This window comes from Prionailurus bengalensis, chromosome E3 (assembly GCF_016509475.1).
Source record: "Prionailurus bengalensis isolate Pbe53 chromosome E3, Fcat_Pben_1.1_paternal_pri, whole genome shotgun sequence".
NCBI lineage: Eukaryota > Metazoa > Chordata > Mammalia > Carnivora > Felidae > Prionailurus > Prionailurus bengalensis.
This window is the reverse complement of record NC_057357.1, coordinates 33047521-33191699: the sequence shown is the minus strand read 5'-3', so window position 1 is coordinate 33191699 and position 144179 is coordinate 33047521. Positions and strand designations below refer to the sequence as shown.

The following is a 144179-nucleotide window of genomic DNA, read 5'->3' as shown; positions in this document are numbered from 1 at the left end:
GGAACAACACTCGGGAATAATCTGTTAAGTGGGAATGATACAGGTTCCTAGGAAGGTTAAAAATCATTTATGCGTTATCAAGTCCTTAGTGAGGGAAGGGCATTATGGCATAGCAAACTCTGTCCCACGGGCCAAATCCAGCCTGCAGCCCATTTTTATCGGAACATGGCCACATCCGTTTGTTTATACATTGTCTATGGCTACTTTCCTGCCACAATGGCAAGAAATGAGTAGTTGCAACACAAAAATGCATGGCCCACAAAGACTAAAAGCTTTACCATCTGGCTCTTTGAAGAAAAAGTCTGCTGACACCAGGCATAGCTCATTGCAATAATAATAACATTAAATTAATTGAACAAAGAGGCCTGGACTAAGTTGGTTCTAATACCTTGGCACCCTACATAAGCAACCCAAAACCTAAGCCAGGCAGTCAGAATCCACCTGCTCAGCTGGATACCTAACCTGACCTAAAGGTCCCTTGTTATTCCAAATAAGGAAGGTCACGCTGCGTTAACCAATCAGGGTTTCCCTAGGATGACTTCCTTCCTCCTGCTTACCTTGGCTATGAAAGCCTGTTGCTCTGTGCTGCTCTTCAGAGCTCCTTTCTATTTTCCAGAATGGATGCTTCCCGATTTGCTAAGTAAAAGTCAACCGGATTCAAAAATTAAGTGTCTGTGGGATTTTAACAATAATAATTTTTTTAAATATTTATTTACTTTTGACGGAGGTGGGGCAGAGAGAAGGGGACACAGAGGATCCAGAGCAGGCTCTGCACTGACAGCAGAGAGCCCGATGCGGGGCTCGAACTCAAGAACCGCAAGATCACCACCTGAGCGGACTTAGAGATCACACATGACACTTAACCGACTGAGCCACCCAAGCACCCCGACAATAATTTGTTTTAATGTTTTCAAGTCCAAAAGAATGTAAAGACCTTTTCTAGAAGGTCTAGTTGCTTTTGTAGGGGTTCAGAATATGTCCCCCAAAATACACCACTTTGCCATACTGATTATTCTGATTAAAGGTACTTCAGAAATAGCCAGAAAAACACTCTGAGCCTCCTATGTCCCCCTGAAAGCAGGACATAAACCACCCAAGTGAAAGGTACCCTCCCTGTCCCAGGCGGGGAGAAGGCATCTTTACTGATGAGGAAGCATAAGGCAAGCTGAGGGCAAAGTGCAAGCTAGCAAACCCTGCCCCCCAGGTGGGAGATGTGGGATGTTCCTCACGTACTCCTGGCTGCCCAGGAACAAAGGAGAGGACAGAAAATGATTAAACTCATACAGTCTCCATGGGTCTACCAATATCTTAGTAATTTTACAAAAAAAGAACAATCTGATGAATAGCCTAAAGTCTAGGAACTCCCTATGGTCTTAATGTTAATACTTTGCTAGAGGGAAAACAACCTCAGCTTGACAAAAGCTAGGCTTCCAGTAACCTAGAGTCTTCTTTAGCATATGGAAATGCCTTTAAGTTCCTCTTGGGGCACCTGGGTGGCTCAGTCAGTTAAGCGTCCAACTTTGGCACAGGTCATGATCTCGCGGTTTGTGAGTTCGAGCCCCGCGTCAGGTTCTGTGCTGACAGCTCAGATTCTGTGCCTCACCCTTCTCTCTGCCCCTCCCCTTCTTATACTCTGTCTCTGTCTCTCAAAAATAAATAAATGTTAAAAAAAATTAAAAAAAAAAAAAAAAAAGAAACTTCCTCTTGGGGCACCTGAGTGGCTCAATCTGGTTAAGCACTGGACTTTGGCTTAGGTCACGATCTCACAGCTTGGGAGTTCAAGCCCAGCATCAGGCTCTGTGCTGACAGCTCAGAGCCTGGAGACCTTTTCAGATTCTGTGTCTCCCTCTCTCCCTGCCCTTCCCCCACTTATGCTTTGTCTGTCTCTCTCTCTCTCTCTCTCTCTCTCTCTCAAAAATAAATAAATATTTTTTAAAAAGGAGAAGAAAAGAAACTTCCTCTTGACTTTCCCTCCCCCAGCTCCATAGTATGTAAGCAGTCACTCTTCCCAATCCCAGGGCAGCTCTTCCTGCCCACGGGTCCTGTCCTCATGCTTTAATAAAATCACCTTTTTGCACCAAAGACATCTTCAAGAATTCTTTCTTGGCCGTCGGCTTTGAACCCCCAACATTATCCCCAAAACCTCATCATTATCACCAGAGACAGAGAATTTAGGGCCAAGAAAACTGTATAAGAGAAACAAAACTTGTTACTTCTTCACCATTGTACCACCCCTAGCCCGAACCCCTTTGTCTTGTCAATTCTTCACAAATTGTGTCTTTGCCTAAAAGCTATAAAAGCTTCCTGCTTTGGTCATTTCTTTGAGTCTTACATCTTTGTGGGGCTTCCGTTTCATTATAATGTAATTAAACTTCTTTTTCTCCTGTTAATCTGTCTTAATGATGGGGGAGGGGGTCTCAGACAAGAACCTAGAAAGGAACATTTTTTTTCCTCCCCTACACTTTCTCCAAATAGGGGAAAGTGAACGGAGCCCCTCCTCTGCCTCTTTCAGCTCTGTAAGCGAGGGGCTTCAAATCTTGCCTCTGTCACTCACTTGCTTGGAAATCTGGACCAAGATGTTCATTCTCTGTATGGCCTCCTTGCCTTAAAGTTACCTCAAGTCATCCCCCAGGCCCCCACCCTACCTGGCAGAGTCTTTCCAACAAGCACTCAACTCCCCAAACCCCTGGTCTTCGCTTGGGTCAGTTCTCAGTGTTTACATTGTGTCTGGCTTTGTAGAATAGACCTTCAAGAAGGCAACCTGGGACCCCTGGGGGCAGAGACTGGGGGATAAGAGTCTCATTCCCAGTTTAAGGTGGAGTTTCTACACACGGGTCAGACGTCCCAGGAAGCCAGGAGTGGTCTCTTCCCAACACCTGGGCTTTATCATACTACTAGTCCCATCTTTCTTTTCTCCTCCTGAGTCGCCTTGTGAAAGACCCCTGCTACCTGGGCTGGGGAGGGGCTGACTCAGGGGAAAAGGGAGGGGGCTGGGGAGGAAAAGGAGGGATGGAGCTTTCCACCTCAATCTGGGTCACACAACTCCTGGCACAGACAACAGAGGCCACCTTAACAGATTTGTACTTTGAGCCAGTCATGGCGCTAAGAGCCTTCACGGACTTGTCATCCCAGCTCCACTTTGAAACTGGCTCTGTTCTTATTCTTTTTCTTATGAATGAGGCCAAAGTGGTTAAATGACATGTGTCTGATCACAGAGCTGCAGTGTCAGACCCAGTCCTCAAAACCAGGATGCCTGAGGCCAAACCTATACTCCATCAAAGCGTTAAGTCTCGAAAACAAAAAAGTTTTTACATAATTCGCATTCAAACAGATATTATGCATGGGTCCAAGTCTTATTTGACTTATGTATGAGGGAAGCAAACTAATGACAAGACTACTGCACTGTGGGAAGTGGAAATGTTGGAAACACTTACAAAAAAAGAAAGAAAGTTAAGGTAGGATTGCTATTACCAAATTAGGACACAAAATCGGTTAATATCCTGTAGGGCAATGAAACTATAATTTGTGGGTTAATGATCCCTGTTAGACAGAAAAGAAACATCACCAACCCTTACTAATTTTACAGAACAGTAAGATGTCTGGGCACAAATCGACTGTGCACAGTGGCATTCCCTGAGGGTGTAAGCTAAGCTTTAGGAGGGCTCTTTAGATGTTCTGGCAGGCTGTGGTCATTTTTTTTTTTTTTTTGCCTTATTTCCAAGTTTTAGATGGATCACCTTAGCAACTCTTAACCTCCATATTATTGTTGCTGCTGTTGTGGATGGTAACCGGGCCCTGCTCCTTGGTCCTCTCAATAAATCTCCACTATCCCTATCCCGGGCATTTCCTGTGGTCCCATTTCTCTACTGTTCCCAAGTCTGGTCAGGACCAAGATGTGGAACTATCTCACCAGGCAATAATCAAGTCTGACACTTGGTCAGGAGCCGGGGACATGAACTTCCTTCCAGCTTTCAAGGATGTGACTCATAATGCAATCAGACAACAGGCAAACTTACGTACTGGGATCTTCACCCTTTCTGCTTTGGCCACTCCTGTATTTAAAATGACTTCTTCTCGCTGCCTGTCTCAATTAACCTCAGTTTCTGTTGGAAAGTCAAATGCCTCCAAGGAAAGTCATCGTGTTCAGAGGCAAATGAGCAGAAAATCTGCTACTGGCTAATTGGGAAATGTACCGTGAGCATAAAGTCTTCGGCTCAAAAGGGGCCCTCTGGTCTTGCCCTTGTTTTCTGGGGAGGAAACTAAAGATGAAATTAGGGGAGAAATGGCTCTGTTTCTCCCCTTGTTGAAGTTCACATTTTTTCCCTTAGAATTAACCTCCCAGAATAATTTTAACCATCACTCATGTGATATGAATTTAAAACATTCCTGAATCTAAAACTTAATCCTGATGTTGTGGGGGTCGTCAAACACAATGGCCAAGAAAGAATTCTTGAGACACTGTATGGTGCAATTCAGTAAGTTTCCTTAAGTAGCTCGGGGACAGGACCCATGGGCAGAGCCGCACCTTTGCTGTGTGAAGCTGGTGGTTATATGCTTAGTGCTCATGAGGGAGGGAACGTGCAGGGAATATTAGATCATAAATGTCTCCTTCAAATTTCTACTCATAAAACTACCTTGGCAAGATTTCTCTGGTGCTTATCATTCAGTGTGATTTTAACTATCAGTGACATACACAGGCAGTCCTGAGACCCTTTAAGAGGATAGCAACCAGCACTTACTTATTTGATCCTCATCGAAACTATGCATGCTATCAGTCAGCCTTCCACACTAAAGGTGGACATTTTCTGCTTCTACCCCTCATCACTGGTATTTCCTCTGATTCAGAAGATGGACCTTTGGACATGGTAACATGGTAACAACTTGTAATAATGTTCACAGTAAGAACAGACACTCGCCCATGAATAACAGAAACTCTACATTAAAATGGCTTATAAGAGCAAACATGAAAGTGTATTTCTCTTTCCCCCCAAAAGGCAAGCAGCTTTGGTGGTTCTGCTTTGAAAAGCTGTCAGGAGCCTGGGAGCCTTTAATTTTATTGCGTTTTCGTCTCTAAGGTGTTGTTCCTTGTTCCTGAGGCCCAAAGCCCACATTCCAATTGGCAGAAAGGAGAAAAATGACAAAAGGAAGATACACAGCTTACTTTATAAGGCATAACCTAGAAGCTATCCATAGCACTTCCTCTCACAACCTACTGGACAAAATGTAGTCACGTGGACATATCTTATCACAAAGGATCCTGGGAAATGTAGTTTTTATTCTGGGAAGCTTAACCAGCAACAACCTCGCAGACCTCTTAATAAAGAAGAGGGGGATGGCTTTTAGAGAACGGCAAGCAGTTTGTGCCATGGCTAGGTTGCTGAGTATTTGACAATTTCCAGACATGACTGATGATTTTATTGCTTTGCCAGGAGCTTCTTTAAGAGAAATTTATCCAAGACAAAGTTGTTAAATACTTGAAATTCTTTCCAGTGAATTATATAACAAATGAAAAAAGTGAGTTCTTTTTATGGATGTGTGTGTGTGTGTGTGTGTGTGTGTGTGTGTGTGTACATATATATTTATCTGCCCTGGAAATTTCTGAAAGGATACTCCAGAGGCTGTTAAAAATGGTTAACTTTGGAGAGTAGAACAGGCTGTGAAGAGGAGGGAGGCTTTACATTTCATTTTATTCCCTTCTATGCTGTTAAAGACACTTACCATGTATATGGGCTTTCTTTATAATAATGAGAACTAGTTAATGAAAGTAAGTGAGCTTCTGGCTTTGATTCAAAAGCATACAATTTAAAGTTGGGAAAAAAGGGATTCAGAGGAAACTCAACTCAAGATATACTATCAAATGGAGGGGGAGGGGGGAGCAGTTGATGATTCGTTTGACTACTATGATCCTGTTCGGGTTTTTAAATTAAATATAGGATATAAATATACATATGTAGATGTGAATATAGATAGACATCGCTACATTAAAAAAAAAAAGAGTAACGAATTGGAGGAGTACATATCAAGTCGTGAACTGTGCTTATCTCTGGAGATTAACCGTGTGGAGGAGTTTACTTCCTCTTTTATTTATTTTTGTAATGACTTTATTATTATATTGGCTCATATTTTAATAAGCATGAAAAAAAACCACCAGAGATAAAAATGGAAAGATTCCAAGGAGGCTTTTTTTAATTCCTTCCACAACAGCTCTAGCATTTAGGCTTTCATTAAATAATTTCAATAAAGAATTCATTCATTTGTTACAGAAAAAAAAGTATGAATTATGGCCCACGGGGCTCGGCCCTAGGAATACAAAGAGGAAATAAATCCAGAGGATTTCTGGAGGATAGTTCTGGAGCCCCAAGTAGTCAAACGAGGGTAAGGATAGAAGAGGAGGTGGGCCAGGAGGAGGAGAGTCAAGAGAAGAGCAGCGTCAGGGCGGATCATGCCTGTCTTTTCATGGTTGTATCCCAGTTCCTAGACTAGAAGCTGGCACATAATAGGTGCTCAGTAAATATTTGTTGAACAAACGAGTAGCAGAGGAGGAAGAGATGGCAAATTATTTGATCTGCCAGATGGAAGGGTCATTCTGCCAGCGGTAGAAGGAAGAACCAGGGATAGGATAAATGAAGGCAGCAGGGATGGTCAGTTGGTGGCAGGCGGGGGGTGGGGGGGGTGCAGGGAACACACAACTGGACGTCAGAGGAAAGGAACTGGAAGAGAGACAGGGTTAACCTCTAATTCTCAGGCTGCCCTTTCTTTTGTGACACCTTCCTCCTTGTGCCTTCCACTCACTGGTATTTTGCTACATAAATAACAGTGTTATGCTGGTATGGTGATTAGAAAATTAATGATAATTACAATCGCTTCCTTTGGTTCTCTTGCAATTAGTCTAGATAAGATATTTCATTGGGTATATACATTTTATTCAATTATAGTGAGCTAGCTTTGATGATGGAAAAATACAAAAGAGTTCACTGTTAATTATAACAGGATATTTACATAATTTCCAAGCAGTCCCAGATTTAGTTCATCCTTTTAGAGTGAACCTCAAAGGATGATTTTGAGTTTCCTTATATTTTTTTTTTTTACTTCAGCAATCTCTTTACAGCGAAACTGTGTTACCTTTATAGTAATACTTTGGAAAAAATTGACCAATAAAAGTAAAACAACTTTAGATTTTATTTCTTCTGTTCTAATCACTCCTAAAGTTTGGGGGGCATTGGGTATCACCTGCAAAGGGGAAAAAAAAAAGAATTTTCCAGGCTGCTAAAATGGAAAGTGACCACTTATCCCCTTCCCTGTACCAGAACATTTCCATTCACAACCATAAACCCAGAGGTTGTAAATCCTTTCTCTAATCTTTCAGTATGCCTGTAAATCTCTTTAAAGGTAAAAAAAAAAAAAAAAAGTCTCTTGACCATTTTACAACTCAGAAAAGTTTTTGGAAAGGTCTGGAATTCATCCCTTTTGAAATGTGAACTTCTGAGAAGGTAATGGTCCAGTCTCCCTGTCACCGTGGGTACTTTTCTCTCAGCTAGCAGGGAAGGAAAGAGAAGTTTTACTGCAAATTTTCAACCCACTCAGGCAAGGAAGCCCAGCGTCTTCACCATCTATCTAAATAAAAGAGAAACTCATCGATCCCTCAATAAAAAAATCGCACATAATCAATACCAGTGGAAATGGATGGGATTCTCCACTCGACATCTAGAGGTTGGATCTTTCTAGCAAACCAGACAAGCTGTGCCCATGAGATTTCCTAAATCTAAACTGGAAACCAGGACTCTCAAACGGTAGTCTCAGCTCTGCTGCTGATGAGAAGAGGGACTGCCTCTCAAAGGTCTTCAATTTCATCCCCCATAAAGGGGAAGTGGTAAATCCTTTCCACTTAAATTACCATGAGATTCATTCAGCCTGAGCTGGGTAGTGCATCTGGTATCTTTTCCTCCCACTTTAAGGAGACAGTGGATTAAATCCTCAACCGACATTAATATCCCACAAGCCTCTGCCAAGAATTTGATTAATGTCTGCCCCAAAGTGCTACAGACAACCAGTGCAAAAAGGGTAAGTTGGCATGCCCCACCAACTCTAATGAATCCTCTCCCTCCTTTGGGTAACGTCTTTTTGAGCACTGTGGGCAAATAAGGGATTTACGACAAATAAGATGACGGTTTTCCTGTCTTGTCCAAAACCCTAGATGGTAATTAATAGCCAAATGACTCAAAAAGAAAAAAAAATGAATGGGTGGTATCATCCAGGCGATGCCTACCAAGCCGGCACTTGGTGTTGAGTGGGCTGGTTAATGCTGTAATAAATATTCATCATGTTTCTGGGAAATTCAACCTAGGAGAAATACAAATTCAAACACACACACATACACACACACACACACACACAGTTTTTAATTTATCTCTTATCTCAGTTTAATGGTCTTCGCAAATAAAGAGCATAATTTGGCAAAATGAATAAATCCAATACAAAGGATGAGGTAAGATGTATCTTAACCAACCAGGTGCTCTGGAACAGGGACCAGACCAGGCCTCGGATGTCACTGGACAGTGATATTTGGAATAATATCAAAGAAACCGCAGGTCTATAAGATTCAGAGTTCATTAGGAGTGCCTGAGTGGTTCAGTTGGCTGAGCGCCCAACTTCAGCTCAGGCCATGATCTTGCGGTTCATGAGTTCGAGCTCCACGTTGGGCTTGCTGCTGTCACCCTGTCAGATCAGAGCCCGCTTCCGATCCTCTGTCCCCTCTCTCTGCACCGCTCCCCCAAGTTGTGCTCTCTTTCTCAAAAAATAAAACATTGTTTAAAATTTTTAAAAAAAGATTCAGAGTTACTTAGCTTTGGTGAACGTTCATACAGTCAGCAAATATTTATTGAGCAGGGATCACTGCAAGATATGACGGTTAGTGCTGGAGCAAAGCCACACATGATCCCTGTCTTCAAGGAGCTCACTGTCAGATAAGGGAGACGGGCATTTATCAGACACCCAGACACATGTTTCATCTCCCATATACAGAATGAAAGGGTCTCAAGTAGGTGGTTTAAACCCAAGGAGAGAGCAGAGGAGTCTCTCCTGACGAAATGATGCTTAAGAAGGGTGAGAGCCGAAAGCAGAGAGGAAGCAAGAGGCCAGTGCCAAAGTCGTGGCCAGAGGGAGAGGGGCAAGTACACAGGACAGAAGGAGCTCATGCGTGGGCAGAGCAAAAAGAGCTGGAAGGAGGACAAGGACAGCTGATTTGCATGTTAAAAGAACTCTCAAAGGAGCTACCAAGCCCTGAAAAGACACAGAAGAACCTTAAATGCATATTACCAAGGGAAAGTAGCCAGTTTGACCAGACTGAGGGGGAAGGGAGGGATGAGGAGATGGAGCACACAAGATTTTCCAGGCAGTGAAACTATTCTGTGTGACCCCATAATGGTAGAGACATGTCACTATGCATTTGTCCAAACCCAGAGAACATACGACACCAAGAGTGAGGCCTAATGCAAACTATGGACTTTGGGGGATAATGACATGTCCATGCTGGTGTCAGAGGACAAGAATTCTTGCCCTCTCACAGGTCCTTCTAGCTGGACTAAGAATCAAACTGACATGAGATGGATTAACAGGAGAAAATAAAATTCAATAGGACACATACGGGGAATCCACACAGACATGGAAATTCCAAAGACAGGCAGGCAACATGAGGTATAGGCGTCATCGTGAACTGAGGAGAAAGGGGCAGGGGCTCTGGGATTTCAGAGGAAGGGAATGCACTTCCCAGGGAGATAAGAAGAGTGGATGTTCAGTAATGAGATGTGTGTCCTGCCATACAGATGGTCACTCAGATAAAATTTATCTCTGGTAATAACCCTCATTCTGGGAAAGACTCCCAATCTAGATTCTTCTAGGTAATTAAGAGAGAGGCAAAAGTTTCTCAAGTCTGTATAGGGTCTTGATTGCCTCCAGATCAAAATAATCTGCACACCAAAGTGGTAGCTGGGGGCAGGGGGCTGTCCTGAACTCCATCATAGGTTCATCAGTTATAAAAATGTGCCATTCTGATAGGGACGTTGATAACTCAGGAGGCTGTGTATGTATGGGGACAGGAAGCAATCAGGAAATATCTCTATCTTCTGCTCAATTTTGCTGTGACCTACAACTGCTCTTAAAAAAATAAGGTCTATTTTTTAAAAATGCATCTCTAGCTTCATAATCAAGAATGGGACCAGTGGGAAATGTATGCAAAATCAAAGTTAGAAGGGTGTCTATAACAATCCAGGCAAGAGACGGCCAGGTCTTAGACCAGAAAGGTGGCAATGAAGACGGACAGAAGACAAGTGATTAAAGGAGATATTTAGGAGAGGAAATCAATGGGACCGGGTGATGACTGGATGCAGAAGTTGGGGAGAAGCAGGGGGGCATCCGCAATGATGTGCTGGGACCTGATTCGAACTGTCTCATGTGAGCCAATGGTTACATTTCTGGAAATGTTGCAAGCTGATCGTTAAACAGCCACTATTAGAACTTATAAAATGGCACAAATTATAGGTCATATTAAAAGAGAAAGATAATCACCTTCTAGTTACTTCAGCACATTTTACTATTATGTACACCCTCGAGATTAGTTATGCCCGCAATAGCTACAGTATCTATGTGGCGGGAATGCTGTATCACGGGTAGCTACTGCAAATTTCTTCCCAATTCCGAGTTCCATGACACCATGTTGGTAGCTTGAAACTGGCCGTGGTAGAAATATTTATGCCACAAAAGTTGGCAAAGAACACACATCGAGGCTTTCTTTTCCCGAAAGAGCAAGTTGTTGAACGTTTACTTGAAAACCACTGGTCAGGGAATAAAACAGTAACAAGGTTTTCTGCAAATCCTCAAGACAGGAAAATCATTATAAGGGTCTCTGTACTAGAAACAAGTTATTATTACGCATCATGATTATTCTACCACCAAACATTTACCAAGCCCTTGCCAAGTGCCAACGTTGTGTTCACTGCTCAACACGGGAGTCTTCTAATCCTCACAGTAATCCTACGAGATCGGCGCTCTCGGTATCTCTGCTTTGCAGATGAGAAAACCGGGGTTCGAACATGTTAAGTGACGTGCCAGAGGCAACATGGTAAGGAAGGGGCAGAGCCAGGACCGCTGCCCAAGCCGATGTGCCTGGAGTCCTACTCATTCATTCTCTTAAGGGATTAGAACCAAATTCCAGGGGCGCCTGGGTGGCGCAGTCGGTTAAGCGTCCGACTTCAGCCAGGTCACGATCTCGCGGTCCGTGAGTTCGAGCCCCGCGTCAGGCTCTGGGCTGATGGCTCGGAGCCTGGAGCCTGTTTCCGATTCTGTGTCTCCCTCTCTCTCTGCCCCTCCCCCATTCATGCTCTGTCTCTCTCTGTCCCAAAAATAAATAAACATTGAAAAAAAAAATTAAAAAAAAAAAAAAAAGAACCAAATTCCATTCTGAGACATCTTGAAAATGGATCCAGCGTCTCTTAATTCAGAGATCAGGTGAGCTCTAGAATCATCTACTTCCCTCCCCATCTATGTCTCTCTTCCTCTCTCCACTCCTTCCCCATCTCCCTCCATTTCTGTCTCTCTCTGCCTCTCCGCCTACAAAACGGCTCACAGTTTCCTCACAGAGTAACTAAGAAATAAATGCTGGGGTGCCTGGGTGGCTCAGTCGGTTGAGTGCCTGATTCTTGATTTTGGCTCAGGGCATGATCCCAGGGTTGTAGGATCAAGCCTTGAATGGGGCTCCACGCTGGGTGTGGAGTCTGCTTAAGATTCTCTCTTTCTCTCTCTCTCCCTCCCTCTTTCTCACTCTCTCTCTCCCCCTCTGCCCCTCTCCCCTGCTCACACTCTGTCTCTCTCAAATTAAAAAAAATTGTTTAATTTAAAAAAGATTTAAAAAAGAAATTAATGCAGACTGTCATTTTATTCAATTAATAATAAATATTACAGTTATAAATTATCAAGGCAAACAACACTGAAAACAACTAAACATCACAGAGGGCCAAACTTACTTCTGCTTAAAAATTGACAAATGAGGGGCACCTGGGTGGCTCAGTCGGCTGGGCGTCTGACTTCAGCCCTTGGGTCATGATCTCACAGTCCGTGAGTTTGAGCCCCACGTCAGGCTCTGTGCTAACAGCTCAGAGCCTGGAGCCTGCTTCTGATTCTGTGTCTCCTCTCTCTCTCTCTCTCTCTCTCTGCCCCTCCCCTTCTTGTGCTCACTCTCTCTCTCTTTCTCTCTCTCTAAAATAAATAAACATTAAAAAAAAACCTGACAAATGAACCACATTTTTTCCATGAAATGTGTATCTTTGCTAAATTTATCCCAGGAAAACAGGACTTGGCAGAAATAGTGGTCTCAAAATGAAATCAATAGTAAGTTGTAAGCAGTATATGCAACATGGGGGGAAATAGATTAAATAAAATGCATTACAAAACTTAAGTGGAAAAGAATCGATTCCCATGCTACTAATTTCAGCAAAATTAACAAATTAAAAGATTAAAAAAAAATTAAGACAAGCTTAATTGACACATGTAGATCACTGATCACAGATTTAAACTGGTTTAATAGAATTCACTTTGGATAATGCTTTCCCACTCACTGGCAATTCATCTGTGTGGATATCGTTCTAATAAAAACATCTGTATTCAAAATATCCTTTGCCTCACACTGGTATGTGAGAGAGGGTACAAACATGTTCCGTCTCCTGGGGCCAGTTCTACCCTGAACATCCTTGTTTGTTTTAGTTTCTTTCCTCCCAAAGCGTCCTGACCAACCCAGAAAACAATGAAGACCTTTGGGTTTCCTGTAAAGGGATGTTTCCACAGTCAACACTGAGGAGGAGTGACAAACCATCCTGAGGTCTTGGGAATTAACTCTGGTCCAAAGCACTTCTGAAAGTTGAAGATGAATAAAGATGTTGCCGCCATTTACAGCACCTGGCATATAGCAGCTGTTCAAAAACAGGAGCTGGATAGATGGGTGGATGGGCAAATGTATAGATTTACTGGGAGAACAACAACCCCTTAAGCACCCATTTTCTGTCTTGTCTTCTTGGTTTACAGTATAGTTACAAAAGCTAAGTATGGAGGTACCTCGATCACCCAATCTAGCCAATAAAGTAGCGGTCCTAGAGACAGTAATGATCAAGTTAGCTAAAACGTCAAGGCTGCTGACACACCAGACACCAAGAGAGTTTGAGGAAAAGTGGATTACTCACACGAGGACATCTGGGGAGAGCAGGGTAGGCACAGGCAGGTCCGGACTGGCCAGAGGGAGGCAGAGAGAGCAGGTGTGGCCTTTGAGGAGGCAAGGGGTGAGGCTGGCGGAAAGTTCCTACGCACAGGCTAGAGACTGGTGAAGTCGGAATTTCCTACCAGCACCAAAACAGGACCAGCATGGGGCCAAAGGAGAGAGGGAGGGCGAGGTCAAAAGAACACCACCAAGAACCGCAGCTGGGACTCTGTACTATAACCAGGGCCCAAGGGTACAAGAGCACCTGGAGTCCCAAACACACCAGGCTCGGCCACCCACTCCTGACAAAATTCAAAGGCAGAGAGATGAGCGGAGGTGAAAACAAGGGGTTTATTGCAGGGAGGCTACCACTGGGAAGGCAGTGGACTAGCATCTCCCAAGTGCGGACAGTACGTCTAGGTTTATGTGAGGACAATGTGGGACAAAGGCTGGTGCGTACATGCAGGTGGGCAGTGCAGGTGGCCTTGGGGTCAATTCATCAGCATCTTGCTGGTGTCAGGGGGCAGGTGTCACCGCGACCAGGTAGTTTTAGCTCCTGTCCTGAATGTTTGCCCACCAGTCTTTTGCTTGAGTTCAGAGATAAGCTGTAAAGAAGAACTTAATCAATTAGAAAGTACAGACGGAGGTCAGAGTGGAGGCAGCGGAAGTCCTCTCTCATTTTTACAATAACATATGCCCTAACCTACCACACTGGCTATCATGAAGATAAAAGGAGAGAAAGTAGGTAGCTTCGACTTTTTTAAGAAATTTTTTTTTCAGTTTATTCATTTTTGACAGACGGAGACAGAACTGGAGTGGAGGAATGGTAGAGAGAGAGAGAGAGAGAGAGAGAGGGAGACACAGAATCCAAAGCAGGCTCCAGGCTCCAAGCTGCCAGAGCAGAGCCCAATGCGGGGCTCGAACTCACGAACCTCAAGATCATGACCTGAGCCGAAATTGGATGCTCAACAGACTGACTCAGCCACCCAGGTGCCCCAAAAGGTTTTTAAAATTTTTGTTGTTGTTGTTGAGAGAGCGAGTCTGAGTGGGGGAGGGGCAGAGAGTGAGGGAGACAGAGGATCCAGAGCAGGCTCCGTACTGGCAGCAGAGAGAACCATGCAGGGCTTAAACTCAGGAACCGTGAGATTATGACCCGAGCCGAGGTCAGACACTCAACCGACTGAGGCACCCAGGCGCCCTGAAAATATTTTTTATTTCGTATTTGCGTGTGACTTTATCATTACCAAGAATGCCACAGATTAAGGGTCACCGATTTTTTCTGTAAAGGGCCAGATGGTAAATTTGTTAGGTTTTGTGAGCCACTCAGTCTCTGTCACAACTATTTAGCTCTCTTCCTGTAGTCCAAAAGCCACCTTGGATAATACCCAACACATGGGTGTGGCTGTGCTCCCCTTAACTAGGATGCATCAGGGAGTTCTCAAATAAGAGAGCTGAGTGTTATGGCAGAAGGGAGAAGGGGAGGGGGAAAAAGCAGAGAAGGGATGTGTTTTGCAGACCCAAGAAACCAACAGTTCCAGCCAAGAAGATGCCCACCTAGGTGTCTCGCCTGAGAGCCTCTTAGGTGAGCCAGTTTGAGCCAGCCTGGAACTAAGGACCCACGCAGAAGCCCCCCTGAGCTGACCCGAAGTGACCTTTAGCTCATCGCAATACTGAGATCTCCTATGGGCAGTCTTCTGCCATTTTTTGAACACACAATGCGTGCACTAGCATGTTGACATGCTAGGCGTGTGCCATTAACCAACGGTGCCTCTCCAAGCTCCCTGCCCCCAACCCCTAACGCACTGAAGAAGGGATTCCTGTAACCCTACGGGGAGACAGTATTTTGAGAGCTATCGCTCTGTCTGCTTACTTGTCAAGTAATGAAAGCTCTTGGCTTTCAACACTTCCTTGGATTGTGTTCCATTTGACATATGTGAGGCGGCGAACCTCCTGAGTTCAGTTACGTTCCTGTAAAACTGAAGGGGTTCAGAACAAGTCTCCCCAAAATGTGCCACTGTGGCATGTGGACTATTTTGAGATGAAGGCGACCAAGACCCAGCAGTTTCTAGAAAAACTTTTACCTCGGGCTGCCTACAAGAATTTAGATAGAGGTCCTGGTCCAGAAAGAGAACTGTCACCAGAGACAACTACCAAAAATATGGACCAGGTGTGGTAAATGGGGGGGGGGGGGGGGGGCTCAGCAGGGCCCGGAGATCAAAGGCCTCTCTGTGCCCCACTGCTTCTATATGGCCCAGCAAACATCTGTTTACCAAACATTTACTCTTCCTCACCTTCCTGTGAGTTGTCTCTCTCTCCTTTAAAGTCCCAGACCCTGACCCCTTCTGCTCAACTCTGGATGGCATAAAAGCCTCAAATGCCTGATCATCTGTCTAGTCTTAAGGAACCCCAGAATTAAATTTGCTTTTCTCCTGTTAATTTGTCATATGTTAATTTGATTATTTGAACAAAGAATCAAGAAGGGTAGAGAAAAATTTGTTTCCTCCCCAACAAAATTTGATTGGTGGACACCGAAATCTGAATGCCACATAATTTTCACGTCTTGAAATGGTATTCTTTTATTTTTTCAACCCTTAAAAAATGTAAGAAACATTCCTGGCTCCTAGGCCATACAAAAACAGGTAGCGTTGTTGAAATCAACAACACAAGAAACAGGTGCTGGTGAGGATGTAGAGAAAAAGGAACCCTCGGGCACTGCTGGTGAGAATGCAAGCTGGTGCAGCCACTGTGGAAAACAGTACGGAGGTTCCTCAAAACGTTCAAAAGAGAACTACCTTACAATCCAGCAATTGCACTACTGGGTGCAATCCAAAGGACACAAGAACACTAAGTCAAAGGGATATACACACCCCTATATGTATAGCCACATTATTTACAATAGCCAAGGTATAGAGGCAGCCCAAGTGCCCACTGACGGATGAATGGATAAAGAAGATGTAGGTGTATATACATGTGTGTGTGTGTGTGTAATGGGATATTATCCAGTCACAAAAAAGAATGAAATCTTGTCATCTGCAATACCATGGATGGAGCCAGAGAGTATAATGCTAACCAAAATAAGTCAGTCAGGAAGAGACAAGTGCCATATGATTTCACTCATATGTGGAATTTAAGAAACCAAACAAAGAAGCAAAAGGGGGAAAAGAGAGAGAGAGAGACAAACCAAAAAACAGATTCTTAGAGACGACAAATACGGTTACCAGAGGGGAAGTGGGGGGAAGGATGGCGGAAGTAGGTGATGGGGACTAAGGAGTGCACCTGTTGTGATGAGCACAGGGTGATGTATGGAAGTGTTGAATCACTTTACTGTATATCTGAAACCAATATCACTGTGTATGTTAACTACCTGAAATTAAAACAAATAAAAAAATAAATAGATGAATGATAAAAGCCAAGGGTACAGCTGGTTTCAAATTAAAAAAAAAAGCTCTGTAATTAAAAATATATATATTCTCTCCCCCTCTGCAATTTCCATTGATGGAGTATATTTCCCAGCTCCTTCGATGCTTCCTTTGGACAATGAGATGTCAGCAAACATGATGGATGTAAACAAAAATAGGGAACTGTGATTTATAATAAGAAATACATATTTTGGTCTTCATCCCCATTTCTGGCACAGAGTTCCTAAAACCCTTGGAATTTCCTAAGTGATTAGAGAAACGAAGCCTTCTTTTGTTATTCATAACAAGTCCCTTTCAACCACACCGGAGTTTATGGAAATGAGGTGGCTTTCAGAAAGCCTCCAAGGAAGGGAGCCGGTTGCCAGGGGGATCAAGCAGATTATAAAGTTAGAACTTTCAGCCCCAACCCCACAACCTCCAAAGAGGGGGAGGGTGAACCAACGGCACGGTGGGATGGTGGGTGGAACTGCAGAGGCCAAGGGCAGGCCACTCCAAGATGAGTCACCTTGGCATGCGGACTGTTTTGACCTGAAAGCAATCAAGACCCTACAGGCTCAGGAGAAATTTTCTGTCCCTCCCTTAACTACACAGAAAAATCTAAACTAGGGGTCTTTCCAAGAGTAACGGTTATTAACAGAGATAAATTTTATCCGAGTGACCCATCCGTATGGCGGGGCAAAGATCTAATTTCCCAAACATCTGCCCTTTGAATTGCCCTGGTAACTGCATTCCTTCCGGCTGAAACTGCAGACCCCCACCCTTTCTCTTTAGTTCAAGATGACCTATACACCTCATTCCGCCTGTCTTCGGAATTTCCATGTCTGTGTGGATTCCCCACACGTATGCTATTAAGCTTTATTTTCTCCTGTTATTCTGTCTCACGTCCACTTGATTCTTAGTCCAGCTAGAAGGACCTAGAAGGGGACAGGAAATTCTTGCTCCCCACACATCCTTAAGCTGCGGGATCTAAGGCTATCTCCAGGCCGATAGTGTGAGAATCGAGTTAAATCTTTGGACCTCCAGTAAGGTGTGCTGGGAACTGGAGAACTGCTTGGTGGGACTGACAAAACACCCCAGAAAGGGTCCGAACGGCACTGGCACGGTTCTGCCGTCACCTGAGGGGGCTTCCCATGGGTAGCTGCTGACACTTGGCCTGGGCCCCGGAGTGATGACACACGAAGCAGACCTAACTAAGCCCAAGTGTCAGCCACAAGCCAGGCCCAGCTAGACCAGCCCCCCAGCCTGAAGCCCAGTCACCCAACCAAGTTCACCAACCCCTAGCCAGACCTGCAGATGCCTGAGAAACACACACTTACTGCTAAGTGCCACTGAGACTCTGAAGCTGATTACTACTCGGGAAATGCTGACTGATACAGGCAACATCATCATTTGTAAACTATTATCTCTGCCAGGCATTCGTTTTATTGTTAGACATCACATAGATTGCTTTATCTTATTTTTTCTTAACTTTTTTAACGTTTTTATTTATTTTTGACAGAGAGACAGAGAGAGCGTGAGCAGGGGCAGGGCAGAGAGAGAGAGGGAGGCACAGAATCCGAAGCAGGCTCCAGGTTCCAAGCCATCAGCACAGAGCCCGACGCGGGGCTCGAACTCACGAACCACGAGATCATGACCTGAGCCCAAGTCAGACGCTTAACAGACTGAGCCTCCCAGGCGCCCCTACTTCATCTTATTGAATCTTCACTTCAAGAGACGAGTATTATTATCTTCCCATGTTATAAATCAAGAAACTGAGGCTCAGAAGTTTCCAAGAGGCTTGAAGAACCAGGAGACAAACCCAGGTGTATGTGGCCCCAAAGCTACTGTCTTTTCTGTTATGGTCACAAACAGCAGCAGTGCTGCTCACTTGCAACCCACTTGCAGCCTCGCCCTCGGAGGCTTTTTGCATCTGAAAAACCCAGGTAACAAACAGGGCAAACTCCAAGAGTTCCTTTGGGGACTAAGGAGAAAATGTCTATAAACCATTAATTTCGCCACGTGGCACACAGTAAGTGATAAACAGAGTCACTGTTGTTATGCTGAAAATATTATCAATAGGAATATTGTGGTCTATAAGTATTGTCTACACTGCTTCCTCTCCCTGCAATATCCTTCCTCCTCCACGTTCTTGAGGGGAATAACCCATTACTTGCCCTTCCAGTTTCAACTCCCCTGAGCTCTCCTGGCCTCCTGGACTGACCACCTCACAACTCTTTTTCCCCATTGCACTTGTAGGAGATTCTTTCCGACACCAACCAACTCTGATACCAACTTAGTGCAGAGCAATTCATTCCAATTCTGACACTAACTCCAGATCCCACGAGTTAAAAGGGCGACATCCCAGAAGACTGCCCCCGTTTCAGACGTTGAGTCACAAGCCCTGGGCCGCCTGTCCTTTGGACCAACCAGCTATAAATCAGAGCTTCCCAGGACTCCCTCCTCAGGTTTGATAATTTGGTAGAATGGCTCTCAGAACTCGGGAAAACACCTTATTTATGTTTACCAGTTGTGATAAAGGATACAACTCACGCACAGCCAAGTGGAAGGGACGCACAGGGCAAGGTATGGGAGACGTGTGCATAGAGCTCCCACGCCTTCTCTGGGTGTGTCACCTTCCTGGCATCTGGAAGTGTTCACCAGCCCGGAAGCTTCCTGAAATTCATTTTTCAAGAGCTTTTCTAGAGCTCAGTCTCAGCTCAGCCTCCCCTCCCCAGGGTTTGGTGGGTGGGGTTCAAAGTCCCCATCTTCTAAACTGCTTGCTCTCTCTGGTGACCAGCCCCATCCTGAGGGGATCTAGGGGCCCTATCCTGAGGCAATCTAGGGGCCACATCCTAAATTACCTTATTAGCATAACCTCAGGTATGATGGCAAAGAGCTCCTTATAAATAACAGGACATTCTGATCACTCAGGAAAGTCCAAGGGTTTTAGGAATTCTGTGTCAGCAACCAGGAACAAAATCCAAATACTGTGTATTTCTTATTCTTCCACCACATGGCTCTCTGTTTCTCTTACCCCTGGCTTTTGAATGCCCAAGCGATGAGTCTAGTCACTTGGAATTCCCACCACTTGGCACACGGTTGAAATCAATACACAATTGCTGGTGTTATTAATCGTCCCATTATGGTTGTTCTTTTATTAGGAGTATAATGTCTACCTCATCATTCAGTGACATGAGCTCTGTGAAGTTATTTAGTAGAGGATTTAATGAGTATTGCTCAATACGTTTTCCATGGAAGTCCAGAGAAGGCTGGCTACCCACTGTCTGTCTTGGCCAAAGCACCCTAACTCTTTAGAACAGAACTCAGATTTCTTGACTCTGGAACACTGATTTCATCTCATCCTCAATGACACCCAAAGAACCTTTCAGCATACTGGTGACTGAGACAAAAGAATTTCCAAGCCTAGAGACAGATCCCAACTCTGGCTCCCTGACTCCCTTTTTCATGCCATCTTCCCAGGTCATCCTTTCCCCACGGCTGCATAAAATAGATGGAATCAAATGGACCCCATGATACCCACTGCTGCTCTCCACTAGGGCCGGGAGCAGCCCAGCTGTACAGCACCAGCTGAAGACAGACCGTGGTCAGAGGGCTAGGCTTCTCCTACCTCCAAAAAAACGAATGAATGAATGAATGAATGAACGAATGAATGAATGAATGAATGAATGACGTTTAAAAAAAAAAGTCACACAAGTTCACAGAGAGATTTTACAGTGACTTTAAAGTTGCAAGAGTAACTTTACAGTGAAAAACCTGACAAATACTACACCAGGGTCAGCATCAACCGTGATGAGTCGTGATGGGATGAAAAATGGCAGTAGGGCGCCTGGCTGGCTCAGTCAGTAGCGTGTGCAGCTCTTTATCTCAGGGTTGTGAGTCTGAGCCCCATAGTGGGTGTGGGGATTACTTCCAAATGAAATCTTTTGGGGGCACCTGGGTGGCTCAGTCATGATCTCACGATTCGTGAATTCAGGCCCAGCACCGGGCTCTGTGCTGACAGCTCGGAGCTTGGAGCCTGCTTTGGATTCTGTGTCTCCTTCTCTCTCTGCCCCTCCCCTGCTCATACTCTGTCTGTCTCTCTGTCTGTCTCTCTGTCTCTGTCTCTCTCTCTCTCTCTCTCTCCCTCTCAAAAATAAATAAACCTTAAAAAATAAAAACAAATATAAAATTAAAAAAACAAAGAGAATCTAAGGAACTGTCACAGCCCAGAGAAGCCTAAAGAGACATGACAACCAGATATAATGTGGTATCTTGCATGGGTCCTGGAACAGAAAAGGGACATTAGGTAAAATCTAAGGAAATCTACATAAAGTATGGACTCCAATGAATGATGCTGCATCAATACTGGTTCATTAATCGAAATAAATGTGTTACACTAACACAAGGTACTGACTGGGAAAATCCAGCAGAGGTGTAGAGGCAGCTTTTAGACAACAGGCTTGAGCAATGGAAACTTGATCAAGACAAAAGGGCCCATGGCGACCCCCTGGTTGAATACAAACTGGCCCATCCGAGGACCCCCTCAAAGTATCCATGAGCCCTAGGTGACCAATGGGCTCCTTACAACCAGGCACAGTTACCAGAAAGGGAAAATTCCATAGTTGCCATACCTTCATGGGTAGGAAATCTGTCAAGAGCAGATTAAAAAAAGGGGAGGGGGAGGGGCAGCCAGATATCTGAGACCGGATACTCCCCTTGCATGCGTTTGGCTTCCGTAATCTTGCTTGCCACCCCCCACCCCCACCCGGGCATCCACCAACTGCTTGTGTAGCACAACCGGTAAATCCTCCCCCCCCCACCGTTTTTTTCTTTGAGCCCCTGCAATCCCACCCATAAAAGGAGGCCAGCACCAGGGCTGGGGGCTCAGCCTGTGGAGGTGACTCCATTGGGCCCCCACCGGTGCGAAATAAACAGTCTTTTCTGATTCCCTGAGTGCGCGTCGCTTGTCTCCTCCTGGACGTCGAGTATTGGCTGGAACATCCTCACCTTCTCCCTTTGAAAACAGTTCCCACCATTGCCTCATAGCAGACAGCCTCTCCTCTGCTGTCCTGCCCGCCTGCCCACTCCCCTGCAGCGTATTCAGTAAACTTCTATTCTCCGGTGAATCCTTTCGGGGGCCCACGCCACCAGCCTCCTCCCAATCGTCGCCCCGCTTTTGGCGGAAGCCATCGGAACGAGAGAGAGACAGACACCACACAAGGTATATGTGCACCGTCTGTATTAGCCTCACAATTTTTCTTTAAATCTAAAACTATTCTTAAAATGTTAAGTTTATTTTTTAATGACTATTTTTTAAATCTCTCAAAAATACCATATCGATCTAAAATATTCCTTAAAATATTTGTATTCAAGAAGGAGCTTCAGAACAGACCACATGAATAAAATATAATAAAAGCTGCAGAGGAATTGATTTCTCTAGAGAGTAAGAAAATAATAGCCAGGACCTATTTTACGATACGAGGGATCAAAGAAAAGAACATGGTTAAGGAAGGGAAATTATTCTAACTGGTCTCCTCCTGCAGAAACCATAAATATAAAGATGAAATTGTGCTATGAATCTCTCTTTGAAAAAGAGGAGGTGATCAATAGCTTACATCTACTTTCACTGGCCTGCTGAGATGACACTCTTTCGAAAGGGGGAAAAATGAGCTGCCAATGAGAAATCATTCAGATGACTAAGAAAGACATTGCCTCAGTAACTTCTAAATGGAGTCCGTTAGCCCATGTATGTCGGTTTTTCTCCAGAAGATGGAGCTTTAATCTAAAGTATGGCTGCAAGACAAGTTGGCAAACAGAGCCCAGAATGATAAAGTTCAAAGAAAATGCATAAAAATGCAGTCTATATCAAGGCGGGTTTCAAAAGGGTTTTAAATCTCCTTGGAGATGAGTTCATTTGACCCGATTCTCCTACCCATTATAAACAGCCATTGCTTCAACTGTTTTATCCAGGCAAAAGGGAACATTGCAGTGGGAGTCATAAAAATAATTATGTATCATCTTTTCCTATGGCATTTCTCTACCTTGAAGTCTAAAGGCTCAATATTAACTTGTTGTGCACTTTGTATGTTGAAGGAGGTGAATTTAAGTTTATTGTTATGGTAAACTTATGACACAGATACGCGTTTTCTCTAAAATATTCAGATGTAACATTCACCTCTCATGCTTTATGCTAAAACAGATCAATCCGATGGAGCCCGCAGCTCAGTCACATTTTTCTCATTTCTACCCTCACAGATAACACCCTAGGGAAGAATTCTGACCGGCATATGTTATGGACTGAATGTTTACGTCCCCCAAAAATGCACAGGTTGAGATCCTAACCCCCAAGAGTATGGTACAGGAGATAGGGCATTTGGGAAGGAGGGCATTAGGTCATGAGGGTGGAACCCTTATAAATGAGGGTTCCTTATGAATGAGGGCCCTTATGAAAAGAGCCCCAGAGAGCTCCCTTCTCTCTTCTGCCATGTGAGGACACAGCCATCTATGAACAAGGAAGCAAGACCTCACCAGACACCTAATATGCCAGCACCTTCGTCTTGGACTTCCCAGCCTCCTCCAGTCTGTGGCGCCTAGGAATTCCCAGTCTTTGGTATTCTATCATAGCAACCTGGACGAAGTAAGACAGATATCTTTATTCACTTGCTCATTTGGATTTATTGTAGTGACTGACCAGGGAGATGGTCCCATGAGGAGCCAGGATGGTTCATGTGCCTGCCTGTCCCCACGTGTAGCCAGCAACGTGGGATAATGTGACTGGCTACTGCCCACCTTCTTTGAGGCCAAGGAATCTGAACAAAACTCATATTCTGTCAGTTGGGAAAAGGAGAAGGAAATAGATGTTTCCAGGCAATCAACAGTCTCCACCACATTCTACGTATCGGTTAGCAACTGCCCCACAACACACTACCCCAAAACCCAGTGACTTAAAACAACAGGCAGTCGCGTCTATACAGCTCGGCTGAGCGGTTCCGCTCATCTCAGCTGGGCTCACACAGACATCAGTTAGGTGGCTCTGCTGATCTAGGCTGGGCGCTCACATGATGGGAAGTGGGCTGGCAAGACTGAGGTACCCTGACTCATTTCCCAACATGGTCTCATTCTCCAGCAGGCTAACTTGGGCTCGTTCGCATGATGGGATCAGGGTTCCAAGGGAAACGGTAAAAGCCAAAAGGCCCTCTTGAGACCTCGCTCCAAAACCGGCATTCCCTCAGTTCTGCTGGAGGCCATTGGCCAAATCAAGACATCGGACCAGCCCACACGGAAGGGCCAGAGAAAGTACTCTGCCTCTTGATGGGAGGGGCTGCAAAGTTACACTGTGAAGGGGAGTCAGAGAATGAGAGAAAGAATTACAGCTTTTTGTGCAATCAGTTCACATAACTTTTTTCACATAACGTTTTTTATAGAGAGTAAACTTTGCATATGTTTATAACGCTACACCATATTTATAAGTGTAGATGGATCACAACTGAGACGAAAGACTGATCGTGCAAAGGGGAAGTGCACGATCCTGACAACCACCCAGCACACACACACAAACACACATTTTATGTAATCTTATCATTTGGAACCCTGCATTTTGGTGGCGGTTTTACTGCATTTTTACACTGTGCACACACGGTCTATAAGGCCAGCCATCACCTCTCCAAGGATCGCAGATTAAGCAAAGCTAAATTTACTGTAGCCACTGGAATGAGGAAGGACATCATCTTGACAGGGTCTTTGTAGAACCTCAAAGTGGAGACATTAGCGTCGGGGAGGAAAAATTTTTTTCCTCTACCTTCTTAAGTTTTGATCTGGGGCCTGTGAATTAAACTAGCACAAGACAGATTAACAGGGGAAAAGCCACATGTCTGATTAACCTTTGCATGCATGGGCGTTCACAGAAAGGAGTGAAAACTCCAAGAGGCAGTTAGACTCAGGGGCTTGTATACTCTTTTAACAAAGGAAAATGAGTTTGGGCTCCAAGGGACAATAAAATATGGGGGAATAACTATGAAATATATGGAGAAGACCAATGGGAAAACAGTTATCTTAGTAGGATCTGTTTCTACAAGTTCATCTTGCTGTAGACTCCCCGTCTATCATGATGAGAATTGCTTTTATCTCCCTGGTAGTGGGGCAAGGTGGAGAGGGAGGGTATCTTCCTCAAAGGAACATTCACACCCTGCACTCAGTCAGTTTAGGGGAGGGCAGGGAACTTTTCCTACATCTGTTGGTGTTTTCTTTATTGTATTTTTTAGTAATCTCTGTGTCCAATGTGGGGCTCGAACTCACAACCCCGGTATCAAGAGTCGTGCACTCTACCAACTGAGCCAGCCAGGCGCCTCCATCTCCATAGTCCGTATCTCCATAGTCCTTACACCAAAGTGATATATTTGAGGGTGGCATACTCTGATCTCCTTCGTTAGCAAAGGGCATGTGTAGGATTTTAGAGCCCGGGCTGGGTGATTTCAGGGTGGGGTTTGCAAGGTAGGGAACCATCAAGGATAGGCATAGTTTAGGACAGAACCGCTCCGGGTAGGCGGACCCAGTGACTCGAAAGTTTTAAGGCAAATCCTAATGAGCAACCGATTTTCTCTGGTTTATAGTCTTTATCTCGCAAGAGCGGCTATTTCCTGGAATCAACAACTAAATGTTTTATGTCTGGTCTCTGTATTATTTAATATAAACATAGCAGAGTATTCCTGCTCCCGGTATGGTTTAATTCAAGGACAGGAAATTATGTCATTTTCCATTCTCTCTACCTTCAACGTATTCTACTGAGCCCCTGCTTTTCTTGAACTCTGGCTGTCTCTGGGTAAAATATCCCATAACCTTACTTCTTAAAAGCATGAGATGATTTAGAACCGCACACAGAGTTTAAATTTGGGCAACACAGTCAACAAAGTACTGAAAAAACCGAGCTTGGTTCCAAGTAGGGAATTAGTTGAAAGGCCGGATTTCACTATTTTTGCAAACAGGACATAGACTCCCACACGACCTCTTTTAAAAATCACTTTATCTTCAGAAAAGCCAATTCTCTCAACCAAGGTTCAAGTACATTTTTACAGTAACCCTGTAAAAAGCTCTGACATTGACAGATTCCAAAGAAAATGAGGCAAGATATAAAACTTAGAATACTACTCACTGAACATATGGCTAGACACTTTATTTCAAGGGAAAGACAAGGCGTTCAGAAAGGCTATAATTGGAAAATGACTTCATGTACTGCTCACAGGAGCAGGGAGCTTTGCTAGGACCCTGAATGTTTGAGATAATGGCCTCTGACATTTTGAAAAATGGCCACATTATACCACGTCAATAAACATGAAAAGGCACACTCCATGAGCAGAAAACTGTGTAATGTGACATACTTTTTGTCATCTGTTGACAGAGTAGGATGATAGACTGTATTTTCTTTGCAGCTATGAGGCTCACTTCCCTTTGCAGGATGGACACCTGCACCATGATTTGGTGAGTTCAGCCAATACCAAAACACGCTAAGGTGGGTAGAAACCAGCCTCCTTTGCTGATACAATCAGGAAGGTCTACTATTCCCACCCAGCTCCATTCCGCTCTTGAAGCAGCAATGAACACCATCTTTGACATGATAAATCATTATCTACAGAAGTCACACCCCTATTTACAAAACCCATTAGTGTTGCCTCCCTGGATTAGCCTAACCCCAAAAGCTGGTCCTCAGCAGTTCTACTTTGTGCCAGTCTCCCCAGAACCAGTTTTCCCATCACTGGAAGATGTTGTCTATCCCAGCGTAGCTATTCCTTCTGCTTGAAATGCACTCCCCCCAGATCCCTGCATGGCTGACTTCTACTATGCCCGAGGGTGGCAGGAAATCTCACATTTACAGAAAGGCCTTCCCTGTCACCCTAGATACTGGAAGTCTTCCCCCAGCCCTTGCCTCCGTTTGTTTTCATCATCATTACCCCAAATTGGAAATATATTATGTATACATCCATTCACTAATTTATTGTCCTTCTCTCCTAATAAAACATGACTCCCACGAGAATGGGGACCCTGTCAGCCTTTTTCATTGAAGTATCCCCAGGGCCCGCCGCAACTAAACCCAACAGATATCTGGTGAATAAAATAGATGATAAAGGTCCAGCCAGGAAAGAAATGGAGAAGAGAGAGAAAGAGAAGAGAGAAAGAGTTTTCTGATCCCATGATTCGAGCACCTATATCCAGCTGTGCCCGGACACAGTGCCTCTAGGCTTTTTAATTACATGCGTCAAAAATTCTATACTTACTGCTTAAGCCAGTCTGGCTTGTATTTCTGTCCTTTGCCACTGAAAAATCACTCTAAATATGTATTTTTGGTGGTGGTGGTGGTGGTGGTGGTGGTGAATATCCTTCAATTTTAGTATCTTTCTATAGATTTTGCTTTTGAAATGGCCACTACTGAATCCCTATGTGCAAGCAAGTTTTTTGTCTGGTTACTGGGTCTGTCCACAGACACTCTCCAGAACTGGTTGTTGACAAAGGTCATAACTACAGATTTTTATTAATTCTGATTTTCTCCAGAGAAAAACAGCTGTAGCCATAAACAGCTGGAGGTGGGGGGAAGGGATGCACTCTGGGGAGGGAGAGAAATCTATGACCCTGTCAGCCGTGAAAACTCAAAAAGGAGTACAGAATCATTATAAAGTCCTTGGCTTTCCCCGTGACCTCAGACTTCAAAAACCGATTCGAAGGGGGGCCCCAGTTAGGTGCCTTCTCAGTCCCCACTTCTCTCAAGCTTCTGTCCTTAAAGCTGCAAGAGAGTGTAGTTATTCTACTCAGGGGCAGGTGCTTGGCACAGGGAAGATGGATAACGAGCCCTGCCTGTGAGGATAACAAAGCCGGGTGGCCTTGGGTGCAAGTGGGTGGAGCAGGTAAAAGTCCCTGCAAAAGGAATAAGGAGCTGAAAAGTATCACGTGTCTTTGGGAAAAGAGAGAACATTACAGAGCAAGACAAGCGAACACTCAGAGCCTGGGTTGGGAGGGAAACCAGGAGCCCACCTCTTGGGCAGGGAGAGGTGCCCCGGGGGTGGGTGTGCTCTGGGAAGAGCAACTTGGGAAGAGAAGGGAAAGGGATAGGTCTGCAGCTGGCTCTGGGACCTCAGGAGCAGGGATGGGTCTTTTTATCCATCAGTTGAGAGACTGATAAAAAGGGTTTCACAATAACAAAACTAAGCCACACAGGGCTTACTGGGTGCCGGGTAGGATTTTAAGTGCTTTTCAAACATTTACCCATTGAACCCATCGAAGAAAACCCAGAGCTAGACAGCGAGGTGGCAAAAACCGATTTTACACATTAACTATTACAACCGGGTGGGGAAGGAGGGGCTCAGTGTAAAACCAGGCTTGATTCCAAATACGACAAGAACGAGTAAGCGGCAGTTTGTAGCCCAGGAGCAGGGGGTGGAAATTTCCTAAGAGGAACCGTCAGGGGTCCGGGGGCATTCTGGCTACAGCGACCTCACAGGACTCTCGCTGAAGGCAGGTCAGGGTGTCAGACACCAGCTGCGGACCAGCAGGGATGGCGAATGTTGTTGGGTACCGATGATGACGAGATACTGAGGTTGGGGATTCTGGGTCCACTGACGTACTTGACAGGATTCTTGCTAAAATTGGGTGAGGCGCAGAAGAACACGGAAGTCCAAAGTGGAGGCACCTGGCTGCAAAGAGTCTGGAGGAGCTTGACTGAGGTCTGGTCAAGGAGAGCGTCTCTATCAACCCTTCAAACAACTCCCTGAGACAGACATTACTGTTCCTTCTACAAATGGCAACACTGGGGCACAGACAGGCCCACTGGCCGTGGACTCAGCATTCCGTGCTCTGAAGCAAATTTTACAGAGGGGTTGGGGAGTGGGGGTTGATCTGCTGGGCACACGGCCAGTTTCTGCCCGTCAGCAGTCCATGATCCTCTCCTTGTGCCTCAGTTCCAGTGGTGTAGACGATGCCCACCTTTTTGAAGTACTCCCCGCAAGGCCTCCCAAAGTGAAAACTGTGTATTCAAGTGACGGGGATTGGGATACGCCGCCACAAAACATGTCACTTTGGCATAAGGATTGAGCCGAAGGCATTTATGTTCCTGAAATCCCATATCAACCTAAAAGCAGAGGCTCCCAAAAGAACTTACTTGTGCTGAGAACCCTCTCAACCATACCCAGACTGACACCATCACAAGACTATCCTATTTCCCAAACAGTCACCCTTTATCTCTCCAAAAAGTCATTTGCTTTTCCATAAAAACTCTTTCTCCCCCTTTCCTTTGCCGAACTAATTTGGGAGCATAGACCCCCAAATCCCAACCACCCCTTTGAACTACTCACCCCTGGGTATTCCCTTGAGCATGTGCGATGCCCGTGCCAATAAATTTCTGTTAGATCTTTCTCTTGTTTGCGTTTTGCTTGTTTGTTGGTTAATTTTCTCTTAATTTGTCTTTTGTCAGTCTAATTCACAAGGACCCAGCTGGAGAATCAAAGATTGATAAAGGAAAATGGTTTTTGTTTTTTTTTTTGCCTCCCCTGTATAAGTGAGACCATCTTAAACGCTCCCTCCATGTTTGGTGGAAATTCATCCAGTCTTTCTTGCACAATGAAGCAACAAGTACTTTTGGAACCTGGTTTTCTCTCCACAGACAAGCACTCTCATGGCATGGCTACATTCCCTGATGTCTCCGCTCTGAGGTTTGGAGCCTAAAGGGTTGAGACATTAGGTTACACTGGGTAATGGGTTATTTCTTCAGATTTTAATCCCAAGTGGTACCCAAATTTTACAAGGCCTTTGCATTTTAAACTGCCTTAGCAGAATTGATCTGGAGAACCGACTCAGTTATTTACTCCTGTCTAACAAGACTCCACAAAACTTAGTGGCTTAAAACAGCAGTAAGTTATGATCTATCATGATCCTGGGAGATGACTAGGCCATTCTTTCAAATGGCCTCACCCAGGGTCACTCAGGTGGCTACATGCAGCGGGAGGGCCAACCGGCCTATGATGACCCCATCACGGCCCCACTCACCTATCTGCAATTGATGCTACCATTATCCAAGGCACCTTCATCCTCCTCCCCGTGGCCTCCATCACCAGGAACTCGCTAACAAGCTCCAAACCAGCCACAATAACCCACTTTTCTAGCCCAGTTTATAGGTCACCAGAAACTAAGGCCAAATGCCAGAAGCCAGAAGCTCCAAAGATGCCCCCATGATCCAATTTTCAACCAGTATGATCCAGTTCAGAAGCTGCTGACCTTCCACATGACCTTGAGATCACTGCCATCTAACTGTAATCACAAAAAACATACCCACCAGGGCCATGACAGATCTGACTGCACCCATTTGAGGGAAAAGAGGGGGCGCTCTGATTCTGAGAAGCTTCCTCCCCTATCCCTAGAAAACCCCAACATCAGCTTGCTTACCAGATCTTTAATTGCCCTCACCCCATAAAACCCTGACCATGAGACCTAATTGCAGTGAAGGTGCCTTTGAAGCATAAGCTCTCCCTTCTCCATTCTCTGCCCACTGAATAAATTACCCCATTGCCACCAAATACTGTTTGGTTTTGTTAGAAATAAGCCCACTGACCCAAACAAAGGAGGGATAGGGAGACTGGAAGCACAATGAAGCCAGGCTTTAGTCAATGTTCTTGCAAGAGCAGGTGTCTGACAGACAGGCTCAGGGCAGTTACAGCAGACAATTTATCTCCTAGCATGAAGTCCCTCCCCTGGCTCCTCATTGGCTGAGCACTACAGAGGTGACAGCCTTACCCGGATGTCACCTATGCCCATGTAAGGCAAAACGTAGTCTGTTTGGAACAAATGTACACTTCCTGAGGTGAGGCAGAGACTTTCAGCCCCTCCTCCCTTTGTTCTTGGGCACACGCTCATTGCAAAGCCCACAAAAATAAGCCCGGGAAATGGAGAGGGGAAGAACCAGGAAGTGAAGCGTCTAAGGGTTTGGGGTTCCACTGCTGTACAGATTTCCAATAGCTCGTAGACCTATTGTTAATTAGACAACACAGCTTCTATTTGGTACTTCTGAAAATGGATCGTCTCCTTTACTTCTCACAGTTTTTTGGGGAACAGACCCTACCGTAAGCTCCATGGGCTTCCTTACCTGGTAGTCTCGGGGCCGCACTCCAAGACAGCAAACGGAGAAGCTGCAAGCCCTCCTGAGGCCTGGGCTCAGAAGTTACACAACATCCCTTCCATCACATTCTACTGATCAAGGCAAGTCACGGGCCAGTCCCAACTCACGGGCAAGGGAAATAGACTCTGCCTTTAGACTCAAAGAGTGTCCTATTGCAAGTGTGTAGATATACACACCCAGGGGAGGAACTGTTGCAACCTATTCGTGCAAACTACCACAAATCACAGGCATGTGTATGGTACTGTGGGCTTCTTAACAAAAGGAACCAACAAAAGCAAAAGGGTTATTTGGCCATAAAAAAAGACGGAAATCCTGCCATTTGTGATAACACAGGTGAACCTCAAGGGTATTATGCGACGTGGTAAGTCAGAAAGAGAAGACCAATATACCGTAAGATCTCGCTTATACGTGGAACGTAAACCAAACCCCCCAAACCAACGGCATAGATACAGAGAACAATGGAGTGGCGGGTGCCAGAGGCAGACTGCGGGGGAGGGGGAGGTGAGAAATGGTGAAGGGGGTCAAAAGATACAAACTTCCGGTTATAAAATAAATAACTCCTGGGGAGGTGAGGTGCAGCATGTTGACTACAGTGAATAGTACTGCTTCGTATATTCTAAAATCACTAAAAAACTGGACCTTAAAAGTTCTCTTGGTAAGAAAAAACTATGTATGGTGACCATATGTTATCCAGATTTATTGTGGTGGTCATTTCACAAGGTATACAAATAGCGAATCATTATGTTGCACACCTAAAACTAAGATAATGTTATGTGTCAATTACATGCAATTTTTAAAAAGCAAAAGGGACAATTTTATTTATATTTTAAATTCTTTTCAAGTTTATTTATTTATCTTTGAGAGAGAGAAAGAGCAAGTTGAGGAGGGGCAGAGAGAGAGAGAGTGAGTGAGAATCTCAAGGGGGCTCCATGCTGCCAGCATGGAACCCAGTATGTGGCTCCATCTCAGACCATGACCTGAGCTGAAACCAAGAATAGGAGGCTCAACTTACTGAGCCACCCAGGTGCCCTAAAAGGGACAATTTTAATTTTCTCAGCACATTCCCCTTTCTATCCCCAGCCACTTCCCATATCCTGGCTTCCTGGATAAATATACCAGTGTGAAAATTAAAGTCTGTTGAACACAGAACACATAAAATATTTCCCCCTAAGCAACTGTACTTGCAGCATTTTTCAACTCTTTTTTTTTTAAAGCTTATTTATTTTGAAAGAGAGAATGAGCAGGGCAGGGGCAGAGAGAGAGGATGACAGAGCGTCTGAAGCGAGCTCTGTGCTGACAGCAAAGAGACCAATGTGGGGCTCGAACTCACTAACTGTGATATCATGACCCAAGCTGGATGCTTAGCCAACTGAGCCACCGAAGTGCCCCTTTCAACTCTTAATAGTACATCTGTGTACATGTGAATTTGAATAATAATTCCCTTCCCTCTTTGGCTTTTTTCTTGGTTTGTTTTTAGTGGTTGTCTTGTCATTACATCAAATGCGATGGCTGTACCTGTTAGGATCCTCTGAGTATCAAGCAACAGAGATCCATATCTACGGTCTTAAAAAATAAGCAGAATGGGGGCACCTGGCTGGCTCAGTCAATAAAGCATGTGATTCTCGATCTCAGGGTCGTAGCTCAAACCCCACGTTGGGGATAGAGTTTACTTAAAAAATAATAGTAATGAAAATAATAATAAGCAAAAAGAATGTATTGCCCACCAAAATCAGTAAGCCCAGTGAACAGAACAAACTTTAGCTGAGACCTGGTAGTTCAGCCATGGCACCAATGACCTGATTTCTCTTGAACTATCTTTTTTTTTTTTTTTAGATATTATTTATTTATTAAATTGAGTTTGTACCAAAGAGAATTATGTTGCAAAATACATGTGCATTTTCTTTTGAGACCTGTGCTGCATACTTTCTATTTTTAGGTTTATTTATTAATTTTTTTTAGTAATTTCTACACCCAACATGGGGCTCGAACTCACATCCCGAGATCAAGAGTTGCATGCTCTTCCAACTGAGCCAGCCAGGAGACCCTATTTTGAAGTATTTTTGTCTTCTCTACGACTGTCTTCAACGTAAGGCTATAGTGGCATTCACAACATGCGACCCCAAAATGTGCGGCTGTAGGGGCAGAAAATTTTTCATTTTACCCTTCTAGGTTCTTTGGAAAGTCTAACAATAAAATGACAGATTAACAGGAGGAAAACAGATTTAATTTTGGATGGCAGAGGCCCGTTAAAAATAGGAGACCCAAAGGCAGTCAGGCAGTTGAGGCTTAAATGCCTTCCTAATCTAAGTGATGCAACAGGGGCCTGGGGCTTCACAAGAGAGGAGGATTCACAGGAAGATCAAAAGAGCAGATGTTTGATCATCAGGTTTAATCGGATACAAATTTATCGCTGGTAGTAGCTATCTTTCTGAGCCAGACCCCCCTGATCTAAATTCCTGTAGGCAGTTAAGGAAGAGGTAAAGGTTTCTCTGGAGTCTCCTGGGTCTCGATGGCCCTCGGCTCAAAATCATCCACATGCTAAAGTGGCACACTTGAAGGTGGCATGTTTTACCCTCCTTCACCTCTTTGGCATATTGATTACCTTGAGCTGAAGGCACCTGAGAAGCCAGCAGACGCCCAAAGAGCTTTCTGATGGCTCTTTCTACCTAAAATCAGGTCGTAAAGCTTCACACGGGAGAGGTGCTCGCTCTTCCAGGAAGAGAAGAACATTCTTATCACAAAGACTAGGAGTCAATTCCAACACGGATCTGTACACACCAACCTGCTAACATAACCCTTGTCTTCCATCAGCTCCCCCCACATATTTCCTAGTCATGGTTCCACAGTTTACTGCCCCCAGCCCAAGCCCCTTGGTCTCTTGTCACATCCCCATGACTTACTGCTCCTTGCACCCTTTTGGCTCCAATAGTTTCTTGGGGTCTTCATTTTCCTCTTGAAGACTCCCATGCACACATTAAAATATTACATAAAATACATAGGTTTTTCTCCTGTTAATCCATCTTATACAAATTTAATACTTATACCCGACTACAGAACCTAAGAGGGTGGAGGGGAGTTTTTCCTCCCCTACATCTGCCTCCCCGTGTGGTCAAAAAATGGCTGCCAGGAGATCCAGGGCTACAGATTTCATCCTGATTAGAAGAAGCCTCTTCCCCTGCATTTTCTTGGGAAAGGGAAGAAACCTTCTTCCCAGAATTCACCAGCAGCTAATTGCCTCGTGTAGGCCAAATCTGGTCCCATGGACATACAGATTCTTAAGACAATCACAAGTTTTGGGGGATGAAATGGTTCTTGACGATTGTATTAAACTGAGCGTGTACACCTGCCGAATCTGTAGCTAATTTTGTTCCAGGAAATCCAGTGGACAAATGCCAATGGAAGGAATGGGTGCCAGGCAGCAAGCAACAAGGTTCGGTTACAACAGCTTCACTTTTACAACTGTGAAGTTCTTTAGACTGTATCTCTGCCTTCTGAAACACAGTGGGACAAAAAAAGCTTAACTGTTGGTAGAAAGCTTTGTAAAACTACTCCTGTTCCTATCACATGTGACTGATGGAGAAATGCTGTCCCTGTTTTACCATTTATTGCCTCTCATTTCCTCCTTAGAATATGCAAATAATAAAACACAAGTCTATTTTTTTTTTTTTTTTGCCTCTTAAGTCATCAAATGACCCAGCTAATCCTGTGCCCTTTTCCTCTCTTAAATCTGTCTTGATGCCATGTGGACAGGCTCCTTTTGCTGTTTTTCTTCTTAACTTATTTTGGGGAACAGCTCAGATCACTTTTCATTCATTAAAAAGGTGATATGGTACCTTGACTGGTCCTGGGATGCCAGGAATTCAGGATGAAGCAGAGAAATGATTTTATGGGTGTTATTGAGAAAACAGGAATTGGTGGCTGAAGGCACATGCACCAAGCCTGGAGGAGATCATAGAGACTGGATGGTAGCAGGTGACTGCCCCCTCTCCCCTCCAGTGCTCATGGCCATGTGGAGCAGAACACCGACTTATCTGAGCCAGATGGGGGTCCAGATGAACCCTAGCCTCTGGGCTTACCAGCTCTGTGGCTGAGGATGCATTATCCTCCCCTAGATGTGTGCTCTTGGGCTGTGGTTCGAGTCTTACAGATACAGCCATTTGATAGGACATACCCCTTCAGCTCTATTCCACCACATCAGCATCCTTCCAGAATGTTCATTCTTTCCATGCTCAGCTTTAACCAGTTTCCATAACCCAAAGAGACCTTTTCCAGAGGAAGCCAACTTCCTCCGTAGGAGGCCAGTCTGTGGGGGAGCAGTCTCCGGGCAAGTTTATCCTTGCTTCTCAGTCTACATGATTTCAGAGGAGAGCTGCTGGGTGTCATATTCTATCCCACCAGCTGACTTCTTCCTGTACCTGTTGAGCCCATAAGGACTGTGGAGCCAGTGTCTGGCCTTGCTGTAGGAGACAATGAAAGATAATTAGAAGGACAAGTAGGAAAAGGAAGATCATAACACCTGAAGTCCTCCCCAAAACTAGGGATCAAGGGATCCCAGAGCAGACAAGAGAAGAGTTTCCAGGCTGCCAATCAGGGCCCCTTAGTCAGCTGTTCTACCTGTTTCTACATATAGGAGTCTCATTGCTCTACCTTGCTATCAGTGTTGACCTAAACATAATACAGTTTGGTCAGGGTACAGTCCACCCCTTGGTTGGCCAACAGTGAATAGTAAGGAACAATTCTGTTGTCTAAGACCACTTTGAACCAAGACATCCAGAATGGCTTGCTTGGACCCTAAGACTTGAGCCACTTCACTGGCTACTTGCTCTAACAGGGTAAGAGTTCCCATAGGGATGTCACCCGATAATTAACCTCCCCAACCCAGAGATAAAGCCCCACATGAAGTTGTAGTATCATGTATCATGTACAAAAACTGATTCCAGGCCTGAGGATGCATCGTTGCAGATCCCAGGAGGGAGTCCTAAAAAACTTGGAATGGTCACCCCAGAGTGATGATCAGATGAACTAAAGGCAGACTGGAGATGATTATTTGTCTAGATTCTTAGAACAGTCCAAGGACACATGTTCCATTCCAGGAAGTCAGCGCCATTTGTAGTCACTGTCAGAGGTGTTTCTATTGGTGAGTATAAGCTCTGAGTGTAGCTGAATAAGAATAAATCTGTAGCTATGAGTGGGGAGCATGCAGGTCTGGAAAGAAGACAAGGTGTTCTGAAGGACCCACTAGGCCCTGGGACCTAGGTGCATTCTTGGTGTTTTCATTGGCAGGCATCAGGCAGGACTGCACAATAAAGTATGCCAAGCGGCCAGGAGAGCTGGAAGCAGACCCTGGGACAGTGGCCAACTTTCTCCCTCCACATCTGGTTCCAGACTGACGTCCCACCTTAGAGACCAGCATACCTTCTCTCACATAATCAACACAGAAAGTCCTTTCTCTGACTTTAGATTAGGCTGTACTCTCACGTACACCAGACAAAGTACTCAGTTTGGAGGCATGCCAAAGTACTCAGTTTGGAGGCATGCCAAACAGAAACGGCTGCTTTGCACATACTAGAGCCACATTCTAGGCTACAAGATGTACATTGTGTGACAAGCATCATGTCAGAAGCGAGGCCTAGGAGAACGGCAGATTCCTGTATCCCATTCAAACTCAGGCCCGTTGGACATAGGTCATTGAGTGGAAACTGGGGTAGAATCCACTGAGAAAAAAACACATTAAAGGCCTGATATATAAGGGAAGCTTTAGGTTTCTTTCGAAGTCAGCATGACTGTACATAAAGTTTGTTTAAACCAAAAGCCTGATTTATGGCCAGTCGGACATGCATTGTACATCTGTTTTGTAAATGAGGAGACTAAGGAAAACATCTTGTCCTTCAGATATCGATGAATGTCCCTATTCCTTGCATTCCATGACGTTAAAACTTGTGACTCCTGCCTACATGTTAATCTATAATCTTTTTGAACTTTTACAGTAATGTACTTCTGACGTATTGATCTATGATTCTTTATGCCAAAATTATACACACACACACACACACACACACACACACACATACATAATCCCTGTAAAAACTGTTCCTTCTCTGGAGCACAGTCTTCCCTGTGAAGATCATGTTTCCCAGGGAGCTGTCCCAGCTAGGCACAAATAAAACTCTGTATTTTCTTCTTATATTAGAGTTCTTTCTGGTTGGTTTATGTACACATGTCTTGGCATAATCAGCAGGGTATCGCAGAAACCCACATGAGGCCATCTAAGGTCCTCTGGAACCCAGCACCTGGTACTGGCATGGGACCCCTGTACCCCTCCAGCTTCTCAGCAACCTTCGGGTGGATCAGTGAGTTCTCCTGATATTCAGACATCCTTATTTTAACTTGATGGTCTTGAGTTTTGTTGAGCTGTTTTTAGACTGATTTTGTTTGCACTGGTATAATTTTCTAGGTAGGAAATCTAGGGGAAAGAGGCTAATACTTGGGATGGCTAATTCATATCTGGCTTTCATTTGGCAATAAAACTTCAAAGGCTGGTCAGAAAATGAGAGATTGAATTATTTAGTTTCAAAGCTAAGGGACACTTGCTCCTTTCAGCCCAAGGGTATCCTCGGGCGACTGAGAACATAGTGGAAGGGTCTGGGGTTATTCCTCAAGACAAGAAACAGTCCCATAGGGAACTGCATCTTCTTCACATAGTAAATAAAGTTTGGCTCATCCAGAGATGCACACATAAGGGTTTTTCATTGGGTACTCACTGCCCACAAGGTGGTTTTAGACTACAGGTGGAAGAAACTAAAACTCCTAAGAGAGTGTTCCACAGCCTTCTAGAAGTGACGCTCATAAACAACACACTTTAATCCATGACATTCTTCTCTTCTCCCAGGAGAATAGCCCAGAGTTTATACCAAAAATAAAATCAGAAGAAGACAAGGAATCATGCTTCTAAAGCAGAACAGCTTCCAAACACACAACAGCCCCCCCAAAGGAACTCCAACAGGTTTTACATACAATACAAATGGAATTTCTACTTGCAAGTGTTTGACCAAATGAGAACATTCAACAAAAGATAATCTAAGTGTTAGGTGGCCAAAATGGCCAAAATTTGATTTACCAAGAAGTTTTCTTGTATGTACAACTGGAAAAAGCCATCTATAAAATTAAACGAATAGAATAGGAAGTTTATTTTAATAGGTATTTAAAATGTGGCAATGATATCTTTTGACAGGAAACTAATAAAAAAACTTTTAGAATCCATTGCTGAATTGGAGAAAGCTTCAGAAACAACTGCCAGTAGCCCTTTGCCCCCCTCAGCTCCTATATATCACCTTCTTTCTGAACTCAAAGGATGAAGTCCGCAAAACTCAGGGGATAAATATGGAAGGACCAACAATTACTCTGGGCCTCTTTAAGGAAAAACCTGTGTCAGGGAGAAGTGAGTCAGCACTTCTTTATACCCCCTGGACAAGAACAGAGTTTAAATATTTAACTAAAGAGTTCCTGGACCCTTTCCAAGCTCCCACAGGCTTTGCTTCAGAATTCAGTTTAACTGTTAGGGCATATGACCTGGATATCCTGACCTATGCTAGCTTGAGCATATGCTTGCATCTGAGAGTAAAGCAAAGGAATGAATAAGGAAGGTGAAATGGAAAACACCGCCGGATTTCCCTAGATGTGAAGCCTTGAAAATTACAGAATTGCCCATACGTTACACCAGGCCATCCCTGAGATGTCCCCCCAAAATTCAACAATGTAAACAAAAGCACGGAGAAACCATTTTTCACTATTTTGAAAGACTCAAAAAAACACTTAAACAATATTCTAGAAGGACTCCTGAGAGTTTTCAAAATCATCAGCGTGATCTTCTCTGAAATTCAGCCTTTGTAGAAGGTCTAGATGAAGAACTGGCTTTATAAGTAAAGCAATCGGTCTTGAGATAAGGGACACTACCTCCCAACGTACTTGTTTCCCTTGTGGATCAACTTTCTAAGACTTTACACAATAAAGAGGGGAAAGAAGTGAACGTTATAAATCTACAATTATAAGAGCCTAATAATGGTCCTACTCGGATGCCTTTCCAAACACCCAATCAAAGGCTTGTGAAGACCATCTGGGGTACTAATCATAGACAACCTGGGCATTTTGAGTGAGACTGTTACAAATGCAAATGGGCCACTGAGCATAATAAACCTTAAAATAAAGAATAGGGATGCTCCAAGGGAACCCAGAGGGCATTTCCCTTCTTCCTCACTGACACTTTAGAAGACATCAAGGTCACTACTGGGCGGGGGGGGGGGGGGGGGGGGGACTTCAAGGACCCTAAACATACACTGGGCTACCTTATTCTGTTCTCATCTCTCCCTTCCCCCATTGCCCTTTCCCTTGGAGTAAAAATTCAGTTCAAATGGCAGAGGTAGCAAATCTGACAATTTGAGTATTTGAATCAGAACCACAAACTTTCCAGTTAGGAAACATTACTGGAAATCATGTCTTTTTGTTGGCCAATTATTCCCCAAATCATCTTACATGGCAAGATTTTTTTAGAAACATATAATGTTCAAACATTTCTGAAAAGGGTAAAATGTTTTTACATCTGGAAGACACTGATGAAGGGGCGCCTGGGTGGCTTAGTTGGTTATGTGTCCAACCTTGGCTCAGGTCATGATCTCACGGTTCATGAGTTCGAGCCCTGCATTGGGGCTGACAGTGCATAGCCATCTTGAGATTATCTCTCCTCCTCTCTCTCTGCCATGCACCACTTGTGTGCTCACACACACACACACTCTCTCTCTCTCTCAAAATAAATAAACTAAAAAAAAAACAAAAGACACTGATGAAGACAGATGAAGATCTGGTTTCTGAAAACTTAATGGTTCCAAAAACAAGTAGACCAACGGGAAGATAACCATTTGTTATTACAAATTCCCCCCCACACCACCGCCCCAAATTATGGTCCTCTTCTCGTTCTGACACTGAAAAATTAAATCAGTAACTCCTATTAAGGTGACTGATGACAACACTAAACTATTACCTAAAGTCTGAATATATATATTCAAATCATAACAAACATACCTCTGTAATACTCCTTGATTTATTTTGTAACCACAGTACTTTCTATCATAATGCTACTGCTATATGGGTACTATTCAAGCTTGGCAACTCAAATTGCCTGATGCTAACAAAAATTATACAAATATTGTACCAATTATACTAAATTTATACTATTATTGACTTCAAGGGCCAAATATTTTGGAAGATAGAATAACAACCACTACAAGATATACTATCTATGGAAATGAACTGCCCAGAGAAATCATTACAGATAGTAACAGAAAATTTATTTACCATTTTAAACAATCAGCTCAAACAGATCACAAAGCACAAATAACTAGATACAGGAGGCAAACTGATACTCAAACTAATTCAAGATCATTAAAATACCTGTAACAGATTTTTTGGATTCTTCTCTTATCTAATTTTTTTTAAGTTTATTTATTTATTGAGAGAGAGAGAGAGAGAGAGAAAGAAAGAGAAAGAGAGAGAGGGAGAGGGGCAGGGAGAAAGGAGGAGAGAGAGAATCCAAGCAGGCTCCATGCTGCCAGTGTGAGATCATGACCTGAGCCAAAATCAAGAGTTTCATGGTTACTGACTGAGCCACCCAGGAGCCCCTTGTTTTTCTAATTCTGTAAATACTCCCCATTGGTTGCCTCAAATGTTATTAATTGGATTTTTATTGCTATTCCATATTTATGCTATAAATGTGTTGCTGGGTGAACTGGGGCAACCCCGGGGCCCTGAGGCCTCGATCCAGCCCGTCCTAAACTTGTGACCAAAGGCTCTTGGTCTCCTCACAAGAAAGAGTTCAAGAATTCAAGGACAGACACAACACAGCAGAGGAATGACACAAGCAGGAAAATGTGAGTGCAGGCCTAGCAAGGGAGAGAGAGAGAGAAAGAGAGAGAGAAAGAGAGAGAGAAAGAGAGCGCACAGGCACTCACAAGAAAGAGCTACATGCAACCCTCAGGGGTTGGGTTTCTATCTTTTAGGAACAGTTGCTAAATAGGAGGTAGAATATTCATGACTTAGGGGAGGACTTCTTGAAGCAGAGTTTAATGCTTTTTCTTCCGTATTTGGTCACGAGTTTCTGGCTGCTTTGTCAGCCATCTTGGGCTTGTCTGGTTTGATCCGGCTTCTTGTGGCTTTGTTTTGGAGTGCTGCCAGGACAGGCCTCTGACTTTCCCAACAGGCCATGACTTCCTCTTTGGCCTCTAGGCACCCTGTGAGAATCTAACTAACTGCCTCTACCAAAGGTTACAAAAATGCAAAGGCGGGGCCCCTGTGTGGCTTATTCGGTTAAGCATCTGACTTCGGCTCAGATCACGATCTCACCGTTCTTGAGTTCAAGCCCCGCATCGGGCTCTGTGCTGATGGCTCAGAACCCGGAGCCTGCTTCAGATTCTGTGTCTTCCTCTCTCTCTGCCCTTCCCTCATTTGTACTCTGTCCCTCTTTCTCTCAAAAATAAACATTAAAAAAGAATTTTTTTTTAATGCAAAGCAAAAGCTCGTCACAAAGCACACATTATGATGTTTGCTTGACAATCCAATTCCATTGAAAAAATATATACAGGGGCGCTTGGGTGACTCAGTCGGTTAAGCGTCTGACTTCGGCTCAGGTCATGAGCTCACAGTTCATGAGTTCGAACCCCACATCGGGCTCCATGTTGACAGGTCGGAGCCTGGAGCCTGCTTCAGATTCTGTGTCTCCCTCTCTCTCTGTTCCTCCCCTGCTTGCACTCTGCCTCTCTCTCTCTCAAAAATAAATAAACATTAAAAAAAAATTAAAAAGAAAGAAAAAAAGTATATATATATATATGTATACTTTTTTTCTATATATATCTATAGATATAGATATAGATATAGATATAGATATAGATATAGATATAGATATATAATATTCCCCTGAAAGACCACACGGTTGATCCCCCCAAAGAAGACTCCTCGGTGACCTAAATCTGGGTGTGGAAGAAACAGCAAGATGGAGCCACTCACATCAAGCAGTAACTTAGGTCCAGCAGTGGTGCAAGCAACCAAGGGCACTGCAGCAAAGACCAGATATCGCTGAAACCAGCACCAGCTGACAACACACTCAGAACTATGAGCAGCTGAACCAGAGGTCTGCAGTGCCCAAGACGGATCAAGTCGCTTTACAAAGGAGGATTTTTATAGCAAACTGTCAAACCTTCTAGACGCTGACCCTTTTCATGTATGACCACATCAAAAAGGCAACTGCCGCTGAAGGCTGTACCCAACTAATCTCTGCACATAAGAGAGCTCCTCTACTGCCTGAACATAATCAGCAACAAGAGCTGAGAGCTGACCCAGACTGGACCAAGGCTTCATGTCAACTTCATGCTCACAGATAGACTTGGAGTTTGGTTCCTTCCCATCCCACCAAGCCCACCACCTCCCCGCAGCCCTCAGCCCCCTCCCCCACTCTATCTTATCTTGTTCATTGTGGGACTGATCTTGTGCTTTGCTGTGTATGACCCGTAAGAAGCCAAGTAAAAATACCCAAGGAAACATCACTGAATCTGGAATCCTGAACCTGCTTTATGATTATGGTGACCGTATGACTGAATAAAGCTGATGGTGTGGAAAGATACAATTTCACGTGTGTCTTCATAGCATGCTCAAGACTCCTAGCATCAAGGAACAAAATGAAACCAGGGCAAATAAGCAATCACCCTGACATCAAGGGACAAAATAATATGATCAATCAATTCTTTCTATCCAAAGAATTTATCTTCTATAATTTTTTTAATGTTCATTTATTGTTGAGAGACAGAGAGCACGAGCAGGGGAGGGACAGAGAGAGAGGGAGACACAGAATCCGAAGCAGGATCCAGGCTCTGAGCCGTCAGCACAGAGCCCGACGTGGGGCTCAAACTCAAGAACTGTGAGATCATGACCTGACCTGAAGTCAGACCACTCAACCGACTGAGCCACCCGTGCACTCCTCGAAAGACTTTTTTTAAAGTAATCTCTACGCCCAATGTGGGGCTCAAACTTACAACCCCGAGATCAAGAAACGCATCCTCCACTGACTTGAGCCAGACAGGCACGCCTCTTTCAAAAGATTATTAATCAAAAGGGGGAAATGATGACAGAAAAATTTTCGAAAGGCATGATATATATGGGAAGTCATTTTAGATTTCTTTCTAAGTCAGCATGACTGTATGTAACCTTTGTTTAAACTGAAAGCCTGATTTATGACCGGTCAAGCATGCATCGTACATCTGCTTTGTAAATGAGTAGCCTAAAGAAAACATCTTGCCCTTCAGATATCGATCAATGCCCCTACTCCTTGCATTCCATGACATTAAAACTCATGATTCCTGCCTACATGTTAATCTATGATCTTTTTGAGCTTTAACAAGAATGTACTTCTGACATATTGATTTATGGCTCTTTATGTAAAAAAAAACATATAACCCGGTAAAAAGTGTTCCTTCTCTGGAGCACTGTCTTCCCTGTGAAGATCGTGTTTCCCCAGCAACTGTCCTATCTCAGGCTCAAATAAAACTCTGTATTTTCTTCTTATATTAGAGTTCTTTCCAGTCAGTTTGCATCAATAAGTTGAGGGAGCATAAGGCAAGCTGAGGGCAAAGGGCAACCTAGCACACCCCACCCCACCAGGTGAGAGATGTGGGATGTTCCTCAGGCACTCCTGGCTGCCCAGGAACAAAGGAGAGGACAGAAAACAAACAGTTAAACTGCCAGGAGTCAAGACAGGTATCATTGATGAGGGAGCATGAGGTAGGCAGAGTGAGCACCCTCCACACCCGCCCCCCAGGTGGGATCTGTGTGATATCCCTTGGATACTCCGAGCGACCCAAGAACAAAGGACAGGGGTTTAAGTGCTTGCTGTGGTGATGTGGGAAACTGAGGCAAATGAAAAATTAAATTCCCTTACTGCCTATAGCCTGACAAGTCCTTGAAACAGGCAGGGGGACCTTCCTCTAGGAGCTCAGCTGCCTCCATGATGACACTTGGCTAGGGGCAAAAGGGAATCTTGGCTTAACATTATCCTGACCCCCCAGAATCCCGTGAGTCTCCTTAAACACATAAAAATTCTTTTGCAAACCTTATATCTTTAACCCCCAAGTGTATGTTGGCAATTATACTCCAAGCATATGGCCGCTGATATACATCTGAAGGCTATCATGACTGAGGTTTTATTAAACAGTAATAAATGACATTCTCCTAACAACAGCTAGCCCCTCAAGGTCTTGCAAACCTTGCTTCCAACATTCCATTGGGACGTGCACTGTCCCTACCCGCCTCCCAACCGGAAGGTATATAACCAGTCACTTTTCACAACCCCTGTGCGGCTCCTTCTGCCCATGGGTCCTGTCCCCATGCTTTAATAAAATCATTTTTTTGCACTGAAGAGCCTTCAGGAATTCCTTCTTGGTGGTCAGCTCCAAACCCCACTATCACCCCAAAACTCCATCAAATACATCCCAACGTGGGGGGGTGAGAAAGTCTAAGAGAGCAAAGAGCGTTCCTAGACCCTCTTAGAGCAAGTCTCTGGCTGGATCTAAAAATTTACTCGGGAGAAGAGCAGACAAATCTATTTAAAGTCTGTTTTACATGACACAGCAGCCTTCATAAGGAAATGAGGACCCAAGGAAACAGACTTGAGGATCTTTATGCTGCATTTGAAGAAGAAGGGGCATCACGGAGGACAGAGACAGGTTCAGCAGCAGGAGAGAGTCCACTAATCTGAGGGAAACTTAGCAAGACCTGTTTGTTAGGATTTTTCTGTGTCCCTTGACTTGCTCCTTTCCTCCAGGTAGAGGGAGGGGGTCTCTCACAGGAGAATTTTATGGGCTGTTTCAGGGAAGAAAGGCAGGAGGGAGAAGCTCAGAGTGATCTTTCCTGTTTCTGCCATTTTCTCGAACTCCTCCAGCTTAAGATAGTCAATACAAGAAGGGGCCGTATTTTAGGGGAGCACGTCCTGAACTCTGTCACAGGCAATCACCTCCTTTGTCTTTACTAAACAGAGAAAGTCGGATCGCCTCACCCTGCCTTCCCTGCTCTGTTCTCACCTTGGCTGGCCTCTGGTTTCCCAAGTCCTAATCAAGAAACTCACCCAAGTCAACTATTTACGCAGAAAATTTACTGAAGGTGGAACTGAGGAGGGAATCCTAGATTTCACCCGTGCGCCTTGAGTCAAAACACAGCAACAATTATTGTCACAGCAAATATTAATTGTGTTGTAAGATAAATAAGAAGAAAGTTGCCAGAATATACTATATATGGTATATGTTTATATATATATACATTTACAGAATACACGAATACACTGTTGTCAAGTTTTCCTAAAAATACAGAAATATGTAGAATTAAAAGATAAAATGTCCTTTCCTTTCCTCCCTTCTCCACACGCAGCCCCCCACCCCCACCTCTACTTCCCCCTTCAGAGGTGACTCTGACCTTTTTTATGCATATCAAGAAACAGAGGCCTAAGTGGTCTGACAGTTTGGGTGGAAGCCTCTGGCTTCCTGGGTCTTTTGCACCTCAAAGATGGTCTCTGCCCTCCAATCAAAGCCCTGTGGGGGGTGGGGAAGGCTGTACTGAAGGCTATGTATTTGTGTGAAGGTTTTTATTTATTTATAAGGAACTTGACCTGAAAGTCAGACCCTGCCAGACACAAACCCCAACACCTTAATCAATAAATCACAATCTGCGGTGGAGGCGGGGTCTGGTTAGGATTCTGGGATGTACAGGTGAATTGTGATGTATTAAAAGATACGAAGAGTACCTCTTCCCCTTCTTTATTGTCTATCCCCCTTCCCTCCCTTCTTTCTGGAAACCTTCTTCAGGGCCCATCTCACACATTCCAGAGACTTCAATTACCACCTTCATGATAATGACCCCCAAGCTAATGACCCCCAGTAATCTAACCCTCTGGCCGAGAGCGATCCTGTTGTGTTTTAGCAAGAGTGGTGCTGCCATCTACCCTGTCCTCCAAGCAGAAGCCTGAGTGACCCTTCCATCCTGTTCCACGTCACCCAACCACATCGGCCGCCAAGTCCAGCGGCTTCTTCCTCCTTGGTAGCCCTTACATCCACAGCTTCCCGCCCAGCGGGCCCTACACACTGGTATACCCTGGCCTGGATCAGGGTCACTGATGGGGCAGCTGGAGGTGAGGGGCAGCTTCCCAGGGCCTTCTCGTTAGTTCGGGTAGAAGAATGAACACTGGAGGTCATCGTCCCCAGGCCCGGCCGGGCCTGCCAAGGAACAACCCATTGGCCTAGGCTCAAGTGATGGGCATCCTCCCTTATCGTTCGTAGGAACCTGGAGGAGGAACGCACCTCACTTGCTTACAAGTAGTTAATCAGCACTACCCTAAAGATAGAATTACCACATCGACCTAATGAAATCTCTAACATATGGAACGAAGATACTTTTCAGATTCCAAGTCTCTTGAAATGGAACAGAGCTCCCTGGTAACAGGCGAAGCCGCACTAAGTTATCCAGTAACATCTGCTAGCCTGACCTCCTGGGCCTCCCATCAGCTGCGCCCAGTGTCTCAGGAGCGCCCCCCCCCCCAAAGTCGGCCTTTAAAATCCTCACTTGCAAGCCATCAGGGAGTTGGGACTTTTGAGCACTAGCTCGCCCTTCTCCTGGCGAGGTTAAGCTCGTATTTTGCATTTACTCATGTTAAAAAGAAAACCTCGGGCCAAAAATGTATGCTAGACCACGACACCAAACCAGGGTTTAACTAATCTTATTAAGCTTTCAGCCTCCCCCAGAAACGTAGTCGTGACCTGTCAGTAAGGAATTTTCTGGTCAGAAACAATAAGGTGATCTGTCACATGGGGCCTCCCCATGCCCCCAAAAACGCTGAGGTCATCAACCTACCACGAGAAGCTTTCGCCTCTGAAAGAAAGTTGACCTCCCCCAAAATAATCTTTTTTTTTCCTGTTTATGACTTCCTTGTCTTGCCTTTTAAAACCTTTCCCCTTCTGTAGCCCTGTGGAGTTCTCTTCTACTTGTTAGATGGGATGCTGCCTAATTCAGGAACCGATTCATAAAGCCAATTAGATCCTTAAAATTTCATTTGAAAATTTTGGTAAGACCCACTGGGGATGTTATGAAAATATGGTGTAAGTACCATTTCAAAAATTCCAAATTCTAAAATCAAAAATTCTGAATTGTGAAATACAGCTCACCTTGCGGATTTTGAGTAAGTGGGTATGAATCTGTACCAGATATTAGAATTGTTTGGGGCCAAGACAACTGCCATTTCTTTGGCTCCCACATCTGTCCTGGGCTCAGGCTTCGGCAGGGGGAGCTTGCCTCTGCTCCCCACCGCATGGACTCGGCTGGTGGGAACAGGGACCGCCTGGCTCGTTCACCCGGCTGGCAGGTGGGGCTGACTGCTGGCGGGGACCTCAGCTGAGGCTGAGGGCAGGGGCCGAGGTGCCTTTTCACAGGAACCTCTCCACCCAGCCTTCTCCACCAGCTGCACAGACTTCCTCAAGCATGGCATCTGGGTTTCAAGGAGAGCGTCCCAAGAACAGGAAGTAGAAGTTACCGGTTTCTGTTGGCACAGCATCACTCCCACCTTGTTCTGGTGAACAAGTATCACATGGTATGTGTTGGCTGGCTGGTTCATACGAGCACACCCTGAATGCCCCTGTTAACCATTATGCTGAGAATGTACTGATCCCGTGTTCCCTCTGTATTCCCATCAAGCAGGATATGAAGAAAAAACGTGTTGTTCAATATTCAAGGTCAGGACACCAGGGGTGGCCAACCCGGAGCATCTCCTTTCTAACAAAGAACGTTCTGCATGGCAGGCCTTGACCTCCTTGGAGCGCTGGCCTTGATCTCCGAGGAGCACTGCTCATGCAAGGAGGGAAAAGGCTTCAGATAGTTGCTGGGCTAGTTGTCACACTATAAAAGTCGGCTGCGTGCAGATACGGTAGAATGTTTTGTCAGTCTGCTGCTTCCGACCCCCTGTACGTAAGTTCCCCCAATAAACCAACATCTGGATCACCACTCTGGGTTATGGCTTTGGTCTTGCTGAGTCCCCACGCGTCCTCGGTTTAGTCTACAGGGATGGGGCCACACGGTAGCCGTGGGTAACTAGTCACACAGATCTTAAGGGGAGGAGTGTCACAGAATTTTGAAACCTTGCTTTAAAAATTTTTCTAATGTTAACTTTTGAGAGAGAGAGAGAGAGTGAGAGAGAGACAGAGTGTGAGCAGGGGAGGGGCAGAGACAGAAAGGGAGACACAGAATCTGAAGCAGGCTCCAGGCTCTGAGCTGTCAGCACAGAGCCCGACACGGGGTTCGACCCACGAACCACAAGATCATGACCTGAGCCGAAGTTGGATGCTTACCCCCTGAGCCACCTAGGTGCTCCCCCCTTTTTTTTTAACGTTTATTTATTTTTGAGAAAGAGAGAGTGTGAGTGGGGGAGGGGCAGACAGAGGGAGACAAAGAATCTGAAGCAGGATCCAGGCTCTGAGCTGCCAGCACAGAACCTGATGTAGGGCTTGAACCCATGAACCACAAGATCATGACCTGAGCTGAAGTCAGAGGCTTCACTGAGCCACCGAGGCGCCCCAAAACCTCGCTTTAAATGGCCACACCACCCCTACTGATTCTTCAAAGAGCAGCTCTGACATTGTCACGTTGCTGGCACTCTTCAAACAGTACACAACAGACCTCCTCAGTATTTACCTATGGTGTTCAGAGAATTTCCTTTTTGACATCAGCTTTAATGAGGTATAATTTACATACAATAACATTCCCCTATGGCAAGCCTACAGTTTGATGGCTTTTGACAAATTATATACACCTGTATAATCACTACCAAGATCCAGATATACAATATTTCCATTACCTTAAACAGTCCTCTCGGGTCTTATTGATTTCTTAAAGAGCTCTGTTGAGGCTCTCTTTGTTTGCTTGTTTGTTTCTGGCTAGGAAAAGGGGAAGTGAGTGTCAAAGAAAACCTGATTAGAAACTACTCTTCTGAGATAAGGAAGCAGATGTAAGCATGTATTTGTCAGCTATGGCTAACCACAAAAGTTTGGTAGTTCCAAGCACTGCTATGCTTTGCCTCAATAAGGAAGTTGAGTAGTGACCAGGGACAAAAGGAGCCCCACAGTAGCAGGACTCTCGCATAGAGAGACGAGATACTGGGGCTCTTCTTTCCAGGAAGCATGTTTATTTGTGCTGGCACAGGCTCAATGGGTCCGTACCCAAAAAACTGAGCCCTGGGCGCAGCGGGGTATAGTCTTTTATACAATTTCTACTTCATGGTCTCCCATACATGGTAACACACAGACATCCAGTCTGACAGGGAGGTCTATGTTACAGAGTCGTGAGGAAGGTCATACGTGCACATGGCCAGGTTGTCTTCCCTTGTCTTGAGGTTTTCATCATATTCCTTAGGGAGGGGCTCTACCACACCACCTCTACGAGCACAGTGCAAGTCAGATCTGATCTCCGTTGAAGGTAATCCAATGGTTTTCCATTACCTTTAAAATGAAATTTAATCTTGCTCCAAACTATACCACTGTGATCTGCCCTATACAACTCATTATGCTTTGGTCACATGGCCTTCCTTCAGGTCCTCTAAATGCAGCACAGTCCTACCCCAGGGCCTTTGCATTAGTTGTTTCCCCTTCTTACCAATCAGATTTCTCTTTGAATGTCACCTCCTCAGGGAGGCTGTCCTTGAATTCTTGACCCAAAGACATTCCCTTGCATATCAAGATATCAAAATTAAATCAAAGACTCTATATTTGAACAGGAACATAGAAAGATCTGGATTTCATGCTTTCTGTCTAGAGTATTTCCCTACTGTGTGTTTTGGCTGTGAGCTCTGTATCTTAGCGCTAAGGATCCCTGGTGGCACTCTATTAGTGAAATTAAACTATGACACATCATGTGATTGTAGCATTGATCAGACTATACTAATGTTATGAACTTACTTGTCCACCTTAACTTCCGATGGCAAATCCCTCGAGGACATGGACTGGTTCTTGCTCAGTGTAATCGTGACAAACCATAGATGCTCATTAAATATGTGTTGAGGGACTGAAGGAATAAATGAGTAAAAACCCTATAATCTCAAATCACCAGTACAGTGTGTGAAGCCACTGTCACTGGATGACATTTGAACTACATCTTAACAAGAATCTTTCCAGTTCTCCTGGCCTCCTACTCTAGTGGCTGCACATGATATTTAATTTTATGTGTCAGCTTGACTGGGCTAAGGGATGTCCTGATAGCTGGTAAGATATATATGTTTCTAGTTTCCCGATACCCTTTTTGTGGCCCCTTGTTCAGATATCTACAACATCGTAATACCACCAAGCTCTTGTGCAAAGTGGTTGTGCCATTTTACACTCCCACCAGCAGTGTACAAGAACCCAGTTGCTACTGGGGTGCCTGGGTGGCTCGGTCGGTTGGGCGACTGACTTTGGCTCAGGTCATGATCTCACAGTTTGTGAGTTCGAGCCCAGCGTTGGGCTCTGTGCTGACAGCTCGGAGCCTGGAGCCTGCTTCAGATTCTGTGTCTCTCCATCTCTCTGCCCCTCCCCCACTCATGCTCGGTGTCTCTCTGCCTCTCAATAATAAATAAACATAAAAAAATTATTAAAAAAAAAAGAATCCAGTTGCTGCCTATCCTCACCAACACTTGGTGTGGTGAGTCTTTTAAATGTTTGCCATTTTATAGGGTGTACAATGGCATCTTATCATACCTTTATGTGGCATTTCCAACTGTGTTGAGTGCCTGTACATGTTTTATAGGTCACTCCTAGATGAAGAGTAAAAAGCTAACTTCAATCCAGAGGCAAAAACGAAACAAAACACACCAAAAAAACAAGCTTTTGGGACAAAAAGGGAACTCTCATGAACTTTTGGTGGGAATGCAAAATGGTGCAGCCACTGTGGAAAACAGTATGGCAGTTCCTCAAAAAAATTAAATACAGAACTCCCATAAGACCCAGCAATTCCACTTCTGAGTATTTATCTGAAGAAAACAAAAACACTAATTTGAAAAGGTAGATGCACATTTAGGTTCACTGCAGCACCGTTTACAATAGCCAAGATATGGAAGCACCTGAGGTGTACCCAGATGAATGGATAAAGAAGACGTGATATGTGTATATATAAAATGTAATATCACTAAGCCATAAAAAAGCACAAAATTTTGCCATTTGTGACAACATGGATGGACTTAGGAGGTATGATGTTAAGCGAAATAAGTGAGACAGAGAAAGACAAACCCTGTATGACTTCACTTATATATGTAATCATCCAAGTAATCATCTAAAAAATAAAACAAAGAACACAAGAAAGAAACAGACTCATAGAGAACAATCCAGAAGTATAAAGAATAATCTGGTCATTGCCAGAGAGGAAAGGGGTACAGGGATGAGCAAAATAAGGGAAGGGAGTTAAAAGGTACAAATGCCCAGATATAAAATAAGTAAAACACGTGAATATGATGTATGACATAAGAAATATAGTTAATAATCTATGACTTTGTATGACGACAGAAGGAAGCTAGATTTATAAGGTAATTACTTGGAAAACACACACACACACACACACACACACACACACACACACTAAAGAACACAACTTGTGCTGTGAAACCTCTAACCAATGGGTTGAAAGGCCACATGCCTCAGATGGGTAACTCTGCCTCCTCAGAAGTGTGTGGAACCCCTTCCTGCTCCCCAACTCTTAGAGATGACTACACAATTTCTACCACTCCTATAATACAGTACAGCGACAGTCCTGCCCCCAAGATGCCTAACAAAATGGAACCAGACATAGAGCGAACAACCCATCGTTCTTATCCAGCTGCTCTCACTACCACATAGACCAAGACTCAGCAGCAACATCTAGTGTTCATCTCATTGATGTGGATATTGTGCAAGTATTTCACTTGGAAATATTTATGGAGTATAAGTGAAATCATTCTGTTATCTACATATTGTCATATTCCAAATATATTTCAGAAACTGCTATCTTTTCTTGAAAGAATCTTAAGTGCTAAGATTTTTTTCATGTGTGTCTTGCATTTAATCAGCTGAAGATGCCTGTGAATTCTTTTTTTTTTTTAAGTTAATCTATTTATTTTGAGAGAGAGAGAGACAGCGAGCAGGGGAGGGGCACAGAGAGAGAGAGAGAGAGAGAGAGAGAGAGAGAGAGAATCCCAAGCAGGCTCCTCAACACCTGTGTGGAGCCCGATGTGGGGCCTGAAGTCACCAACCATGAGATCATGACCTGAGCTGAAATCGAGAGTTGGACGCACAACCAACTGAGCCACGCAGGAGCCCAAGATGCCTGTGAATACTTAAGAAAAATGTCAAACTTCTTCAAATAAGTGGGTTTGACAAGATTAACAGAAGAGAGGATACTTCTGTTAGAGTTAAGTTACAAAAAGAGGAACGACAGTAAAGCAACTAAAACCAAAACAAAACAAGAATTGGAACAGATTGGATCTTGACAAGAACTCCATGCCTGTGAAATGATGCAATTTTGGACGAACACAACGTGAGGCAGGAACTTGTGACACACAGCAAACTGGCATGTGGCAAACTTGTGGAACTGAACTTGATACATGCCTCATCTGAATGGATGTTTTGAGAGCTATTATTTATTCCCGCCACAAGAACAGCACACGCTGAGTAGGAGGGCCCTGTTCAGTTTGGGTCCAAGGATGGAAAGACACGTCTAGGAGGAGCAGAGCCACCACTGACCTGCAACTGTTATGAACTGAACGGTGTCCCCCAAAAAGATAAGGCCTAGTCCCCAGCACCTGTGAATGGGATCTTATTTTGAAAAGAGTCTCCATAGATGAAGGAACCTTCTAGGTCCTATATCTGTATACACAGAACTAAGCAAATGTTTTTGTGTGGTTAAGATTATACAGTATGGCGGTGCCTGGCTGACTCAGTCAGAAAAGCATTGACTCTTGATCTTGGAGTCAAGAGTTCAAGTCCCACACTGGATGTAGAGACTAATAAGTTAAATAAATAAACTTAAAAAAGATTATATCATGCATTTTCACACACCATGATCATGAATATTTACAAATTCAAATATTTAGCAACTCAAAGTCCAAAAGCCATGAATATTTTGATAGCCAAGCGTATACTATACCAACTCAATCAGAGAAAAAAAGAAAGAAAGAAATCCTGCTTTTCTTGGTGTGATAGCTAATTTTATGTGTTAACCTGACTGGCAACAGGGTGCCCAGATTAAACATTTCTGGATGTTTACAAAATGAAATCCAATCAATCCATCAGTCCTACTCGTTCTGTTCTTCTGGAGTACTACTATTAACTACTACTAGTAGAAATTAATTAATTTCCTGATACACTTGTAAACAAAAAAGTCATAAAAACCAAAACAAACAAACAAGCCAACAGGCCTCTATTCTCCAAAAAAAGGCATCCAAATGGCTAACGGAAATATGAAAAGATGCTCATCATCACTTATCATCAGGGAAGTGCAAATCAAAACTATGATGCGGTATCACCTCACCAGTGGAATGGCTAACATCAACGACACAAGAAACAACAGGTGTCGGCAAGGATGTGGACACAAAGGAACCCTCAGGCGCCACTGGTGGGAATGAAAACTGGTACAACCACAGAAGAAAACAGTATGGGGGTTCCTCAGAAAGTTAAAAATGGAATTACCCAATGATCCAGCAACTGCACTACTGGGTATTTACCCAAAGAATATGAAAACACTCATTTAGAGGCATACATGCAACTCTGTTTTTAGCAGCATCATTTATAATAGCCAAACTATGGAAGCAGTCCTTGTGTCTGTTGATAGATAAATGGATAAAGAAGATATAGTATATATATTGAATGAGTATTACTCGGCCGTAAAAAAGAATGAAATCTTGCCATCTGCAACAACGTGGATGGAGCTAGACAGTATAATGCTAAGCAAAATAAGTCAGTCAGAAAAAGACAGATACCATATGATTTTACTCATGCATGGAATTTAAGAAACAAATGAGCAAAGGGGAAAAAGAGAGACAAATCAAGAGACAGACTCTTTAACTCTAGAGAACAAACATGGTTACCACAAGGGAGGTGGGGGGAAGGATAAGTGAAATAGATGATGGGAATTAAGGAGGGCAACTGTCGTGATGAGCACATGGTGATGTATGGAAGTGCCGAATCACCGTATTGTGTACCTGTGGGGCGCCTGGGGGGCTCAGTCGGTTATGCTTCCGACTTCGGCTCAGGTCATGATCTCAGCTCGTGAGTTCAGGCCCCACGTCGGGCTCTGCACTGACAGCTCAGAGACTAGAGTCTGCTTTGAAGTGTGTGTGTGTGTGTGTGTGTGTGTGTGTGTCTCTTTCTGCCCCTCCCCCGCTCGTTCTCGTTCTCTCTCTCTCTCTCTCTCTCTCTCTCTTTCTCTCTCAAAAGTAAATCACATTAAAAAAAAATTAAACAGGGGCACCTGGGTGGCTCAGTCAGTTAAGCGTCCGACTTCAGCTCAGGTCACGATCTCGCGGTCCATGAGTTCCAGCCCCGCGTCAGGCTCTGGGCGGATAGCTCAGAGTCTGGAGCCTGCTTCCGATTCTGTGTCTCCCTCTCTCTCTGCCCCTCCCCCATTCATGCTCTGTCTGTCTCAAAAATAAATAAACGTTAAAAAAAAAAAGGAATGCTTCTAAAAAAAAATTTAAACAAAAAAAACTATATTGTATACCTGAAACATTACAGGGTATGTTGACTACCTGGAATTTAAACAAATAGATGAATCATGAAAGCGAAATCCTGGCATTCACTGCCTAGTGGTTGCCTCACAATTCCACTTTCAAAATGCTTTTTTTCAAGTTTATTTGTATTTATCTTTGACAGAGAGAGAAAGCACAAGCAGGGGAGGGGCAGAGAGAGCGGGAGACCGAATCCTAAGCAGGCTCTGTGCTGTCAATGCAGAGCCCAACCCAGGGCTCAAACTCACTAACTGTGAGATCATGACCTGAGCTGAAATCAAGAGTCTGATGCTCAACTGACCGAGCCACCCTGGTGTCTCTCTAGTAATTATTTTTTAAAGATATTTACAAGTTGATTAATTCACTAGCTCTACTTTTGATCATACATTGTCACCTCAAGACATCCCAAATCTTTAAAGTTGCAAAATAAAGACTGGGGTTTGTCCTCAGTAGACACAGGCCCTTTATAAAAAGCACACATACAGAACTTCGGACATAATCCACAACTATCCTCCAGATGCGGAGACCGTAGCAAAGCATCCCTTTCTCTACCCTTCCTCTCTGACCGATTCCACCATGGCAGTGACTCAAGGACAGAAACCCCTCTAGCACCAGGGGGTGGATTAACCAAAAATTCAGTTTACTAACTCCATTTTTGTCACACACTGGCAACTTCTTTAACATCTAGAAAGGCGAGACATTGTAAAATTTGAACACGTTGATCTTTTCCATGTACTGTATACATCGCAGGTCAGAACAGTATACAGAGAACACAAGGGGTGGTGGTTACGCTTGTCTAACTATCAACAGACTGGCATCCAGCTCCTGGCACCTTCTGCCCTTCCCTCTTCCCTGAACCGGCACGAACACAACGTGTTCTGCTCAGAGAGGTAGTTTGACCATTCCATTTCCAAAATACACGGTTCTCGTGTGGATTTTAACAATAGACGATTTATAAGATGTGTCATTTCACTACTCCTGTTTTTAACATACTTTGTGTCCTTCTAGCCACCTAGAAAAGCTACGTGTCTCAAATAAGGACTTAAGTTTGTCCACTATACACACAGTAGTGTTGAATAAACTACACTCCTGTGACAATGGTTGTATCTGAAAGTGACTTCTGATTAGGGACGTTAGTTATAGCCTGGAATCCTTCAACTCGCTCGATTCCTTTTCTCCAGAAACGACCCACTTAATGAGATGTGGTTTTACAATTTCACTCCCAAAGCCATTTTCAGAAGACAATCTTTCTACAGTCTCCTAACAACACAAGGTGAATAAAACGTGTTAGATTACTAACTCCACTCCACTGTTGTCACTGCTGGGGAAATACAATTATGAACAAAATCTTCTCCGAACCCAAAAATCCTCTCTACAAAAGTCTTAGAGAAAGAAAACAGCTTTACGACTGAATGAGGATTAATCCAGAACGTGATACACATCACGGGCAAGCTGCTAAGAGACTGCAAACAAACAAATGAAATCACTCTGTTCTATAGCCAATGAGATACAGCCCGTGACTTAGATGTTCTCAAGATAAATGCGAACTATTCTCAAGTAAGAGGACCTGATACCACCCTTTGTCACACACACATCTAGCTAGATTCACCTGGTAATTGAGGTGGCCATCTGTGGGTGCTAATTGGCTTTATCCAAAGGAAAAATAAACTTATTTTGAGCGCTTATGACAGAAGGGAGTTTTGCAACTTGGTAGGCGTCCGCTGAAGCTAGGTTTCTACCCTCCCACAGAAACTGGGAACTGTGGTGTGACATCATAGAGAATATATATATTGGTCTCTGCTCCCAGTTTCTGGTACCGAGCTCCCAAAACCTTTTAGTTCCCTAAGTGATATGAGTATCTTTTGTTCTGATAATTGTCTTTAACCCTGTTCCTGACGCAGAGCTCCTAAAACCCTTGTAAATTCCTAAGCGATCCGAGTACTAGTCGCACCTCTTGTTGTCCTGAGGCGACTCTGGGTGGTCTCCCGGATGGGTGGGGGCGGGACTAAGCCAAGATCAGAAGCTTCGAAGGTTCAGCCCTATGCCCTGTCTTCCAGAGAGGGAAGAGGGGTGGAAATGGAATTAATCATTGATCATGCCTAAGGGAGGCAGCCTCCCTGAAATCCCAATAGTGTAGAGTTTAGGGAACTTCCAGGTTGGTGAACGTATCCATACACTGGGAGGGTAGTGCAACCCAACTTCCTGGGGGCAGCAGCTCCTCCACTTGGGACCCTCACAGATCTCGCCCTATGTATATCTTCACCTAGCTATTCATCTGGATCCCTTCGCATACCCTTTTTAAAGTATTTTTTAAATTAAAAAAACATTTTTTAAATGATCTCTACACCTCACATGGGACTTGAACTCAGGACTCCAAGAATTGCATGCCATTCCAACTGAGCCAGGCAAGTACCCCTTTATCATAACCTTTATTTAAAAGCAATTTTTTTAATGTTTATTTATTTTTGAGGGGGAGAGGCAGAGAGAAAGGGAGACACAGAATCTGAAGCGGGCTCCAGGCTCTGAGCTGTCAGCACAGCTGACAGGGCTTGAACCCACTAACCATGAGATCATGACCTAAGCTGAAGTCAGACACTTAACTGAGCCACCTAGGCGCCCCAGTGGGATTTATCATTGTAATGCCCGAAGTTCCGAAACCTCCCACAAAAGACCACCAGAGCCCTAAGTCAAAGCCAAGCGGCAAGGGTCGTTTACTGCAGGTTCGAACCTGGACCTCCGCTCACTCGTTGCCGGTGACGCTAAGAGGCCCCGAGTGAGGTTTTTACAGCCTTTTTATAGACCGGTACGAACAAGTTATGGGGAAGTTAGGGATTCTTCGCGGTTACAGAGCGGTTATTGGTTGATATCTTAATTTAAACACTTAGCAGAATTTAATTGGTCCCCGCCTTTAGGTCAAACCACAACTGGGGTGTGGGTGTCTTAATGATTGGTCAAGAATACGCGGTTACGTCAAGCAGTTGTACAGAAGTGGAACAAGCTGGTTAGGCACGCGGACTGAGGCTAAGTTTGTTTTTCACAGACCAGGATGACTAGGCAAACAGTTTGCCCAGGTCTCTCGTTTCTCCCCTTTCTCAAGTACCTGAGGAACCAAGGGGAAGGGGAAAATATGTTAAGCAAGCAGGTTTACAGAAGCGAGAAATGCCGGTTAGTTCATGTACAATCACTTATTCTATTACATACCAGACCACATTTAGGAAGTTTCGCAACTTACTCTATTACATAGCGGGTTACATTCAGGAAAGGTTTCACAATGCTCGTAGCAAACGGCAAGCAAAACAGACTTGTCAGCAATTGTATTTCTTATCAAAGATCCATAATAAGCAGAAGAGAGAACTTAGCTTTAAACTAAGGCAGGGCTGTCATTTGGATTTAAAGCTGTTCTTTTCATCATGTCCTTTAATAAACTGGTAAACATAAGTACAGCAGTTTCCCCTTATCTGGAGGATATATGTTCCAAGACCCCCAGTGAATGCCTGGGGACAGTACCAAACCCTAAATATACTATGCTTTTTCCTATATGTACACACTTCTGATAAAGTTTAATTTATATAGCAGGCACAGTAAGAGATTAACAATAACTAATAATAAAATTGGACAATTATACCAAGAACAGTAATGAAAGTTATGTGCATATGGTCTCTCTCTCAAAGTATCTTAATGTACTATCGTGGCCTTTCTTCTTGGGATGATGTGAAATGATAAAATGCCTAAGTGATGTAAATGACTGTAGACACTGTGATGCAGCCTTAGGCGACTACTGACCATCTATCTGATGACCTGTCAGAAGAAGGATCATCTGCTTCCCTATTGTGGTTGGCCACAGGTCACTGAAACTGCAGAAAGCGAAACCTTAGCTGAGGGAATCTCTGAAAGTGTTTCCCTGAATTCTGCGATCTGTTCTGGCAAATGTCAGATCCCATGGGAGAGGAGGTCATGGGAACCTCCAATTTGCAGCCAAACCACATGGAAGTTGTGGGCAATGTGGGAAACCTACCACTTGCAAATGGCATCTTAAGTCGGGGGTAGTGTCATTAAGGATTCTCGAGAATCCTTAACCTGCGAGATCTGATTCTAACTCTAGGTAGACAGTGTCAGAATTGAGTTGAATTATAGGAATGTGGTGTTGCAGAATTCTTTGGTGTGGGGGGCAAAACCCCACTATTTAGTGACCAGAATGTTATAAGGGAAGCATTCTACACTAAAATAAAGGAGAAGGACACAGGAGGAAGGAACACTGGAAGGTTTTCAGATACATAGGGGCTACTACCCTTGATGATTACATACCGGAGATGGTTGCCAAGCCCGTAAGGAAGATATTCCTGGATGTACACATGGTACAGAAAAGTTAAATGGAATGTACAAGGGGCACCTGGGTGGCTCAGTCAGTTAAGAGTCCGACTCTTAGTTTTGGCTCAGGTCATGATCTTGTGGTTTATGAGTTCGAACCCCCACATTGGGCTCTATGCTGACAATGCAGAGCCTGCCTGGGATTCTGTCTCCCTCTCTCTGTTCCTCTCCTGCTTGCTCTCTCTCAAAAATAAACATTAAAAAAAAAAATTAAAGGGGCGCCTGGGTGGCGTAGTCGGTTAAGCGTCCGACTTCAGCCAGGTCACGATCTCGCGGTCTGTGAGTTCGAGCCCCGCGTCAGGCTCTGGGCTGATGGCTCAGAGCCTGGAGCCTGTTTCCGATTCTGTGTCTCCCTCTCTCTCTGCCCCTCCCCCGTTCATGCTCTGTCTCTCTCTGTCCCAAAAATAAATAAACGTTGAAAAAAAAAATTAAAAAAAAAAATTAAAGTAATAAGTAAATAAATAAATAAATGGAATATACATAACACATTGGCAATGTGTTATAACGTGAAATCTTCTAGAACATGCCAGTAAAACACCTCTTGCAATTTCTTCTCTCCCACTTCCCTCAACCCAATGAACAAGTACATAGAATATGGTGTCCACAGAGGTGGTTTAACAATCCCATTTGCAAAGATAAAATTTCCCATCAATTTTTAAAAACTGTTTATTGTGGTAAAATATACACAACATAAAATTTATCACTTAAACATTTGTAATTCTCCAGTCCAGTGGCATAAGGCGAATTCACCTTCTTGCACAACCACCACCATCATCTGTCTCCAGAATTTTCTTCATCCCAAACTGAAAAGCTACACCCATTAAACGATAAGTCCAATAGCACACCCCTCACACCCGATAACTACCATTCTACCTTCTGTCTCTATGAATGTGACTATACCAAGTACCTCATATAAGTGGGATTGTATAACATTCCCATCGATTTTTAAAATCTGCTTATACAATGTTATTCTACTACTTCTAATTGTAGATCAAGCACTTCTAAACATCCAGAAAGACTAGGTATTTCAATAAAGACTTAATTATTCACTATATTTACAAAGTACTGTAAAATAAAACGTATACACATGGCAAGGATTATGATTGAGGTTATCTTCTAAATACGACCACTTGGGCCTTGACCTTCCTTCCTGACTTCCTTCTCTCTACCACAACCCAGTGGGCAAGCACAAGTTTAGAGGTGGTTGGACAAATTCATATCCAAAAGTCATTTATAGAAGACAGGCTTTCCTATGCTTTTCAACACAAACTGTACAGAATGTGCTGATTTTACTAAGTCTACTCTGTCATACACTGGTAACCTCTTTACCATCCAGAGACTAGATGGCACAAAATTAGGACTCACTTGTCTACTGTATGCACTATATACACAGCAAACAAGATGCCTATAACACACAAAAATGGTTTTGTCTGAAACTATCCAAATGCGGACACATTAGCATATTACCTTTTGAATTTCCTTCCCTCCCTCCTCCAAACTATGAAACAAGTACAGACAGTAGCATACTACTCACAGAGCTGGTTTAGCAATTCACCTTCTAAAAGATATGTCCTAAGAATTTTAGCACAAAGATATATACAGAGTGGTATTTCACAACTTCTACTTTAAGCATATCTCATTGGACGTTTCAAAACATCTGGATAGACTAGCCGTTCCAAATAAGGACTATGCCCACTAGCGGGACAGCAGTGCTGAGTAAACTGCACACATAGGACACCCTTTATACTCTCAAAGTACCTTTTACATATGAACTTCTGGCCTAGAACCCTTCCTTCTTCTCTCCCTCCCCACCGACCCAGTATATGGAATGCGCTAGATGGATGGTTTGCACAAGCACACCCTGAATGCCCCTGTTAATCGCTATCTTGAGAACGTATGCATCCTGTGCTCCATCTATATTCCCATCAAACAGAATATGTAGAAGAACGTGTCATTCAGCATTCATGGTCAGGGGCTCTGGGGGTGGCCAACCCAGACCATTTCCTTTATAAGAAAGAATGTCCGGATGGCAGGCCTTGATCTCCTTGGATCGCTGGCCACGCAAGGAGGGAAAAAGCTACTTATAACTTGCTGGCCATGTTATGCCCAGAATTCGTGATCCCCAAATACCGCCAGGGAGCCGAGTCCGATGTAAAAGCAAAAGAGCCTTTATTCGAGCTAGCTCGAGCTCAGTCCCCTACCTGCACCAACGCAGCGGTGAGATACCGGGGAGAGAGGGCAAGTTTCAAAAGGACAAAGGTTTTATTGGGGCCTAGAGGCAGTTGGTGAGGTAATGGCTGTGGCCTCAGCCGATTGGCTGGGGAAGGGTCCGAGTCCAGTTAGGCAGGTGAGTGGGAGGTTACTCAAGGGGAGGAGGTGTGGTCAAGGTGAAGGACACAGAACAAGATGGAGTCGGCCGGCACAGGCCCGCCCTTTCAGCCAGTCGCTAGACTGTAAAAGCTTGCTGCGTGTAGATCCCAGTAAGGGGGATTTTGTTTTGTCCAGTCTGCCACTCCTGGATTCCCTGTACATAAGTTCCCCCAATAAACCTGCGTCTCCATTAATATCACCAGGTCATTTCTGAGGTCTAGTTGAGCCATCACCCACCCTTGGCTTAGAGTCCACTGGAGTGTGGCTCCAAGTGGGCTATGTTAGGATGTCCTTGGAACTACAAGAGAGGGGACGGCCATCTTGCCAGCGCAACCCAACAAAAAGTTGCCAGAACGAATTGGAGGTCAACCAATCACTGAGCGACAGCACGACCTGACGTGAAAAAGGCCCACCCGGACCTAAACCGGGAACCGCTGCAGCTTAAAAACCCCACCCCACTACACCTGGGGGCGACTTCCCTGACTCCTCTCTCTCTCTCCCTGAGTCACAGAACCTCGCCCGAGACCTTAGTTCCCAAATAAAGCCTTTGACTGCTAAAATTTTTTAGCCTCTATCTTTACCCTGCCTTACACCTGACCCTAACAGGCTATACTGCTCAAATTCTCAGGACACATTCTTTCCTAGGAATTTTAACACAAAGCATACAAAATGTATTAGTCTAACGCCTATACCATAAACTGCCAACCTCTTTAACATCCACAAAGATGAGATGCTATGAGCTAGGACTCGGTTGTCCGTTTTATGCACTACATACACAGCAACGCAGAATGCAGAAGGTAACGTATAAACCAAAGGGATAGTGGCTAATCTTGCCTCTGTGTAAATACACTTAGGCCTTTGCTGCTCCTCTCTCCCCCACCAAACAAGTGCACAAACACAATGAGTACTCAGGGAAGTGATTTGGCCGTTCCAAAAGAAACAAGCTGTATTTCTTATTGTTAACCTTAACAAAAAAAGCCAGGCAGTTATTTTAACCGGCAAAATGGGTTTTTTTAGGAACAGAAAAGTGTAAGGGTTAAATTGTAGTGTAGGGCTAACCTATAGCTTGAGAGATACCAGCTTTGTGTTGACACTGTAGCTTGAGAAATAACAGCTTTGTTTTGACACTGAAGGTTAAAGAGATAACACCTTGCTTTACTCTTGTAAATTACGCTTCATACTCTTGTAAATTAGGCTTCACCAATTAAGGGAACAAAAGTTCAAAGAAAAGTCGCATCAGAGGCAGGGTCAAGGAGATCAACTGGTTGCAACTTAACAGCAGAAAGTCTAAAATAATCACCCCCATCCGGGAACTGTTTCCACCTCATCTGGGAACTATTTCTTTGTTCTGTTCCCAAGTGATGATAAGACGATGTGGTCGGCTATAAAAACTCTGTACCTGGGCTGTTCAGGGCCGCACTCTGATCAAAAGTGTTGGTCCCGATTGGTAGGACTTGCCTCTCCTTGCAGTAAACTTTACTGTGACTGTCACTGGTGTCCATAGCATTCGGTTTCAGGAGTCGTGTGGATGCAACAAAAAGAATTGCCATCCAGGACATGCAAGCTACAGCAAAACTATAGACAAGACTGACAAAACAAAAAAGAAAAAAAAAAAGGAGAAGAAAAAAGGAGACGAACATCATCCTATGGAGAAGAAAAGGGAATTGGGAGGAGTTGTCCATCAGAGAGAACAGAGTTCCAGGTGATGACGGGTTCTCACTGGCTGGCTGGCAGGGGTATATTTCTTGCAGGATATGCAATTACATCCGGGGCCTCTAACTGACGGTTCTTTCCTGTTGGCACTTCTTCCGCCGGGGTCTGTGATTGACAGTTCTTCCTGTAATTGACCCGGAGTGGCACTGAAGCCGGCATCCATCTTGTTAGTTCAGGTGAAGGAATGAACAGTAGCAGGGATACTTGTCTAACCAAGGAACTTGGAGGCTTAGCAACAGCAGTGCTTGCTGAGGGTGCAAAGGAACACGCGAGAATGCAACCCCACTAGCTTATGCACATACAAGTGGTTAATCAGCACTACCCTAACAATACGATCATCACATGGACCTAATGACCTAACAAACAAAGGTATTTTTCAGATTCCAAGCCTCCTGAGATGGAACAAAGCTCCCCGTGACCAGAGGAAACAGCACCAGGAGTTGCTAAATAACATCTGTTAACAGGACTTTACAGACCAATCAACATGGGCCTCAAGACATCTCTGCCCCAAACTGTGCCTTGTAAAAATCTTCACTTACTGGGGTACCTGGGTGGCTCAGTCGGTTAAGCGTCTGACTTCAGCTCAGGTCATGATCTCACGGTTCGGGAGTCCAAGCCCCGCATCAGGCTCTCTGCTGAAGCCTCGGAACCTGGAGCCGGCTTCAGATTCTGTGTTTCCCCCTCCGCCCCTCCCTCCCTCGCACTCTGTCTCTGTCACTCGAAAATAAACATTAAAAAATAGAAAATTAAAAAATCCTCGCTTACTAACCATCAGGGAGTTCAGGACTTCAAACACTACATCCCCATCCTTCTGGGTGCCCCACATCAATAAGTAGCCTTTCTTCATGGCCAAAGCTCAGGGTTAAGTTTTTGTTTTTGCTTTTGTTTTGGCTTCCTGTGCAGCCGGTGGAGGAACCTCCTTTTGTTCAGTTACAGCATGTGCTCCCCTTCTTGCCTCCTGACACCCTTTTAGTGAGGCCTCACTTTATTTTCATATTATAGATTTGAACAAAAAAATTTACAAAGTGAATTTTTATGTGACTATGATAGGGAAAGAGAAGGTTAAAGAGGTAGCGAGGGAAAGGTTAGGACTTGAGGGCCCCCACCCCCCATGCAGAAGAAGGAAAACACATTATTTTAAAAACAATGCTGAGAGCATGTGACCAGGAGAAAAACTCCCTCCGGCGTAAAGTGTTTCTCTTAAGAATGTAACAAACCACCTACTCCCCCACCCCACCCCAGGTTCCCCTCAGGAATTTGACAAACAGACTAAAGTAAACCATAAAACTTACGTTGTTCGAGGGACCGTATGATCATGGTCCTCACAGTCCGAGCCCTCACACCACGGAATCAAGCCCATCAGGAATAAACTAGTCAGCACCTACAGTTATCAGGCCCACGAAAAAACAGAACCTGGAAAGGAACAAAGGGGAAAGAGAGGGGAGGGAACGCGATGTCCTATAGAATGAGTTCCTCACCTACAGTCGGGGCTATTCACTTTGCAATGCCCTCTCTCTGCAAAGAAACCTTTTGTACTATTCTTGCTTTTATTTAAATTTTTTTAATATATATTTATTTTTGAGAGACAGAGAGCAAGGGGAGGGGTAGAGAGAGAGGGAGAGAGAAATCTCAAGTAGGCTCCACACTGTCAGTGCAGAACCCTACGTGGGGCTCCAACTCCCGAACCACGAGATCATGACCTGAGCCGAAACCAGGACTCGGGACGCTTAACCCACTAAGCCACCCAGGCGCCCTGCTAATCTTGCTTTTTAATAAAATTCTTGCTGCCTGCTTACTTCCCTCTGAGTCTACCTCTTCATTCTTTGAAGCCACAGGAGACCACGAATCCCAGGTACTGAGGTAAAAGAATCCTGCAACACTACCACTGTTTTTATATCGCACTTCTGAAAATCTAGACAGAAAATATTTCAAACAAAGTATTTAGCAGTGTCAACCCTAGGTCAGTGAGCAATCAAATGCACTGTACTAGAGCAATAGCTTTAATGTGACAATGTTTCCTGAATACAGCTGCTCTGACATAGAAGCTTCTTCTCTTCCTCCTTGTGACCTTATCGCTCCATGACCTCTAAGCCAGGTGCCAACGTGCACCTGTGTCACACCTGATGCTGCTTCTAGAGGTGGTCCAACAGGGACCAGATGTAGCAGATAGTTTCTTTCAAAAGGCTGGGGGGGGGTGGATATGGAGGGGGGACCTTTTTTGTATTTCTTGCTTGAGCCAGCAGACCCACACAAGGGTGGTGGCCCTCCCTACCCGCCTGGGGCCACGCCTTATTCTGCCACCTGAGGGCCACCAACAGTTCCAACCCTCATCACCCCACGCTCTGTTCGCTTCCCTACGGAGGCCTCTGTGCACGCTGTCGGGAAGGGGGTGGGGGGCTGCTTCGTCTGACTGGGACCAAGCCATCAGCCCGGGCTCGTGGGCCTCATCCAGGCGGCCAAGCTCGAGGCCCAGACCAGCGCTCTCGAGGCTCTGCCCTGCGCTTCTGCTGTCGCCATTACGCTTGTGACACCACGAGCTCCACTCAAACAAACGGCGGCCCCACGGTCCAACCGGAGCGTCACGGCCTGTGGGGCTGGGCCAGCTGGGACCCCGGCCCTGGGGTGAGGGTCGGCCGCCGCCTGAGGCCTGGGCCAGGAAGTGGGCCGTGGGCCGCCATGGAAGGCCCAGGTCCCCAGGGGCAGGCTGCACGTCCCATCGCGCCATGCGCCCCAAATCGGCACCTCGGTCGTTCCTTTCTTAACTGCAGCAGAGCAAACACGATCTGCTGAAGTTGGTACCACCAGACAACCTTGTGTTTCCACCCCACATTTTGGAGTTACTCTGAATCCGCAGGATCTGAGTCGGTGTACTGGGAAAGGAAAAGGAAGTGAAACTGGCATCCACGTGGACACTGCAGATGAAGGAATGGACACTAGAGGTCTCACCGTCCCAGGGCTGGGCTGGACCTGCCAAGGAACACGTAGGCCTAGGTTCACCAGATAGGAAGGCTCGCTCATTCAAAGCAACACACAGGAATGCAAGCCTACTAGCTGCGGCAGGTACAAATAGTTAATCGGCACTACCCTGAAGATATAATCACCAAATGTACCAGGTGAAATTTCTCCCCTAAAGAACAAAGACATTTTTCAGATTCCAAGTCTCTTGTGATGGAACAGACCTCCTTGTGACCAGACAAAGTGGCACCAGAAGTTATTAACATCTGCTAACAGGACTTCGGAGCCTCCGGGAGCGTCCACCTTCTCAGGAGACCGCCGCCCCAAATTATGCCCTTAAAATCTCTCACCTGCAACCACGGAGATGTTTGGGACTTTTGAGCATTAGCCGCCACTCTCCTGGGTGGCACCGTACCAATATATAGCCTACCTTTCTTCACTGCAAAAGCTCAGTCGTCAATTTTTATTGGTTTACTGAGTGACGTGGGAAGGTACTCTCATTTGGTTCAGTTATAGGAACACTACTTTGCAATTGCTAGCTTTTTCTAGATGTTTGGGCTACTTTCGTTTTTTTTTTTCTGTTACTTGCAAAACATCCCAAGTGATAAAAGTGTGTTCCTTCTTCCTGGAACAATTTCCTTTTTAGAACAACTTCCCATCATTTGGCACTTACTGTCAAAATCTGATGTATAGATAGCATTTAACTGAACTTTTTTTTTCACTCCTAGGTCTCCAATTGCTAGAAGTAAGAGGACAAGACTAAAAAGGTATTTATTATAGTAGAAAAAAAGGAGAGGGCATTATCCTATGTCCTCCAGTTAGTAATTGGTTAAATTACATCAACATAATAGAATACAGTGCACTTGTTAAGAAGAATGAGCTAGCTCTACACTGACATGGAAAGAGCTTCAAGAGATATATCTTGATTGATAAACAGAATGGTAAGATGAGCCCATTCATGCAATAACCAAAACTCTAAATTTGTATACGTTTATATATACAGTTGTGCGCATGTGTGTGTGTGTGTAAATGGGAAAATGTCTGGAAAGTCACATTCTGAAGGTTAGAGTAGGGGTGTGGGTAAATTCAGTTGTGAACAGGGGATTTCAATTTTTATTGTATAGAATGCTATATGGCTTGCATTTCATAAGGATGACATATGGGGGCGCCTGGGTGGCTCGGTTGGTTGAGCATCGGACTTCAGCTCAGGTCATGATCTCATGGTGTGTGTGTTTAAGCCCTGCATGGGTCTCTGCTGACAGCTCAGAGTCTGGAGCCTGCTTCAAATTCTGTCTCCCTCTCTCTGCCCCTCCCCCACTCACACTCTGTGTCTCTCAAAAACATTAAAAAGAAAAAAAAGAAAAAAAAAAGGATGCCTATGGATAGTGGCTGGGTACTTTTTAAAAATCAAAATCATTTGGGGCGCCTGGGTGGCGCAGTCGGTTGGGCGTCCGACTTCAGCCAGGTCACGATCTCGCGGTCCGTGAGTTCGAGCCCCGCGTCAGGCTCTGGGCTAATGGCTCGGAGCCTGGAGCCTGTTTCCGATTCTGTGTCTCCCTCTCTCTCTGCCCCTCCCCCGTTCATGCTCTGTCTCTCTCTGTCCCCAAAATAAATAAAACATTGAAAAAAAAAAATTAAAAATCAAAATCATTTAATGGACTTGTGGGGGTTTTAACATATGCCTACAACTTCTAGAACATTCTTCCATGGATGAGGTAAAATGTCATTTCCCTCCTCATGAATATCAGACGTTCCAGGTTAACTTGTACTTTCCTATGTATACCTGGACTCAGCTATTTCTCCAAGCTCTGGTTTCTTGCAGTGAGAAATAATATGTAGAATGAACACTGCCCTTATATTGGTCACAGCTCCTTGGCTTTTCTGTGAGGAAAGTTAGAAATACATTATTTCTTCTGTTTGCAAAAGAAAACAGATAACAAATTCACAGTGTACAAAACCGTTATTTGCATGAAGGTGCTTTCATGATGTAGACGAACAGGCAGTTCCTTATTCTTTTTTCAATGATATTTTTAAAGTTTAGTTGCTAAGGACACACCATCAAATAATTTTTTCTTGTGGTAATGAATCTTCTATTTTAGTTGGAAAGACAGAAACAATTATCCTCTCTTTTTCTAATATAGTTACTTGTCTCTGAATCATTCAAATTAAATTGAGCTGTTGCATAACCAAAATTAGTATCTTTTTTTGGTCTAGCTAAATATTTTTAAAATAATATTTTTGAGACAGAAAAGTAAAAAGAACAAAAGTATTCTATAATCCTGGCACTCAGAGAATTACTATTAATATTTTTAATAAAAATTACGCATATACATGATAAGCAGTACTTGTCAGAGTATTAACTACTTACAGATTAGAAGACTCAACCCTGTTAAAATGTCAATTCTCCCATATTTGTCTACGTATTCAATCAAAATTAAAATCACTACAGTTTTTTTTTTTTTACATAACGTAATAAGTGGATTCTATATTTTTCATGGAAATGAGAAGGACCCAGAATAGGCAAACAATTTTGAAAAAGAAAAACAAAGCTGGAGGATTTATACCCTCAAATTCAAGGCCTATTATAAAGCCATAGTAATCAAAACCATGGGATGTTGGCACGAGGGTAAATATATAAATCCACAGAAACACATAAGGAGTCCAGAATTATATCCATACATATATGGTCAATTGCTTTTTTTTTAAGTTTATTTATTTATTTTGAGAAAGACCACATGCAAGCAGGGGAGGGGCAGAGAGAGAGAGAACCCCAAGCAAGCTCCACGCTGTCAGCACAGAACCCAATGCAGGGCTCAATCTCATGAACCACCAGATCACGACCTGACCTGAGATCAAGAGTCAGATGCTGGGGCACCTGGGTGGCTCAGTCGGTTAAGCGTCCGACTTTGGCTCAGGTCATGATCTCGCGGTCCGTGAGTTCAAGCCCCGCGTCAGGCTCTGTGCTGACCGCTCAGAGCCCGGAGCCTGTTTCAGATTCTGTGTCTCCCTCTCTCTCTGACCCTCTCCTGTTCATGCTCTGTCTCTCTCTGTCTCAAAAATAAATAAATAAATAAATAAATAAATAAATAAATAAATAAAAGAGATGCTTAACTGACTTTTTTTTTTTATGTTTATTTTTGAGAGCACAAGAGAGCGTGAGCGGGGGAAGGGCAAAGAGAGAGAAGGGGACAGAGGATCTGAAGCAGGCTCCATGGTGGCAGCAAAGAGCCCGATGCAGGGCTCGAACTCACTGAACCACAAGATCATGACCAGAGTCAAAGTCAGAGGCTTAACCGACTGAGCCACCCAGCCGCTCCTAAATGTTTTTTGATAAAGTTGCCAGAGTAATTCAAAGAGGGAAAGAAGTTTTTTCAGTAAATGTTACTGAAACAAGAAAAAATAGTATGAACAAAAAAATGAACCTTGATCCTAACTTCACACCATCTACAAAAATTAACTGAAAACTGATCTAGATCTAAGTATAAAAGCTATAGCTATAAAATATCTAAAAGAAAACACAGGACTGAATCTTTGAAACCTTGATTGCCAGGTTCAGCAAACTATAGACGACATCCCAAATCTGACCCACTACCCATTTTTTGTAGATAAAGTGTTTTTTCTTTAAATATGAAATTTATTGTCAAATTGGTTTCCGTACAACACCAGTGCTCATCCCAAAAGGTGCCCTCCTCAATACCCATCACCCACCCTCCCATTCCTCCCACCCCCCCATCAACCCTCAGTTTGTTCTGTTTTTAAGAGTCTCTTATGTTTTGGCTCCCTCCCTCTCTAACCTGTTGTGTTTTTTTTCTTCCCCTCCCCCATGGTCTTCTGTTAAGTTTCTCAGGATCCACATAAGCGTGAAAACATATGGTATCTGTCTTTCTCTGTATGACTTATTTCACTTAGCATAACACTCTCCAGTTCCATCCACATTGCTACAAAAGGCTGTATTTCATTCTTTCTCATTGCCACGTAGTATTCCATTGTGTATATAAACCACAATTTCTTTATCCATTCATCACTTGATGGACAGTAAATAAAGTTTAACTGGGACACAACCATGCTCATTCAATTATGTACTGCCTATAGCTGCTTTCACACCACAATAGCTGACTTGAGCAGTTCTAACAGAGACCATATGGCCCACAAAGCCTAAAATATTTACTTTCTGGCCCTTAGAAAAAACTTCTGCAGACGCCTGAAGTCAAGCATATATTTATATGACCTACAGCAGTTCCACTCCCAGGTAGGAAAAAAAAAAAACCAAAAAGCCATACTTCCTGAATGACTTGTACACAAATGTTCAGAGCAACTGTATTTATAATAAACAAAACCAGAAAGAACCCGAATGCCCATCAGCAGGTAAATGGATAAACAAAATGGAGTTCATCCATAAAATAAAATGTTATTCCCTATTAAAACAGAAAAAAAACCACACAGCAACATGGATGAATCTCAAAAACATTATGCTAAACAAAAAACATACAAGAGGATATACTGTACAATTCCATTTATATTAAATTATAGAAGAGGTGCAACTAATATATTTTGATCAAAAGCAAAGGAGGAGTTTCTTGGAACTGGGGTTCAGAGTTTGGGGATGACTGCAACGGGTACAAGGGAATTTGGGGGAAGGAAGTGATCTTGGCTGAGGTGGTGGTTACAGTTCTCAGAACTCATTGTAACTTGAAATGTGTGTATTTTATGTAATTTTTTTTTAAATGTTGATTAACTTATTTTGAGAGAGAGAGAGGTGGGGGAGAGGCAGAGAGAGCAGGAGAGAGAGAAAATCCCAAGCTGGCTCTAGGCTCAACATGGAGCCCAATGTGGGGCTTGATCTCAACCCTGCAAGAACATGACCTGAGCTGAAATCAAGAGTCACATGCTCAACCAACGGTGCCACTCAGGCACCCTCATAAAGTTGATTTTAAAAGTAAAAAAAAAAAAAAAAAAAAAAAAAAAAGTGAATGAATCAAATTTGAACTCATACAATAGAAACAAATAGTAAAGCAAAGTCTCACTGTAGTACAACACTTGTAATAATCTATGCAGAAACGGACCTCAGGTCTAAAGCCTATTTCTGATATAAGCACCTCGGAGATTAACCTTTGATCCCTTCAAGTAAATGGTCAGGAATGTGCTGAGTTGGTTTGTGCTAGTGACCAGCTGACAAGCATAAAATAACGTAAGTGTTTTGAGTTGTTTGAAGATTAAAGACTTAGGAGAAGCAACTGGTAAATAGGCAGATATATAAGTATGTCTTCCTTCTAGGGAGGGCCATAAGGAGAGGGGAAAAGAAAAGCCTTAAAGAATCCCCATTCTAGTTGGGCCTGATCATCAACAGCCACACTACCACTGAGGAAGCCCAGGGAACCAACACTTGGTTATCTTTGCCTGTTTGCATAGTTATCACCCTGTAAATGTTTCCATAAACTTTGTCATCAGACACCTTACATTCTGTAGCACTATCTATGGACATCTTTTAATCACATGACTACCCTCAACTGTGATACCCATGTGTCCTGAATCCCAAAAACAAGACCTTTGACAATCATGGAATAATTTCAGAATTGGCAGGCTCAGTGCATCCTAAACACATATTTTGGTATATAGTGTTTTCATTTTTACTCAAAGCATATTCTGATTTCTCTTGTGATTTCTTCTTCAACCTATTGGTCGTTTAAGAACATGTTGGTTAAGTTCCACACGTGTTTTCTGGTTTTCCTTCCGTTTCTGATTTCTAGTTTTATTTTATTGTGTCCCGAGGAGATACCTTGTGTGATTCCAATCTTTTTAAACGTTCGTGAGTTTTGCATTGTGGCCTAACATCTGCTCTATCATGGAGAACTGTTCCATGTGCACTTGGGAATGTTTATTTTACTGTTTTAGTACGGGATATCCTTCAATGGTCTGTTAGGTCTGGTTGGTTTATATTGTTGTTCAAGTCCTCTATTTCCTTACTGATACTCTTTCCGTTGTTCTATTCACTGTTAAAAGTGGGGTATTAAACACTCCGAGGATTGTGTAGAATTATCTATTTCTCCCTCAGTACTGGTCATTTTTGCTTCATGTATTTTTTAGCTCTGTTGTGAGGTGTGAATATGTTTATGACTATTGTATTTCTTGATACATTGACCTTTTATCAATATATAATGTCCTTCTATGTCTCTTGCAATAGTTTTGGACTATAAATCTATTTTGTCTGAAATTATTACAGCCACCTCACTTCTCTTTAGGTTACTGTTTGCATGCAATATCTATGTTTATCTATTTTCAACCTACTTGCCTTTAGATCTCAGCTGAGTTGTGTAGAGAAGGCATATAGTGGGACCATGGTTCTTGATGTTGTTTTTTAATCTATTTTGTCAATCTGACACTACTTTTGAAGAAAATTGAATCCATTTACATTTAAAATAGTTACTGATAAGGAAAATCTTAATGCTCTCAATTTGCTCCTTTTTTTCTTGTTATTATTCAATTTTTCCATTACATCCTTCTTTGGTGTTTACATGACTTTTTTTTTTTTATGGTGTACCATTTTTATTCCATTCTCATTTCTTTTGCTGTGAAAATTTTAAAAGTTCTTTTCTTACTGGTTACCCTAAGGGATTACAATTAGACTCATCAACCTATTACAACCTATTTTGTATTTATACCACCTTAACTTCAATAGCATACAGAAACTTTGCTCTTATACAGCCCCTTCCCTCCCCCTGTATGTATACACAAATTTCATTTTTACACATTGACTTTAAAGTCAACTGATTTGTAGCTGTCATTAAATTTACAAAATATATTCACAGCAACATCTAGAATAGTATTTGACCAAACAACTGGGCACAGAGTCTTGCCAAGTTGACATATAAAATATAACCACCATGATAATCGTAGTAAAAATACATATATTCAAGATAATAATAAATTGCTTAACTTCAGAGTTATTTTTCACAGTTGACAGTGCTGAGTGCTATATATAATCCTGACTTCTTATGTTGTAAAGTACTTTGTGGCTGCTAAAACTCCCCAATACATAAAGTAGTGACAATGTGTATGGGGTTTTTTTTTTCAAGATTTTTTAAAAGTAATCTCTACAGGGGCGCCTGGGTGGCTCAGTCGGTTGAGTGGCAGACTTCGGCTCAGGTCATGATCTCACAGTCTGTGAGTTCGAGCCCCACGTCGGGCTCTGTGCTGACAGCTCAGAGCCTGGAGCCTGTTTCAGATTCTGTGTCTCCCTCTCTCTCTGAACCTCCCCCATTCATGCTCTCTTTCTCTGTCTCAAAAATCAATAAAGGTTAAAAAAAAAATTAAAAAAAAAAAAGTAATCTCTACACCCAACATAGGACTTGAACCCACAGTCCTGAAATCAAGAGTTGCAGTTTCTCAGGGTGGCTGCGTGGCTCAGTCAGTTGAGTATCCAACTCTTGATTTCAGCTCAGGTCATGATCTCATGGTTTACGAGTTCAAGCCCGGAGTCAGGCTCCATGTTGACAGGGCTGAGCAGACTTGGGGTCTCTCTCTCTCCCTCTCCCCTCTCTAAATAAATTAATTTAAAAAACAGTTGCAGCCTGTTCTATGATGGAACCAGCCAGACACCCCAGGGTGTACGTTTCTTTGTTTTTAATGTTTATTTTCATTTATTGTGAGACAGAGCAAGCCAGGGAGGGGCAGAGAGAGAAGGAGACAGAGAATCCCTAGGAGGCTCTGCGCTCAGCATGGAGCCCAACCCTGAGATCAATCTCACAACTATGAGATCATGACCTGAGCCAAAGTGAAGAGTCAGGCACTCAACCAACTGAACCACCCAGGTGCCCCCCAATGTTTTCAAGGTAGGAATGTGGATGAGAGGAAAAAGGCAGAATAAACTGGCTTTTTGGTAGTGCCCATTTGGTGACCACATAAAGAGCCCTTTGGAAAAAATAATAATAAACATTTATTGAGCACTCGCTGTGTGTTAAATGCTCTATTAAGCACTTTAAATGGATTTTTAATCCATGTAATTTAATCCATGCAATAATTGTAAAAGGTTACTTTCTTTTTCTTAGAGGTTACTTTTTTTTTTTTTTTTGGTAGAGAAAAAGAGGTTTCCTTTTTTTTTTTTTTTTTGTAAAGAGAAAGAGAGAGAATGCAAGTAGGGGAGAAGGACAGAGGGAGAGAGAGAAACTCCCAAGCAAGTTCCATTCCATGCTCAGCACGGAGCCCAAAATGGGGGTGGATCCCATGACACTGATCATGACCTAAACCAAAATCAAGAGTCAGATGCTCAACCAACTGAGCCACCCAGGCAACCCTAAGACATCATTTTGTACTATGTTTCTTGTATTACAGGTAATTTCATTTCACAGATGAGGAAACTGAGTCATGGAGAAGTCTACCGATTAGCGTACAATCATGAAAGTAGAAAGCACTCCAGATGTTTCAAGCATAATGGTATTTGGTACAGAGAATAGGTACTTTAAAAGACTTTGGAAGGGCTAGAGGAATTACTGTCACATTAGTTTTCATTTGTGTCACTGCTTCTGTGATCCAGAGCATAGGGAAGTTGCTGCTGCTGGAAAAGTTCAGAAAAACCACTGCTGATTGTCCCAGCTGCCTTATGTCACTGCAGGGACTGGCTGTGAAGAGAGCCAAAGCCAAAGTGAAAAAACACAGAATGATAATTTGTGTTTCTTCTACTTTCCAAATCTCAGGATGTGCATTCACTGGGCAAAATGTAAATGAATCCAGAACACTGGCCATAGGTTATCTAGGAAATGCAGCTTCCAGGATTCCAGCCCTGCCTTTGAGATTGCTGAGAGGGGTATGAGAATGCTAGTATTTATTTTCTGTTGTTGCCATAACCAATTACTACAAACTTAGGGGCTTAAAACAACACTCACTTATTGTGTCATAGTTTTAGAAGTCAGAAGTTCAGTGGGCTCACCAGTAGAGCATGCACCTCTTGATCTTGAGGTCATGAATTCAAGCCCCATGTTGGGCATAGAGCTTACTTTAAAAAAAATGGGGGCGCCTGGGTGGCTCAGTCGGTTAAGCGGCCGACTTCGGCTCAGGTCATGATCTCGCGGTCCGTGAGTTTGAGCCCTGCATCAGGCTCTGTGCTGACAGTTCAGAGCCTGGAGCCTGTTTCAGATTCTGTGGTCTCTCTCTCTGACCCTCCCCCGTTCATGCTCTGTCTCTCTCTGTCTCAAAAATAAATTAACGTTAAAAAAAAATTTTTTTTTTAAATGGCACACGATATACTATTTCCCTAAATGGACATGATATTTCTTTCTTTTTTTTTTTTTTGGTAAATGTTTTTAATGTTTTATTTATATCTGAAGGAGAGAGATACAGAGCATAAGTGGGGAGGGGAGAGAGAGGGAGACACAGAGTCCCAAGCAGGCTCCAGGCTCTGAGCTGTCAGCCCAGAGCCAGAGATGCAAGATCATGACCCGAGCTGAAGTCGGACGCTCAACCCACTGAGCCACCCAGTCGCCCCATGGACATGATATTTCTAAAGGCTACTTACTCGCTGTTGACTGAATTAGGTCCATTTTCCTTATCTGGCTCCAATTCACTTGTCTCCTACACCCTCTCTTTCTCTCAGCAACCCTATGTACACCCTTCAATTATGTGAAAAATTGTTTTCCAAAACATGGGGCGCTTGGGTGCCTCAGTCAGTTGAGCGTCCAACTTTGGCTCAGGTCACGATCTCACCTTTTGTAAGTTAAGCCCCATATCAGGCTCTGTCAGGGTAGCCTCTCTGTCTCCCTCTCTCTGCCACTCCCCACCCCCATTCTCGATCTCTCTCAAAAAATTATTTTCCAAAACAAAACATAAAAACTTGTGCAAAGATCGGTGTTATTTTACATTTTTGCCCGTTTCCTTAATGTCCGACTTAAGACAGTCGGATTCTTGTATCTGTTTCTGCATTTAACCTGTTGCAACATAACACGACACTTTCCTAGAAGTTTCTGGAAAACCGAAACGTCTGAGACCAACAGAAATGTCAATACTATTTTTATAATAGAATAGACACCCACCCCCTGGACCAGATTTTTGGGAACCCACTGGGTCAAAGTGTATCATTCCGTTCATGACCCAGGCTTCCAGAACTTCCGTCCTTGCCTCATTTTCCCCGTAGCCAGTAGCTACTACACGGCAAGCAGTTGTCCCCTCGGCGATGAGAGACGCGTCATGGAAAAACTGACGGTTACACTCCCTGCGCCGAGCACAGAGAGGACACTCAGAACTGACGAACACACAGCGATCACAAACAGAGCCATCATCTGCCTGGGAAATCTAACGCAGCCCAGGGTGACAGGGTGCCGGGATAATTCAGGAAACTCAAGAAAACACAAGTGGGCCATGTCCTCTCGCCTGGGTGGCAAAATTTAAGGAGTCGTCCAAAAACTCCTTCATCCAAAGAAATGAAGCTTTAAAGGCAACATTTTGAAGATTCCAATCGGTTTTTATAAAAAGTTTCACGAGTCACGTCGCTCGGAAAACTACCGCGTCGCGCGAATCACCCAGAACGACCGCCCGCCCAGACGCAGGGCGCCGCCACCGGACCGGTGAGCACCACGGCCCGACGCGAACCAGCGCTCCAGCCCAGAGGCACCCCGCCGCCGACTTCCACTTCCCTGCCACCGCCCCCTCTCGCCCCGCCCACTCCACCCGGGCGCCCCTGATTGGCCGGGCCACGGCACGCTCGCGCTGCCATTGGCCCGGAGTCCGGCGGGGGCGGGCACGGGCAGACTTACCCCCGAGGTCCGCGCGGGAGAGTTATTGTGCGCGGCGGTTACTGTTCCTTGAGCTCCCGTTGAAGAAAGCGGTCGGTGGGGAGCCGCCGGAGGTACGTGGGGACCGGGCGGGAGCCCCGCGCGAGCGGCGGTTGGCAGGGTCGGCGGTTGCGCGGCGCCGCGCGCCTCTCTGAGGGTCGGCGCAGGAGCCCGGGGACGCCTAGCGAGCAGGGCGGCAGCGGCGGCGGGGCCGAGCGAGAGGCCCCCGCGGAGTAGCCGGGGCTCCGACGGGGCGGGAGGACGCCCGCAACGGGCGAGAGCACGCGTCCGCGGCGCTTCCCCGGCGGGCGGCGCGGGAGGCGACAGCGGTGTGCGCTCGGCGGCTGAGGCGCCCCGCGTGGGTGGGAGTGGCGGCCGCGGAGGGGCACCGCGTCGGCCGCGGGGTTTTATCCTTCCGAGTAAGTACGGGGTCGAGGCCCGGCCGGACTACTTTAGCGGCCGCGGGGGAAGGTGGTCCCCGGCGCTCGGCCGGGCGCCGGCGCGGCTCCCCTGGCGGCGGGGAGACTGCCGTCGAGACGTGGCGTTGGGAAGTGAGCCCGGGGACGGAGGGAGCCCCTGCGAGCCCGGGGCCTGGCGCGCACACGTGTTTTGGACACCTGTTGAGCTTGGCGGCGCTAGGGATCCTGCAGCCGAGTCTTCGCGGAGATGGGTCTCCCTCCCACGCAGGCGCTCTGGCTTTTAGGAGCGCTTACAAATGTGTATGTACATATTTTCGTATCAGAGACCGTTTTCTTCTTCGTGCCGCCGCCTGACCTGCTCTCTCTCCCCCATTTTGGCCAAGTCCAAGGATGTGCACGGTAAGGAGAGGAGGCGGTTAGTTTGCCTTGCCTCTCGGACCCCAGCCTGGCTGTACTTGGAAAACTTGACTTCGCCGACTTGTGCGCGTGACTGTTGAAGACGACGCTTCTGACGTTAGGAGCCGGCACCTGTTGTTGGCTCTGGGACAAGCTAGTCTGCGCTGTCCTGAAGACTTCTGTGTGGCCAAGATCTAGAAAGAGAAGCGGACCGAATAACTCCAACCCCGTGGAAGTAAAACGTTGGAAGAATTTGCGTCCTGTCCACGTACAGAGTCTGTTAACTCCAGGTTGGGATTTAATAAGGCTTTTCGTGACAATCCTGTCACGCGTTTATTTGTAGCCAGCAAACGGACCAGCAGCCTGCTTACTTGCAAAACAAATGGTGAAGAACAGTCAAGGTCAAGATAATTTATGTCCCAGGAGAGCTATTGAAAATGTAGAAATGCAGCCTCTGAATCAAGGATTGATGACCCTGAATTCATCTTTTGTGAAGTTTGCCTTGGTCATGTGTCCTTCACTTCGGTTTTCAGAGATGCTGAGTGTGACGCTAATCAAACTAATCTGCCTATCTCAGCTTTATCTGCAGATTTGCACAGACCACACCCAAAGATTAACTTCTGCCTCAACAGAAATGCAGGAAGAGTGTCTTATTGGAAACGATTTCTGTCTTTTAAGAACTGGTGTGTCTAGGTACATCTTGAATTTTCTGCTCTGTTTACCTTATTGACTTGTACATACCTCAGCTTTCAGCCCACTGTTATCTCCTTACTAGTTAGTATCTTGAATTCTGGTTTGAAAATTCTTGTGGATATCATGTAATTCTATCATCGTGGGTGTGGGAAGATTTATTTCATTTCATTTTATTTCATTCATTTCATGTAACCAGATTTTAAGTAATACATTGGATAGTTGTTAGTAATAAAAACAAACTTTATAACTTTAAATGTACAAGTGTTGTCATTGAGATATTAAATATAAAAAAAACTGCATTCTGTTCTTTTCTGTCTCCTGTTCTTACATCATTTAAATATTATTTTCTCTGAGTTTTAATTAAACCTTGACCCATACCTTTATTTTTATTTTTATTTTTTTTAATGTTTATTTTGAGACAGAGACACAGCATGAGCAGGGAAGGGGCAGAGAGAGAGACACAAAATCTGAAACAGGCTCCAGGCTCAGAGCTGTCAGCACAGAGCCTGACACGGGGCTCGAACCCATGAACTGTGAAATCATGACCCGAGCCGAAGTCAGATGCTCAACCGACTGAGCCACCCAGGTGCCCCAACCCATACCTTTAAAATGCATTACCGTAGACTCCAGTAGCTTCTTGCCCTTCAGCTTTACCAGTCTGAGTGGGAAAGAAAAGATTGTAGTCCGGCGATATTTGGAGAGAACTAACTATGACACTCTGGGTAGGGGAGATGATCAGATTAGTTTGAATTTTTGAATTCCTGATAAAATTTCTTGGGATACAGGGATGTTCATAGACTGATCTGGTAAATGTAGAGACTCTATATAGTGCTGCTGATAAGAAGTAGCTTATGAGCTCCCAATGGCAAAAATTGCTGAGGCCTGTTTGGGTACTTAAAGAAAGACTAACCCTGGTTGACTTTCTGGATTAAGTTTTAGAAGTATACATTTAAGCAGCATTTTTTAAAGCTATATGAAAGCTACCTTCCTGAGGATATAAAAGTAAATAAGATACACCTCTGCCCTCAAAGCTCATAACTAAAAATATATGTAATGGCATCTTCAGAGAAGAAAGTTGTTATCTTGGGAGAAGGCTTTTTAAATTTTTTTTCTGACAGAGCAAGTCCGAGTGGGGGAGGGGCAGAGAGAGGGAGACAGAGAATCCCAAGCAGGCTCTGTGCTCTCAGTGCACAGCCTAACACAGGGCTTGAACTCCTGAACCATGAGATCATGACCTGAGAGGAAACCTAGAGTTTGGTGCTTAACCGACTGAGCTACCCAGGTGCCCCAAGGGAAGGCATTTTTGAAGATGTGATCTTTAAACATGACATTACAGGTGTCTGAGTGGCTCAGTAGGCTAAGCATTTAACTCTTGGTTTGGGCTCAGGGCATGATCTCATGCCTCATGAGTTCCAGCCCCACATGAGGCTCCATGCTGACAGCGATGATCTACTGTTTATATAGAAAATACTTGTCTATAACAATGTATTGGGTTAGCTACAGATGTGATTTTAAGAAAAAAAAGATGTGTAGGGTGTAGAAAACCGCTAAATCTCATTTGTAAATATATAGGAATTGATAATTACTAGTTTGTAACTCAGGAGATAACTACTGTAAAGATATTTAAAAATACTGAAATAAAAACAGGTTGTTAAATTGATTAAAATTGATTGCCACCGGGCATTAAGGAGTGCTGACAAGCAACTACATTTCATTATGAGCACTTTATAACTGTTTGATTTTAGGGCATTACATTGATGAAAGTTTTTAAAATAAAAGTAAAATTCTGCTAGCACTTAGAAAGTGGCTGGTGCAGCTGGTCCATGGACCACACTTAGAGTAGTAATTAGTTCATGCTCATTATCAGATAATCACCTGTCACAAATTGGTCAAGTTTTGTCAATTTGTTGACCATTGTATAGCCCTGAAGATAACCCTGTCCCTTCATAATTCCTAATCTGATTTGTACTTGTGATACAAGATTTCCTTGAATCTTAAGATCCTAAGATTAAATTCTGGCTCTGAACTATGTTTCCTTGAACAAATTACATAACCTAGCTCAGGTTGGTTGGTTTCTAAGTTTTACTTTTAGTAAAGGGAAGGTAAATACTTGGTTCAGTGGATTTAAAAAAAAATACAATTGACATTTATTTACTGTTGATAATGTATTAAGATACTTTTGCAGCAAGAAGCATTGCAAGAGATTTTGTAATGAAAACCAATCCATCACCAGGAATAGAGAAAATAAATCAGTATGTACTTAACAGCTTCAAACTATATAAAGAAAACAATGATTAAATCAAAAGAAGTGCACAAATCCAGTGTTTTTAATAGCTGGAAGGTTGTGAACAGTACAACTAAGAACATCTGCACTAGTTGGCATTTACATATAACAACATTATACTCAACAGTGTTAGAATACAGGTTCTGCTCAAGTATATATGGAGCTTTTGGAAAAATTGACGATGAAGCTAGCCTCAACAAATACCATTTGGAAGATAGTCATTTTGGAAGATATTCTCTGACTCTGGTGCAATTAAGCTAACTTTCAACAAAAATATAAATAGGGAATCTGCAATTGCATGGAAATTAATGTTTTGAAATCATCCACAGATCCTAGAAGAAATTCTAATGACAATTGGAAATATTTTGAACCAAATGATAAAATTGAGAGTGAGTTTATCAAAATGTATGGGACTCAACTGAAGCAGAACTAGAGAAAAATTTTATAGCTTTAGATGCAAAAAGTGAAGAGGGGAAAGCAGCTGAAAATGAAAGATCTGAGTTTTTATCTCAAGCTGGAAAAAGAGCAACAAATCAAGCCTGAAGAAAATGGAATTATGCCAACAGGAAATGAACACTACATACAATAGAGGGTCAACAAAGCCAAAGTCAGTGCTTTGTAAGTATTGATTCAATAGATAGATTTCCAGTAAAAATGATGAAGGGGGGAAAAAAACCCACATCACTAATATCAAGAATAAAAAGAGCTTCATTGAAGCCTGACTGGCTACAAGGGCAAGGAAGGAGCAGTGGCAGCAACAACAGCAGACAGTGGCCCAGTGCTAGACAGCCAAGGACCAGAATGACTTCATCCTGCCGGACCACTGGGCCAGGCTTGCAGGAAAACCAACTTCTAGGGCCCAATGGGTGCCAATATCCTCTGACTTCACTCACTGCCCTGACATCTGCCCAGATGAGCTAAGAAGCTAGTATGGGTGGTAAGACAGCTAGAGACTGAACATGGCCTGAGCCGCTACCCACTCATCTTAAGAAAGGAAAAGAAAAAAAAAAATACTACAAATCTTACTGATGATACAAATATAATTAGAGAAAATTATGAAGAACTTGATAAATTTGAAATTCTGTTGAAAGGAGAAAAACCACTAAAAGTAACAAAAAGATGTAGAAAATATGAATGGTCCTGTGTCTCTTTTTAAAAATTCAATTATAATTGAAAACCTTTATTACTAAGTTAATTCCAAGCCAGGTGGCATTATGGTGAATTATTTCTAACATTTAAGGAAGAAGTAATAACCATTTGCAAACACAAACTCTTCAGAAAATAGAAAAGACTTTCAATTTTCTTGATGTGAGACCTGTAAAACAAAATGTTAAATGTAGACATAAATCGAATTGTCAATATTAATGTCAGATATTAATGGATTAAACAATGGATTAAACAGATTTTCAGACTGGCGGGAAAACCGCATCCAACTATATGCTGTCTATAGGGGACACTTTAGATTGAAAGCTACAAATTTGTTGAAAATGAAAGGATAGAAAAATCTATCATGCAAAGAGCAACCTTAAGAAAGAGTGATTATACTGATTTCAGACAAAACAGATTTTAGAACAAAAGATGCTACTAGCAGAGAGATGTTTTATAAAAAAAGGAGCAGTCCGTCAGGAATTTATAACAATTATATACATACACCTAATAACAGTACCAAAATCTATGAAGCAGATATTGACAAGAATTGAAGGGAGAAATAGACAATTCAAAAAGAATGGTTGGAGACCAGTACTGCCCTTTCTTAATGTACAGAAAACTAGGCAGGAGACCGTAAGATTTGAACAACGCTATGAACCAACTAGACCGAACAGATGTCTTGCGAACACTCAACAAGATAACAGCAGAATATGTTCTTCTCATGTATGGAGAACATTCTCCAGTGTAGACACACTATGCCATAAAACAAACGTCAGCAAATTTAAGAGGATTGAAGTCAATGAAGCAGATTGATAACAGTGGAATAAAATTAGTATTTAATGCCAAGAAGAAACTTGAGCAATTCACAACTATGTGGAAATTCAACACCTCCTACTAAATAACCAGTGGGTAAAAGATGAACTCAAGGAAAAATAGAAAATACTTTGAAATGAATGAAAATGATATGCCAAAACTTTGGAGCAAAATTAAAGCAATCATTAGAAAATTTTGTAGTGATGTATGCCTGTATTGAAACATACCTCAAGTCAATAACCTAACTTTAATACAAAAAGAAGAGCAAACTAAACCTAAGTCAGCAGAATGGAGGAAATAATGAGTGTGGTGGAAATTAATAAAATAAAAAATAGAGAAAATCAAGGAAACCAAAAGTTGTTTTTCCAAAAGATCAAAAAGATTGACAAACTTTTACCTAGACTGACCATGAAAGAGACTCAAATAATTGAAATCAGGAATGAAGGAGGGAGGCTTACTACTGACCTTCCAGAAGTTAAAAAAATAAATAAGAGAATAGAACAACTCACTTGTATACCAGCCAATTAAGTAGTTGAAACAGACAAATTGCTAGAGACACAAATGAACAAACCTGACTCAGGAAGAAATAGAAAACCTGAACAGACCTATAACAAGTAAAGGGATTGAATTAGAAGGCAAAGAAGAGCCCAGTCACAAATGGGTTTATTGTTGAGTTTTACAAGACATTTAAAAATACCAATTTTTAATAAATTCTTTTAAGAAATACAAGAGGAAGGAACACGTCCCTAATTCTGGGAGGCCAGTAGTCCTCTGATAACAAAATCAGACAAAGACACCACAAGAAAACCACAGAACAATATCTCTTATGAATATAAATGCAAAAATCATCAACAAAATACTAAAAAATTCAATCCAGCAACACAGAAAAGATTATACACCATGACCAAGTGGGATTTGTCCCAGGAATGCAAGGTTGGTTTCACATCCAAAAATACAATAATATAATGTATCCGTGGAATAGAGAACAAAGCCATATGGTTATGTTAATAGATGAAACATTCTCTGACAAAATCCGATGCTCCTCTATGACAAAAACACTCAACAAAGTAAAGATAGTTGGGAAATTCCTTATCCTGATAAAGGTTATCTGTGAAAAATACACAGCTAACATCATACAAAAATGGTTACAGAGTAAAGGTTATCCCCTGAGTCCAAATAAAATGAGGATGTCTGTTCTCACCACTTCTGTTCTACATTATACTGGAGTTTCTAGTTAGGATAGGCAAGAAAATGAAATAAAAGGCATCATGACTAGGAAGGAAGAAATAAAACTACTGACATATGACAGAATCTTATTTGTGGAAAATTCTAAAGAAGCCTCAAAAAACTAGAGATAAAAACAAGGTCAACAATGTTGCAGGCAAGATCAATATACAATATTCTGTTGAATTTCCATGTACTTGCAACGAACAATACAGAAATGAAATTAAGAAAAACAGTTTCAATTAAATAGCATCAAAAAGAAGTACAAAGCTCTAAAAACTATGAAATGCTTTTGAAAGAAATTAAAGATCTAAAAATGGAAAGACTTCCATGTTCATGGATCAGAATGTTTGGTAGAATTGAGGTAGTAATATTCCCTAAGTTGATCTATAGGTTGAACACAACCCCTATCAAAATCCAGTAGGCTTCTTTGCAGAAATTGTTAATCTGGTCCTGAAATTCATATACACAGTCAAGGAACTCAGTCCAAACAATCCCCCTGTCCCCACCGCGCCAAAACAAACAAAGTTGAGGACTCACATCCTAAATTTAAAACTTAGCAGAAACCTACAGTAATTGAGACTCTGTGGTACTGGCATAAGGACAGACCTATATGTCAATGGGATAAAATTGAGAACCTTTAAATATGCCTTAACAGTGAAATGAATTGGTTTTTGACAAGAGCGCCAAAACAATTCAGTGGGGGAAAGAATGGCCTTTTCAAATGGTGCTGGAACAAATGTCCACATGCAAAAGAATAAATGGACCCTCTTGATACTATATATAAATTAAAATGGATTTCAAGAAATAAAGCTATAAAATTTTTAAACAACAGTAAATAGTCATGACCCTGGATTAAGCAGTGATTCCTTAGATATGACACCAAAAGCACAAGCAACAAATAAAAAACTAAAGTGGACATTATCAAAATTAAAAACTTGAGGTTTTAAAGGATATCAAGAAATTGAAAAGACACCTACAGAGTGTGAGAAGTTTTCAAATCATATGTGAAAAGATACTGAAATCTAGAATATACAAAGAGCTCTTATAAGTTAATAATAAGGCAAATAACCCAATTTTAAAGTGGAAAATGAGCTGAATAAACAAGATAAACGTGGCCAGTAAGCAGCATTAGCAACCATCAGGGAAATGAAAATGAGGTATCACATCACCCTCACCAAGATGAGTATACTAGGAAAGAGATCATAGTGAGTGTTGAGGAAGTGATCCTAAAACGAGATCTGTCATTCACTCCTGGTGTAAATGTAAATTTGTCTAGATGCTTTGAAAAACAACCTTTCTCAGAAGGTTAAATATGGAGTTAGAGTATATCGCAGCAATTCCGATGGGTATCTACCCAAGAGAAATGAAAACAAGTCCACGCAAAAACTGACACATGCGTGTTTATAGCAGTTTATTCATAATAGCGAAGTTTGGCTCTGAACCAGAATGTAAATATCCAAAATTATTCTTGAAAGTATATATAACATTAAAGTAGGGTAAAATCCGGGATGTAAAATTTAAATACTTTTTAAATACTCTCTATACCCAAAGTTGGGCTCAAACTTCAACCCAGAAATCAAGAGTCACATGCTCTTCCAACTGAGCCAGCCAGGCTCCCCTTGGATATTTGTTTTAATAATGTGTATTCAAATAATGTTTCATTTTGTACTTCAGTGGTTACTGAAACATTGGCTGAAATGCTTTTGGAAAACTTTTTTTTTTTTTTTCAACGTTTATTTATTTTTGGGACAGAGAGAGACAGAGCATGAACGGGGGAGGGGCAGAGAGAGAGAGGGAGACACAGAATCGGAAACAGGCTCCAGGCTCCGAGCCATCAGCCCAGAGCCTGACGCGGGGCTCGAACTCACGGACCGCGAGATCGTGACCTGGCTGAAGTCGGACACTTAACCGACTGCGCCACCCAGGCGCCCCGGAAAACTTTTAAATATACTAAAATCCGTGGAATTGGAAAGCATGTGTAGACCTTAAAAAAAGAACAAAAAATAAAAAGGACATTTTCATAGTGAAGCATAATATGGAGATTACAAATAACAGAAAGGAAAACGTAACAGCAAAAAGCTGTGAAAATCAGAGAGGCATAACACCAATATAAACTAAAGCTTTAATGGCATTTATATTACACGTAATTTGATTAAATTATATTGAAAGATTCATTAGACTAAAATCAGTAAGTTTTACAAGAGACATCTAAAATTGATGGGATGAACAACAGTATGTTCAGAAGGAGTTACATCATCAGATAAATAAAAGAGACATTATGTTTTTAAAGTTAAAAATTAACAGGATACTGGCCAACAATTAATTATACACCTGAGGGAAAAACGAATTTAGATTCCTTCCTTCCAGTACATTCTAAAATCAGTTCTAGATGGATTAAAGACTTAAATTACAAAAGACAGGTCTTTAAAACTTGAGGTAATATAGATGACTTGTCTTTTCCATCCTTATGCTGCAGAACAGTACCATGATTCCAATGATGTGTCAAATGTGGTTTATTTGACAGCAAAGGATCGAAGCACAGGATTCACGGTTGAAGAGTGTCAGGAGCTCTGGTGATGGGAGGGATCCCCCAATTACAATTTTTTAAGTTTTAATCTACCAGTAATAAATTTCACTAAACCTCTCTACAACATGTAAACTGTAGTTTACCTTTTAGGTAGTTACCAGTACTTAAATTCCCTGAGCCCTTTACTGGCAGTGTTACTTATTTCTCCCTAAGCATACTGATACAGAAGTGATTTGTCTCTCTTTAGTGCCCTAAGTTTTATCAACGAGCAAGTTGCAGTTAATGACCCATTTTCTCATGTTTATAAACTTTAAAAATAATTCTGAGCAAGTATTTCTATTATATACTCACTCAGGTCTGCATTTATATCATATACTTTTATAGTTAACGCAGCCACGCTACAGGTCCATGTCCCGAGATAACCTATTCGGAAGAAGGCTTCTGTACCTCCAGTGGGCCTTATTATTTCATACATTACCATGGGGGTGGGAAACGATTTCTCAAGGGAGATTAAACTTTGGCCATAAAAGAAAAAAAGAAAGAAATTTGTCAATATAAAAATTAGGAAGATCCAAGATACTTGTAACTCATTCAGCAAATGGTTGACAAAGGATTATTACTCATAATCTATTAAGTTTTCTTAATATGTAAATAAGAAAAGACAACCCAGGGCGCCTGAATGGCTCAGTCGGTTAAGCATCCCAACTCTTAGTTTCTGCTCAGGTAATTATTTTGGAGGAGTTTGAGCCCCAGTTTGGGCTCTGTGGGGACAGCATGGAGCCTGCTTGGAATCCTGTCTCTGCCCCTCCCCCACTCACGCTGTCCCTGTCTCAAAAAATATAAATAAGCTTTAGAAAAAACCCAGTCAAAAAAAAAAAATTAAGATATAACCAGGAATTTTGCAGATAAAGAAAGCTGTATAGCCAATCAACATGAGAAGATGCTAGTAATTAGGGAAATGCAAATAAAGACAGTTGGGATATATATCTATATCCAGGTAGATTGATAAAAATTAAGTCTGGCAGTACCAAAGGCTTGAGGGGATGTGGATAGTGGTAACTCTCATATATTGACCATAGAGATGTAGATTGGTATACCTGCTTTGGAAAATAATTTGTCTATCTTGAAAAGTTGAACACTTGTATATCTTACCTGCTACCCAACAGATCCACTCAAAAAATTTATACAGATATGCCCCCTTGAAACAAGTATTCGTCAGAAAAAGAAAACTGGAAGTGACTCAGATGTCTTCATAGAGAAGTAAATAAACAAGTTTTGTTATATTGACGCAATCGGTCATTATAATGCCATTAAAATGTATGAATTATTGCTATATACAATTGTGTGGATGAGTCTGGGATATTCATGAAGGAACAAGTGTTAGAAAACTATAAGTTACTCTAAACAAAATTAAACTATACTGTTTACAATGACATTTACAACGAAACTAACTTACAAAGGGTAATAGAAGTATAAACTCAAAACTAAGGATATAGAATTATCTTAGAATGGGTACCAGGGAGGAGACATGGTATAGGGAAACTTAAGTAAATGAAAGTTACTGGTAGTAGTTGATTGAATGAGTGGTGTGTGGTTCAAAGGTATTCAGTATTTTTTAAGTAATCCCTGCACCCAGGGTGGGGCTTAAACTCACAACCCTGAAATCAAGAGTCACATGCTCTTCTGACTGAGCCAGCCAGACACCCCAAAAATATTCAGTACTTTCAAATTGTTGTATTTCATAATTAATGGATATTACATGCCTTTTGGATGCATCATATGGAGGGGCATATTTCCCCCAAAGTTTTCAGGGCTTTTCACTATTTTCGGCCTTCTCTAAAGGCCATGAGAAAGGACCATGGCAGTGTATTCACATGGTTGGAAGTTTTTGTAAGATTTTAAAAAATAAGATGCTGTAATCATGTAAGACTACTGTCTCTCTTCATCTTCATTTCCCCTTACCTCTGTGTCACCTGGCAGTAGAACAGCTTCAGGCAGATTGTGATTAAGGATATCCTGAGTGTGGGTTTAATAGAATACATTTGTGGTTCATAGTCACTTTTGAGTGTAGGTAATTATTGCCTGTTGGCCTGATTGTGATGGGAATGTGGTCTTCAGTGCCTGGCACCTGAAATATGTGAGGAGTAAAGAAGCCACAAATTGAAATTTATGAAGCCAGAAGGTAGTCAGGAAGACTTCCCAGTTACCTCATGTTTAAAAATGTAAGTAGAGGATATAGCTCTCATGGATTTCCAATCAAAAGAACTTCTCTCTTTGTTAAAAAAAAAAAAAATAACAGCATGTTCAATTAAAACTTCACCATAGTGGCGCCTGCATGGCTCAGTCGGTTAAGTGTCTGACTTCAGCTGAGGTCATGATCTCACAGTTCGTGCGTTCAAGCCCCATGTCGGACTCTATGCTGACAGCTCAGAGCCTGGAGCCTGCTTCAGATTCTGTGTTTCCCTCTCTCTGCCCATCCCCTGCTTGTGTTCTCTCTCTAAAGTAAATAAACATTACAAAAAAAATTAACCATGCTGGAAGAAAGCCTTGGTTTGATCATTCTTTCTATGGGAAATTCTGCAAAAATTATGTTCACTAAGAGGCAGATATTCAGTCATAGAGGCAAAACAGGATCCTATATTGTATCAGGCCCTTGATTAATGAAAGTATGCTATTTTTTCTGGATTTTGTGATGTTTATTTATACATGACAGGCTTTTTTTTAAATTTGAATTTGTTCTGATTTTTTTTTCTTGTTATTAAATAACTATTCACCTCAACCTTCAGGTCTCACAAATCCTGGAACTGTTCATGATCATATGAAATAGTGAATAAAAAGGATAAAAGCTTCAGGTAAGAATGTAGTTACAAATGACAAAATTAGGTAGTTTTGACTGTCGTTTGTGCCTTAAAAAGTCTCAGATTCTTTCAGTTTAATAAATTCTCTATAGTTTGCTAGATAACTGGTCTACCATGCCCGTATATATTATATATATCTATATTTTGCTTTTATTATGCTTTTGATTGTCACTTGGCAGAGTTCTTTCCTTTAAGCCATTTACCTACCTGCAGTTTAGATCAGACTTGATATAGATACTGAGAAACACGAAGATATTTTTCTCTCTTATGGAGATTTTTCTTAAATTATGAGAAGTTATTACAAAACCTAAATTGGCTTTCTTGTTTGAACTGGCATCACGTTGTGTATCTTTAGCATTTATTTTATACTCCTACTGGGAATTACTCCTGCACTACCATTTATTTTGGAAATTTGAACATTAGGAAGGCTTTAAGAAGGTGCCATTGGGGCGCCTGGGTGGCGCAGTCGGTTAAGCGTCCGACTTCAGCCAGGTCACGATCTCACGGCCCGTGAGTTTGAGCCCCGCGTCGGGCTCTGGGCTGATGGCTCGGAGCCTGGAGCCTGTTTCCGATTCTGTGTCTCCCTCTCTCTCTGCCCCTCCCCCGTTCATGCTCTGTCTCTCTCTGTCCCAAAAATAAATGAATGTTGAAAAAAAAAAAATTTTTTTTTAAAAAAAATTAAAAAAAAAAAAAAAGAAGGTGCCATTATGTGGAGAAAATCCAAAATTCTTTGCAAAACATTGAGTTTTGTTTTTATGAAGAAATGCAGTTCAGTCTTTAGATTATGTAAAGAATGGCCTGTTTGGATTGTTGACACCAGACTTTAATGGTTACAGCAGTGAGGTAATACCACAAAAAGTGGCTGGATAAAATTATCAGACTTAGTATCAAGTAGAGGCTTACTGGCAATATGAAGTCTGGGTTTTACATAGTTTAGATTTATAGACTAAAATTAAAATTACTTGTACATTTTAATGACAGATGGAAATGGATGTAATTTTCAAGAAAATTACCTGTCTCTTCAGAGATAGTCTGACCCTAATTTTAGTACTGCAAAAAAATAAGCTTTTGTCTATTAGAGAGAAGTACTTAAATATGGTATTTTAAATTTTAGGATATAAAAGATGGTAAGTCCAGATAGAAGTAAGCGGAAGATACTAAAAGCCAAAAAAACAATGCCTGCAAGTTGCCGGAAGCAAGTAGAAATCCTGAATAAGTCAAAGAATGTCGAAGCACTGAAAACAGCAAGTGGGAATAATATGTCAAGTGGTAATCAGAATTCAAATACCAGTGTCGTAAGGAGCATATATGGACAGTCTGAAAATGCTGCTTCTTTGCTGGACTCTAATAAAAATTCAGTATGCTCGGTGAAAAGTAAAGTTTTGTCTCAGAATATAATGAAACCATTAGAAACTGTTGATTCAGAAACAAGATCAGAATACACTCAAGAACAAGTTGTGTGCCCTTCCCAAAAGCCAAGTAAAACAATAGAATCTTCTGGGAAACCCTTTACACAAGAGACAAAAGATTCACAAAACACTTCTAAAAATCATTTTGAATGTCAGACAGAGGTAACAAGGTCCTATTTTGAACAACGTGAAGAGGATTGTGATCTGAAATCCATTTGTTGTCCGTCCAGTTTATGCAGTGGTATGGTTCCAATACCAAAATCTACAGTAAACACCTTGGATGATAAGAGAATCGACAAGATTGTTTCCCATTTAGAAACGAACCCCATTTCCGAGTCACATGATAAAAGACAAAGTGACATTTTAAGTTCAGATACCCATTTTGTGCCTTTTGATAAAATACCTAAGTTGGTGAATTCAGTCATCTCCAGTAACTGTCCTGCTGACATCTTGAAAAGTGAAGAATCCTGTAGAACCGGTCATTCCAGCATTTCAAATTGTGACAATGCAGACTCAACGTGGCCATCAGCACTCGACACAGATAGTAATAACAGTAAGTGCATACTTAAGCATCTTTTGGAGAAATGAGTCATTTTCCTTTTGGGGGATTTTTTTAGCCTCAGATGTAGAAACAGTAGACTACATATAGTCAAGAGAAAGAGTAAATAATGATAATTGTTTTAGAGTATCTTGTTTCTGAACCATTTAGGGTGAGGAGGGGAAATAGTATTTTCCATACCCAAAGGAAAATAAATTCTGGCAAAGAAGGAATCAGTCGCTTTCCCTTAAGAGTACAAAGAAATCAAAAGGTGGTTTAAGGCAGTTGTTTGGTTTATTTCATCTACATCTCTTTTTTATTTTTAATTTTTTGTAATGTTTATTTATTTTTGAGAGACAGCACGAGTGGGGTAGGGGCAGAGGGAGAAAGAGAGACACAGAATCTGAAGCAGGCTCCAGGCTCCGAGTTGTCAGCACAGAGCCCAACGTGGGGCTTGAACTCATGAACTGTGAGATCATGACCTGAGTCGAAGTTGGATGCTCATTTGACTGAGCCACCCAGGCACCCCTACATCTTTTCTTATTTTGAAGATTTATTTATTAGGTTAATAAGAAGGCTAGTTGAAAGAGTGTGTTTTTTTAATCATTGGTGAACTCATTTCTTTCCATAGAATTGACCTGGAAATCATATGCCAAGTATAAGCTGATAGGTAATAAGGGTATATACACATGAGCATATACATGTGTGTGCATAGAGTGACAGAGAAACGTCAAATAATTAACCAGTGATGTTCTAGAGCTACCAAATCAAATAGCAAAAGTAAATTTCGTTAGAAGTAGAATGTTTTTGTAGGTTAATGAAATATAAGAAAAAACCGATTTCGCAGGAGAAATTTTGTGTTCTTGTCTAGGCTTCGTAGTGATGATTAAACAAGATGGATTTAAAATTAAAAATAATAATAGTATCACATATTGAAATAGGTCAGACTGCCTAAGTAACTTTATAAAAATACTGTAAGACCACGTAAGTAACTAGAGGATTAAATGCTATAATTCAGTTTTTGTTGGTGTTAAATAGGCACTAAATAAGGTTGACGGGAAAGTGCATCTGAGACCAGAACCCTACGTAAAAACCTAAGACAATCATTTTTTGGGGGGGGGGATTAGTTTGTCGGAAGTTTTTATACGATTACATTTGCTAAAAAATGTTGCCTTGGTCACATTTTGGTCACTAGATTAGAGAATTCCCCTGTTTCTTTCCTTAGAAGGAATGTTTTTACCTCTGATCTTTCCATTTCCCCAAGGCCATAATCAAAAGAAGAGGATGTTTTCAGAAAAAAAAGAACATGTTAAGCGCCTGAAAACTTCAGAGCAAATTGATGAAAATATTTGTGTAGCTCTGGAAAAGCAAACAGCATTGCTGGAACAGGTAAAATATCAGGGCATATATGTTTGCTTCAGAAACTTCTGATTAATAAGAAATGGTAAAAGTTACTTGATCTCCACAATGATGTATAGTACAGGTGACTTTGACTTGGTGCAAAGGTGGTGTGTGAAAACGGAATCAACAGATGGAGGTATCAGGGAAAAGATCATTGTTTACTTTACCATCTCTAATGAATCGAATATAACCCTATGCAGAGCAACCTGGAGAATCACATGGAGGTAGAGTGCTGTAGTAGAAAGAGAATGGCCTTTTTAGTCATATTACATTTAAATTTCCTTGAAAGACACTGCATGACCTTCAGCTTTGCCGGATCTCTTTTGTCCTGGTCATGGGGTCCTCTGATCTGCAGCTACAGCTGTTGGTATACCTTGTCACAATTGACCACTTCATAGACTCTGACAGCCCAGAAGTCTCCATCATAAAGTCCAGTTGCATTCAGTTTTACTTGCCCTGATTTCCAGGTTTACACAGAAATGTTGCATTGTCTGACCATTTGCTGTATAGCATCATCAAGTGCACGTTTTGCTTTCATTTTTGCCCCATTTTATTTCATTGTACTACAGTTTCCTACGTCTGATCAACTCTGAGTTTAAGTGTAATGAGCTTTAATTTTAATAAAAAAGGTCTTCATTACAGGACCTATTACAACAATCATATTTTACTGTTTTGCTACCACTGGAATTGTTCACCCAAAAGTCATTATATGGTAGATTAATGTCTGTCAACTATAATGGACCACAAAGCCCCAAGCCAAACTATCCTGCTGTTTCAGGAACAAAAGCACTACTGTTTTCTAAAAGAGACCATTACGGTTATATGGTTATGTATTATATGAATATGTATTCACATAATAAATAAATGGAAACCTTATTGAAAGACTCATGCAGAACCAGCATGAAAGCCAATCAGCAGTTTTTCCCTTTCCTCCTAGTCTTTTCTTCCAGGAAGACCAAAGGAAACTCTAATATGTACATAACTCTATTATTTGCAGGAGGGGGGTAGCAAAATTATGGTAAGCATAGATCTAGCTTACGAAAAAGGTTGTGGATTCCAGCTGTGTCTTACTTCGGTGATTAGTAGCTGAATTTAGAAAGAAGTTCTTTTTTTTTTTTTAGTGGGTTTTTTTTTGTTTTTGTTTTTGTTTTGAGAGAGAGTGTAGGAGGGGCAGAGAGAGAGGCAGACACAGAATCCGAAGCAGGCTCCAGACCCTAAGGTGTCAGCACAGAGCCTGACACGGGGTTCGAACTCAAGAGGTGTGAGAACGTGACCTCAGCCGAAGTCGGACACTCAACTGACTGAGCCACCCAGGTGCCCCTAGAAATAAGTTCTGATAGGGACATATAAAGACAAATTTAATCTTTGTATCATTTTGGTTTCACTGGCAGGGGAAGATTACAATTTTCATTCATTATTGTTATCTGTCTCACAAAATACATGGTCTGAGTTGACACAGAAAATGGTCCTTCCAAGTAAGGTTTAAGGAATGCAGTCTATTTTGTTTTGTCAGTCCCCCCCGCCAAAAGTTTTCTTGCACATTCTTCGGAAATATCTTGGGTTTCAACTAATTACTATCTTTTTACCTATCTCTAAACAGCTAGCTTTCCATCCCTTGATATTTTAATTCCTGTTCAAACAGTTAACTCTCTAAACCATACCTATTTATTTTTCTTGTTTGATTCCCAGTAGAATAGGTCCTACCATTCTGACATCGTTCTTCCCTGAGAGAGTCCCAGAGCTGTTGACTCTTCTCTCTTGAGATTCTGTAAGGATCTTGGCCTCACTGATTTCAATTAAATTATTGAAGTGGAGGGGTTTTTCTTCTAAAGTCCAAGTTATTCATCTACCCATAGATAGGTGGAGTTCCTCATCCTAGGAAGTTGGGGCAGATTGGAAATGCATAATTGCCAGTCTTTCTCCAAGCTCTAGGCTACTTTGACTGCCATCTGCAAATTGTACCTAGGATTTGCATCTGATACCATAATTTTGGACACATTACCATCAGCACAAGACATTTATGAGGTATTTGGTGGAGGTTATTACATCTTCCTCGTTCTTCAGGAACATCACCACTAAATGAGAACAAATGTCCGCTCTAACCAAGAGTAATCACCTGTAGGTGGGCAGTTAGTCCTTTTAAATAACCAAGTTTTAAGAGTAGGCCTCCATCTGAATCACCAGGAATACTTGCTTGGTTAAATTGTGGTTTTTACTGGGCTCACTAATAGTTGAAGACTGTTGTTTGAGGCTCCTTTTTTCTCACACTTACCTGAGAATTACTCGTGGTGCCTGTTAATTATACAGCTTTCCAGGCCTTTTTCCAGGCAGTTCTAGTTGGTGAATTCAGGGTAGGGCCTAGGAATCTGTGATGTTAACAAATGTCCCATAATGGTTCTTCGTCACCAGGGAAGGTTCGCAAATACTGTGTGGCCTCCACTTGTTAGCAAAACGCTATTTCCATATTCAGAACATTTAGATAGTTTCTCCAAGATTCATCTCAGTATGAGCTTTACATACTGACCCAGCCATTGAACTGGCAAGTATGCCGTAACCCATAAAAACCACACATGGGTAACAGGTAACACCCGACAGTAAAAAATAGTATGTTTTTCTGAGCACTTATTTATATAATATACTTATTTTGAGCACTTACTAGTTTAATCAAATACTTAAAAGTTTGAAAGTGAAAATGACAGTCGTGCCTAATATTGAGAAAACCACTGAAGAAATGTTAAGCATTACAGAAAAAATCAAGTAGATGATAATGTTGAAGAGTAAGAACGGTTGGAAATGTGAAGGAAGAACCTTAGGAATAATCACATAAAATTGCTGAATATGAGAAATCATCCAGGTGATACCAGTATAAAAGAGTTAACATAGAAGCTTTGTGTTCTAATTTCAGACACCAAGAAACAAGAATTTATGGGGGAAAATACAAATATTACCAATAAATACCTTAAGTGTATCATGACAGGTTTTGTTATTAAGAGAGACTACTTACTGTGTTAGGAAAGTGGCTTACAGGAGGTTACAGGTTCAAAAAGGTACAGTGGATGTTTCTGAATATATGGCTCGACAGAGCTTTTCATAGCCGTGGGCATTGAGATTAATTATACTCCCTGAAAATAGGCCAGCCTGTTTTCTAAAAAACAGCCAGACAATGAAATGCATTAATGTTTCGTGTGATAGCTACTACAGACTGTTAGGATAGCATGTTTTATGCCAAACGGCATTAGTCACTACCTAATTGTTCTGGCCTCTTTCAGTTTTAACAATAGGAAAGTCACCCCCTAAAAAAACCTATGCAAGTAAAGTGGATTATGTTGCATATTTATTTCCTTTATGCCAATTCACTATTTTCTATTTTATGGAGCTCTTTCACATATTAACCTTTCGTATTATAAAAATCCTATGAGGATCATTTGTTCAGCATTGTATTATCTACCCCTATGTGGACAAAGAAAATGAAGCCGAGAGATATTGTGACTTCCCAAAGGTCATGTAGCTTGTTAATGACTGGGCCAAGGCTCAGACTTCCATAATCTGCTTCAGATTTACTACAGACCAACCAGCCATGTTCATTGAGCTCTGGTTTTCAGATAGGTAGAGATCCTTTTTATGGAATACAGCTTTCAGTTATGCTTATTAAAAAATATAAATGGGGGAGCGCCTGGGTGGCTCAGTCGGTTAAGTGTCCGACTTTGGCTCAGGTCACGATCTCACAGTTCGTGGGTTCAAGCCCCGGGTCAGGCTCTGGGCTGACCGCTTGGAGCCTGGAGCCCGCTTGGGATTCTGTGTCTCCCTCTCTCTCGCCCCTCCCCTGCTCACGCTCTCTTGCTCTGTCTCTCAAAAATGAATAAACATTAAAAAAAAAATAAAAAAAAATATATATAAATGGGATATAGGCTTTTACCTTTCCTTTAATATATATTATGGAATTCAGCTGAAACTACAGGAAACTAAAATTAGCACTGGGAGACGACATTTAATTTTTTCTAACATCTCCATAGATGGTGTGTCTTGCTGAATTTGATATTCGAACTTCTATAAAACTTACGCATACAGTCATATACATAGAAACATAAAAATATGAAAAAAAAAGTATATTTTATTGGTTACAGTAAATCCAAAAAAGAGCAAAGATGTTTTGAAGGGGTAGAAAATAAAATTGTTTTTCAACTTGAAACATGGGGTGTTTGGGTTTTTTTTTTTTTAATTCTAGGTCAAACATTTGATTCGACAGGAGATCTATAGTGTAAACTACAAACTATTTGATAACAAACTGAAAGAACTGACCGAACGCATTGGGAGGACACAGTGCAGGAATAAACATGAAGCAGTAGCTGATGAACTCTTCGTAAGTTTCTAATTTCATCTGATTTAATTTGGAAGTGGAATGTAGTGATATTTTACCTGTTAGGAAACGGAAACAATAAAGCAGACCCAAGTCTGATCCTTGACCACAAGCATTATGTACTATACCAGAGGCGATAGAATCTATTAGCAATAGTGGCCCTTGTGAGATACTTTTAGAAATATTATTCTGTGCTATTCTGTTGTCAGTAATTCTGTGTCGATTGACCTAATACATAGGCAGTTGTGTTTTAATTCAAAACATATTCTGTATTAGAGCTCCTACAGCCTGTTTCAAACTGTCTCGGGGGGTTTGTTTGGTTCTCCTTTTCTAAGGTTACTTGCTGATTGGTGTTTGTACCGACATGAGTGTTACTGTGGCTCAGTTAGAAGTTTAGGGTTTTTATCTTCCATTCTTAAATGGTATATCAGCATTAAACATGATTTAAATCTTTGCTTATATAAGAATTTCTCATTTACTTGGGTGGCTACCTGTTAGAAGACTACTTTGGCAAATACATAGTTTTCCCTTCATCTCTATATATTATTTAGTACTCTGGTTTCATATTTGTTTTTCTCTTTTTCTTCTAGGCAAAAATATCCAAACTTCAAAGACGCATTAAAACAGTATTGCAAACTCAAAAGAATTGCTTGGAACCAAATGTATTAACCAATAACACGGCCTGTAAGGTTGGTATAAACATGGTGTGTCTTGCTTAAGTTTTAATTACCTCACTGACCCACATTACAGGTAGTTGGATTTTAAGAAAGGAAATGTCGGCTTTAAAGACAATACATTTGTTTTTGGAATGTTCTTATGATGCTGTCTCTGGAGAAGATAGTCTGCAGAGTATCCTCCAAATGCCACTTATATTTCTTTCATCAAGTGAGTGGAGAGGTAAAAAATAAAGGAAAATAAAGTGAGTAGAGAGGTGATTTGTGATTACCTAGACTGCTCCCATCCCCACCATTTTATCATGATAAAGAATTTAAAACACACACTACAGCAAAGTTGAAAAAATGTAACAATGAACACTTGTATACACTCCATCTAAATTCTACCTTTACTATTTTTATGTGTTGATTTTTGTCATATATCTGTCAATCCATTCATCTCCTAAGCCATCTTTATATTTGGTGCATTCTTAAATACTAACGTGTTTTGTAGCAGAATGTATTTCCAAAATATTTCAGCAAGGGTATCATTGGAGTTTGGCATCTGTTTATATTTTTTATATAAAATTTGAATCTAATCTTCAATGTACGTTCACTGAGTTTTTTCCTTGTAGTGTCTTTATTTTCTTTGGTATCGTATTTATGGTAGCTAGCCTCAGTAAATGAATTGGGAAGCATTCCTACCCCTGTTCCCTGGAAGTTTGTGGTAAAATTTTTGTTACTGCCTTAAATGTTTGATAGAATCCATCTCTGAAGACTGTCTGGGCGAGAGCTTTTTTTATAGAGAGACTTTTTCTCGAAATGCAACTCTTTAATAGGTATGGGGCAATTTACATTTTCCTCTTTGATCTCGTGTCAGTTTTGTAAGTTACCTTCACAAGGAATGTGACCATTTTATCTAAGTTGTTGAATGTGTTGACAAATGATTGACAAAATTTTCTTGTCCTTTTTTTAAAAATTTTTTTTATGTTTATTTCTTTTTGAGAGAGAGAGAGAGATAGAGCATGAGCAGGGAAGGGGCAGAGAGAGAGGGAGACACAGAACCCGAAGCAGGCTCCAGGCCCTGAGCTGTCAGCACAGAGGCTGACATGGGGCTTGAACCCACAAAACAGTAAGATCATGCCCTGAGCCAAAATCAGGAGTCTGATGCTTAACCCACTGACCCACCCAGGGGCCCCAACTAACACAGATATTTTAAGTACTCCAAGTTCTCAGGGCACCTGGCTAGCTCAGTCGACTTAAGTGTCCAACTCCAGCTCAGGTCATGATCTCACGGCTTGTGAGTTTGAGCCCCACATCAAACTCTGCGCTGTCAGCAAGTTCTCTCTCTCTCTGTCCCTCTCTCTCCCCCACCCTCAAAATAAATAAACTTAAAAAAAAAATACTGTAAGTTCTCAACCAAAGCATGTACTAAGTACTTCAGCTTCCAAGTTTTAAACAAAACTCACCAACTGGAAGAACAAGTTGGAAATTTGATTTATTTCTGGTTTTCACTTATTATTAGAAGTATAATGAAAGTAAAAATTTGCTTATTAAAGTTTAATGTTTCTGAGTTCCTATAACATAGTCTGATAGGAATAAAATGTTGTATAAGTACTTAGGTATTTATTTTTCTTTTCCACGCAAGCTAACAAGTTCATTTGTTACTATCATTTTTATTTCCTAGAAGTATTTTTCAAATTCATTTTGGCAGAGAAACTGCAATCATTGTCATTAGCCATCGAAATACGTATAACTTAACGTATGTTTTGCCATATGTATTCGGGAATATCTTGAGAACATTTTCCAGGTGAAAGTTTACCTAGTAGTTGTGTGTGGAAGAATATAAGTGGTAACACTCCACTCCCTTTCAGTGCTTTCCCCTCACCCAATTAACAGGTTACAAATTCAGAGACGAATTTGGATAAGAGCCCAGAGTCAGTCAGTAGTCCAGATAAAAGAAAGACTTCGGTGAACTCTGAATCTGCTAACCCTTCACAAAATGCGAGTGAAAAGATTAATTTATCAAGGAAACATGATGCTGTTTCTGAAAGGTAGGCGTTTCTATAAAAATGCATACTTAACTAAGTAGATGCTTGTAAACCTATGTTTCTCAAGCGTAAAACAGCTTAAATGTTCACATTCATCCTTGTCTGTTGTGAAGGAATGGAATTGGTTATCCAGGACTTTTATCATTGTTGTTTTACATGGTGGTTTTTACTAAATATGGGCACCTGAATGGCTCAGTCGGTAGAACATGTGACTTTTGATCGCTGGGTAGTGGGTTCGAGTTCCACATTGGGAGTAGGGTTTACTTAAAAAGAAAAACAATACTAAGTCAAGTTTAGAATTGACTAGGGGATTGGGTTTTCCATTATGCTGTGTTCCAGCTTTGGTATGGGGACCAGTGTGGTCACTTGATCACTCCTGTGGTTTTTGTTCTACACACGGAAAAGTCAAGGTCCTGTGGAACAGTGGCTTACAAAAATTACAGAGAAGACTAAGGCTAGGAAAGTAAGAGTGGAGAAGAAGTGCCTGAAATTATTAGTTTCTTAGAGGTTGAAAGCAGTGTCATGGCAACTTCAAATTAGAGTGAACAGACTAACTTCCTTGTCTAAAAAAAACATCCAAGGGGAGCCTGGGTGGCTCAGTCAGTTAAGCATCTGACTTCAGCTCAGGTCATGATCTCACAGTTCATGAGTTCGAGCCCCGCATTGAGCTCTGTACTGACAGCTCAGAGCCTGGATCCTGCTTTGGATTCCGTGTCTCTCTCTCTCTCTGTCTCTCTCTCTGTGTCTCTCTCTCTCTCTCTCTCTCTCTCTCTCTCTCTCTCTCTCTCTCTCTCTGCCCTGCTCATGCTCTGTCTGTATCTCTCAAAAATGAATAAACTTAAAAAAAAAAAAAAGCATCCAAGACCTGGAACCCCTGATCTTGTCTAAAAGATTTGGGGCTGGTAGGGAAGAAATCATTAGGTTTAACAAAGAAAGACGATTACTGATTCCAGCCTAGATAGATGATGGGGGGAGGGGCATTTTAGTGAATTCTTCTCTTTGGTGATTTTGAACAGTTTTGGAGCTTTATAATACTATTTATTTATTCTTAACATTAACTCCTTAAAATGTCCTCAGGTTTTACTTTTATATGTTAAATTATACTCCAGCTTTTAAAAAGAGAAAAATATATAACCAAAAATAAATAAAGGATGGCCATTATTTGAAGAACAACACCCTTTCTCCAGAGAACTGCACATACCCAAGGAGGCAGCAAAAAAAGGAGAAGCATCCCAAATCTACACCATTTGCAGCAGATTCTTGGTATTTGGGAATTTACATGCAGTTTTGACTCCTCGGAAGAAACCCTTACATTCCTAATATTCCTAATATTCATTTTAGTTTTGAGCCAGGAAGCTGCTATGAAGAAAGCATTTATTTAGTTTATGAAGGCAGGAGTCCCATTTCGTTTTTTTTTTTTTAACGTTTTTTTTAAATTTATTTTTGAGACAGGGAGAGACAGAGCATGAACAGGGGAGGGTCAGAGAGAGGGAGACACAGAATCTGAAACAGACTCCAGGCTCTGAGCTGTCAGCACAGAACCCGTCGCAGGGCTTGAACTCATGGACCGCGAGATCATGACCTGAGCCGAAGTCGGCCGCTTAACCGACTGAGCCACCCAGGCGCCCCAGGAGTCCCGTTTCATCGAGTCTTTGTTGTTACTACTTCTTTTTTTCTTTTCAATTTTTTAAAAAATATTTTGAGAGAGAGAGTGTGAGCAGGGTAGGGGCAGAGAGAGAGAGAGCAAGAGAGAGGATCCTAAGCAGGCTCTGCACAGTCAGTGCACAGAGCCGCACACGGGGCTAGAACCCACGAAACTGCCAGACCGTGACCTGAGCCGACATCGGCCGCTTAATCGACTGAGCCACCCAGGCGTCCCTGTTGTTACTACCTCTTAATGTGTGTGCTGAAACTCATCAAGTGACTAAAAAGAAAAATAAAATGCTAGTGATAGAAGTTGAAAAGTGAAGACCCCATGAAAATAGTATTTTGTAGACCAATATGGCAAATTTGTTTGTGGCTTTATCTGATAAGAACAATCTACCTTATGCTCTGTCATGAAGAATCTGCCATTTATGGAACTTGTCCTAGGCAGCCATGCTAACAAGTGTGTATAACTTGACCTGGATGGATGGATTCAGTGGTGAGTTTTAAAAACACCGAAGAAAGAAACAACACCAGTGTTAAACTCTTCCAAAGAATAAGAAAAGAGGAAATACTTGAGTTCATTTTATGAGACTAGATACTACAATCTAACACAATTCTGATACAAAGTCAATTTTAACATTTTACAGAAATGGAAACCTACAGTCCACTTTTACCCACAAAACAGACACAGATATCCTAAACAAGACACTAGTAAGCCGAGTCCAATAATTTATAAAAGTTGAGTCTGTCACAGCAATCCTGCCAGGTTGGTTCAACAATAAAAAAAATCAGTGAATGTAATTTGCCAGGACAAGAATCATTGTTAACTCAATAGAGGTCGGATTTGACAAAATACCTGTTGATGATTAAAAACCAAATTCCTGGCAAACTTGGAATAGGGAGGTAACATCCTTAATCTGATAAAGAATATCTGCAAAAACCCTAAAACAGATCTGATGGTGAAATATTGGAAGGATTTCCTTTAAGATATAAAATAGAAGGATGCCTGCGGTCATCACTTTAACCTTCTCCTGGATCTCTTGGCTAATGGAAGAAAAAGAAGTCAAAATCTAGAGGGTTTAAAAAGAAGGAAAAAATATTATTGCTATCCTTGGATGATTAGGGTAGGATTATAATGTAGGAAATGCAACATAACTTACAGATACATTATTAGGATTACTAAGAGGTTAGCAACATTGCCAATCTCAAATGTGTAAGAAATCAGTTATATTCCTGTATACCTGATACAAACAAGTAGGGAATTATAAGATATTTTTTAAAGATACCACACCAATACAGTAGCACCAAATACAGCCATTAGCTAAGCTAGGAATACATTCAATAAGACATGTAATAACTGAAGAAAATGAACAAAACTTCCAGAGATTTTAAGAAAAATTCACTGGAGAAATGTACTATGTTTATGAGTTGCCCAATGCAGTATTTGTAGAATGTTCTCACATTTGTTCAAATTAATTTATGGAGTGCAATTCCAATCAGTTCCCCAGTGTGTAATTTTGTGGAACTTGACAAGATGATTTCATTTCTAAAATGTGTGCGTAAATGCAGTAGATTAAGAAACCCAAGATGTCCATCAACTAGAGAAACACAAAGGAAGGAGTTTGCCATCAGATGTCAGGACACTACTAAACTGCAATAATGAGGATAATGTGATATGAGTGATAGACAAATGGAGAATCCGGAAACCTATGTGTACACACACACACACACACACACACACACACATGTGATCAGTGATGGAGAATGTATGGCACATCATCTGGGACATGAGGGACTTAGTAAATAGTGCAGTTACTTTGCTACTCTTGTTGAGGGAAATATGAAAGAAACTGGATCCCTATATCAGGCTATACATAAAGATCATCCTCATGTGGATTAGGAACTAAATAACGAAAGGAGAATTATAAAGCTTTTAGAAGGTAATATAGAATGTCTCCATGAACTTCAGATAAGGAAAGATTTCTTAAGACACAAATACCTTTGCAATAAGCGAAAAAATTGATCACATTAAATCTTTTTTTTTTTGGATTTACCACATTCAAATTGGAAACTTCTTCTCTCAAGGCACTATAATTTTAGTGAGAAGACAAGCCATCAAGGTGAAGAAGACATATGCAGCACATAGAACCTACTGAGGACTAGTACCCAGAGTATATATATAAAAGAGTTTCAGTGAGTAAAAGCCAGGTAATACAAAAGGAAAATGAGCAAAAGACTTGTATGTGTATTTCACAAAAGAGGAATTCCAAATGACCAATAAACATATGAAAAGGTGCTCATTTTCATTAGTAATCAGGGAAATGCAAATTAAAGCCACTATGAGCTGTCATTTCATATCAGGTAAGGAAAAGTAAACACTGAAAAATCCAACAACACCAGATGTATTGGAGAGGCTTTGAAATAAAGGGAACTGACTGTTTAAAATGTTGTTGTTAGAAGAGCAAATTGGTATAATGCTTTAGAAAAAATTTGGCATTATCTAGGAATACTGAAGATCTGACCATCATTTGACCTCACATTCCTATCCTTTGAAACATGCCCTTTAAATGTGCAATAGGATATATGCAGAGGAACATTTATTAGCATTTTCCATAATAGGCAAAAACGAGAAAGAAAAAAAAGCCCATCTACACTTGAAGTGAATAAATTACAGTAAATCCGCACAGTGGAATTCTGTACGTTAGTGGAAACGGAGGAACTGCAGTCACATGCAACTGAGTTACTCCCGTAAAAACATTGAATGGTTCGATTCTGTTCAAATGAATGTCAAAAATAGCCAGAAAAATAGAAGTACATTATGTAGGAATTCAAGGCTAGATGGTGAACCTAAAGAATAAAACAAAGAAATTAGCACTACAAATGCTATTTATGGAGGAGATTTGTAATACAGGATAGAGGCACGTGGGTTTCTGAAATGCTGATCATATAAAATATATTTACCTGAGCGGTGGTTACATAGGTGCTAGCTTTTTAATTATTAAATTAAACATGTGTTTTAAACCCAATTTGAAAATAGTTGCCTATTTATTAGAAAATCTAGATTTATGCTTAATGTAATCTTACTGAAATACGTGGGTTCAGAACTACAGTCTTTCTCCTGTTCTCTTTCATTCCATCTATTTTATGCTCCTTCTCCCTTGTCTGTGTCTGTGTGTTGGTCGCTATTTTAGCCTTTTGAATCAATCTTGTTTTCCTCTTTCCCCATTACCTTGTTAATTACACATCTTCATTGTTCTTTTAGAAATTGCCCTAAAGATCAGATTTGGATCCTTGACTCTAGTAATCAGAATCTCATATGAATTGCTACCTCTGCCATTTTGTAGGCAGTGCTTGACCTTAGAACCCTGTAACTCCGTTTACTGCTCTCACTCCATCTTTTGTGTTTTCACACATTTTCATTTTACATTACAGTTGACACTCGAATAATGCGGCGTCGACCCCACGCACAAAACTTCACACATAACTTTTGACTCCCCCAAAATGTTAACTACTAATAGCCTACTGTTAACTGGAAGCCTTACTTAAAACAAACAATTAAACATTTTGTATGTACTATATATTATATACTGTATTTTTACAGTACTGCCATCTAGAGAAAAAATATTAAAAATCATAAGAGAAAATACACTTGGGGTACTGTATGTTATTGATCGAAAAAATTTCCACCCGTAAGTGGACATGCACAGTTCAAACCCTTGTTGTTCAAAGTCCTCTGTATTTTAAATCTCACAAGACAGTATCACTGTTGTTTCTTTTTAATGTTTTTATTTATTTTTGAGACAGAGAGAGGCAGAGCATGAGCAGGGGAGGGGCAGAGAGAGAGGGAGACACAGAATCTCAAGCAGGCTCCAGGCTCTGAGCTGTCAGCACAGAGCCCGACATGGGGCTCGAACTTATGGACTGTGAGATCATGCCCTGAGTGGAAGTCGGATGCTTCACCGACTGAGCCACCCAGGCGCCTGGTATCACTGCTTTGTTACAGTCATTACTCAGAGTTACCACATATTTACCACTCCTGTTGCTCTTCATTTCTTCCTGTATTTCTGTCTTTTGATCTGCGGTAATTTTCCGTCTGCCTGAAGAACTTTGTTATTTATTTTTTTAATTTTGCTCAAGATAAATTTTGTCAGGTTTTTTTGGTTTGGAAACAATGCCATTCTGTCTTTTTTTTTTTTTAAGTTTATTTATTTGAGAGAGAGAGAGAGACAGAGCGCAAGTGGGGGAGGAGCAGAGAGGGAGAAAGAGAGAGAATCCCAAGCAGACTCCACATAGCGCAGAGCCCGATGTGGGGCTCGAACTCATGAATTATGAGATCAAGACCTGAGCAGAAGTCAGATGCTTAACTGAGCAGAAATCAGATGCTTATCTGACTGAGCCACCTGGGTACCCTCATTTTGTCTATATTTTTAAAGACTATTTTAATATAGGTATTGACTTGTAGGTAGTTATTTGCTTTCAGAACTTTCAAGATGTCTTTACCTCTGACTTCTGTCATCTCTGTTGAAAAGTTAGCTTCAGTCTGATTGTTGTTTCTTCAAAGATCGTGTCTGTATTTCTGCTTTTAAGATATCCTACTTACCTTTGGTTTTCATTGGTGCACTATGATGCTAGTTGTGGGGGCTTGGGTTTAGTGTTTGTTTGGTTTTTAATTTATCTCGATTGGGACTCACTGTTTTCATGAATCTGGCTTTATATCTTCCACTATCTTTGGAAAAATCTTGGCCATTGTCTCTTCAGATATTCCTTCGGCGCCATTCCATCTCTTCTCCCCTCCGGTATTTCAATTACTTGGTTCTCTGTAGCCGCCATGTCTTCTGTTCTCCAGGCTTCAGTCTGGATATTTCCTATTGACCTATTTTCCAGTTTATTAATCCGCTCTTCAGCTGGAGCCTGCTTGGATTCCCTCTCTCCCTCTCTCTGTGCTCCTCTCCCACTTGTGCTCTCTCTCAAAAATAAACAAAGAAACATTAAAAAAAAAAAAAAAAGAAAAACCAGCCATCACTGGTATCAGTCAGTAGAACAGTTTTATAAAAGTCACATGTCTTTGAATGGTCATGGGATTCCAATCTTCAATGTGCAGATACACAGATTAGCTTCTCAGGGTAAGTATTAACAGTTTATATACACACACAAACAGACACACTTTTCTACATGCATATATATACACATACATTTATATAAATAATTTTTAAAAATTAAGTTAATTGACAATGCCCACTGAAAACTACAAAAGATAAATGTATAGCTTGGCTAATGTATAGCTTAGAAAATAAAAACATTTTGTAACTATCTCTTGGGTCAAACCAGTGCAATCCATTCTGCCTCATGCCTCACTCCTAATCACCAATCGTGCTCCTACCAGAGCGACCTAAGTAACACTATCTGAACTTTTAACCTAAGTTTTTGGTTGGTTTTCACCTTTATAGAAATGGAGTCAGACTCAGGGAACACTTTGGTGTCTTGCCTGTTTTGTCCAACATTATATGCTGTGAGGCTCATCCATGCTCCACTGAGCAGCAATGATGTGTTCATTCTCTTTTCTGTATAATGTTCATCATATGAATATACCTCAGTTTACTTATTCGCGGGCACCTGGTTTGTTTGCAGATTGGGGAAATTATGAGTAGTGCTGTTATGAACATTCCTTTACATGTGTTTTGGTGAACATACATACACACATTTCTGTTGCCTGGAAATGGAATTGGTAGGTCCTAGAGTATATATGTACTTTCAGGTTTAATAGATATTACCAAACACTTTACCAGGGAAGTCATACCAAAGCTGTATTTCCATTGGAAAGGATAATGAGGTGGTTGTTCTCCCATATCCTTGCCATCACTTGATATTCTCTTTTTTGCTTCGCCACACTGGTACGTTGATGACACCACGTATTGGTTTTGAATTTATATTTCCTTCTAATAATGTAGTGAAGTACAATGTTATGGTTGTGAGCCATTCTAATACCTTTTATGAAGTTTCTCTAAGACTTTTGCATGTTTTCCCTTTGAGTTGCCTGTCTTACGTTTTTTTGTCAGATACGTTTACAATGAATACCTTTTTCTAGTCCCAAGTCCTTCCACTTTCTTAATTGTGTCTTTATATGAATTGACTTGTTAGTTTCAGTGTAGTCTTTTTTTTCCATAGTTTCTGCTTTTCTGATGAATGTTCCATCTGGCTTTAACTATATCTCTGTCTTTCCTCACTATTCTTAAAAGTATTAATTATAGTTTTTTTAATGTCCTTGTGTTAAAACTCCAGCATCCACATCATCTGTGTAACTGTTGCTATTGCTGTTCTGTCAGTTTCTGGTCATTTGATTCTGTTTTTTGGCACACTTGATAATTTCTGAAAAATTGGTGAGGCTCTGGAATGATATCATACTGTACACAAGGTTCATTCTGTCCTCTGGCAGAGTAGGGCCTGGTCACCTAAGCTCCTCAGAGAATGGTATAAATTTAGGCTTGTTGTGAATGTGGCAAGGTTCCTTCTACCTTTCGTTCACTCTGGCTCTTAAGACATAGCCCTCTGTTTTGTTTTGTTTTGTTTTGTTTTGTTTTGTTTTCTATGGAACAAACATATGTGAAACTTAAACAAAACAAAACAAAACAAAAAACCTAGCCCTCCATGGATTCCTGGCTGAAAGCTTGGAGCATTCACTAGGTCCCTCCACTTTAGTGGGTCTCAAATTGCAGTTTTTACCACCCCAGCCCAGTGAAAAAGCCAAAAATTCCACTCTTTTAAAGTCTTCTGCTTGGTTTCTTAGACTCCTAAAATAGCACTGTACTGTATTTGGGTTGCCTAGGTGGCTCAGTTGGAGGAGCATGTGACTTATAGTTTTCAAGCCCCAACAAGGGGATAGAGATTACCTAAATAAATAAACTTAAAAAAAAATACTAGAAATACTTTACAAATGTTAAATGAAGAATTTTGAGATTGATAAAGAGATTTTGACTCTGGTGTAATGAACAGCTGAAAAGAATTGCTTATGGTTAAGCAACAAAATAAATATAGTTATCAATCTTTCAACCATATGATCACTATCACTAGTAGAAAGAAATACATACAAAACAGTTTTGTTAGAGACCAAAAGTGGATAGAAGATTAAAATGTTCTTGATCAAATTTCGATCTAAACATTTGTTTTTATTTACTGAACTTAGAAATGATGGCTATTAGACTCTCTTATTGATAAATTTGGGGGAAAATTATTGAATTAAATCTGCTTTAAAATGTGCATTTAAACCAGTTGATTTCACAAAACTAAAGGGAGCATGTAGGAAATGTTCACTTCTGTCCATGAAGTATTAATTACTGCAGGAATTGTTCTTTGGTTGTCAACAAATAGAAAACCAAACTAAAAAAGAAAAAGAATTGTGTTCAGAAATGTTCGACAGGGAGCATAAGACCGGGTTCCCTGGGGAAAGGGAAGCACCTGAAATGCACCCTACAGTGTTCAAGCTTACTGCCCAGAGGCATTTCGCAGGTTGAAAGACAGGGGCAGGAAGAGCCCAAACAGCCTACAGGTCTTGCTACATTTATTTATTTATTTTTACATGTTAATTGTCTATTTTGAGAGAAAGAGAGAGTGAGCAGGGGAGGGACAGAGGGGGAGAGAGAAAGCATCCCAAGCAGGTTCCACGCTGTCAGCACAGAGCCCAACATGGGGCTCAGTTCACAGATTGTGAGATCGTGACCTGAGCTGAAACCAAGAACCCAATGTTTAACCTACTGAGCCACCCAGGTGCACTTGGTCTACATTTAGATCAGAGACTTGGAAGTCTGAGTTGGCTAGAATTGTGAGGCAGAACAGTGATGAAAAGAAAGTGTGTAAAGATAGAGGTCTGATGACTTGCAAAGGGACCCTCTTGAGTTATTGTTTGAATACAGATCTTTACGTGCAAAGGATGAAACTTCAAGAGGCTGGGAAAAGAACCATTGCAAAGAAGAAGACCAAACATTTCTTGGGTATTGTACAGGGTAGGAACATTTTGCTTTCCCTCTGGCTACAATGAAGAAACTTAAAGTATGAACACCAGGTAGAGTCTTTAGGTGGGCATGCTATAGTGGGGCTGGCTTCATCCTCAAAACTGCAGTGGACCTACTCCCAAAAAACTGAAAGGACACCAAGGATGAACCTAATCCTGAGTATTTAACTCCATGCCGGAATCAAGTCCAGCATTCTTTGAAAGAATGAAATGTCATCCCTCACTCAACAGTGTAAATTTTAAAATGTCTGGCACCTTTACCAGGGATGCAAAGTAGCCACAAATATAATTCATAGCAAGGAGAAAACTGAAATGATAGAAACAGACCTGGAAACAGTATGTTTGATGGACAACCACAACATGAAACAGCTATTAACCTGTATAGCGTTCATGTCCTACGATAGAAAGGAAGATGGAGGATGTAAAAAACAACAACAAAAACACCCAAGTTGAACTTCTAGAGGTGAAAAACACAGTAAATGCAGAGTACACTGATTAGGATTAAGAACAGAAGAGATAATTACTCATTTAAAAAACAGTGGAATAGTAATAGAAACTGTTCAAACAAAAGCATGGGGAGGTAAAAGACTAAAAAAGAAAAAAATGAACAGAGCATCAGAGACCTTTGGAACAGTATCAAGCAGTCGTGTGTGTGTGTGTGTGTGTGTGTGTGTGTGTGTGTGTGTATTATTTATTGTGTGAGAGAGAAAGAGGGTGTATGCAAGCGGGGAGAGGGGCAGAGAGAGGAGACAGAGAATCCCATGCAGGCTCCGCACCGTCACCACAGAGCCCTATACAGGGCTCGATCCCAGGAACCTGAAAGATCATGACTTGAGCTGAAATCAAGAGTTGGACACTCAACCGAATGAGCCATCCAGGCGCCTCAGTGACAAGATCTTAAAAGCAGCCAGAGAGAAAAGACTCATTACATAGAAAGGAACAAAAAAAATAAGATAAGGAGACTTCTTGCTGTGCGCTATGCAAACTAGAAGGCATTTCTAAAGCATTGGAATGAGGACATCTCTAACGCATTGAAAGAAAAATGACCCATTAAAATTTTTACACTCCTGTGAAAATACCTTTCAGACACGTGGGGGGAAACAGACATTTTCCCACTAAAAAAAGGTGAATATAGGGGGGTGGAGAATATATCAGCAGACCTGCACTGCAAGAAATGTTAAAGGAAGTTCTGTAGGCAGAAGGAAAACAAAACCAGATGGAAATGTGAATCTATGCAAAGGTAAAGAGATGCAGAGTGCTGGATATTGTAAATATGTGGGTAATGTAAAGTATTTTTCTGTGTTTCCATATAGGGTATATATGCGTGTATATAGTATACTGTTCCTCTATATTACATGGCGTGTGTGTCTGTATATGTGTGTATATGTGTTACATAAGTCCTGTTTAATACAGTGTTTCTGCATACAGGCCACAGACAGTTGGAATTTCAAATTTAAAATCCATCCTATTTACACTAATGTTCTTTGACATATACATAGGGCTAAGATTACTAAAATATCTGTAAGACCTAATTTCAAAACTACAAAGTAGATACCAGGTTTGTGATCCAGCATGCAGGGAGTCGTCACTCCTTTCTAACGACAAGTAAAAAGCTGAACAAATTGAAAAAATCAACAGCTCTTCTTAGAAGCACTAGAGAAGAAGTAAGGTCACAGAGCAACGTCCCCCCCCCCCCCCAATGGAGAGGACAACAGGCAGAAATATTCATCACGACATCCAGGAACTAGAGCAGAAGACTCCGTGGGAACCAGTCCCAGGGTAGGAAGACCTAAACTGTAATTGCTAGAGGCTCAGTGTAGACAAATCAAGAGTTAGCAACTCCAGGTGGGGCTTTGCCAGGGCCTTACGGTGAATACTGGAGAAAAATCCCCTCGTGCTTATAGAGGCGGATGGTGAAAGGAAGCTTCTAGAATACACCAGAGCACTCTGTTCTTGACAAGGCCTGTCCTAGAGAGAAACTGTTACCAGAAGTTAACCTACCTGGGGGAAAGGAAATGTCCAGTTCCTGCTCCCTCTGGCCTTCCATCTGGAGGAAGTAAATACCCAACTCCACCTGCTCCAGCCATCCTGTCCTGCCTGAAGGGTGTCGGGGACTGAGAAGCACTGGTCAAGTGAAGTCCACACTCCAAGGGCACAGGCTTACTTAAAAGCTGAGAGCTAATCACAGGACCAGTAGAAGCTTCCCCTCCCTGCCCCGTCTTATTAATGCATTACCGACTTCCTTTTTATCATAGTTCCTTTCACCCAGTATATCATGTCCCCCTTTCAACAACAACAAAATATCACAAGACACACTAAAAGGCAAGAAACACGATTTGAAGAGACTTAAACAAGCATCAGAAGCAGAGTCAGAAATGTTCAAACTATCAGACTAGGAATTTTGAAAAATTACCACTTTGCTAAGGGCTTTAATGAAAAAAAAAGGTAGAAAAAAAATGCAAGAACAGGTAGATAATGGAAGCAGAGAACTGGAAATTTTATGAAAAAGAAGTGCTGGAGATCAAAACAGCAACAAGAATGCCTTTGATGGGCTTGTTAGAATGGACATCCCTGAGGAAAGCTTCACCCAGCTTGAGAATGACAATAGAAGCTTGAAAACAGAAAAGCAAAGAGAAAAAGACAACAGAAATCTCCAAGGAGTTGGGACAACTACAAACGAAGGCACATAAGCATAATGGGAACACCAGAAGGATAGAAAAGGGGAGGAGGCTGATAGAAGGAGTAAAAGTAATATTTCAAGCAATCATGACGAAGAATTTCTCCCAAATTAATGTTAGATACCAAGTCACAGAACCAGCAATCTCAGAAAACACCAAGCAGGATGAATATTAAAAAAAACAAAAAAAACAAAAAAACACCTACATTTGGGCATACGATTTTTAAAATTCCGAAAATCAAAGATAAAATCTTGAAAAAAGCCAGAGGAAAAAAACACCTTACCCATAGTTGAACAAAGATAAGAATTACCTCCAACTTCTCCTTAGAAATGATGTAAGCACAAAGAGGGTGGGGTGAAATGTTGAGAGAACAAAAAACCACCAACTTAAAATTCTGTACTCTGTGACATTCGCCTTCAGTATCAAAGGAGAAATACAGACTTTCTCAGACAAACAAAAGTTTAGTGTGCTTGTTGCCTGTAGACCTGCCTTGCAAGAAATGTTAAAAATTCTTTACAGAGAAGGAAAATAAATCAGAAAAGCAGATCTACAGAAAGAAAAGAAGATTGTCAGAGACGTAATAAGCAAAGGTAGAGCGCAAGCTTTTATTCATCTTATTAAGTGATTTGACAAGAGTTTGTTGGAAACAATGGCAACAGTGTATTTATGTATGTGTGTGTTTGTTTAAATGAAATGAATGATAGCAATGATACAAGGCAAAGGCAGGAGAGATTAGGAATATTTTGTTGTTGGGAGGTACTTGCCCTACTTGTGAAGCAGCATAGTGTTATTTGCCAGTAGTCTTGGATTCATTGTAAACATATAGACTCTAAGGGAACCATCTAAAGAAGTATAACTGATAGGCTATGAAAGGAAAGAAAATAGAATCATATAAAATGTAATTTTATTCGTCACTGCCAAAACTTGGAAGCAACCAAGGTGTCCTTCATTATATAAATAAACCGATACATTCAAGACAATGGAATATTACACGATACTCAAGAAGAAATGAGCTCTCCAACTATGAAAAGATCCAGAAAAAACTTAAATGCATATTGTTAAATGAAAGAAGTCAATTTGAGAAGGCTGTATATACTGTGATGCTAACTACATGACATTCTAGAAGAGACAAAACTATGGAGACACTAAAAGGATCAAATACCACCAGAGAGTTAGTGAGGAGAAAAGAATAGGTGAAGCACAGGGACTTTTAGGGCAGTGAAACTACTGTCTATGGTTCTATAATGGTGGATATATATCATTTTACATTTGTCAGAACTCATGGAATATTCACGAAGAGTGAAACCAATTGTAGAGTGTGGACTTTGACAATGATAATGATGTGTCAATAGGTTCATCATCTGTAACAAGCATACCACCGTGATATAGGATTTTGATGGGGAAGTTGTAGGCGGGAGATTGGTTAGGGACAATAAGTACATGGGAACTCTCTGGACTTCCACTTAATTTTGCTATAAACCTAAAGCTGCTCTTAAAAAACTCATCTGTTAGTTTTTAAAAGTACAAGAAATTGCTGAAATTAAAGGAGACCTAAATATAGGGTGAGATATGTCATGTTTACAAATCAGAAAATTCATTATTAATGTCACTTCACCCAAATTGTTCTATACATTTAGTGGAGTCTCAATCAAAATCCTGGTGGCCTATTTTTTTTTTTTATAGATAGTAACAGGCTGATTGAAAACTTACATAAAGTGCAAAAGATCTAGAAGATGAAAGCAGTGTTAGAAGAACAAAGTTCAAAGACATGCACTACCTAAGTTTAAGACTTTTATAAAGTTGGGGCACTTAGGTGGCACAGTCGGTTAAGTGTCCGACTTCGACTCAGGTCATGATCTCAAGGTCTGTGAGTTTGAGCCTTGCATCGGGCACTGTGCTCAAAGCTCAGAGCCTGGAGCCTGCTTCAGATTCTGTGTCTCCCTCTCTCTCTGCCCCTCCCCCACTCACACTCTGTCTCTCTCCCTCTCTCAAAAATAAACAAACATTAAAAAAAAAAAGACTTCTATAAAGTTATAGTCATTAAGACAGCACTTATGTGGTGGTGTTTAGGATAGACCTACAAATCGGCGGACAGGTTAGAGAATATGCATATGATCCAGTGGTTTTCAACAAAAATTCCCAAGGTAATTTGTTGGAAAAAAGATAGTCTTTTCTAAAATTTTTTTTCAACGTTTATTTATTTTGGGGACAGAGAGAGACAGAGCATGAACGGGGGAGGGGCAGAGAGAGAGGGAGACACAGAATCGGAAACAGGCTCCAGGCTCTGAGCCATCAGCCCAGAGCCTGACGCGGGGCTCGAACTCCCGGACCGCGAGATCGTGACCTGGCTGAAGTCGGACGCTTAACCGACTGCGCCACCCAGGCGTCCCACAAAAGCTCAAATTTAAAACATCTATAAGTAAATGGTGTAGGGGTGCCTGGGTGGCTCAGTCAGTTAAGCATCTGACTTTGGCTCTGGTGAGGATCTCACGGTTTGTGAGTTTGAGCCCCACATTGGGCTCTATGCTGACAGCTTGGAGCCTGGAGCCTGCTTTGGATTCTGTGTCTCCCTCTCTTTGCCCCTCCCCTGCTCACACTCTGGCTCTCTCAAATAAACATTATTATTATTTTTTTTAATTTAGAAAGTGGTGTAACTCTGTGCATAGAAAATTCATCTAACAGTTTTATGGGCTTAATGAAATTTTTGTCAAGATTTTCTTAAATATTCTGATTTTAAATATCAAACTCACGAAAGTAGTAGGGGCACCTAGGTGGCTTAGTCGGTTGAGTGTCTGACTCTTGATCTCAGCTCAGGTCTTGATCTCAGGGGTTGTGAGTTTAAGGCCTGTGGGAGCCCATGCCCAGGGTGGAGCCTACTTTAAAAAAAAGAAAAGACGGAATTATGTTTAGGCCTCTCTTATTTCAGGCCACCTGGATGCCTCAGTGGGTTAAGCATCCAACTCTTGATTTCAGCTCGTGGTTCATGAGATTGAGCTCTTTGCTGACAGCCCAGAGGCTGCTTGGGATTCTCTCTCCCTCACTCTCTCCTCCTCCCCCATTCTCTCTCTCTCTCTCTCTCTCTCTTCCTTCCTCTCTCTCAAATAAATAAACTTAAAAAATAATATAAACTCATGAAAGGAGTCTGGGTCAAATGGGAGCTGAAGACAATCTTCGGACTCAGGATATTCTGTAACCGCAATCAGCATCATTTACCAACTTTGTTTAGTTTAGTAAATGTATGGTAACTATTTCTACTATAGTGATACAATGTAGAATCGTGGCAGAACTAATTTGTTATAGCTTTGTTTGTTATAGTCCTGTATCTGGAAGAGTCTAAGTGTCTTAATGGGTTTCTTTCAGTTATACTTTTAATTTTCATGAAGGCAAGTATACGTGTTAGAGTGACTTGTATGTGTTGAACACTTAGGTATATTGTATACTTATCATCTCTCTCCCTCTGCCCCCAATTGTTAGATTAAAACATGTCAGTTATGAAATGTTAAGTCAGAATTCTAACCACTGATTGCATGTTTCAGCCTAATAATGCATGTTTAGTTTATTTTTGTTTTTAATTTTCTTTATCATTTTAGTAACAATGATGATGTTATGTTGATTTCTGTGGAAAGTCCTAATTTGACAGCTCCAATTACATCAAATCCAACAGGTATCTGAAGTTGATTAAAATATCATCTATCAAATTAGAAAATCTCAAATCAGTTTTTTTTCTAATAGAGAATTGAATATTATCTTTCAATAAATAAATATTTTAATTCTGGTTCCAAAAGTGTTTTAATTTATGTCTGTGGTTAATAATATCTGAATAAGTAAATGATTCCTTGATATAACTGAGGTTTCTTTTTAAACTCGTGTTTATCAATTTATGGCCTTTTGTTTGTTTATTGTGTTTAATGGCTTTTTGAGTTTTAAAACTACTTACCCTTTCGTATACATTATTTTTCCATGTTTGCTCTGGCCTGTGTTGGGGGGACAGATTTGTTTTTTGTTTGTCTTTTTGTTTTGTCTTTTAAGTTACCTTACAGTCCACTTAAGATTTAAAGTCTGCTGTTGTTTTGCATCTTTGATGTTTTAACTTTCAGTTTCTGTGAGAATACTGTTGTTCTTTAGAGTTTCTGTCTTATTTCACTTACGTAAAAATCTTTAACCTAAGATTTCTGAAGTTCGTCTCTTTTACAATGGCTTTCTTGTTGGCCTAGAAGTTCTCATTCAAAATTATCCATTTCCTCTTCACGTTTTACTATTTTAGAGTATTTGCATCTTGATTTCAGAAAGCTTTGCCTCCACTTATCTATCTCCTGAATTGCCCCCAGGGTTTGGACTGTTAAGATTGTGAATCAGATAGGTACAAGGGATATTAAGCATTGATCTGAGATTTTCTACTGGTTCTGGATCGATGCTCTTCAGCTCTCTCCAGTAGTCTAGTTTAGAAATACTGTGAATAAAAAATGTGCACCTTTCCAAGTCTTTCCTCAAATGCTGTATTAATTTACAGATGGATTTTCAAAAGAGAGTCACTAATACAGTTGTAAAGTCACAGAAGAACAAAATCTTTTGAACGAAAATTAGATTTTTTGTTTGTTTGCACTGTTCCTTGGTCTTTGGAATAGGTATGTCCATTGAATTACTTTTTGTGGCTATGTACCCATACTTGGTAAATGGTTAATTAGGATCCTCATTATTATGTTTTAGCATTTGTATATATTACAAAGTTCATAAATATTTAATTGCTTAATAAACTTGTCAAATGTTGGTATTTTAATAATTGTCTTTCAGATACTGGAAAACCTACGTCAGGAAATTCTAACAGTCCACCAAATGCTGAAGCAGAAGTTCAGGTAGGTAATAAATATTGTTTCTGAGTGCTGTTTATTTGAATATGTTAGTTCTGTGAACTTGAGTGTTGCTACATGTCGGATGACTTAGTTTTGTTATTCATTCTTCAGGAGACTCATTCTCTGTGAAATAAATGTCTGACTAGTTGGCATACCCATGGTCCATTCTAGCGTAAACATTAAAAAGCAAACAGGGCACTTGGGTGGCTCAGTCGATTACACATTCAACTTTGGCTCAGGTTGTGATCTCACAGTTCATGAGTTCAAGCCCTGCATTGGGATCAGGCTCTCTGCTGTCGGCACAAAGCCCACATCAGATCCTCTGTCTCCTTCTGTCTCTGCCCCTCCTATTCTCATGCACCCAGGCACAGGCACTCTTCTCTGTCAAAAATAAACATTAAGAGGGGCGCCTGGGTGGCGCAGTCGGTTGAGCGTCCGACTTCAGCCAGGTCACGATCTCGCGGTCCGGGAGTTCGAGCCCCGCGTCAGGCTCTGGGCTGATGGCTCAGAGCCTGGAGCCTGTTTCCGATTCTGTGTCTCCCTCTCTCTCTGCCCCTCCCCCGTTCATGCTCTGTCTCTCTCTGTCCCAAAAATAAATAAACGTTGGAAAAAAAAAAAATAAACATTAAGAGAGAGAAAAAATTAAAAAAAAAATAAAAGCAAACACTTAATGATAAACATATTTCAAAACCATACTTACTTACCAAATTAACTCAGACTCTGCCCAGTCATATTGTGAAAAACCACGTAGTATTTCCTGAGCTTCTCTCTCATAGTAGAATTAAATTAAACCTTAAGGACTTATAGCATGTTCTGTCTTCTAAATGGTAATTTAAAATTTGTGTTTTATTTTTTAAAAAATATGTTCTGTTATGGAGGCAAAATCTTGTTTCTTTAACAACAACTTTTCAGGCCACAGAGAAAAAGAAATTTGATTCTGTGATCGATCTGACAAAAGAAGCCCGATCAAACTGCAACGCAGGTAAACGAGTTGTCTTTCCTTCTTAAGTACGATGGAAGCTAACAATTTAGAAAGCATTTGACACATTTATAAAGTTTGTTTCAGTGTGTTAGTATATGTGTGTGTGTAGTTCTGGGCAGTTTTATCATGTAGAGATTCATGTGATGGTCACCACAATCCAATCACACAACCATCTGTGGGTGTTCTGTGATGATATGCGTGTATCTTTTTGAGATTGGCTTCTTTTCCTTACTTAGCATAATTCCCTCAGAGGGTCACCAGAGTTGTGTATCAGTAGTATTCCCTTTTGCTGGTGAGTAATATTCTGTGGTATAGATGTATAAAATAGTTTATATTCACTCACTGAAAGACATTGGGTTGTTTGGGGCTATTATGAATCTCTTCTTTGGTACACACCTTTTTTCTTTAACTATAACAATAGCACTGTGAGAGGAAGCTAGGGCATAACGTGAAAGGGAAGAGGAACAGCGCCCTCTTTCTCAGATTTAAAGAGAAAGAAGTAAAATATAGTCATCTGGGACTAGTAATGAGTTACAGAGTTTCAGCCCTTAATAACTGCACTTGAATGTTTTTGAAACTCTTGATAAACTCTTGAAATATTACTTATTAGCATTAGTAAAATTGTGTAATATTTAAAAATGGAGATTAGCATAGGAAATATATAGTCTAACTCCTTCTCCCCTTTCAACTGTGGACCCAAACAAAGGTTGGAACCATTGAAATCTCCAGGTACCTCTTGATAGAATTAAGAAACCCTTCAATTTCCAGTTTAGTGATGAAAATTAGAAATATAGATCTGAAAATGAATTGGAATCTATAATAATCAGTTGGTTGTTAATTCAGATTACAAATTGTTTCTAAACTACATGGTACAGTGCCGTAGACTCTAAGTCTAAAGTTCTCTCTTGACCAGCAAGAGAGCGGACACAGGATTAAAAGTGAGAGATGGCTAATATCCGGGAAAAGACAAGAGCCCCGATTAAGGGTCCTTGCTCCGTTTTTATTAGGATCAGAAGGCTTACAAACATGGTAATGGATGTGCACAAAGAGGCAATGAAACTGTGAACAGTAACTCATGGACGTGAGGGAAAGGGGGTCTTGAAGGTTTTTAGGGGTTTGGGTTAATAACAAAACAAAATCCTGACACCAGGCAGATGGGTAGATGGTTGTTAAGGGCAGACAGGAGGCCCCGTGTCTGTTTATCTTGGCTAGCCTAGAGGATAAGACAGATAGAGCACACAACCTCAGGGTTAACAAGACACCTTTCTTTTGTTAATCAGCTCCCCTCTGGGCAGCTTCACCCACAGCACAGAGGTCTGTAGCCCTATTTACCTGTTTACCTAATTTGGTCCTTCCTTCCCGTGAAAGCAGCTTTCTGCTATAGTACTAAATTGGGGAGCCCTTTTGCCCTGAATACCTTATCTTGCTTACCTCATACACCTTTGTATTGGGGGCCTTTGCCCCCTCCTCTATTCTGGGGACCTTTGCCCCCCTTCTCTATCCTTATTCACCTAATCTTGTTTACCCATACTTGGGTGTGAGCATCCTATGGCTTTGTAATTCTTTCTGCCTTGTTAACTCGTCAGTGCAGGCTCAGGGAGTCCCTCAGCTTATTCCCCAAAGTACAGGATTGGAGACACAATAAAATAAAAAGTAGGAAGACAGATTTGTCACTGCTTGAGAAGATAAATCAGACCTCTAACTTGGGGGGGCTTTAGTCTGAAATCTAGCAGTTGGACAGAGAGATCATGTTAATTCATGCTGCTGACCCATGATAACATGAGTCTGTTTATCTTGTAGAATATCCAGCTCTCAATAAAAGTTCGTTTCTCAGGTCAAACCTAGACTGTCTCCTGTATTCCCAGTCTTGATGAATGGTATCACCAGCTCACTCCATTTTCCAAGCTAGACAGTTTTCCTAGACAAAAGGAAACACTTTTGACGCTTAGATCTGCCTCGTTCCACAGTCTCGTCACTTTTCAAGCCCATCAGTTCTGTCTCCTGAAAAGCCAACCCGTCTGCTCCATGTATTTTCTTATTTCAGAATTCCATCACCTTTAGCCTGGTCTTCTGTCATAACCTAGTAACTAATGTTTCTGCCCTAAACTTAGTGCTTCTGGTGACTCTTGCAAGCTGTCACTGAAATACTGCTTTCTGTGTACACACCTGTGTACGATAAAATCAAAACTCCTTAGCACGACAGAAGCCTCAATGACGTAGACCCTGCAAACCTTTCGAGCTTATGTTCTACACATCCATTAGCTGTGCCTTAATCGCCTCTCAACAGGTAGCGCTGCTCCTCTCCTCACCACCTCCACGTGTGCTGTTCCCTTTGTTGGGACGCCTCTCCCCTCTGGGCCTCCCTAGGCTTGTGTGATGTCCCCACTCTTCATCCTTTCATATTCAGTTTAGACACTTTGACTGCACTGTTCCTTCCAGGTTCTCCTTACCATTGGTATTTAGCGTACGCCCATATTCTAGCTTGATTACATCGTCCTGTAATCATTTCTTTACATATGTCTTCCGGAAAGCACTGGAACTTCTTTTCTACAGCATCCGTGTCTTTATTAATCTGTAAGTTCCCATCCTTTTAGCACAATGTTTATCACATAGTTTACTTTCCCACCAAAGTGTTCAATTAGTGCGGCAGATTTTCCATTAAAGAGATTTAAAAGAAATACAATTTTGCACACTGTGAATGGGAGTGTGAATCTTTCTGGACGACATTTTTATCAATATCAAAAACTTAACAAATATGGAAGCCTTTTGACCCCCAAATTCTTTGAAAATGTTCATCACAGTGCTATTTGTGATAAAACTTTGGAAATCCTTAAATTCCTAGAAATATAGGATTGATTGCACACATTTATATGGTACAGCAGTATTCAGCCATTAAAAATAATGCTGTAGAAGAAGTACATGTGTTGATGAAAACGTGTTAGTAATATAACAAGAGAAAAAAGTTATAAATGTATGTATAGAGAGTAGTGATGTGAGTAAATGATCCCAGACTTCCCTTTTCTGCCATAAAGAAACTAAACTAAACAAGATGTAATTTTTAAAAATCTTTTCAGATATTGCAGGATAGGAACTACAACCCCTGAGAGAAGGCAATGAATGAGATGAGCTGTACAGATTGTCCCAACTCCCTTCCTAGACTGTGGTACACGGTAGGAGCTCCCAAGCAGAGAATGTCTGTCTTGCTGAGGTGAGGAGACAGAGATTGGCCTCCAGAGAGGCTAAGGCAGCTGGAGAGAAGGGGAAGACTATAGTATCAGAATCAGGAAGCCACTCAGAGAAAGAGCCCCAGGAGGTTAGCATAGAATCCTCTTGAGGCCTTACTGAAGTATTAAGCCACACATGGGTAGAGTGAAACTCAATACATCTGGGCAAAGAATGACCAAAGAGCTTTATGCTCACAGGTAGGAAATGTTTCCATTTTGACCAGCTATAGTGGCAGAGTCTTCTGAATATCTGGGTGTAAACTCATCTTAAAGCAAAGGCAACTGTAGCCTTACCCTAATAAAATCGAAAAACAAACTTCGAAAGGATCAAGCTGAACTACATGTAACTTGATGGCTTACCACACAAAGCTCACTGTGTTCTGTTTAAAATGAGAGAGAATGGAATTCGACATACAGCCATTTACATTTTATAATATCCATTATCCAATTTAAAAGTCAGTAGAGATGTAAAGATAAAAAAAAAGTGGAATCCAGGGGCGCCTGGGTGGCTCAGTCGGTTAAACGTCCGACTTCGGCTCAGGTCATGATCTCATGGTCCGTGAGTTCAAGCCCCACGTCAGGCCCTGTGCTGACAGCTCAGAGCCTGGGGCCTGCTTCAGATTCTGTGTCTCCCTCTTTCTCTGCCCCTCCCCGGCTCATGCTCTGTCTCCCTCTCAAAAATGAATAAATGTTAGAAAAAAATTTTTTTTTAAAAATGGAATCCATAACCAAGAGAAAAATCAATCTATTTGAAACAAACTTAGAAATGACAGAGATGACAAAATTAACAGACAGGGACTTTGAAAGATGTGATATAAATATGCTCAAACTGGGGCACCTGGCTCTTGATCTGGAGTTTGAGCTCCAAATTGGGGTAGAGATTACATAAAAAATTTAAATTAAAAAAAGAAAAAAGAAATATGCTCAAAGATAAAAAGTACACAGGAACATAATAAGAGAAAGAAAATATACAAAATAGAACCAAATTAGAAAACAAAATTCAGTGACTGGAAAAAAACAGCATATTAAACACAGAAGAAGGAAAACAAATTGGTAAATTGGAAGAAATAGTACCTGACCAAATAGCTTAGAAAGAAACTATCCAAATTAAAGGAAGATTAAAAAGAGAAAAGAAAAAAGCCTGGGGAAAAAAGGAGTAAGAGTTTTTTAATGAGCTGTGGGATAGTACCAAGTGGACCTACATACATGTATGGTCAGAAGTTTTCTAAATTTAATGAAAAGCACAAACCCACATAATTAAGAACTTAAGTAAATTCCAAGGAGGATAAATACAAAGAACACCATATCAAGGTACCTCATAATCAATTCCTGAAAACCAGGGATAAAGAGAAAAAAATCTTAAAAGCAATCAGAAAAAAAAGAAAAATTGTTTTTAAGAAAAAAAAATATCATAAAACATAGAGAGAAGAATGAAGAATTCAGTTTTCTCATTTGGAACTGTGCAAACCAAAAGACAGTCAAATGACATCATTAAAAGGCCGGGGGGAAAAATCCTTACCAAGTATATCTTTCAAAAGTGAAAGCAAACTTGAGACTTTTTTAGATAGGAACGTGTGGGTGGTTCAGTCAGTTAAGGATTCGACTCTTGGTTTCAGCTCGGGTTCATGCATTCTCATGGTTCGTGAATTCGAGCCTCACATTGGGCTCTGTGCTACTGGTGGAGACGAGCCTGCTTCAGACTCCCTCTCGCTCTGCTTCTCCCCCCTCCCACACACATGCTCTTTCTCTCTCAAAATAAATATATAAAAAGACTTTTTAAGATAAAATTTGTTGCCAGTAAACCTTCGTTATTAAAAATAAAGGAAGTTCTGGGAGGGGTAGAGGTCCCTAAACTTGCCTCCTCTCTTGAACACAGCTAGATAAATACCAAATCATTCTGAATACCCGGGAAATCGATCCGAGGCCTGACCGAGGAAAACTGCCCAACTGAAAGTAGAAAAACAGCCATATTGTGGAAGGGGAGCTGCAGAGACTTGATTTAGGGCAGAAAAGAGCTGTGGGTGCTGCGAACGGAAGGGAGCCCTGATCACAGAGAAGGGAGCAACAGAGAGAGAGAGAGAGAGAGAGAGAGAGAGAGAGAACACCTGCAGCGGATTGCACAAGAAGAAAATCTTCCTAGAAACCATCAACCGGGTAAAGAAGAAAGGCTGACTGCTGCAAGTTGTTACAAGCAGTGGAGCGCAAAGTCTCAAGTTTTAGAGGTCTACGCCATCGCTGTGGCCGTGCCTGGTGGGCTTAGCAGGTGGGGAAGGAGGGTGGAGACCCGGGAGCAGGCACCGTGGTCTGAGGATCCCTTGGGTGGCACAGGAAGAAACAGTTCCCCTGCTTGGAGTACGTGTGGGAGTGGTGGCATGGCCTCTCCGGGGACAAAAAGAACGGGTGGCACCAGCATGCTGCCCTGTTCGCTAGTGTAGGAGCAGACACCAGCTGGGGGCAGCAAACCTTGGTGCCAGCCTTGTTCTGCAGTTTACAGTGAACTCCGAACCGCCGTGCAGTTCTGCGACTGCTCTTCTGGGACAGACGAGCAAAAGGCAAAAGCAAGGCAAGACCCTCCCCCAGAGGACCAGCGGGGGTCTGCGTCTTGGAGTTTGGAGTTTTGAAACCCAGGCACGCGCCCAACATAGAACACAGCAGTACCGTGCTGCCTGGCAGGTGGACAACTCAGACACAGGCAGGGTGAAGGCAGAGATTTGGCAGCAGTGGGGCACACAAGAAAGGTGATGATTCACACTTCTCTGAGGGCGTCCTGAAGGGTGGCGGGCACAAACTCCCAGCTCCTAGGAGGAGAGAGCAAGGCAGTGCCATCCCCACCCCCTCACCCTCTACCCCTCAGTCCCCCCACCTCTATCCATCAGCACGGACCGACTTCAATGAGCAAAACAGTGCCATCCAGTGGAGGCTAGAGCCGCTTACACCAAGCACCCCCCCCCCCCCCCCCCCCCGGCAGATGCGCCTCCATTAGGGCAAGTTCACCTGAGAATCAGCATAGCAGGCTCCGCCTCCGGGAGGCCAGCACAGACCCCCCCCCCCCCCACCTCATGCACAAAGTCACTGATCTTAGACTGCTGCAAAGCTTTGGCTCTAGGGGAAACTGGACCTAGCTTCCTTTTTTTGTTTTGTTTTTTGGATCTAACTTATTTTAACAAGCAGACCAAAGCACACCCAGGATTTACCTTCATTTTTTTAAAATTTATTTTTAAATGTTGCTTTATTTATTTAGGAATCTACTTCTTTTAACAAGCACACCAAAACACACTTAGGATCTAGCTTTTTTTTTTTTTACCCCCATAATAGCCATTATTCTCAAGAGTAGGAATACAACAGACTTTCCTAACAATCACACACACAAACAGACCAGTGACCCAGACAAAATGACAAGACGGAGGAATTCAGTAATCACAAGGATACTAGCTGGGCTTGAGAAAAGCATAGAAGACACTTAGAGAATCCATTACTGCAGAGATCAAAGAACAAAACACTAGTCAAAGGCCAAAATAAAAAATGCTGTAATTGAGATGCAAACCCAAATGGATGCAGTGACACTGAGGACGGATGAAGCAGAGGAACAAATGAGTGATATAAAAGATAAAATTATGAAAAATAATGAAGCAGAAAAAAAGAGGGAAAAAATGTATTGGATCATAATTGTACATTTAGAGAACTCAGCAACTCCTTAAATGTGTAAACTTTCGTATCATAGGAGTCCCAGAAGAAGAGAAAGAAAAAGGAGGAGAGGGTTTATTTAAGCAGATTATAGCTGAAAACTTCCCTAATAAGGAAACAGACTTCAAAATCCAAGAAGCACAGAGAACTGCCATTAAATTCAGCAAAAGCTGGCCATCATCAAGGTATATCGTAGTCAAATTCACAAAATACACAGACAAGGAAAGAATCCTGAAAGTAGCAAGGGGAAAATGTCCTTAACCTATAAGAGAAAATAAATCAGGTTCACATCAGGTCTGTGCACAGAAACTTGGCAGGTCAGAAAGGAGTGGAATGATTTGTTCAACATGCTGAACAGGGAAAATGTGCAGTCAGGCTGCATATCCAGCAAGGCTATCATTCAGAATAGAAGGAGAGAGAGTTTCCCGTGCAAGTAAAAACTAAAGGAGTTCATGACCACTAAAACAGCCCTGCAAGAAATATTAAAGGGGCAGACTCTGAGTGGGGAAGGGAAAAAAGACCAAAAGGAACAGAGAACATCACCAGAAACACCAACTTTACAGATAACACAATGGCGCTAAATTCCTATGTTTTCAGTACCACTCTGAATGTAAACTGACTAAATGCTCCAATCAAAAGACATAGAGTATCAGAATGGATAAATAAAACAAGTCTCGTATATGCTGCCTACAAGAGACTCATTTATTTTTTTAATATGAAATTTATTGTTTAATTGGTTTCCATACAACACCCAATTCTAATCCCAACAGGTGACTTCCTCAATGCCCATCACCCACCCTCCCCTCCTCTCCCTCCCAGCCCCCATCAACCCTCAGTTTATTCTCCGTTTTTAAGAGTCTCTTATGGTTTGGCTGTCTCCCTCTCTAACTTTTTTTTTCCTTCCCCTTCCCCATGGTCTTCTGTGAAGTTTCTCAGGATCCACATAAGAGTGAAAGCATATGGTATCTGTCTTTCTCTGTATGACTTATTTCACTTAGCATAACACTCTCCATTTCCATCCTCGTTGTGACAAAAGGCCATATTTCATTCTTTCTCATTGCCAAGTAGTATTCCATTGTGTATATAAACCACAATTTCTTTATCCACGCATTAGTGGATGGACATTTAGGCCCTTTCCATAATTTGGCTATTGTTGAAAGTGCTGCTATAAACATTGGGATACAAGTGCCCCTATGCATCAGCACTCCTGTATCCCTTGGGTAAATTCCTAGCAGTGCTATTGCTGGTCATAGGGTAGACCTATTTTTAATTTTTTGAGGAACCTCCACATTGTGGACTGGCGTGAGGTGGTATCTCAGTGTGGTTTTGATTTGTATTTCCCTGATGAGGAGTGACATTGAGCATCTTTTCATGTGCCTGTTGGCCATCTGGATGTCTTCTTTGGAAAAGTGTCTGTTCATGTCTTCTGCCCATTTCCTCACTGGATTATTTGTTTTTCGGGTGTGGAGTTTAGTGAGTTCTTTATGGATTTTGGATACTAGCCCTTTGTCTGATATGTCATTTGCAGATATTTTTTCCCATTCCGTTGGTTGCCTTTTAGTTTTGTTGATTATTTTCTTTGCAGTGCAGAAGCTTTGTATCTTCATGAGGTCCCAATCGTTCATTTTTGCTTTTAATTCCCTTGCCTTTGGAGATGTGTCAAGTAAGAAATTGCTGCAGCTGAGGTCAGAGAGGTTTTTTTCCTCCTTTCTCCTCTAGGGTTTTGATGGTTTCCTGAAGAGACTCATTTTAGACCTAAACACATGTGCAGACTGAAAGTAAAGGAATGGAGAACCATCTATCATGACTAATGGATGCCAAAATAAAGCCAGAGTAGGCATACTTATATCAGAATTACTAAATTTTAAACCAGAGACTTAAGAAAAGATGAAGGGCATTATATCATAATTAAGGGGTCTGTCCATCAAGGCGATCTAACAGTTGTGGGCCGTCTGGGTGGCTTAGTCATTTGACCATCCGACTCAATTTCAGCTCTGATCATAATCCCAGGCTCCACGTTAGGCTCTGCATTGAGCATGGAGCCTGCTTAAGATTCTCCCTCCCTCCCTTTCTCTCTCTCTCTCTCTCTCTCCCTCCCTCCCTCCCTTTCTCCCCTGCCCCTCTCCCCCATTCACACGTGTGTGGTCTCTCTAAAATAAATAATAAACTAAATGAAAAAATAAATAATAATACAATAAATTAAAAACAAAATCTAGGGGCGCCTGGGTGGCGCAGTCGGTTAAGCATCCGACTTCAGCCAGGTCATGATCTCGCGGTCCATGAGTTCGAGCCCCGCGTCGTGCTCTGGGCTGATGGCTCGGAGCCTGGAGCCTGTTTCGGATTCTGTGTCTCCCTCTCTCTCTGCCCCTCGCCCATTCATGCTCTGTCTCTCTCTGTCCCAAAAATAAATAAACGTTGAAAAAAAAATTAAAAAAAAAAAAATCTAACAACTGTAAATATTTATGCCCCCAAGTGGAAGCCCCCAAATATACAAATCCATTAATAACAAACATAAAGAAACTCACAGATAATAACACAATAATAGTATGGGATTTCAACAACCCACTTTCACAGCAATGGACAAATCATCTAAACAGAAAATCAAAGAAACAGTGGCTTTGATTGGTATATTGGGCCAGATGGACTTAACAGATTTATTCAGAACATTTCATCCTAAAGTGGCAGAATACACATACTTTTCAAGTGCATATAGAATATTCTCCAGAATAGATCACAAATCAGCCCTCAACAAGCACAAAGAGACTGAGATCATGCATGCATATTTTCAGACCACAGTGCTATGAAACTTGAAGTCAACCACAACAAAAAATTTGGAAAGACCACAATACATGGAGATTAAAAATATCCTACTAAAGAATAAATGGGTTGGGGCACCTGGGTGGCTCAGTTGGTTAAGCATCCAACTCTTGATTTCAGTTCAGGTCATGATCTCATGGTTTGTGAGTTCGAGGCCCACATCAGGCTCTGTGCTAATAGCACAGAGCCTGCTTGGGACTCTCCCTCTTTCTCTGTCCCTCTCCCACTCATGCTTGAAAATTAAAGCACAACAGTGCAAAATTTTTGGGATGCAGCCAAGGCTCTGCTAAGAGGGAAGAATATTGCAATACAGGCTTACCTCAAGAAGCAAGAAAAGTCAAATATGCCACCTAACCTTAAGGAGCTAGAAAAGGAACAGCAAATAAAGTGAGCAGGAGAAGGAGAAAACAAGGATTAGAGCAGAAATAAATGATATAGAAACAAACAAACAGATCAATGAAACTAAGCTGGCTCTTTGAAAGAATAAAATTGATAAACTCCTAGCCAAACTTATCAAAAAGAAAAGAGAAAAGATCCAAATAAATAAAATTACAAATGAAAGATCACCGCAAATACAGAAATACAAAAAAAATTTAAGAAAATATTATGAAAAATTGCCAAAAAAAAAAACCACAACAGGGCAATGTGTAAGAAATTGACAAATTCCTAGAAACATACACACTACCAAAACTGAAACAGGAAGAAATAGAAAATTTAAGCAGGCCCATAGCCAGCAAAGAAATTGGATCTGTAATTAAAAATCTCCCAACGAACAAAAGTTCAGGGACAGATGGCTTCCCAGGGGAATTCTAACAGACATTTAAAGAAGAGTTCTTAATATAATATCCCAAGACCAGACAAAGACCCCACCTAAAAGGAGAATTACAGGCCAATATCCCTGATGAACATGGACCCAGAAATTCTCAACAAGATGCTAGCAGATTGAATCCAACAGTACATTAAAAGAATTATTCACCACAACCAAGTGGGATTTGTTCCTAGGTTGCAGGGGTGGTTCAATGTTCGCAAACCAATCAGTGTGATAATACCACATTAATAAAAGGATAAGAACCATATGACTGTCACAATAAATGCAGAAAAAGCATTTGACAAAATACAGCATCCATTCTTAATAAAAACCCTCAACAAAGTAGGTATAGATGGAACATACCTCAACATCATAAAAGCCATATACAAAAGATTCACAGCCAATATTCTCAGTGGGGAAAAATAAGGTTTTTCCTCTGCAGTCAGGAACAAGACAGGGATATCCAATCTCACCATTATCATTTAACATAGTACTGGAAGTCTTAGCCTCAGACAACAAAAAGAAATAAAAGGCATCCAAATCAGCAAGGAAGAAGTCAGAGTTCTGCTATCTGCAGACATGATACTTACTGTGGAAAACCTGAAAGACTCCAACAGAAAAATTGCTAGAACTAATACATGAATTCAGCAAAGTTGAAGGATATAAAATCGATGTACTTCTGTACATCTCTGTACTTCTGTTGCATCTCTATACACCAGTAATGAAGCAGCAGAAAGAGAAATCAAGGAATCGACCCCATTTACAGTTGCACCAAAACGAGTAAGATACCTAGGAATAAACCTAACCAAAGAGGTAAAAGGTCTATACTCTGAAAACCAAAGAGCACTTACAAAATAAACTTAGGAGGACACAATGAAATGGGCGGGGGGGGGGGGGGGGGAGGGAATCCATGCTCATGGACTGGAAGGACCAACATTGTTTAAATATCTACATGATCTAAAGCAATCTACACATTTAATGCAATCCCTATCAGAATACCACCAGCATTCTTCACAGAGACAGAACAAACAATCCTAAAATTTGTATGGAACCACAAAAGACCCTGAACAGCCAAAGCAATCTTGAATAATAAAGGCAAAGGTAGAGACATCACGATTCCAGACTTCGAGCTATATTACAAAGCTGTAGTCATCAAGACAATATGGTACTGGCACAAACAGAGACACATAAATCAGTGGAACATTTCAAGGGAGAATTGAAAACTCAGAAATGGACCCACAACTATATGGTTAACTAATCTTTACCAAAGCAGGAAAGAATAGCCAATGGGAAAAAAACCATCTCTTCAACAAATGGTGTTGGGAAAATTGGACCACTTTCTTATACCATACACAAAAATAAATTCAAAATGGATGAACGACCTAAATGTGAGACAGAAAAGCATCAAAATCCCAGAGGAAAACACAGGTAGCAACCTCTGTGACCTCTGCCATAGCAACTTCTTACTAGACACATCGCCAGAGGCGAGGAAAACAAAAGTAAAAATAAACTATTGGGACTTCATCAAGATAAAAGGCTACTGCACAGCAAAGGAGACAATCAACAAAACTAAAAGGCAGCCTGAGGAATGGGAGAAGATATTTGCAAATGACATATCTGATACAGGGTTAGTATCCAAAATCTATAAAGAACTTACCAAATTCAACACCCCAAAAATAACCCAGTTAAGAAATGGGCAGAAGACATGAATAGACAGTTTTCCAAAGAAGACATCCAGACGGCTAACAGACACCTGCAAAGATGCTCAACATCACTCATCATCAGAGAAACACAAATCAAAACCACATTGAGAAACTACCTCACTTCTGTCAGAATGGCTAACATTTAACAACACAGGAAACAACAGATGTTGGTGAAGATATGGAGAAAGGGGAACCCTCTTAACACTGTTGGTGGGAATGCAAATTGGTGCAGCCACTCTGGAAAACAGTATGGAGGTTCCTCAACAATTTTAAAATGGAGCTACCATACAATCCAATTGCACTACTAAGTATTTATCCAAAAGATATAAAAATACAGGTTCTAAGGGGTGCATGCACCCTGATGTTTATTAGCAGCATTGTCAACAATAGCCAAACTATGGAAAGAGCCGAAGTGTCCCATCAATTGAAGAATGGATTAAAGGTGTTTGTGTATGTATGTGTACGATAATACACATACATACACACACCCACACACAATGGATTATTACTCAGCCACCAGAAAGAATTAAATCTTACAATTGGTAACAGCAGGGAAGGAGCTAGAGTATATTATGCTAAGTGAAATAAGTCAGTCAGGGAAAGTCAAATACCATATGATTTCACTCATGTGGAATTTAGGAAAGAAAACCGATGAACGTATGGGAAGGGAAAAGAGAGAGAGGGAAGCAAACCATAAGAGACTCTTAATGATTGAGAACAAACTAAGGGTTGATGGAGGGGGGGTGGGAGATGGGGGATGGGCATGAAGGAGAGTATTTGTAATGACGAGCACTGGGTGTTACGTGTAAACGATGAATCACTAAATTCTACCCCTAAACCCAGTATTACACTATGTTAAGCAACTAGAATTTAAATAAAAATTTGCAGAAAAAAAAATAAAGGAAGTTCTTCGAGCAAAATGAAAATGATAGCAGATGGAAAGTGTTGTATGTGAAAGAATGTAATACCATGTTGTAGAGTTTATAATATATGTAGAAGTTAATATATGACAATAGTGGTGCATAAGACAGGAATGGATGTATGCTTTTGTGAGGGTCTTAACGTTTTATTAGTATGTTACTTGAAAACAGACTAAGTTATTGAAGATACATATGGTAATGCCTAGAGCAATAATTTTTTTAAGTGCAAGTATAGCTAATAGACCATAGTGAGGATAAAATGGAATTTTTAAATAATCTAAGAGAAGCCACAAAAAATGCAAAGAGCAAACGAAACTAATGGAGAACAGAAGGCAAGATGGTAGAGTTAAACCCAGCCATACTGATAATTAGAATAAGTGTTAGTGGTCTAAACACTACATTCACAAGCAGACCTTGTTGGACTGGATAAGAAAACAAGATCCAACTATAAGATAATTATATGATGCCCTTCAGATACAAATACATGGAGAGGTTAAAAGGATGGAGGGAGACAGCTATGCAAAAGCATACAGACGCTAGTCGTGAGAAAGCTGGGGTGACGGTATTGCCATCAAATGGACTTGAGAACAAGGAATATTACCAGGGGTAAAGAAGACTATCTCTAACGATAAAGCAGTCATTTCAACAGGAAGACCTGGGAAACCTACATGTGTATGTACTTAATCACAGCATTTCAGAATTCCTGATGCAAAAACTTATAGGACTGAGATGACAAATAGAAAAATAAGCCATTAGAATTAGAGGTTCCATCCCTCCATTCTCAGCACTTGACGGGGTATGTAGAAACCTGAGCAACACTACCAACCCAGCTTAAGCTAAGTGACATTTGTAGAACGCTCAACTCAACCATGGCAGAATACACCTTCTCTTTAAGTGCATATGAAACATGCGATAGGATAGATTGTGTTCTGGACCATAAAACTAGTCCCAGTATATTTAAAAGGACTGTAGTCCTATAGGGTATGTTCTTTGACACGGCAGAATTAAATTCACGATCAGTAACCGGGATCGCTGGAAAATCCCTAGGTATTTGCAGACCAAACACGTTTCTAAAAAATAACCCAGGAGTCAGAGCAGTCAAAAGGGAAATTTGAAAATGTTTTCAACTGAATGAAAATTGAAACAGCAAAATCTGAGGGAAGCAGATAGAGCAGTGCTTGGAGGGAAGTTACTAGCATTAAATGTTTATATTAGAAAAAATGGAAAGTCTAAAATGAGCAATCTGATAAGCTTCTCCCTTAAGATGCTTGGGAGAAAAAGAGCCAATTAAACGCCAACAAACGGATGACACTTCACTGTAGAAGCTGTGGGGATGGTAGACTGGCACGAGAGAACATCCTCGACATCGTTACTCACCAGGCCAATGCAGACTGGAATGAGATGGCACAATATGGCTACAAAGGAGAACAACTGAAAATACACAGAGTGTGGGCCCGGATGTGGAACAGCCTAGAATTCCCAGGCCATAGCGGGAGGGATGTACAATGGTAAAACCACTTTCGAAGTGATCTGGTGGTTCAGTATGTCAACTGCACCCCTACCATGTGACCGTGTTATTCTAATCTTAGGTATTGATTGACCCAAGAGAAATGAAAACCCACATCCACAAAGACTTGACACGTATGTTTGTGGCCACTTTATGCATGTAGCCCCAAACTAGAAACAGTGCAAATGTCCATCAGTGGATAAATGGAGAAACAGGTTGCAGCATATCTATAATACAGCTAAATGCTACTCAACAGTAAATATGAACAAAATGTTGGGGTGTCTGGCTGGCTCCGTCGGTGGTGCACGTGGCTCTTGATCACAGGGTTGTGAGTTCAAACCCCACTTAGGGAGCTTATTTAAAAAAAAATAGGGGCACCTGGGTGGCTCAGTTGGTTGAGCCTCCGACTTCGGCTCATGTCATGATCTCACAGTTCGTGGGTTTGAGCCCCGCATCAGGCTCTGTGCTGACCTGCTTGCTCAGAGCCTAGACCCTGCTTCGGATTCTGTGTCTCCATCTCTCTCTGCCCCTCCCCGGCTCATGCTTTGTCTCACTCTGTTTCTCAAAAATAAATAAATATAAAAAAAAAATTTTTAAATAAGCAGAATATTATTATATACAACTACATGGATACAACTTCAGAACATTGTCCTGGGCCAACTAAAACCTTCTGTCTCTCCCTTAGGCTCACATTTTCTCTGTTTTACCCTTTTCTTCCCTTCACCAGCTCTCTTCTGTTCTCCTTTTTCTCCCTTTTCCCTCCCCTCTCCCTTACCACAGTCCACAATTTATGGTTGACCCTGGGTAATGTGGGGGATAGGGACACCAGCCTCCACACAGCTGAACATCTGTGGGGTGACTCACTCAGTTAAGCGTCTAACTTTGGCTCAGGTCATGACCTCATGGTTTGTGAGTTCGAGCCCCACATCACGCTCTCTGCTGTCGGCACGGAACCTGCTTCGGATCCTCTGTATCCCCCTCTCTCTGCCTCTCTCTCTCTCTCTCTCTCTCTCTCTCTCTCTCAAAAGTAAATAAACATTAAACATTTTTATCAAAAAAACAAAAGAAAAGAAAAAATCTGCCTAGAGGCACCCAGGTGGCTCAGTCAGTTGTACATCCAACTCTTGATTTTGGCTCAGGTCATAATCTCACAGTTCGAGAGTTCAAAGGCCCGCATCAGGCTCTGTGCTGGCAGTGTGGAGCCTGCTTGAGATTCTCTGTCTCCCACTCTCTGCCCCTCCCCCATTCACACTTGCTCTCTTGCTCTCTCAAAATAAATAAACTAAAAAAAAAAAAAAAGAAAAAAGTAAAGAAAACTTGCATATGACTGTTGGCTCCCCAGAATGTAACTACTAACAACCCACTGTTGACTGGAAACCTTACTGATAACAGTCAACACCTGTTTGTGTGTTCTATGTCGTATATACTGTTTTCTTACAATACACTAAGCTAGAGAAAAAATGGCTTGACAATTACAAGAGAGAGAAAATATTTGTACAGGACTGTACTACATTTAATGAAAAACAGCGACATCTAGGTGGACCGAGCCTGTGTTGTTCAAGGATCAGTGGTATATCCGATGCCCTCTAGGCTGAAGCAGCCTCCGCAGCAGAGTCCTGTAACCTGCAGGCTGCCTGATACTTCATTTGAATTCCCAGGACTTGTGTGTGTCACTTATTTATACAGGATTGCAGATGGCTCTGTTTGCAAATATCCTGTTGGCCTGAGAGAGCCCAAGCCACCTCTAAGAGCCCTGAGCCAGGAGCACTCTCCTGTGTGTAGTTTTTCCTACTTCTAGCTTACATAGTGACTTCAGTGTTTAAGGGGAGAATTCTTGTCCCATTTGAAGGAAAGTTTGCTGTATGTAGCACCTTTGGGTCTTGAATTTTTATCAAAAGTTTGTCATCTTATTTCACAGTTTTGTAACTTTAGTTCACATTTAATTATTATTAAATAATATGAATATTATGTCATCTTCTGTTGTCTCAAGGTTCCTAATACTTGGAGTATACGTTTTAACAGTATAATTGTGATACACAAAGTTAAGGTAGACGTAACTAGCTTTGCTTAAAGGCTATGGAATTGATTGTTGCAGATAAATTTTACTTCTTATACCTTGTGTTCACAGAAAGTTCAGTATCCACCCTGGAGTCACCCGCAAAAGAGGTTTCAACCTCAAAAGAGACAACCCCAGTGGCACAAAATGCAGCCCAGGTACTGATGCTCTATAAGGGATGCTCCTTCCAGATTGAGGGGAAGTACCCATTTACCTAGGCAGACACATTTGGGTCCCCTTGCAGCTTGTGCTTTTGAGACTGTGCTGTTGTACATCTCCTTATGTATGCAGTCAAAATAATGGAGTCTTCCAGAAGCTATAAAAGTTAAAGCAAATACAAATGTGTGTGTGTGTGTGTGTGTGTGTGTGTGTATACAAAAGATTTTTAAGAGCAGTCGCCATTGTTGATGACGGTGGAGAGAAATGGGTGTTCGTGTACACTCACACCATTCACGTAAACTAGCACAGCGTTTGGGAACACAAGTTGGAAATGAGCTGGAATAATGATCCAGAACGTCTGGGACCTCACCATTCTGGACTAGTGACACTGCAGAGTGTGCAAATCATAATGCCAAAAGCAGCTTGTGCTTAAAAAGACCGGCCCTAGCCCCACATAGTCTTGAAGCATCCTTTTGTCCTGAGGATTTGGAGAAACGGACAGAAAACTGGGAAGTAGATTTAGAACTGCAGTCACGCGCGTGTAAATTACCAGAGCCCGCTGAGCCAGCTCGCTAAACTTTCTAAATGTGTTTTTAGGCTCCTGAGTCCTTTGAGCACCTGCCGCCTCTCCCAGAACCACCACCACTGCTGCCCGAGCTCGTAGACAAAACCCGAGACACGCTTCCCCCGCAGAAGCCTGAGCTCAAAGTGAAGCGGGTGCTGAGACCCAGGGGCATCGCGCTGACTTGGAACATCGCTAAAATCAACCCCAAGTGTGCCCCTGTGGAAAGCTATCACCTCTTTCTCTGCCATGACAACCCTAGTAATAAGTTTATTTGGAAGAAAATCGGAGAAATTAAAGCTTTACCACTCCCAATGGCCTGTACTTTATCTCAATTTTTAGCTTCCAACAAATACTATTTTACCGTCCAGTCAAAAGACATTTTTGGACGATATGGACCATTTTGTGATATAAAATCTATCCCTGGGTTTTCTGAAAATCTCACCTAAAAGTCTTTGGTGATTATTGTATCGCGCTGTTTTGTTTTTTCATTTTTGAGTTGTTGGTTTACAGTGTTCCTCTAACACTATTTGCCAGGGGCCAGTTCAGATTGTGAACCCTTTGAACAGGGACAGGCCTCGTCCTTATGTTGTAAGTGACGTCTCGTTTCATGAATTTCTGATTTGCATTCAATAAGTACTTCCAGAAGATATGTTCTAAAACATACGCTTCCCTGGACTCACGTCACTTCGGCTGTGCCGTGTACATAACCTCTGGGACTATGGAGGCGCTGCTGTTCTATCTCCAAAGCCCTAGGATACGAGCAGCCACTTCTTGCGCCTTTGGAAATCAGCGTTCGGTGCCCTGCTTTTGTGGTCAGTGTAGGTACAAGAAAAATCAGCTCTCTGCTGAGGAAGGGTCATCCCTGGGGTGCTCACCAAGATTTTACGAAAATAAATGTCTTCTCCTTCTGTTCAAATCCTAAGGGCTAGTCATTTGCCCTCTCCCTGTGTTTTTCTTTTTGGCCCTGTCAGTCATCTGGGGAAAGAGCCTGGAGGTTTTCCCTAAATTTGTTTGTATATTTTGATATCTATAATAAAATTAGTTACACGTTGTGTGCTGTGTATAAAAAACACAGAGTATCTATGATAAGAGCAGTATCCAACCCTCTATTTCAGCTCCAGAAAATGGAGTTGTCTGCCTGAGGTTCAAAGCTTTCCTTTGCTGACTCCTCAGTGCTATTCTCTGTTCATTTGCTGGCTGCCGTCATACTCGGAGAGAGGACGTAACCCTAGGGGGCCCCAAGAGATGCGGCCCGTGAACTCCTCTGAGGGGCACTAAAGTGAGGCGGCAGCCAGCACAAGCTCCCCAGGAAACCGTGAGCAGACTGCATATGTGTACTTCAGGGCCCAGTGGGGTGGTGAGAAAAGGAACACCAACTCTTAGCGTAAAGAATCGTCTGTTCGAGAGGTGTCCTTTCCTGGTTTGTAGTGAAAGCTCAGTCCTCTGAGCTGTGAGATTTCAAAAATTGAACGAGGAATGGTTTTCCTTGGCATTTTGTGAATATCTTCACATCTCCAGTCATAAATAAAGCTATTATTTTACGGTCTCCTGTGTCTTTATCTCCTAAGACATTTCTACTGGAAGAGCCCGATTCTGGCCTTTATGTGTTGTAATAGCTTGTGCTATGTCCTGCACCTGTGACAACTACTACATTAAAAAGAGGTCATACGCTGTCCAGGGCCTGGCATTTGAGGAAGTGTTTTTAGAGGGTCTTGCATGCACTATTGTGTCTTTGGCTGCTCTGTCTCGCTACTCGTGGTGGGGAGTTGGACCTTCTGCCTCATGTGCTTTGATTCGTTTGCTGAAGTAACCCTGGGAAAAAGGAGAAGCGGGGGCCCCGGGGAGAAGGGAAGAAACCTTATCCCAAACGAAGAAATGACAGGGGTGGAAAAAAAAGACCAGGCAGAGAATCAAAGAAACCATAGGCTTAATCCAGAAAGAGGAAAAAAAGGAGATACAGAAAAGGTGTAAAAAGAATAGGGTAAAAATACCTGATTAAATGACCAGAGGAGAGGAAAAAAATACATATTTTATATATAATAAGAACGGATCAAAAATCAAATCAGAAGCTCTGAGGTTGATTCCAAGGGGGGAAGAAAGAAGAGAGTAGAAAGGTAAGGGAGAAGAGAAGGAAAGGAAAGAAAAAAACCAGACGAACATTAAAAACCACAAGACAGTTATCTGTTGGTGCCTGGGACCCGTGACTGTGCCGTGTCTGGTTCGGTCAGTGTCACTCTCACCCCGGTAGATAAGCAGTTACCACGTACGGAGGGGCAGGGTTTGGTGTAAGCGGGGGCCCACGTCCCCTGGGGGCCTCTGTCCTGGTCCCTGAAGCCCCACCCCTGGGTGAAAGGAAAATGACTCCCCAATCTCCTCCCTGAACTGGGTGTCTCAAAGCACGCTGTTCAGGCCATCCTCACAGAGCCACCCAGGTGGGTCGCTTGTCCTGTTCCACAGTCCCCCATGCCTCCCAGGTACTCCACTAGGATTCAAAACCCGGTATCTTCAAGGATCCCATTGTGTGCAGGTGTGGTTCTGGAATAGCACCGCTCCACCCAGCCACAAAGGGCCTCTGGCTGACACCTGCAGGGGCTTCTGTCCTTGGTGGGGGGCAATACACTCTCTTCCCACAGCACTCCAGGGAGGAGACTGCTTTCTCCCAGTGCACCCCCAAGATCACTGGCTCCCCTCTTTCCCAGGACACAGACACACTGCTGGCTCCAGTCCCAGACAAAGTCATACACCCCTGAAAACTCTGACCTAAACTCCTAAGGCTGTTTGCAAAGTAGAAACAGGCTCCCTTCATATTTTTAATTCCCTGGCCAGTGGTCGGGAGAGGGTTTTCTCTTATCCGAATATAATCCCACACTTCCACAGCTTCTCTTTCTCTTCCTTTTGTCTCTCCACCGAAGGGGATCCCCCCACCCTGTGTCTACACTGCCCATTTCATCTCCCCCAATTCACAAACATACACCTCTGTCCCGCCACGTGTCTCTGTGCACCTGTGATTTTTCTGTCCCTCTGCAGACTGGATTCCTGGTATTCCAAGTGTTCTGACCTCAATACCGAGGTGTTTGAGGGATGAGGGAAATTTGGGTCCCCCTACTTCTCCGCCATCTTGACTCCTCCTGGAAAAGCCAGGTTCTGAACTGAATTTGATGAGCTGAGCTTCCCTCTGTGAGGTCCCGTTTCAGGCTCAGAGCAATGCAGCGGGGCGGGGCGGGGTGGGGGGCATCCCTCAGCACAGGACGAGGGCTCCACTTAGGGGAGGACTGCACCCTTCGGCTGACGCGGAGTAGACATTCATGTGCTAAGCCAAGCTCCGAGTTGACACCACGGACAAGATTGTGGTGGGCATTCACCGAAGTGAAACACATCCCCAGCCAGCAAATCTTCTGGAATGTTGGTGAGCACACAAGCTTAAGCAAGAGTTTCACAATAACAGGATGAGGGAGGAAGGCCGATAGCAAGCATCTTAGAGTTGGTGGCTCAAAAAGCATTAATGGCTTTTGCCTTTTGGAAAGTGCAGGGGCGATATTCTCAACTGTTACCCTATCGGTGACACCAGAAGAGAGCCAGCCGAAGGAGATCACATGTGAAATGCCCCGATTTTAGGCAGAAAGGGGGAAAGCAAGGAGGTCTTCCCATGTCTCCCATTTCTCAGCAGCCTTCAGCTCACCATGATCCTTACACCAGAGCGGCTTATTTTTTTGAGGGGTGGCCTATTCAGGTTTCCTTCAAGGTGGATAAAAAATCCAGTTGCATCTCTCCCCTGACAAAAATCTCCTGAGGCCAAAAGGTAGGAACTGACTGAATTGGATTTTAGGGATTTTTTTTTTAAGTCCAATTTTACTCCACCCTCTGGATGTATGGTAATGGGTAATATGTATAAGTGTCAGTCGATCTCTGAGTGTTTGTCACTTCACCTTCCTTAAAGGTTACAGGAAGTTGAACAAATTAAGGCTGATACCAATGGACACACCTATAGATACTGTTACCAATCACAGGGGCAAGGACACATCTGCAAGTTCTTTTTCTTTCTCTGATGGAGGGAAATAATGTCTGATGTGTGAAGATAATAGTTCTGCACCCAAGATTGATTTATTGATTCCCCTGGATTTGGGGGCACATAGTGCATGCAGTTGGTAAAGTTTGATGGAATGGATTTAAGCCACGGTAACACAAGAGGCAGGTAATACTTGATTTTTGCAATATAGAGTGTTAACTCTTTGGATTCAAGGAAATACTCCATTTTGGGGAGTACCTAATGGTAAGAGAATTCTGGAATGTCCAAAGTGCCTTGAAGAAAGGGTACAGACATAGCACAGCGGGTGAAAACCACATGTGATGGGCATTACTGGGGGTCATAGGGTATGTTCAGGACTCCCTGCAAATTAACCTGATCACTGCCACGGCTTGAGCCAGCTCCCTTTGGGCGAATTATGCATCTCACTCCATGAAAAGGAAATCTTCCCAGGGACCTGGGTGGCTCAGTCAGTCTTGATTTCGGCTCAGATCGTGATCTCACAGTTTGTGGGATCAAGGCCCACATCAGGCTCTGCAATGACGTGAGGAGTCTGCTTGAGATTCTCTCTCTCTCTCCTCTCTCTCCGCTCCTCCCCCTTCACACACATACTCTCTTTCAAAAAAGATAAACTTTATATAGATATAACAAAGAAGAAGAAAAAGAGATTGTCCCATAAGCTGGAGTCACCCATCTCTTGCTCACAGATTGGGACCCACAAGTGGCAAGCAGAGACACTTGGGTAGTTCAGCAGTAGGGTTTGGGATCTTGTTTCAGTCCACGTGGGCTCTGTATAAAACCAATTTGGTAGAGTTATGAGCAGGAGTTATTCCTCTGAGCAAACTAGAGGCCAAGCTTGGGTAGGCTGGACTATAGCCCAAGACAAAGGAGAAATTCTTAGCAGTTTTGGCAAGAGGTTTATGACATAGTAAAGGTTTGGGACACAAAGCTCAGCCAACCCCAAACTGTTTTCACTGATTCGTTAAATTTCCCCAGTGAAATATTCATGTATTCATTCACCAAGGAATTATCGAACATCTGCCAGGTGCCAGACCTCAGGCCTGGGGCTGACATGGAGAACAAGAGTAGATACTGCCCCTGCCCTTTCGGAAGTGGCCTAAGGACATTAACGAGTAAGAAATGAACACGCAAGATTTCCCTAGAGCGCTGGCAATGTGATCCATGAGGAACATGAGCAGGGAGATACAGTGGAGCATGGTGGGGAGACAGGCCAGTCCTGAGACCGTCTGCTGGGAAGGCTTGTGCCAGTCGAGGGGTTTAACTCAGGAAAGTTCTCTGGAGGTAGAGGATTGCGTGGAAGAGGGAAATCCCACGGGCCAACGAAATGCAGTGCGTGATTCTTAGTGGATCGTGGATTTAGCAGCTCTAAAGGACATCATTTGGACACCCAGCAAAGTCCCAACTATATAGACTGTGCAGACAACAGTGCTGTGTCTGCGTTAAATGATGGACATTTAACCCCATGCCTGGATGTCTGCAACTAACTCACAAATGGTTCATAAAATAATCACACACACATGCGCGCGCGCGCACACATCACAGCAAATACGACCACAGAGTGTTAATAGTTGGTGAATCTAAGTGGAAAGTGTATGGGCGTCATGTCATTCTTAGATTTCTGTAGGCTGAAGCTTTTCAAGATAAAAAGTTGGGGGACAAAACAGTGGCTTGCGGATTCTTTCAGGCCACGGAGAGTCTGGAAATCCTGATTTGGCCGTGCTCACCAGGTTAAGAGCGCAGGGAAGCACATGTGTAAGTGGTTTAGGATGATCTGTGCTTCTGCAAGGGCCAGGCCCTGGACAGCAGACCCGCATGCTGCCTGGTCTCCCGCAGTGTGGCCTTGCCCCAACCCCACCTAGTGGACCTGTCTGTCTCTCCACCGCCTTGACTCTGGGCAGGTCGATGACAGCTTTGACCGGTGGAACACAGTGGGAGCGATGCTGAGCCAGCTCTCAGAGCTGGCTCTGGTTCCACCCCCTTGGAAACCAGCCACCGTCTAAAAAAGTGCATCTACCCTGAGACCACCACGCTGCATGAAGACCCTGGAGGACAAGATGTCACAGGGTGGCAGCAACCAGGGAGGACCAAGGTGGCAGACCCATGGGTGAGGAGGGCCTCTTTGAAGCAGATCCTGGGTTTCAATCGCCTTAGTGGAAGCCATGTGGACCAAACAGCCTAGCTGAGCCCCATTCAAATTCCTGACCCACAAAACTAAGCAAAAGCCAAGTTACTCTAAGCCTCTAAGTGTGAGGCTTATGAGGCAGCAACAGCACCCGGGACACTGTTAGAGACTGGTAGCCTGTGTTAAGAAGTTTGGTCGTGCAATAGCACTGCTAGGAATTTACCCGAGGGATACAGGAGTACTGATGCATAGGGGCACTTGTACCCCAATGTTTATGGCAGCACTCTCAACAATAGCCAAATTGTGGAAAGAGCCTAAATGTCCATCAACTGATGAATGGAAAAAGAAATTGTGGTTTATATACACAATGGAATACTACGTGGCAATGAGAAAGAACAAAATATGGCCCTTTGTAGCAACATGGATGGAACTGGAGAGTGTGATGCTAAGTGAAATAAGCCATACAGAGAAAGACAGATACCATATGGTTTCACTCTTATGTGGATCCTGAGAAACTTAACAGAAACCCATGGGGGAGGGGAAGGGAAAAAAAAAAAAGGTTAGAGTGGGAGAGAGAGCCAAAGCATAAGAGACTCTTAAAAACTGAAAACAAACTGAGGGTTGATGGGGGGTGGGAGGGAGGGGAAGGTGGGTGATGGGTATTGAGGAGGGCACCTTTTGGGGTAAGCACTGGGTGTTGTATGGAAACCAATTTGACAATAAATTTCATATATTGAAAAAAGAAAAAAAAGAAGTTGGGTCATTATTATAAATAATGCTGCTATAAACAGGGCACATATATCCCTTTGAATTAGTGTTTTTGTATTTGGGGGTAAATACCCAGCAGCACGATTACTGGATCGTAGAGTAGTTCTATTTTTAACTTGTAACTTAACATACTATAGCAGCCTTATTTACAAGAGCCAAACCATGGAAACAGCCCAAGTGGCCATCGAGTGATGAATGGATAAAGAAGATGTGAAATATATATATAATGGAATATTGCTCAGCCATAAAAAGGAATGAAACCTTGCCTTTTGCAATGACATGGATGGAGCTAGAAAGTATAAGGCTAAGCGAAATCAATCAGTCAGAGAAAGACAAATACCATATGATTTCACTCGGGTGCAGTTGAAGAAACAAAACAAATGAGCAAAGGGGGGAAAAAGAGAGACAAACCAAGAAACAGACTCTTTGTTATTGAGGGCAAACATGGTTACCAAAGGGGAAAGAGCGGGGATTTGGATGAAACAGGGGTTGGGAATTAAGGCATACACCTGCCGTGATGAGCACTGAGTGTGATGCATGGAAGTGAATCACTTTTCTGTACACCTGAAACTAACATAGCACTGAATGTTAACTCTACTGGAATTAAAATGAAAGCTTAGAAAAGAGAAAGAGGTTGGGTTGTTGTCTTGGGAGTTACGGAGAGCCAGTGAAGATTTCAACCAAGATGTTAACACGATCGATCAGAAGAGGTTGCAGTCACTCTGGTTGCCACGTAGAAAATAAGCTGGAGACTGGGGTGAGGGTGGTGGGTAGACCAGGGAACGAGGGTGACTAATTACAAATCTATTGCAATGGTCAGAACAAGATGACAGCAGCCGGGCTGGGAAGTGATGTGGACAGAAGCCGTGGAAGTGATGTCCGGGGGTAGGGGAATCAAGAATGAATACTTTCCAGGGAATCTTCAATGAATATACCAGGCAGACCCCAGCATCCAGTTACTCTGCCCCAAGGCTACTAAGAAGCACAGAATAAATGTGCACACCCTTCTTCCTCCAGGAAAACTAACATGGCAGAGGAAAATGTAGAATGGCCATAAAACGAATCATTGGAATCATTTCTCTTCTTTGGGGAATATCTGATTTTTAAAAAGAACAACTTTTATCAGACCAAACCAAACCAAATTTTTTTGATTAATACTTGAGAATTTAATTGAATATAGAGATGTATATATCCCAGGTCAATGGCCAGATGTTGAGGGCAGTGGAATTTCGCGTTTCGCCTCCTGCATTGAATGCCACAAATTTCATCTCTGAGACTTGATTACAATGTGGGGAAATGGCCACCAGGTGGCACTATGCCTCTTCTCCGCCTTTCTGAAACTGAAATGAAACCTTTTTGTCCTTTGCGCGTTGAAACCAACTGTCACAATGCTACTAAATAGTATATTTGAAATACGGTGTCAGTGTGGCAAGTGTTTTAGCTATTACCTAGATACAACACGGTCCATTTCTCCCAGGCCTCCACATTGATTCTGAAGGGGTTCAGAATAAGTCTCCCCAAAATGTGGACTATTGGCATGTGGACTGTTTTGAGCGGAAGGCATTCAAGACCCAGCAGACTCAAGAAAAACTTTTACCTCTTCTTTAAACTATCTAAAAGAATTTAGATAGGGGGCCTGGCCCAGAAAGAGAGCTATTACCAAGAGGTCACTTGTTAATCTGAATGACATATCTGTATGGCAGGAAGAACGTCTCCTTACCGAACACCTGCTCTTCTGCTGCTGTGAGTTGAGTCACCCTCCCCCACTGTGGAGCCCCAGGCCCCTGTCTCATTCCTCAGCTCAAGATGAAACATAAGCCTCCATTTCCCGGCTTGCCCTTGGGCCTCGTGGTCCCTGTGGCACTCTGCTGTGTACTCATTAAATCTGTGTTTCTCTTGTTAATCCGTCCTAGGTTAATTTGATTATTAGACGGGTCACAAAAAGCCAAGAAGGACAGAGAAAAAAAAAATGTTTCTTTTCTAACACTTCTCCGTCGATTCAGATTCTGACCTTGATTCACACAATGTAACCAGAATGACCACAGACGCCCGCTGGCTTTCCTAACAAGTCAAAAGCCCTTCCCTGACGGCGTTCCCCATTCCAGAATTCCGCCTGC

At 42.1% G+C, this 144179-nt stretch overlaps 1 protein-coding gene across 3 annotated transcripts; it reads left to right on the top strand.

The window, feature by feature from the left end:
- The first annotated feature begins 76732 nt into the window (after window positions 1–76732).
- On the top strand, window positions 76733–135590 carry ATF7IP2 (activating transcription factor 7 interacting protein 2). Of its 3 annotated transcripts, none has more exons than XM_043560548.1 (12): window positions 76733–76821; window positions 89042–89107; window positions 90228–91075; window positions 92325–92449; window positions 96687–96821; window positions 97409–97507; window positions 99371–99525; window positions 115443–115516; window positions 116644–116705; window positions 117615–117684; window positions 134476–134561; window positions 135160–135590. In XM_043560548.1, the coding sequence occupies exons 3-12, from the start codon at window positions 90238–90240 to the stop codon at window positions 135571–135573; spliced, it is 2058 nt and encodes a 685-aa protein (XP_043416483.1). In that variant the 5' UTR covers window positions 76733–76821; window positions 89042–89107; window positions 90228–90237; the 3' UTR covers window positions 135574–135590. The 3 variants fall into 3 exon arrangements, with proteins under 3 accessions (XP_043416483.1, XP_043416484.1, XP_043416485.1); XM_043560549.1 differs by lacking the exon at window positions 76733–76821 and adding an exon at window positions 76975–77166; XM_043560550.1 differs by lacking the exons at window positions 76733–76821; window positions 89042–89107; window positions 90228–91075; ... (2 more) ...; window positions 97409–97507; window positions 115443–115516 and having other exon boundaries at window positions 99420–99525.
- Window positions 135591–144179: the final 8589 nt, after the last annotated feature.

Bases quoted from the DNA above. Each gene is read 5' to 3' on its own strand.
- ATF7IP2 (XM_043560548.1), top strand. From the start codon at position 90,238: ATGGTAAGTCCAGATAGAAGTAAGCGGAAGATACTAAAAGCCAAAAAA. The intron at 92,450-96,686 runs GTAAAATATCAG...TTTTAATTCTAG, and splicing joins AAACAGCATTGCTGGAACAG to GTCAAACATTTGATTCGACA. The intron at 117,685-134,475 runs GTAAACGAGTTG...TTGTGTTCACAG, and splicing joins CCGATCAAACTGCAACGCAG to AAAGTTCAGTATCCACCCTG.